The 132653-nt window shown below is 37.8% G+C and overlaps 6 protein-coding genes across 9 annotated transcripts in view; 4 read left to right on the plus strand and 2 right to left on the minus strand.

The window, feature by feature from the left end:
* LOC137296222 (uncharacterized) overlaps positions 1–2744 on the plus strand; it is a 2790-nt gene extending 46 nt beyond the window's left edge. The window contains exon 1 of the mRNA XM_067827961.1: positions 1–2744. This exon is cut by the window's left edge and continues 46 nt beyond it. Coding sequence (XP_067684062.1) covers positions 1–2729 — 2729 coding nt within the window. The 3' untranslated portion in view covers positions 2730–2744.
* Positions 2745–8343: 5599 nt separating this feature from the next.
* LOC137295679 (pre-rRNA-processing protein TSR1 homolog) lies at positions 8344–31843 on the plus strand. The gene is made up of 20 exons (XM_067827156.1): positions 8344–8479; positions 8713–8783; positions 9629–9715; positions 12634–12746; positions 14663–14858; positions 16132–16202; positions 16679–16835; positions 17327–17497; positions 18272–18422; positions 20240–20331; positions 21099–21221; positions 22229–22296; positions 23106–23198; positions 24481–24625; positions 27092–27143; positions 27762–27967; positions 28427–28529; positions 29318–29458; positions 30231–30305; positions 30885–31843. Exons 1-20 carry the CDS (start codon positions 8368–8370, stop codon positions 31085–31087), a joined length of 2430 nt encoding a protein of 809 aa, XP_067683257.1. The 5' UTR covers positions 8344–8367; the 3' UTR covers positions 31088–31843.
* A 222-nt stretch (positions 31844–32065) lies between these two features.
* On the minus strand, positions 32066–42245 carry LOC137295694 (protein lin-37 homolog). Its single transcript, XM_067827179.1, has 8 exons — positions 42080–42245; positions 37090–37159; positions 36711–36761; positions 35790–35890; positions 34974–35155; positions 34350–34475; positions 33878–33951; positions 32066–33465 (listed from the first exon to the last, which is right to left on the minus strand). Exons 1-8 carry the CDS (start codon positions 42096–42098, stop codon positions 33372–33374), a joined length of 717 nt encoding a protein of 238 aa, XP_067683280.1. The 5' UTR covers positions 42099–42245; the 3' UTR covers positions 32066–33371.
* Positions 42246–42273: 28 nt separating this feature from the next.
* LOC137296030 (histone deacetylase 11-like) lies at positions 42274–69630 on the plus strand. Of its 4 annotated transcripts, XM_067827670.1 has the most exons (12): positions 42279–42384; positions 44534–44829; positions 46801–46901; positions 47699–47728; positions 57000–57116; positions 57841–58023; positions 58206–58302; positions 59788–59857; positions 60852–60960; positions 61420–61606; positions 62502–62561; positions 63561–63649. In XM_067827670.1, exons 1-11 carry the CDS (start codon positions 42356–42358, stop codon positions 62540–62542), a joined length of 1260 nt encoding a protein of 419 aa, XP_067683771.1. In that variant the 5' UTR covers positions 42279–42355; the 3' UTR covers positions 62543–62561; positions 63561–63649. The 4 variants fall into 4 exon arrangements, with proteins under 4 accessions (XP_067683770.1, XP_067683771.1, XP_067683772.1 ...); XM_067827671.1 differs by lacking the exon at positions 47699–47728 and having other exon boundaries at positions 63561–64195; XM_067827668.1 differs by lacking the exon at positions 62502–62561 and having other exon boundaries at positions 63561–63795.
* Positions 69631–71401: 1771 nt separating this feature from the next.
* Positions 71402–88923, minus strand: LOC137296144 (protein SET-like). The gene is made up of 8 exons (XM_067827845.1): positions 88555–88923; positions 84022–84093; positions 83600–83717; positions 82017–82186; positions 81581–81660; positions 80515–80567; positions 77987–78058; positions 71402–77828 (listed from the first exon to the last, which is right to left on the minus strand). Exons 1-8 carry the CDS (start codon positions 88921–88923, stop codon positions 77746–77748), a joined length of 1017 nt encoding a protein of 338 aa, XP_067683946.1. The 3' UTR covers positions 71402–77745.
* Positions 88924–89076: 153 nt separating this feature from the next.
* On the plus strand, positions 89077–112854 carry LOC137296116 (uncharacterized). Its single transcript, XM_067827804.1, has 5 exons — positions 89077–89707; positions 102057–103356; positions 110086–110253; positions 111349–111454; positions 112449–112854. Exons 1-5 carry the CDS (start codon positions 89077–89079, stop codon positions 112842–112844), a joined length of 2601 nt encoding a protein of 866 aa, XP_067683905.1. The 3' UTR covers positions 112845–112854.
* Positions 112855–132653: the final 19799 nt, after the last annotated feature.

The following is a 132653-nucleotide window of genomic DNA, read 5'->3' on the forward strand; positions in this document are numbered from 1 at the left end:
TTGACTCTGTCCTTGCGGCAACGACAGCAGCACCAAACATTACAAGCAACGTTGGAGAAAGCACAACAGTGTCCCTTTCTACAACCTCCAAGCGAACAAGGATGTACATTGGTGTACAATGTGAACTCATTCCTTCAGATTCCAAACTTTCTGACAAGCTCAGCGAAGCTAAGAAAAGCGGCACGAAACTGATCAAGTTTAATCTGAAAATAACAGGTTCTCCTGGTGATATGTTCACGGCGAATGACAGTGATTTGTTTCGTCCGAATCTATGGATAAAGACTGCTAGTACTCAAGGACGAAGTTTGTTGATGTTGGATGACAACTTCCAAGTTCTGTCTTTGTCGTTGCTTGGGATAGGAGTTGTTACCGTGGACGTGGAACTTGACGAGAAGCCTCATGGATGTGTGACTCTTTTGACAACCGAGCAACGAGTAAATCTGACAAGGTATTTAGTGACTAATGATTTCCGTTTACCTGGGCCAGGTGAGAAGAGTCTGAGTCTGAGCAAGGATGAACTCATTTGCAACATGCGAATAGTTCCTGTGAGTGGAAGGGCTAACTTTGTTCATAAGTGTTGTCACACTGATGCAGATGGTAACACCTCCTGTGAAGATATTCATCCAGATATATGGATCAATGTGCTTCTGACGTGCATATTGATCATCAAGGTATTGGTTGTCCTATATAGTCCTTCATTTATCCCAGAAACTTTTTACAGGGATAAATACACTGCAACAGATTATGCTTATCCAATTCCTGGACATAATGAGAGAATTGGGATTGTGACGACCTCTCAAGACGATGTCTATCCAAGTGGAATCCCTCGAATCAGACTTAGTCAGCTTACAGGATTAAAATCAGTAAAGGAGTCTCTCAACAAACTTCAGGCTGACAAAATATATGAAATCACCAAGATTCACCTCTCCGTGGAAGCTGGGAAACTTTTGTCCGACAATTACGTGCCTGTTTCTGTCGTGAAAATGATATATGACAATGTGTTTCGCTGCCAGATCAGGAGAATCCCTTTCCTGAAATCATGTTGTGATGCTCCACTGTGTGACTTTATAAATAGTTGTAAAGTCTTCACCTGGTTCCGGTGTATGAGAGTATTTGGTCAACTAATCTTGTTGTGTCTACTAGCTGTCCCATGGATTATCCGACTGATTGTGTATTACACATACGAGTCCGACATAACAGAAGAGAAACGGCAAGCTGCTGAACGCTTGAAAACTGGAATGCCGTTTGACCGCAGCTTTATACTGTATTTTACCCCACTCCACTGGATATTTCTTGTAGTATATACAATTGTCCTGATTGATTTCTTTGTATATGGAATCCTCAAACAATCTATGAAAAGTCAGTTAAAGTTCATTCTGAGAAATTCGTTGCAAGGTATGCATGGAAGGTCTAATTTTAGTGCCTATGGGTGGACGATTGCCCTTGCACTTCTCCCCTTCAAGAGATTTGGATTACTTGGTTTTCTTCTGGTTCCACTATACTGGATCCTCCCCCTGCCTATTGTGATCCCCCTTCTGGCTTTCTACACATTCCCAGCTCTTAATTTCAGCATCCGACTCTTCATATTTGTTTGTCCCCATAGCGTTGTCAACTCGTTCAAGAAACTGTTTAATTTCATGAAGCGAACATTACATTTGAAGAATATAGATGACGAGGAGTTTCGGGGAAAAGATGAAATGTCAACAACCAAACTTTTCATTCATCTCTTTATGATAATCATATGCCTCACATCCTTCTGGTCCCTTACGTTCCTGCTGATGGAGTGCCTGTCATTCTTTGTGGAAGTTGGAGTGTACACTCTCATGGGCATCATTGTGAATTCCCTAGCCACTATGAAATATGTTACTGTAGTATTTCTCATAGGATTGTATGCTAAAACGTCCTTTAATGAAGTATACGAGAAGTATCTGGCCTACCACAAGGTCATCAGAGGTCAGTTGCTCACCATGAAACACGATGAAATGAAAATTGTAGGTAGAGTTGATGCTGATGTGCAGGAAAACACAGCGTTCCGCGTCCAGAGCTCCGATGTTGCTGGTGGAAGCTCTTCAGGATTTGGACTAGACATGAAGGATGGAAGTCTAAGATGGAAGACAAAGGGTCTTCTTGTGTTCCTCAACAACGTGGATCGTTCCTTCACACCAGAAAAGTTCTTCTTTGAGACAATAAAAATGAATCACGATGGTTGCCCTGGGAAATTGTGGAAGAATACCTTAGCTGCATTTAACAGCTTCATGAAGATCATGGTGTTCCTACTTTTTGTAGTGCTTGTGGTGCTTGCCTTTGGAACCCAGCTCTCCACCACAAACCAGATGCTGGCTACTTTGGCGGGAGGATTTATTCCTTTTGTGTTTAGGAAGTTCTTTGCGAGTGGCTCTGGCTCATTCACCGTTGATACAGAGAACATTCAGTTTCTGTCAGAATTCAACAGAACCATCGCAAACTATACACAGAAATGGGCTGTTGCTGATAGAAACCTCACGGTTTCAACTGATCAGATGTATCCCACAAAGACGGAAGGAGGTGTAGCCGAAGATGTGGGTAACGACAACGCGAACATGGGACACACTGAGGAGACTGAGGGCACTTCAACACTAACTGACAGACACGTCGACGTAATAGTAATAATGGATTCCAACAACGACGTTGTGTTGGAGCACGTCGATATTGAGATGCGAGAGTCAAAGTTTGATAAAGAATCGTGTTAAGTGTTTCTTCCTAAACCAATCACGACTGGAATAGTGTAGTATGGTTGCCACCTCAGATACAACCGAGCACCGTTGTCTCAATATTTACGGGACCAGGAACAAAACATATCGCCTTATCCGAATATCGACACATCCGAGTTAGGCATATGCAGTATCGGACTTTGAAATGCCCTTATGATCCAATGATTTGTCTTTCTTCAAGAATGAAGCGGGTTTGTGTTGTTTTAAGTCAGGATATTTCTAAGATTTCATAAAATTACAACATTAAGATTTGATTGTACTGAATTTTGACTGAATTCGTTTAGGACCCCCATGCTAGGTGCAGAAAAAAACACGAGGTAAACAATTCATTTTAAAAGTGACGAATTCCGGTTTTAGTGGGGTTGCTTAGTGGTTCTCTTCTGGTTAGTCTTCTCTGTTCCCCTCAAAGGAGCGGAGGGGTAGTCTAGTGGATGAAATGATGGCTCATCACACGGAGGTACCAGTTCGACTGGCCACATGAGTGAAATGTGTTAAGACCATTTGTGGTGTATCCCGCTGATATTGCTAGACTATTGCTTGCAGCAACGTCAAACTCGACTTACTTACTCACCTTTCCCGTGAGCATCAGCTGTGAAATAGTTGAGTTGACGTGGGTTTGGGGGACTTTTCTAGGAATGGTGTCGGGGGTGGCCATCAGGGAATGTGGATAGAATGATATTGTGTGTGTGAAGAACTTTCGCTGTGAACGACAAATGTGATGTACATCTTCTATATTGCTCTCTAGAAATGATTTGAAAACTGACTTAAAACTGGTCGACACAAGGAAGCTGATATGCAACTCTTCTTAATCGAGCTATGTCCTCACTGCCTGTTTGTATTTCCCTTTCACGTACAAAAGTACACAACCATTAACCAATTGTGCGAAGCTTGATTCTGTTCATACACACTTAGACCATATGCATTCTTGTCTTTGCGTCCTAAGTCATAAGTTACTCACTTACTTGTGACGACGAGCTCCGAATCCACAGCCATGCTGTCTTGTTACCGATACAATCAAATGAGTGCTTACTGATGCAATCAAATGTCTACTTACTGATATAATCAAATATGCACTAAATGTATATGTATTACCGCACTGTACAGTTTTACGGTTATTCTGTAAAGATCCCCTGGCATGATGTTATGTCAGTGATATCACTGAATATTATTGATTAAATTTTGCGATTTCAGTTTCTGGTTACAATTAGCACGATTTTCCCTTTCCTTGTGCATTTGTCTATTTAGTAGGCAATGTGGTAATCAAACGGTATAATTACCAGTGACTGCTCAGGAGAAATCAGCGTTAAGTCGGAACCTTGACAGAAGACACCATCTTTGATACTCTTCAAGTATACATTACGTTCCAATAAAGCCCACTCAACATCTCTCCACTCCGCTACTCTCCTCTCCACTCCACTGTATTTCACTCCACACCGCTCCGCACCACACCACTCCGCTCGCACCATACCACACACCTACCTCCGCTCCACACCTCTCCACTCCGCTCTGCTCCACTGCATTTCACTCCATACCGCTCCTCTTCACACCACTCCGCTCGCACCATACCACTCACCTACCTCCGCTCCATACCACACCACACACCTCCCTCCGCATTTCATCTCTCCACTTCATTACTCTGCACTCCGCTCCACACCATTCCATTCCACACCACACCCCTCTGCTCCTCTCAACACCACATCCTTCCGCTCCACACCAATCTACTCCACGCCATGGTAAGACACGTGCTTCCGCAGTAGACACATGTCTTTGATGTTGACATTGTAGATCAAAGGTGAAGGGCATCTGCAGCTAGGGTGTGCCTGCCTGACATTAGCTCAAAGGTGCGTGAGGTCAAACTCGCTGACACATTATAACTCGCTGACACATTACAGCATCCGTGACCGAATGATGTTTTGCCTTCATGTTTCACTTCATTTGAAACATCACTTAGATGAGTTTGAAAATCCGAGTTAGAATGGTCTTCACCGATCCATATGTACATATCGTTAGAAGCGTCTAACGGGAGGTAAGGCTGTCTTGGTGGACAAATGTCATCGTACCACAGTTGGGTACTGTTGATCGACTACTTACAGACCGCCGCCATATAGCTGGAATATTGCTCAATGCGGCGTAAAACTAAACTCACTGACAAATATCATCCTCTAAATGATGTAACTATTTGATTTAATGTTAATTACTTTACTCACTTTTTCAATGAATCTTTATTGCTTTAATAATTATTTATGTATATGTGTAACGGTTTGTGACGTTCTTACATTAATTTTGTGTACCGGTGACAAATGTCCTGAAGTGGCAATTTACATAGGTTAAGTAAAATAGCAGATTTTACATATACATGTGGTCGGTCTAATGATGGTTAATAATATCTTAACTCATTATTCATGTATTGTATACTGAACAACAAAAGAATCGCAACTGTTTTTATTTAGTTTTAAAACAGAAGACATAACATGAACGCTTACTTTTGTGAGATTTCATTTTTTCGAAACTTGCGTTTCTTTTGCTGTTTTGTATATTTTATCCCATGTATGATGTTGTAAGGCTGTTGTAACGTCGTGTAACGTATGTTTTATATTCGTCTTCAATAAATCTTCTCTTATCGTTAACTGATGTTCGCATCTTTATTTCTGGGTGTGTGCTGGCTTGTGTGAGTAAGTGTATGGGTAAACGCCACTGTAGGCGCATTGCTCCATCAATATCATGGTAGAGAAAATAATAGATTAATGTGTTTTATTTACTGCTGGGGCTGTGTATTGGCAACAAAATTGTATTGCAATATACTGCTATATATTGGGAGCTGAGTGGTGCTACTTATGCATGTCAATCCTTTTTTCTACAATGTAAACCCCTAAACATATATGTTATGGTTCTGATAACAGCACACAGAATTAGGGTACACAGTCATGGTTGCCATTTTCCTTTTTATACAATTTACAGCGTTAAAGAGTGATATATTTGCAAAAATGACCCCATGAAAAAATCACTAGCCAGTCAGACGAGTGACTGGAGACTCACTGACCGTCTGGATATTTACTAGCAATGGGCTAGAGAGCCAGTGGCTATTTCGCACACTGACTCTCCACCTCTTTTTTCACACCCATGTACTACAACAGAGAATCGACCCTGTGCGTCACTAACAAACGCATTAACCATTAGGCTACATAACCACAGCACTTGAACAAAACTAGTATTACCTACCTTAACTTACAGAAATCGGTTTAACTTGCAGAATGTGTCATAAAGTATTGGATGGTTAAAATGGCAGGTGTCTAATAAGTTCCAGGCCTTTAATAAGCGTCAGGGGCAAAAGCAGCGTTTTAAGGATTATGCGCCCGGCCTCTAAGAGACGGGTTCGTTTTGTTTTATTAATGTATTCCCCCTTGATCCGAAAATAGATTTATTAAGGAATGCTCCCTTTAGTTATAACTTCCTCTCCACATTGACGTGTTGATGGACATTGTGGACATTAAGTAATCATCGAAGCTGCAATCAGGAGGTTTCATGTGCATATATATGAATATGTATGAGATCCGGTGAGAAATTAATAAGCGCCGGGTGTGGAAGTCTGTTGAAAAAATGACTGCCCGTGCGCTAATTAGAGGAAATACTTGGCATTCTGAGAGTGATTCTCGTGGCAGACCAGTTTTCCAGGTTTTGACACAACCTTTTCCAGTGACAAAAATAAGTGCATATACCGTATTTCCTCTAATAAACGCCAGGAGTAAAGCAGCACATTGAGAATTACAGAAATTAGACCTAGCAACCGCAAAGGCTTTGCGCTTATTTGAGAAAATGCGGTATTAATACCATCGCGTGTCTTTTTAGGAGACGAGTAACGCCTGAAATGAATCCTTGATCATGGATGGCGTGACTATGGACAGGTTTGGCACACCATTCAGGCTAACAGTGGATATGGTACACTACATGTTCCAGGTCAGATACCTATAAACTAGAAGAACAGTGTGGGGTAGCCTAATGGTTAAAACCTCCGATTCCCCACATGGGTGCAAAGTGGTAAGCCGATGTCTGGTGCCCCCTGCTGTGATATCACTGAGAGGGAGTCATCGTATAGTTCAACATCAGATGATCCTTTGAAAATGGATAAGGAATATGCAGGACAATCCGAGCGTGTGTCACACGGAGTCCAGTAGTGAGTGAGTGAGTGAGTTGAGTTTTACGCCGCACTCAGCAATATTACAGCTATATGGCGGCGGTCTGTAAATAATCGAGTCTGGACCAGACAATCCAGTGATCAACAACATGAGCATCGATCTGCGCAATTGGGAACCGATGACATGCGTCAACCAAGTCAGCGAGCCTGACCACCCGATCCCGTTAGTCGCCTCTTACGACAAGCTGAGTCGCCTTTTATGGCAAGCATGGGTTGCTGAAGGCCTATTCTACCCCGGGACCTTCACGGGTTCGGAGTCCAGTAGTCTGCTAACTAGCTGAAACTGAGTAATGCAACAAAATTGCCTCGGTACTTTGCTTCTCATACTGCACAAATGTCTCAACTAATGTTTTGATAATTGGATGTTTATGGGCACTAATTACCAACAATTAACCTTTCTATAATTGCATGTCCTTTCTGAAATATATTATACTTGGGATTACGCCTTCTTAGTAAAGCGCGGATTCTAGTACTTTCGAAGGGTTGAATCCCATTCGGGGTTCGAGCCCACACTCTCATGTAAGGTCAAACACCTACTCGCCAGCATAAAATATTAAGAAGTCAGACAGCTCAGCCACCCCGGCTTCCGTCTTACACAAAGGGTGTGGATTCTAATACCGGACGAGACTAAACGCAACAACAGTACTAGAATCTGCACTTTACTAAGAAACTGTAATCCCAGTTATTACATATATGTATGTTTCAATTCACGCTTTCTAGATGGCAGTGTGTATTCAATAATACCCATGCCCTTTCTCCACAAACGTGACGTGATTCAAGCGTGCCATACCTCTTGATAAAATTAAAGTTCCCATATTAACGAACGGACTTGGTTCACACCTCACCCTATTCCATTTGCGTAGATCGATGATCATGATGTTAATCACTGGATTGTCTAGTCCAGATTTGATTATTCACAGACCGCCGCAACGTCGCTGCAATCACTGGGGCTTGTAACGCTAAAACTGGTTACATGTGGTGTCACAGACGAAGGTCATAGCACTATATAAAATTCGTGACAATAAATTCATTGATGGCAGTTTTAGTGTTACAAGCCCCTGTGGCAGGAATATTTCTGAATGCGGCATAAGACAACAAACACCCATATATGTTGTATGTTATCGTTGACGTTTATACATCAAGCATGGGTATCTTTTACCACTAGTATGTTTTGCATATTTGTGCATGGTAATGTTAATACAACTAGGCCGAATAACTAGACTATTTCACTCTTTTGCGAGTCTTCCTGATCATATACATATAGCTCACTAGCGTGCTAGAGGAACGTAATAGGGAGTTACCGTTCTTGAGTATTCTTCAATGGAAAAAGATATGTTTTTCTTTGTCATTCTGGAATGAGTTTTGTGCTGTTTCAGCATTGGATTCTAAAACCGGTTTCTCGTCCATTGCACGTGGTATTGCAACATGGCTGTCGAACCACAGAAGTCACATAGGCCTGGGCCTTTAAAACAACAAAACAAAGCACACAAACATGGAAAACATAAAAGCAAAGGACAGCTGGAGAGAGAGACTAAAGGTTTTGTTCTACGTTGTAGTTAATAGCATACTGAATCAAAGATTCATAGAAAGAACACTGTTCTTGAGACCCCAAGATGTCACTTTCCACATCAATATTGCTTTTCGTTTAGCAGATTTTACCGTTACATAAATGGTATCCTTTGTTAAATTTAAGTAGTATTGATTGTTGTGAAACAAGTAATGATGGGGCAAGTCTTTCCTGATAATGTAGACACATGTTCCTCGTTTCAGGTCGAGTAAATGTTAAAGTCCTTTCTAAAAAGAACCGTCAATCTATGAAGAAAGCAGAAAGAAGAAATCAGGTAAATGATTTTCGGGTTAGCTTTCTGACAGCACTCTGTAAAACTGTTGCGCTAATCATGTTAACAGACAAAAGTTGCTGACTTACACTGTGTATCTCTTTGATCATTAGAGTTTGGTATGTTACCCCATATTTAATGACTTTGTCCTTCACGTCTTTTTATGTCATTTAATAGTGATGGCACTGATACATATAGGGAAAAAATCGATGCATGTCATGATAAATATGTTGACATCTCTCCTTTAATTCTGCCCGCATTCAAAGACCCTTTTCCTGATCCAACTTCCTTCCATGATTGTTTGATTTGTGGGCTGACTGTGTTTATCCACATCTCTGGCTGGTCATGAAATTAATTAAAAGTTCATACAGTATGATTCACTCTATTTACATTTGTTATTCTCCAGTTATTCCTATTATTTATTCCCAGCCTTGTCTGAAATATCAACATCCATGCAGTTATCAGATATTTTTTCAGTTAATGTGTTATTGGCTGTTTCTTCTCTGGCACTGTGGCCCTACATGTTATTTAAGCCTAAATTAAATGGCCATTTTGATGGAACATCTTTTCAGATTTATTTAGCCCTTGTTTTTCTGCAATCTGGTCTCACCGAATTTTGATTAAAAGACATGTTATCAGAGATACCTTGTTAAGCAAAACATACAATGTAATAATATAAACACTGCAGAATCTGTCAGGTGTGAACAACTCTGCACAAGAATGAATAAATGTTCTAAAATGTCTTGTGCTTATACCATTTAAGCAGCTGTTATGAATTCTTAAGCAGCTGCACAGTTTGAGTTGTAGTACAGTTATGTATGCTTGCTCATGTATGTATCTGTTTGAAGGCACTACAAATGAGAAAACAGAAGAGGGATGAGGTTCTAGAAAAGAAGAGAAACAGAGGTGGAACAAATACACCGCCACACTTTGTGGTAAGTATAAAATAATGATCAATTCATAAATGGATCTATGTTTGGATGTAACTTCAGGATGTTGTGTCTGTAATGTATTTCATCAGTTGATTATTTCTTGACCTTAGTACTTTCTGGTTACCATACAACAGTGGAATAAGAGATAGAATGGGTATGGGTATTCCAGCTATATCATAGTATATGGCAGGAGTTTGTAAATAATCAACTTTGGTCCAGACAATCCAGTGATCAACAGCATGATCATTGATAAATGCAGTTTGGATATGATGACATGTCAACCAGGTGAACATGCCTAATCACCCAATCCTGTTAGTCTCCTCTCATGACAAGCAAGGGTTACTGAAGACCAGTGCTAACCTAGATCTAACATGGATGCTACAGCTATGACAAAATAGGATTTGAAAAGTTATAACTGGCACTTACTGAAGAATATGGACAATAGGGTAGCCAAGTTTATAAAGCATTTCCTCATCATGGAAAGGTCTGTTGTTTGATACCTCACATAGGTACATATCAAGCCCATTCTTGGTGTTTCTCAAAGTCCTTTTTGGTATTGGTAAAACCTCTCTGTTCTGAGGGATGGTGGTTTACCATAGAGGATGTGACATGTTCGTGAGACGATCTCCATTACGTGTACAAGTGAGTACCGAAGATGGGGCGCTCATACGTGTGACTGCCTGATCACTGACGGAGAAATTCTACATGTCACAAAAAAGTTGTCTTAAAGTGTTATTTATGAAAGTAATTAAACAAAATTTGCTTCAGTCATTGATAGATGTTCAAGTTATTGGATGACATGAATAAAAATGTATAAAGAGGGAACTGAATAGTCAAATACTGACAAAAATGAGCAAAATTTAAGCAAAATTTGATGATATTCAACAATAAATTTCACCTATGTGCATATTTTTCAGAAACTTACATATATTATTTTCTGAAAGCTATTTCATCATAGATTCGATATATATATATATACAGTTTTCAAAACACATGCATGCACACCTGTCTGTTGTTGTGTTGAAACATGTTTACTACTTGCTTAGAAGTGACTTTTCTTGTGTTGCACCATTGAGGGTATCATAAATTAATACAAAATATAATTATGGACTATCTCATTTGTTAGAAGTGTAATCTATTAATCACCTGTGTAAGTTAAGTTTGCTGTCATGTAACTTATTATTGTAAGTCGATTTTTGACATTTTCACGTATGTGCCAATTTCACAGAAAATAATTTTAATACATCCTGAAAGTTTGTTCAAAGTTGTCTTACCTCATGTAAGAACGCTTTTGTGTATACGAACGTGTGTAAGTGTGCCATTGTGATGAAACACATCTACTTTCCTCCCACTGCTTGCCACAGACACACGAATCCTCTTCACAGCCCTGTTACACATACGAGAGGCAAAAGAAGTCAGTTTTTGAGAATTATATTGACTTTTGGGTCAATCTTACAGAAACATTATATCAATATTTTCTGAAAGCTTATTCAGTGCAGATTGACCTCATATAAGTACTTGTTCATGTACACAAATGCACATAGCTGTGCCATCATGTTGAAACACACCTATTTTCCACTTGCTACAGATACTCAAACCATGCGCACAACACCGTAATGCGTACGAGAGATGCCTTTCAGAAGCACGAGCAAAAATAGTCAGGTTACATGACACTTTTTAGCAATGTGCCAACTTCACAGTAATGTTATTTTAATATTTTCTGAAAGCATATTCATTGCAGATTTCCATCTTGTAAGAATGTTTTCATGTAAACGATGCATTCAAACAGATCTACTTTCCACCCACTGTTATCACAGACACACAAATCCTCCTCACAGCATTGTTACATGTGTATGAGAGACGCCTTTTAGTAGCACAAGCAAAAATGTTTTGGCGACGATTTTGACCTATGTGCCAATCTTACAGGCACATTATTGAAATATTTTCTGAAAGCTTATTCTTTGCAGATTTACCTCATATAAGAATAAGGTGTGCCATCGCATTGAAGCAGACCTACTTTCCTTCAGCTGTTGCCATGGACACACAAATCTTCTTCATGACATCGTAATGTGTATGACATGCCTTTCAGAAGCACGAGCAAAAATAGTTTTGATGACTCATTTGGTCAAGGTGTTTGCAAATCATGCCGAAGACTTGGGTTTGATTCCCCACATGGACACAGTGTGTGAAGCCCATTTCTGGTCTTTTCTGCGACGATATTACTTGAATATTGTTGAAAGTGGCGTAAAACAAAACTCACTCACTCACTGTGCTGACTTGAGTCAGGTTGATAAAACTATTGCTGCTGAGAAAAAGTTGCTAAACATGATTCTTTGAACATGTTTAAAATCTGTTAGTATGGTGTGATGATCCTAATACAACATCTAACCCATGTAGATCCAGGTCAGAACTCATCTTCGATGGCCCATGCTTGTCATTAAAGTGACAAACAAGATCGGTGGTAATGATTTCGTTGATGTGTCATTGTATCACCATTGATGATCATGCTGTTAGTTACACATATCATTGTATCCTAATTGTGTAGATTGATGATCATGCTGTTGATCACTGCATTGTCTGGTCTGGACTGAATTATTTATACTCTGCTTCCATGTAGGTGGAATATTGTTGAATGCAGCGTAAAGTAAACTCACTCCATACAGTGTCTGATTCTCTGTTTGATTTTCATGAAACATAGCAGACAATTAACATTAGCAGACAAATTAGCATGATTGGGTAGATTAGCTGATGCCATCATATCCCAGTTTTGTAGACCGATGATGATAATCACTGGATTTTCTCGTCCATACTTGATTATTTACAAACTGTTTTGGTATTGAGTGTGGTTTTAAACAAGAAACACACAACAATCCTATTGATTTTACCCAGCATACAGTACAATTAACCATTTTCCATATTAGGTAGTGGTATCTCTGGATCGGAATATAGATACCAACGTTCTCCTGGATCTACTGAAGGTCGCTGATGAGTCTGCAGTAGTCAAACAGAATGAACAAGGAATATTGCATCTGAGGTAAGTGCTCTTTTACTGGTTCCACAGAGGTAAACCAACACTTTAAAGAGATTTGAAATGAGTATTATTCATTTGTCGCAAATGAAGATACAGGTTCATTGTATCAGGGTTATTTTGCATTTATTCATCCTGTTTACATTTTCAGCACATGTAACAGGGCTGTGTAATATAAACTCTTTTTAGGTTTACTCTCTTCTATTTAACCTCGGGCGGTGGGGTATCCTAGTGGTTAAACCGGGGTTCGATTCCCCACGTGGGTACAATGTGTGAGACCCATTTTCTGGTGTCCCCCGCTGTGATATCGCTGGAATATTGCTAAAAGTGGCATAAAACCAAACTCAGTCAGTCAGTCTATTTAACCTCAAAGTGTATATTTCTTCACAACTAAATTTTCTGTTGAGCACTGTGATATCTTGACGTTGCCTTGTCAGAAGCTTGTGGTTGCCTGCAGTTATTTCAGATTAAAGTTTCTACACTTTTGTGCATGTAGTGATGATAATATTACTTCATTCACATGTATATGAATGACAGAAACATGATTGTGATTGTGTATTTTGACTGTGATGCTATTCCTGAAGCTACAGTTAAATTAACACATGGAGATCTGGTTTGGAATTGGTCATCCACTGCCTTCGTTCATTGCAAGATTTTGGCCAACAAGATCTTGTGGTCAGGCTCTCTGATATGATTGACACATTACATCATCTACCAGTTGTGTAGATTGATGCTCATGTAGTTGATCACTGGATAGTCTGGCCCAGATTAAGTTATTGACAGACTACCATCATATAGTTGGAATATCACTGAGGACAGCTTTAAAGAACAATTAAGGAAAAGGAAAATGTCTTTTGTGGATAAAAGACTTTAAGTCTATACGATTAAAAAACCAAAATGTTTCGGCCACAGATGATCAAGTCATAAAAAGGTACTGCAATTTTCAGTATAGAGTTGGGTCCCTTAGGCCTGCTATGTACCTGTGACTTTAGACTCGAACAACTCCAGACTCATCTGGAATACGTTCCTATACTTGTCAGCACCTTACTCAAAGTAAGTGTAAACATAAAAAGCTTCATCAGGTTGGGTTCAAGTTGACATTGCTTAAAATGCAGTTCATAGCAGTGTTGAACTAACATGAGTCAATATCTCAGCAACTGACATGGGAAAGGCAGATGATGCACACATGGGTACACAAAGACTGTGATCTAGACTACCAGTTTCCCGACCTCCGTGTTTATGTTGAGGCTCCTGAGGATGAGTGATGGCGGACTTTGTGTGTGATGATTTGGTGTCTGAGTTGGTTCAAATCAGGAACAGTGGCCCAGTAATGCAGCATATCTTGAAAACATACACATATAAAATTTCAAGTTGAAAATTATCATTGCGTACACATTGAGCATTAAACATTTACAACACGCAAAGAGTTTAAAACATATGCATACAGAATATTTACATATAAATCGCTTGCATAACAAAAATGACATTGATTGCTATCAAGTAGTACAGTTAGTATAGGACTAATCTTGTACTGTCAGTACAGAATGAATGATTTTTTATGGAATCATTTCCATAATATTTAAGTTATACATACCTGACTACTAAACTTAATGGCAAATACTTCACTGAAGTCTTCAGGGAGTAAAATCACTGAAATACCCACATATTTGAAAGCATTTGGTAACAGAAAATGAAATACCCACTCAACATTCATAATACCCACATCAAATAAATACAGTACGTACAGTACCACATGAGTTAAATCATATCTGGAGCTCTGATGTGACTCAACCCAACGAAAGTACTAGAATCTGTACAAAGAAAGTGTAATCCTTATAAGAAATAAGAAGAAAAGTGTAATACCTAATATGAGATGTGTTTTAGATGATGTTTTCTATAGCACTAGAGTATTTATGTTGCAGTATTCCTCGCTTCAAGCAGAGAGTGTCAGTCTTCACACCAGAATATGGAAACTTGTATGCCCTATTGGATGCAGCCAAGGTCGCCGATACATTGCTTTGTGCAGTGTCCACCGACAACGTCATCGACAAATATGGAGAACACTGCCTCAGCTGCCTCTATGGTCAGGGCATGCCGGCAGCTGTCTTCGTCTGTAATGTGAGTAAACAGTACAGAGTTCTAGTTTATCCCAGTCCTCACTAACCATTTGTGTCTGCAGTATCAGAAATACCCAGGATCTAACCATAGCTACATTTTGAATCTAGTTCCCATGATCAAAAGGGTGATGGTGAAGGGTGATTGTTAAAGTGTTCTCGTATCATGCTGAAGGCTTGGGGTTTGTTCATTCCCTACATGGGTACTGTGTGTAAATCCCATTTCTGTTGGCCCCAGCATTATCTCCTAAACTATTCGTGATAATTCAAGCAAACTTGATACATCAAGCATGATCCCTATATATGCCTTTTTGGGGTTAGACCCAGATATGAATTTTATTTTTTGCAATTTGCGTGGAAACATGACTTAGGTTTTGACTCCTACTGATGATGAAGATGTCATATTGTCTAGATGTGAATTTTATGTTTTGCGATTTCCATGGAAACATGATTTAGGCTGTGACTCTGACTGATGATGAAGATGCCATTTTGTCTAGGGCAGATCTTCCAAATTCCATGCTAGCCTCATCATACTTGATCCTTAGATGTGTCTTTTAGGGTATATGAATTAGATATTTTGCAGTTTCCATGGAAACATAACCAGGACTGTTGCTTTGAAGATGTTATCTTGTTCAGAGCAGATCTCAAATTTAGTACACATGTTCTCCATGTTCACCATGGTCGCTAGATGTGCCTTTTGGGGTTACACCAGAGTGTGAATTTTATTTTTTGTGTTTTCCATGACAAGTGTGACTTTGACTGAAGTTGGTGGTTGGGGTCTTTTCCAGAGTAGAATTTTGAAAGTGTTCACTATTTATTCACCAAACTTGGTGCATAGATAGATCTGTTAGCATATTGGTGCTTTTTGATAGGTTTAGATACCTGAATAAAATATTGTTTGTGTTTCCATGGCAACAAGTTCAACCTCAACTGTCAACAGAATTTGATGGTAGTGTTCATTTCCGGAGCAGAATTTTGAAACTTTGCTCTGCTTTCACTGTGTCATATGCACACCAAAACATTGACATTCTGTCATAATCATAATTAGAAGACATATTCATGAAGAGTATTTTGCTGTTGCAGTGACTGTCTCCTTGTTACTTAACTTATTGGAGATAGACTTTGAGGGAATGCAGCATGTATTAGTATATAAATGTAGAATATCGTTTGATTAAAAGTGGACTTTGCTCAGCTGATTGGCAGCCCTAGGAAGAATGCTGTACTCTAGTACCAGTTAGACTATTGTATCTTTATCTTTCATTGGTGTTTTCTGACAGGGTTTTAAAAGCCTGCCAATGAAGAAACAATCTGAAACACGAAAACTAATGCAAAGGAAAATTGAGAAAAGGTGAGGTAAAATAGATGTATGTATAAAACAACAATATGAACTACTATATTGTTAGACTATTTGCTAATGGGTAGCAAAGACTGATGAAGAATTGAACTTGTAAACAGTGTTTTTGTGTTATAACATGCCATGTTACACTTGTCATGTAACAACTACATGTATATTCATCCCTTCAGAATGTTTTGTAAACTGTGTCTGTGAACCATTTTGTACAAAAAGGGTATTTTAGTGATTAAAGCAATCACTCATAGTGGCAAAAATTTAAATTCAATAACCCACATTGACATGATGTAACGTCCATTTCTGGTGCTTCTTGCGTTATTACTGACATATTGAAACAATTGATAGACAGGGTTTATGTGTAAGTACATTTCTTCCAAGTTAAGAGTTATCTCCCCTAGATCAAAATCACAACATGTGGGATGTCAAGGCATGGCCTTTCATGGCCTAATAATATTGACAATTTTGCTCACTAGATTTCCTGCTGAAAAGTTTCATTCTTTGGACACCAGTCAAGATGCACTCCTGGTCATCAGACAAATAACCAATCAGAAGTTGCGTAACGTCCAATATAGGGAATTGAGGCCACATGTCATTGGAGAAGAGATCAGTTTTGAACTTGATAATACTGAGGTGAGAAAGACATACCTGTGTGGTGTTTCAGTTTGATTTTTGTGAAAAATAATTTTTCTTTGCGTATGGTTATAAGTTCATTACAACATGTAATTTTCACAAACATAAGGAAGAGTTGATGATGCATCTACTGATAAGGATCATATCATTAGTGGGTGAAAGTTTGGCATGGTCAAACTGTGAAATTTGCAGAAATCACATCACTAAAGTATTGCAGACGGTTTGCAAATTAGTCCAAACTTAAAATACCTTTGATCCACTTCATTGTGATTCATGCATGTAGATTTATATTTTTATTCTGAGTTTTTGAATCTATGCTAGTGTAAAACTTTTACATGCGAATAGCTGGATAACAGGATGCCTTATACAACAGTTCATAAGAGCTGTTGAATTTTGATTTTGAAACTGTAAATGTTTGCCAGCGAATCGATAGATAGGGCCGTGGGTATTCTGGTTTCCAAGGTAACCTATTCATTGTTGATGTTTGCTAGAGTGATACTGGGACGCTAAAGGTGACAGGGTACCTGCGAGGAAAGACGCTGTCGGTGAACAGACTTGTGCACATCCCAGGATGGGGGGACTTCCAGATGCTGCAGATAGACGCCCCCGATGATCCCTACCCCCTGAACCTGCACCCTGGGAAGCAGCACAGGAAGAATCAGGTATGTAAATCCTGCCTCTACTTTCGGTTAAGGTGATCTTAACATGGAACAGATATCTTCGATCACGCACCTCATGTTTTTCCCGCGAATGAAGGAACAAACACATTGGTTATGACTGTATGTTAGATTAGGGCCAGATTTCTAAACTCTCTAGCACTAAGATAGACATAAGTACCATTCATTAACATTAACATATGACTATCTTAGCGTTAAGATAGCTTAGAACATCTAGGCCCAGGTTTGTTTTGGATGAGTATGAAGTGGAAAGTGAGAGAGTTGTTAATGCTGCTGTCAGCATCAGACAGGTTGTTGAACCATTTGTCTGTCATGTCTGAGTAGAGTTATGGGTGTAGCCTAGTGGTTAATGTGTTTGCTCATCACGCTAAAAACTTGGGTTTGATTCCCCACATGGGAACAGTGTGTGAAGCCCATATCTGCTCTCCCCTGCAGTGATATTGCTTGAATATTGCCAAAAGCGGCGTCAAACTAAACACATTCACTCGCTCATGCCTGGGTTCGATTTTTCACTTGAGTCAAATGTGTGACGCCCTTTCTTTTTGTTTTTAGTCAGTCATAATATGGGGATATTGCTAAAAGTGCAGTAAAACATAATTCACTCACTCACCACCCATTAGGATTGTTTGACATTAAACAAGCCAACTGAGTATGCTAGCCGTTAAGGCTAATTACTGTTAACTGTACATACCTGTAACTATAGCCATGATGATGCAAGGGAACAATCTGGATGACAGCTGTGATGTTGTGTTGCTGTAGGATGTGGAGATGGAGTGTGAAGATCCCCACAGTGAGGTGAGAGTGCTGGAGCGTTGTGACCCCGGCAAGCAGGAGAGCCTGGACAGTGAGGTGCTGCCTGACCCAATGATGGGTGAACAAACATGGCCGACGGAGGAAGAACTGGCAGAAGGTATGATTATGTGCATGCTGAATCAGTGAATGCCATTCCCAGACTGTATCTTCATCATTACGATCTGTTAACATGCTTCAACCAGGTCGAGTTTGACCTTCTGATTCTTACGGTCTGTTTGGTTCAAAAGTGGACCAATGAATTGCAATCTAACTAAAGTGGCAAAGGTTATTAAAACTAAATATTGGCAAGAGAGTTGTTTATCCACTATTAAACCTGTCGTCGTCAGAGAGGACTCTGACAGCAGTTCAGAATCACAGTTGGATTCAGATAATCCCCTTTTTGAAAAGTCCCATCTCCATTCCTCGCTTTGCTCATTTCTTAACTGATGAAGTGTGATCCAAGTCAGCGAGCCTGACCAGCTGGTCCCATTTGTCACCCTTTATGGCAATCATGGATTACAGTGCTTTATGTCTTGAGTATGTGATGACCAGCATAAATCAGCTTTGTAGAAGTATTTGTTTTTCATGGACAGCTGCAGAATTGTCTGAATTGGCTTTGTTTTTCACACCAAGTTAATGTAACCCAGTTCAGCATATTTATTAAAGTTAGTCATGGTGATTATTGAGATATTTCAGTATTTTATGTTAAGAAGAGCACAAAAATAATACAAAGTTTGCACAGAATGAATAGTTTTGAATTCTGGACCCGGTTGTATCAAACTTTACTAAAGCTTTAATTGTTAATTATACAATTATTTGTTAATCATTGCTTATCTTCCCTGGCATGAAACCCTTAATAAAGGAACCCCTTCATTAATCCATCATTAAGCTAATGAAGCATTGGGGATATCACTAACTCATTATTAGCCGTATCAACATGGCAGGCAGCTTAACGTTTCATCAACTTCTTATCCAAAAACTCATTTTTTCATTTTGAGACATAATGTCCCATTTTGTATTGATTTGTGTCGCCGTTCTGTTCCTTACCCCTAAGCTATTGATCTCGGCCGTTATTTTGTCCCATATCTGTTTCTCTTTGTCATTGGGAATGGTGTTCCTGTTAGTTTGCATTTGAAGACGCAAACAAAACCTTGACCTAGGTCTGTTAGAAGTTGTATTTTACAACTTTCAAAATTTTTACTATGATTTCTGACGACAGCCATCATGCAGACAAAAGATTAGTATTGACCCGCAATGCATCATGGGTAATAATTAGGGGATTGTTTAATGACGGGACCTTCATTAGAGGCAGAGTTAGTTAATGGGTGTTTAAATAAGGGTATATACAGCCATATTTAAACACTTCATTAACTAATCAAACATTAGGAATTTAATCAATGATTAGTGTTTAATTGATGATTACATAATTACGCGTTGATACAACCGGGTCTTGGCTAACGTGTGTCTGTACTATTAATTATCAGTTTTTTTATGTGTACGCCCATCTTAGTATATCCTGGTGTGGTTTTCTAAAAGCTGAACAAACTCTAATTTGTACTTTGTCCACTTGAGTTTCTGTTGCTATGGGACCCGTGAAGGTTCACGGTAGAATAGACCATCAGCAAACCATGCTTGCCACTAAAGTGATTCTGTTTGTCGTAAGAGGCGACTAACGGGATTGGGTGGTCAGACTCGCTGACTTGGGTGACATATGCCATCGAATCCCAATTGTGCATATCAAGGCTCATGCTGTTGATCACTGGATTGTCTGGTCCAGACTCGATTATTTACAGACAGCCGCCATATAGCTGGAATGTTGCTGGATGTAGCGTAAAACTAAACTCACTCATTCTGTTGCTGTGGAGATCTGTCATTCATTGAACATTTTTCTGAAATGCTGATGTGGTCAGTTTTGAATCTTTTGTTTTGTAACAGCTGAATCCGAGTCAAGGAAAAAAATAGTGAAGAGAGTACCAAAGGGAACATCAGACTACCAGGCTGCTTGGATCATAGACAGTGATGAAGAGGTAGGTTATCTGCCCTTTATGTGTATGAAGACATGTAGCCTACTTGCTTCCTTCAGAGCTGTCACAATCAGTTCTTCCTAGATTGAATCTTGTGATTTGCTTGTTTCAAGTATTTATCGGAAATTAGATCACCACCTCAATATAGTAACGCTCCCTGTGACTACAGGGTCTTTTAGGTAGCCTAGTGGTGAAAGCATTCGCTCATCACGCCAATGACCTGGGTTCGATTCCTGATATGGGTACAGTATGCAAAGCCCATTTCTGATTTACCCTGCCATCTGTTAGCTGGAATATTGCTAAAAGCTGTGTAAAACCACACTCACTCACTAGAACTCTAGTTTAGAGTGTTCCGCACATGTGAGTGATTAAATGGATAAAATGGCTGCTGACTGTGTTCACATACTTATCGTATGTTAAGGTATGAGAGTTGGGATCTCCTTACAACTTAGATTACTTTATAAAACAGGGTTATATCAGGGTATGAAAATTTCAACCAAATCACAGGGCAGGTTAGATGTAAAACTTACCAGCCCTGACCAAAACTTACCTGCCCTCAAAAAATACTAATGTATAATTTAATTAAAACTTGTAGAATAATAATGATTTACACTGACTGTTAGGGAGGTGCATTTGAGAATCTGGTAGTCCATGTTTAAAATAACGTGTCCTGGACGTTGGGCAGACAGGCAGGCATTTCGAACACTGGCTAGATTATAGGTGGTTGTGTATAATATCCTGACACGTTTTGAATGTAATCCTATTTTCAGGAAGGTGGCGACAGTGATGAAGATTCAGATGAGGAAATGGATGCTGACATGGAGGCCCAGGAGGAAGATGATTCTAGTGAGGAAGATCTGAACGATGATGATGACAAAACTGAATATGAGACTGTAAGTTTTGAAAGGGTTTACACCAGATGGTATAAATAGGTAACCTTTGCTTGCTCCCAATAAATGCAATGGGTGGTCTATCTATCTACACACTAGTTGTTTAATGCCACTCAGCAGTATTCAAATTCTTTTTCTTGGACATTGGGAATCAAGGGTTTGGCGTGATACCCCTACAGCTCCCTCGCTACGCAGATACTGTAAATCATTAAATTTTTGCGAGAATGATATTTTTGCGACAATTGCGAATGACTTGAGCTCGCAAAAATATCATGACGCAATTTGCTGGTAGAATGCAATGAATAATCAGCAAACAGCCAGTCCTATCTTCGCTTTATTATTCACCAGTTCATATAATTACCAATAGACCTAGACAATACATGTATTAAGCAATGACAGCAACGTGAAGAATGACTAATTACTAGCATTACTCGTACTCACATGTCACATGTCAAACAATGGATACCTGAACAAAAGTCACTCAATCAGTACGTCCTATAGTCCAGACAGGCGCCAACCACGCAATGCACATTTCTTAGAGACTGTTTGAAAGGCTGAGACCATCCAGCGGGCGTGGATAGGTTTCATGACACTTATCTGGAGATCAACAGCTTTGCCGAAACTGACTAAACTGGTCCTTCATCAGTGCCAATTTATTAGAGTCATTCCATTTGATTTAATCCCTTTGAACTGTTTTAAGCTTATATGGCCTATGCAGCAAGTGTTGTTGTTAGGAAAACATCACTGATTGCATACATGCGGAAGTACTCCACTGAATGGTGTTCAAGATTAGCGGCAAACTTTAAGATGCGATTGGATTTAGTTCAGATAAAACGTTCAGATGCATGTAAGCTTTGAAACTGTCAAACTAAACTATGTTTTGAGAATTAGGCAAGTCGCAAAAATATCGTGATATAAAAACGTCTGTTGGTCGCCACTCACAAAAATATCATGATGCAAAAAATTCGTGATTTACAGTATATAATTGATGACAATTCTTTTTTTCCCAGGTGACAATAGCTGAAGATGACCCCTCTAAGTATGATGCTGCAATGGACCTGGATGAGGACATGCAAATGTAAGAGTGATTCTTTTCCTTCATGATCATATTCATAATTAATTTTTAACCCGTACTGTGACTTTTGGGAGATAATTCCCACCAAACCTGAACCAGTAGCTTTTGTCTGAATGGTTAAATCCATTCGACTGTCTCTTGTTTGATTGCACAGTCATAGGTTGCTCAAAGGTTACTTGACCTAGCTAAGGTTTGTTAGTGTTAGAATACACTGAGAATAATTTTACTTAGACTGACCATCCCTTTAAAGTTGTTAAAGTGTGCTATTTCTCTAGTAATGATTTTTGGTAATTTGCCCTTTTTTGCCTCTCTCTAAATGTATAAAAAATAATGTCTGTAGGCCTTTTATTTATTGAACGTTCTTTCAGTGTGGAAAATTGATATAGATCCAGACTGTCATTGATCCTGGGACTAATGGGCTCGCTGACTTATATGACACTTGTCATTGGTTCCCAGTTGCATAGATCAATGCTCATGCTGTTGATCCCTTAATTTTCTGGTCCAGACTCAATTGTTTACAGACTGCTGCCATATAGCTGGAATATTGCTGAGAGTGGCGTGAAACTAAACTCACACACCCCATTTCAAGGAGGTTGTGTATGATTAGAGTTATCTCCCTTGTTCTCTCAAGCAGTGTTTTGAGTACCTACTTCTGATAAAAATTACATTTTCTTCTCAGCTGAACAGTGTCACATTAGTTGAGTCAAATTGACATCCTTAAAATTAGAATAAGAACATGTGATATCTATTTAGTGCTGACTGTAGGATTTATTTGACAATTTAAGTAATAAGAATTCAAAATACTTTTTCAGGCTAGCAAAGTTGAAGGAAGAGAAACAGCATGTGCAGTTCCCAGATGAAGTAGACACGCCAGCTAATGTCACAGCCAGGTCAAGATTTGCAAGGTACCATACACCATTGCACTTTTAAATAAGTTTGAGGTGGTTGTATCTTAGTACTTAAAGTATTTCTTCATTTTACAAAATCAAGGTTCGATTCCTGACATGAGTACAGTGTGTGAAACACATTTCTGGTGACCTTCATATTGCTGGAATATTGCTAAAAGCAGTGTAAACGTATGCTTACTTTGCTCTCTCCCTCCTTCCCTCCCTCCGGCCTGAATCTCTCACTGGTGTTAACAAACCTGGAACTATAAAGTAGGAATGCCAAAAAAAAGCCATCCAGATCAGTCCATTTTAGGGTACTGATTTGACTGATAGCACTGAATGTATTTCTGATTTTGTCATACAGATCCAATTGCTCAATCATGTAACAATGCATTGTGTATCTCCAGTCCAAGCCTCATGGTTTGGATTGGTCGTTCACTGATGCTAGAGGATTATGGCTATTGCGTAGTTGGAAGTAGCACTACCTGTACTTCTGATTTGTGTTAGCCATGACATTTGTTTTCTTGTAATCATTTTGTTCTGCAGTCTCATTCAAATCAGATCTTAGATGTTGCTACTGAATCAGATTTGATTATGTCTCACTGGGGGGTCAGATCAAAATGACCTTTTATTGAACCAGTCAAAATGCTGCTCAAGAGATGGGCTAAACGTCATTTGGGATGTATTACCTTGCCAGTTGAACATTTAAATCCCAGAATTCTTTTCAACTTAACTAGGTGAATGTCAGCATGTACCGGACATGCATTTGTTTCACATTTCCAACTACTGCGCCTGCCCCCTTGTAATACAAACCAATAAAAGCGGTTTGAATCAATGATGGTTTGTTAAACAACTTTTATCCAGACTTGAAATGGACATTTTCCCTAGCTTGAGTACAAACATCTCTACTTCTCCTCCTAAGTATTGCAACACAGAGTCCATGATCCACTTGACGTTCTAGAATTCTCAAGGGTTTACTGTTTCAAATTTTGAATCAAGAAGTTTGTCTGAACAGTTTTCAAACCATAGTATGAAATGGAAGTTGAATGCTTAAACGAGTGTGGAAGAGCTAGAGGAAGCTGTTTCCTGATTGGCTTATTGAATTCTTGTTAGTCGTTTCACTGGTCAGATTGTGAAAGATCTGTCTGACATGACCTGTAATAGGGTGTGAAGTGGATTGACCACAAAGGTATGACATTAACAAGATTATTGTCTAATGTTTTGTTACATCTCTAGTTTGCTGTTGGAGGCCGATGAGGCATTGTAATCCTATCGCTGTAGTAATCAATTACTGTCACAGATTCCGGGGACTGAAGAGCTTCAGAACGTCTCCCTGGGATCCTAAAGAAAACTTGCCCTCGGACTATGCCCGAATATTCCAGTTTGAGAACTTCAAACGGACAAGAAAGCGATGTGTCGAGGAGGACACTGAAGAAGGAGCCATGGTAATATGGAGCATAGGTGTATCTTTGAGTTTGTTGATACCTTGTCAATGAGGCCCAACAATATAGGACGTTCTAATTTTTGTGGGCAAGATATAGCGCTTCACAATTGCACAATGGCAAATAACTAAAATATACATATGGAAATTAATTAAGCAACACCAAATTCAAAGACACATAAAAACTTAACAAAGTTTAACGAAGTAATTTTGATGATTGATTATTCAATTTTGATGTATTGACATACAGCATGAGCTTTTCATGGGTTGATATGACGCGCGTGAAGCTTGCACAGCGCACGTGCATTGCTTTAACCTCAACTTTCGAAAAATGCACTTTTTCCCTGGGGTGTTTACAAGCGCAGGTTGTCGATTGCATTCGGTTTTTCATTCATTTCAATGTCATGGCACGTAGGAAATTATCAGAGGCCACTCGTTGGCAAATAATCGGCATGAGGAATGCTGGTATGTCTCTAAGACAAATCGGGACTCAAATCGGACGACATCATTCCATAATTTCAAAACTTTTGAAAAAATACCGGGCCACTAATGAAGTTAAAGACCTGCCTAGACCAGGAAGACCCAGGAAGACCACAGTCCGGGAGGACAGAGCTTTACTGAGACTTGTACGGCGCAGGTCCTTCGACTCGAGCTCTCGGTTGAGACAGGAGTGGCTTCCAGGGAGACCCATCTCGAACAGGACTGTTCGGAATCGTCTGAAAGCTGCAGGATACCGGGCAAGGAGGCCAATCAAGCGACCCAGACTGTCTCCAGCCCATAAGGCAGCCCGACTGGCCTGGTGTAATGACCGTTTGCACTGGAACATTGCCTCTTGGAGGAAGGTCCATTTCTCAGATGAGAGCCGGTTCTTGCTGCACATGGTGGACGGTCGTACTCGGGTCTGGAGGCAGAGGAACACAGCAATGGCTCCACGGAACATCCAGGAGACTGTGGCCTTTGGGGGAGGTTCCGTTATGGTATGGGGGTGCATTTCCATGAACTGCAAGTTGGATATCATTACCATCCGTGGCAACCTTAACGGTGTTCGTTACCAACAGGAGGTTCTTGACAGGGCTGTGGTACCTCATTTTGAGAACCATCCTCTGGCAACGAGACCCATATTTATGGACGACAATGCTAGACCTCACAGGGCGCATGCTGTAAATGATTTTTTGCGGCAAAATGCAATTGACAGAATTCCATGGCCTGCCATGAGCCCTGACCTCAACCCCATTGAACATTTGTGGGACTTTATTGGCCGTCGTGTGAGGCAGAGAGACCCACCAGTCCATAATCTCAACGAATTGACGGCTGCCCTGCATGAGGAGTGGAACAGGATCCCCCAGAATCAGATCCGGAGACTCATCCAAGGAATGAGGAGGCGTCTGGAATCGGTGGTGCGTGCGCAGGGAGGACACACTAGATATTGATGAAAGTCGGTGTGCAGACTCTCAGATGACTGTTCTTTCTTTCCATGTGACATTTGTGTTAATACACCTGACAACAACGTCTGTGGATGAATAGTAAATTGTGTCCATTTTTTCATGAATTTAAGACAGTTTTAAGAATTTGGATTTCGTTGCAATAAAGCAAAGTCTTGATACTTTTTCCCTTTAAGTTGTTTGTCAGAGATCGTCTGTTGAATAAAAAAGTGTCAAACTATATCAACCCGGCATATTTTGATTGTCAGAACACTTCAAAGTTGCTCCAATAGAAAAAATTGGGGTGTTGCTTGATTAATTTCCAGGTGTATATATCTCCGTCAAACTTGGCACTGGTGTTGTACTGGTGCCTGTTTGGTAGTTATGGATTTCTGAATAAAATATTTCGTGAATTTGCTTGGCAACAAATTTGACTTGGTAGTGGTAGTGCTCTTATCTGGAGCAGAGCTTTGCTCTGTACATGCTAAAACATTTGACTCAGTCATTGAATTAATCGAAGCATTCATTCATGTATTAATTTTGCCACTGTGGGGGATATTGATAAATTTGTCTTCGTGTTTGTCATTTGGTAAAAGTTTGAAAGATTTTTGTGGCAAGGATAGAAGGATCTGTACCAAATGCCTCTTCGGTAGTATATTGAAGTTGTTATTCATTATCATGATATGTGTCCATTCTGAAGGTTTATGTTCACTTGATGTAATGTGTTTGACAAATCTCTGTTGCATCTTGTAACAAGATGGCTTTGAGTTCTTGGTAAATTGCATAACATTCGCTTGGAGAGTTTAGTACACATAATAATTGAAAACAATCACTGAGGACATTACTTTGCATGGAAAGCTCTTTTCTTTTAAAAAATTAGCTGAATATTGCTTAAAAAAGCTTAAAACTCAAACAAACTGTGATAGCCTGAAACAGTTGTAAAAGATTTGCAAACTACTTATCAGCACTCTTTGATTGTTAAACAGAAATCAGATGTGTGCCTGATTATTTTGAGAATGATTTTTCACCTCCAACAATATCTGTTTCAGCCTGGATGGTATGTCACAGTCCATGTGGCAAATGTACCCAAGGCTTTCATAGGTGAGTCTACATCGGTGTATGGAAATAGAATCTACTGAAGTATGGATGTTTTTCTTCTTCAAATTTTTATTTTAAATCTAAAACTTGAAACCATGACAATATGGTTTAATTGATATTTGAGGGAATGTGAGTGTCCAGACATCTGTGATCTGTGGTGTCTGCATTCAAATGATGTGCTTGTACATGAAAGTATAGAATGTAGTGACGATTGTGCATATTAATCCTTGAATTATGTGTGGGTTTATTCGCGGTAAACTGGGTATAACTGGTGAGATAGAAATATCTGGAAGTTTGTTTTTCTGTACAGTATTTAATAAAACGCAAGTGTCCATGTGTGTGAGATCTGTGGAATAAAAAGATTACGTAACAAGATATGATGTCATGTTTGACTGTGCATAATCTTGAAATAATATTGTGCAGTAAGGAACAGGGTTATCGTGCCTCTTTGGAATTGAGTTGACACAAGGGTTCTGAAATGTTTATCTGGACAGTATTGAAAAAATGCAAGTGCTTGGGTTGGTGAGGTTCAGCAGTTACACATACATGACTACAAGTCCCCTCTGTCAGTTCGAGCTCTGCATGTTTTGTTGACATCTGATCATGGTTGTGTTTTTTCAGAGGGGTATCACCCTGGGTCGCCGGTTGTGCTGTTTGGTCTTCTCCCACATGAACACAAAATATCTGTGGTTCATTTTGTTGTGAAGAAATGTGCTGATGTGGAGCAGCCAATCAGGTCAAAGGACAGGCTTATCTTCCATGTAGGATACCGACGCTTCTCAGCCAATCCCATCTTCTCTCAACACACACTTGGCTCAAAACACAAGGTAACATGATGCCCACCTTTTTGTAGGGATATTTGTTAGCTTCATACTGTTGCTTGCGACAACAGCTTATGGAAGTGTGATGTTTAGGTACATGTTAGTGAAAAAGAGTTTCTCGCTATTGATTGCAGAATGGTGTGGTTCAGAGTTGGTTCAGAGTATAGCTGAGTGTGCTGTTAAACAAAACATAAAAAACCTAGGGTCTAACACTGTCACGCCATCATACATACTGATCATGCGTCATAGGCACACATCCACACATGGGATATGATAAGGTGTGAATCAAACCAGTGTCTTACTTCCCCAATCATTTCCATTGTTTGCAAACATGAAGTGGGGAAGGCAAATTCAGTACCAACACCCTGAATGCCAGTATGTATTTGGGCACCTGTCATTAGGCTGTGTTGAAATGTTAATGGGATCGGTGTAAGTAACCAAGCTTGGGTGTTGTTTGTGTTTCAGTTTGAGCGGTTCATGCCAACAGGAACAGCAGTGGTAGCAACAGTATATGCTCCGATCTTATTCCCACCTTCTCCGGTGCTGTTGTTTAAGGAAACTGCCTATGGTGAGATGAATGTTTCTCTGTAGTTCAAGTGTTTGGTCACTTTGCAGCAACACAAGACGTGTATAAGCTACGGCTCAGAGTCTAAAAAAAAAAAAAAGACTTTTTTAAGCTTAGTTCAAAGAATTGCCAACTAAAAAAATTTATTTCTGCCAATGTAGAAAAGCTGTCTTTATTTTCGATTATGCTGAACAGGCCTCCTTTCCCAAAGCACTAAGGTGATCGCAAGTCACCAAGGTAACCTTAGTGCTGTGTTAAAGAAAGGGAGTTCAGGTTAACCTTAGGCACGGTTGCTTCTTGAAAGGAGCCCCAGTGTAATAGGATGTTCAAACTAAGTAACATATCTTATTTACATACACGCATACAAACCAGCAGGTATCACTTTGAACCTCTTGTAATGAACAGCGTATGGTGGGGCAGCATAAAGTTTAAAGAGTTTGCTTGCCACGGTGAAGTCCAGGGTTCGATTCACCACATGGATACAATGTGTGAAGCCCATTTTTGGTGTCGTCGTCTGTGATATTGGTGGACTGTTGTTAAAAACAGCGTAAAACCATACTAACTATTAAAATGTATAGCTTAAATTTCCTCAGATTGTTTTTCACCATCGTTCCAGCATAACCTCTGCCTTGCTTTGTAAATATTTGCTTGGATTCATTCAATGTAGCGCTTTGAGCATGCTTTATGTGTGGAATTCAGCGCATTATAAATACACATATTATAAAACCATACTAACTCACTCTTGTAATGAGTATGGTGTTTGTAACATGTTTAATTTCCGTGTACTACAGGAGAACAGAGCCTAGTGGCCACTGGAACCCTGTTGTCGGTCAACCCAGACAGGATTGTAGCCAAGAGAGCTGTGCTCAGTGGCTACCCGTTCAAGATTAACAAACGGTCTGCAGTCATCAGATACATGTTCTTCAACAGAGGTGAGTTCATACATCAGATACGTATTCTTCAACAGAGGTGAGTTCATTCAACATCAGATACTATAAGTTATCACATCGTGTCTCGGGAAATACGGGGTTTTATCAGTCCCTCGTAAGGTTGTATTCCCTGAGCCAGAGTTCCCCGAGCTGGAATACAACCTTATGAGGGACTGATAAAACCCCGTATTTCCCGAGACACGATGTGATAACGCATTTATCTAGCTGAATGTTTTCACTAAGTCAAAACAAAACAACACGCATCGAATCGACTTGCTGCCATGTTGACATCAGCTGATCGTTTGACCTCAATGCACTGCACGTTACTAAAGGCTTGTCGATGCACGCTTTTCTCACTTCTCGCGTTGTCACCGAGGCGTAGCGGGAGGATATGACTTTCGCAGCGGAAGTATAAAAGTCGTATACTCCCGCTGGCAGATCGTGATGGATGTACATGGTATTTTATCAGAGTCATGTGGACCAATCAAAACTCGACATTCTTACATGAGGCTAGATAAATGTTCTTTAACAGAGGTAAGTCCATGCAAGATCTATTGTAGGTTTTAATGGTTGTGTTACAGTATGTTGTACTACTGAATTTCAAAGGAGGCAGATAGTTTAATATTAGGTACTGGTCATTAAATGTTGGATAAGGTGGGTCAAAGGCGTCTGTGGATAGTGTCATTTTTTCTACTACCAAAACCTGCAGTATTGGTGCAGTGTTACCCATACTAAATTACGTTCAACTCACATGAGAATTTGGTTTGTATTTCAGAGGACATTTTGTGGTTTAAACCTGTTGAGCTGAGAACCAAATGGGGACGGAGGGGCCACATAAAGGAACCGTTAGGTGAGTCTTTATTACGTAACAATAGGACGTTTTTGTTTTGTTTGTTGTAATCTTGACCCAACAATCCAGTGATCAACAGCCTGAGGTTTGATCTATGCAATTGGGATACACTAACATGTGTCAACTCTATTAACGAACCTGATCACCCGATTACCTTAGTTGCTGAAGATAAATTCCAACCAGGATGTTTACAGGCATATATGTTCGGATGGTGTTGAATTGTCAGCTGAACTAGTCAACAAAAACTCTTAAAGCTGACATTCATTCATCATAAAAGAAAGGGTGGCTGAATGGTCAAGATACTGCAATTAGCTGTGCAGAGTAATGTCCCTTTTCTGGTCCTGGATCCATGGATTGAATTTTGTTATCCCACATTTCCTTTACATTATCGGAGTTATTTTGTCAATGTGGATTTCAGCATTGTTGGAAATGTCAGTTATGCACAGCACTTCAATCTTTCCTCAATTTGTAATAATCTCAAAGAATTTTCACCGTATAAGAATACAACTGTAATTGTTTATAGTGTGGCCTGAAGTTGAACATGTTTGAGAATACTAACAGGACTCATCTATTTTACAGGAACCCATGGCCATATGAAGTGTGTGTTTGATGGCAAACTGAAATCTCAGGACACTATTCTCATGAACTTGTACAAGCGTATGTACCCAAAATGGACATACAACCCCCATGTGACGATGCCCACGGTGGTAAAGGAATACAGCACTGGTGACATGGAGAGTGATGCCAAGGCAGAGGGGGCAGCTTTCCAGATCTTTCAGTGATACGTGATGTAGCTCTAATATTATGGTCTTCTGTCACCATTGCTTGGTGAACAAAATACTGAATCGTTTCTCAGAACAGTCCTACGGCAAAGGTGAATGGAACTCCCATCAAAGTACAACTGTACGAAAGTCCTAAGTTTCTGTTGGCTTTGTGAAATACAAGAAGAAACGAATTGAGATTTTGTTACACTTTCCGGCAAGGCAAGGAAATATATTTTGTTACGTAAGGGCAAGCTGTCTTGCTTATTTTGTGGACATTTTCTTTTTCTGAACCACAAGCCTTATACACATTGAAGATATTGCATCTGAAATAATTCTAACATTAAAAATGTAAACGTTTGGGCTAGATAGATTGATTGGATTTAATTTATGATTGGATTATCCCATAACAGGTGTATCAAAGTGCAGAGAAAGTCCATCTGTTATTAAGTTGCCAAAACGGAATATTTCGGAGATGATATAAAGGATTATCTGTGTTAAAAGGTGTCGTAAATGTCAGTTGTACTGGGATACATACATAGTTATGCATACATTTTGCTGTAGGACTAAACTTATTGTCAAGCAAGCAAATAGGAAATGTGTATTTATGTCAACAGTTACAGAGAAGATGAGAGGAGCCTTCATTTCACTTGTAATGCACATATTTGGTGTATTATGAAGATTGTATAAAATTGACTCTTGACAGTGTGTATATGTATTTGTACATATCTGAAATTGTACAAAATGTGAATAAGTACATTAAATGTTAGAACTTCCTGACTTGATTTGCTCATTGTTCCCTGTTCAGCATGTGAGGTCGGAATAGTTTTTGTCACAGGTCACTGCCTCTCCAATTCAGTCCTCGGTTCCTCGAATGTGTTGATCCACTGATGGCAGTATTAATGCGAGGAATGGAGACGGATGTCAAAATAGCTGCTAAGTAATGGTGGATCTTCCACACGGCAGGATTAAGCCTTGGGTGTGACTTGATGCGTCCTCTTATCCCTTGGGAATTTGGAATATTTTCTATAGTTGAATTGGCGCAAGACATTATGATTTATTATTGGGGACACAGAAGTAATATCCATGCAATTAGTCGTATTCAGGTGTACAGCCCTGGACAGGACTGTGGCGGACACATTTGCTTGTCCCAGGCTAGAATCCCCACACGGATACGTGTGAAGCCCATTTCTGGTGTAATATTGCTAAAAGCGACATGTATCCAGCCACTCGCTGCTACTTCCATGATATTATCAATTTTAGGAAGGCTATTACTCCACTTCATTACTGGGTCCTGGGTCTTTTGGACAACAGTCAATGTCCAAACCCTAAACAAATCTGAAACCATGCTGTGCGATGGAAAATTGCCATGAGGCATGTTACATGCAATATGCATACATGACCATGACTGAAACATTCATGTGATGATCTCTAAAGGCTTGTATTGTTGGTCCAAGTACTGAAACCATTCTTTGATATTCTGTGTGAAACTTTCACTTATTGGCCTTACCGCAAAATCGACAAGTGATGCAACAGGTTTTCATGAAAAACTGAAAATGTGAACACTGCTGTAGGACAAAATGTCATCCTGGCTTTTCATTGGAGTAAATAAATAAGGAAAACAAGTGTTTTTCTGAAGCAATATTTACAAAGTGTATTCATAAACAAACAGTAAAATATGATCATCAATATCCCCTGCCACATTGTTCTGTTCCTATTTGGTTCTTGTTTTTATCCATGACATTTATGTCCTGAAAACACATAACAAATTTGGCATTCTTCTTACAAACACCGGTCTCTAATGGTTAACTGAGAATAATCAGTTCCCACTGGAGACAGCTTGAACTAAGTCACGAAATGCAGGACAAGGGCCATAACAAATTGTACCAGGGTTTCTCCATCAAAGGATGCATGTCCTGAAAACACATATGAAATGTGTTTTCCCTGTTATAACAGTTTCTGTTTTTGAAATCCATAAAAGCATTCATGCCCTAAAATATCCTCTCTGACTTCATGGCGGGGATAATAGCCTTTCAGAACTTACAGGTCACACTGGACATTCTGAGGATGAAAGCATTAACATCTCGTATTGTCTTAACACTTTGAGGGGACACCTGAACAGAATGAGTTTCAAATATGATAATGGAAGCTTAAAATTTACAAAAACCTTTTGACAAAGTTTTTAAACCATCACTGTATCACTCCACAAACAGTATGTAAAATCTATGACAATATTCAGAGAGCAGAAAGAAAATGGTATTATCTGAATAATGTAAATTAATCTATTAATTGCATTTGCAGAGTTTTATCCTTCTTTGCACTGCCTTTCAAACATATCCTTAAGAATCGTCAAGCTGTCGTTAAAGCGCAGTTCATTCCTGAATGCTTGCTCCTTCCACCTGAAAAAACAACTTCATCATTAATGTAAATATAATCCTAGCTTTACAGGAATGACAGCCAATTTCCTATGATACAATAAAACAGATGGACAGATCTCAATATAGCCCATATCGGTTCTATCACAGAGTGAGCTTTAATACAGATAAAGATCTGAACCTTCAACAAGTGGATCCTTGTCTAAGAATGGTACACAACTCTTAAAAGCTACATATCTTGACTTATCTGGTAAGTCACCCTACAACGACTGCTTGGCTATTACCAAGGTGATACAAATAAGGTAAAGGGCATGTCATGGGTGAGCAAATATTGTTTGATGTGCATCTGCAATTTTGAAGTTTTCCACTTTTCATACCAACAAGGAATGTCATTGGTACTACCATAGGATTTGAACCTGTAATTCACAAAACATACCTCATTCTGATCCGCTTCCATCGAGCCATGTGATTCAGCAACAGGTGCTCTGGTGGTGGAGCCTGGTCAGGATCCTGAAACAGTTGGTGCATGATCAATGAATGTAATTAATAACTGCAGTAATACAATGTTATTGGTATGATTCCTCAACACATGCTGGTCCAGTACCAATGTCTGAACAATTTTGCCTGAAGCCAGTTAACTGAGAGAATACTATGGCAGGATTTAAAAATAATAGGACGACAAATATTGCTCAGAAACAAAGGGAAATGTTGAGAATCGAGTGTGATAAATCTTTAACAGTATTCATGTTTCATAATTTTTGTAAATGTGGGAGACCTTCACCATTTTGGTGAAACCGTTTCCAGTGGTGTCACACAAACAAACCAAGAAATAATCATCATTAACTTGAATTCGAACCTACAATCTGAGCCACATGGGATGTGATGTTTGAATGGCTGGCATCACTTACTGCATGTATGTCCAGGGGTGCCTCCTCCGCCATCAGTTGACCAGGAATTCTGGGATCTTTAAACTCATCGGTTATTTCCTGTTTAACTGGTACTGGTAGTAGAAAGATGTCTGGGAATCTGTCAGGCTGGAAAACATAAATCAAGTCTCATTATGGAAACTATATACCAATCAGACATGAATTGAAGGTACCATGGCAAAGCAGTAAATTATGTGCTTATCATATTAAGACATGGTATTGATTCCCCACATGGGTACAACATGTGAAGCCCATTTCTTGTGTCCTCAGCAATGATGTTGATATCTTGGGATATTGGTAGATGTAGTGTAAAACCACACCCACTCACACTTCAGTGCATTGGAGATGTTCCTTTTAAATAGTATGTACACTCAAGTATCAATTCCATATACAAATGACTGTATGATGGGCCTGTGGCCTTTCACTGAAAAAACTTGTCTGTCTGTCTGTCACACATCAGTTGGTGCACATATCAGGAGACGAAACAGATCATTTGTATTCTTGAGAAACATTCATTACAAAACATTGTCAATGAGAGAAAATGACTTTACAGTCATGTGACACCAGAGAGTTCAGTCAGTTTGTCACAAAAGAATGCTTGCTCACATCGTCGTCTTGAGACTGTAGCTCAGCATCTGGTTCCGGGGTGGGTGTCCGCGGCCGAGGACCCAGGTTGCGATTGTTTGGTTGGTTCTTCATCCAGGCTCGACACACAGGATATAGTGGTGTTGCCTCCTCAAACTGTGCCAAGTCCACACTCCGGTCAAACAACTTCATGATGTAGCTCTCTGTAACACCAGGAATTGTCAGGTTTAAATGAGAGCCATATCCTCATTATCTTATGGGCTGGCATTTCGGTAATAAAACCCTCGGGTCCTTTTCCATGATTCTGGTGAAATCAAGTTACCTGTCTCTGAATTTCATCAATCAGTTTGCTTTGCATGCTATCCAGAAAAAGACAAGTCCTACCAACAACATAGTGGCCAATCCTACTGCTTACAATGGAACTGGTGTGACAATTTAACATTAAAAACTGGGTTTGAAGCCAAAGAAAGTGTTCTGAATTGAACAGATGTGTTCATTAACGCTAGCAGTGGCTTTGGTTTCAGATAATATGAGTTGCCTCCCTTTCCTACTCCCCTCCCCCTTTTTTTTAATTATCTTAATGTTTGAGTGGGTGCAAAATAAACTATCAGCAGTCCCAGATCTGCTTTTCAAAGATACTGCATTATGTGCCTTGCCTGAAACTGAGACACTGTCTCTGTATAAGCAAGCCAAAGATTTACTGATATTGTATAGACTTAGGAAGAAGTAGAGAACAAAAGTGATTAATATTTGCCTTATTCCTATCCTACATGTCAGGACCCAACATCAGCCATATCAAGCATTTTAACCAGTGATCACTTCATCCAGCCTACTCACGATGTGATGGATCCCCATCTCCCCCATCCTCATCATCCTTCCTCTTCCTCTTCCGTGCCCGGGCCCCGAGCTTTCTTGGGGATCCAACTGGAGACAGTGGGCTAAACACACACAACAATAATCACTACACTAGTGTCATATAGGGATGAAACTACACAGGCAGGTTTCAATGCATATAATATGACTGTTATCATGATATGCATATATACTTCAGATCATGTACGGCTTTCTGGAATATAATTATTGCCAAGCAGATTCACGAGGAACAGGAAGAGTAGTGTATCAGTACAGTGTATGGTGTTTGTTATCGTCACAGGAACACTCAATCCTTGTATCGTGCATTAAACATGATGCAAAAGAACAAGAGCAATGATACTATGTCCACATAATCCAGGTGTTTACACTGTAGTAATTTCAGTTTCAGTTTAATTTCACTGGTAAGTCTAGAGAAGTGCAATTTCTGAAAATCAAGAAAATAATGACAGTCTCTTGGTTCATTTTCATAAGATTTTATTACATATATATATTCTTCTTCTTTACATGTGACGGTCTCTGCTGTCTAGTGATCAGAGCATCCACCTGGAGAGTAGAGGGTCGCGGGTTTCTCAGCCATGCCATACCAAAAGACGACAAGATATGGTACATGCTGGTCCCTGCCTGACCCTTAGTGTTACAATGACAGGTAGGCTAGGAATCAATATATAAATGCTTCTGAGTGGGGTATTCAAACTCAAGCATGCACATTGTCAAATGAGCGAAATCGTCTTAAGTGCGACATTTAACTCCATTCCACTCTCCTCACTCTTAAAATAAGTTGATTTCAGAGTCAGATTGTTCATCCATTCGAATGGCTATTAAAAGTAACATTGAAATATATATAGTTTGTTTCATTAGTTGCCATAGAAACGTTTATATACATACCGGACTTGCACTTCAGGTTGACTGCTTGATCCTTCACCTTCGCTCAATGGGCTGAAAATACACACAGCAAGGTGAAGGTAATATATTATCGTGACCTTATAATAACAGAAAATAAATGCACCTCTCTTACATGAAATATTATATGTGGCAACTGACTTGTCAGCCTTTGTCATGTATACAGACAACAGAAAGATCAGCTTCAGATGAAGATGATAAACATTTCTTTTCTTTTTCAAATGAAAACAGATTTCAGCTTACACACAACAATTTTAAACATGGCATGGTAGTATTCATTGTCTCTTGACTATGGTGATATATCTCCTGACTTTAGCCACATTACAGTAAAACGTTTGAAATGAAACTGATTAGTCAATGTTACCTCTCATCCTTTTTGTCAACTAGATACTGAAGGGTTGCTCCAAGTTTAGATCTGAATGATGCCACCTCAGCTATAAAAGATGAACACATTCACATTAGTATTCCTCTCTAACACACGTCAGACTCTCAGTTTACAATAATCTACAAAACATTTACATGGAGTAAGAATGCAAGAAGCGAGTTTTGTATTTATGCCACTTCTAGCGATATTTGGTAGAAATGGGCTTCATACATTGCACCCATGTGGGAATCAAACCCAGGGCCCACTTGCACAAAGCGATCTTGGTACTACAACTATGCTAAGAATATGTTGGAGAATTGGAGTTACAATCATTGTAGCATCAAGGTTGCTTTATGCAAGTAGGCCCTATTCTTTGGCATAACCAACAAATACTTAAGCCACAAAGCCACAAGAATGCAAAGAACTTTTCACAGATCGTGAACATCAAAGGAACTAGAGGAAGAATTCCTCTTGTGTCTTTGGAGAGGATTTGGACAGGATATGCAAAAGGGAGAGAATTTGTGAATGTTCACTTCAATATTATGAGGAACACAAGATTTCAGATTATATGTACAGCTCACTCCTTCATCAAATGTTCATCATTCAACTGATGAAGTAACAACATACTCTGCAACACTACTAGACAGAAACAAAGTTGACATCCATCAATTCTTTCACTTATCATGCTTCTGTGCATATTCTGATTCGAATGTAACAGTGAGACACTTTTACTCCGTCAGAGTATCATTGTAGGACATTTGGGACACATGTATCCCTCTCTGTTGACAAAAGTCAAGGATTCAGTATGGTTGTAATTTGATAATGGTTGCTGTAAGCAATGACAAGTTTTGATATCTGCTGATCACTATACAAACAATTTTGATGAAATAGTTCTCTAGATTCTAGATTACAAACATATGTCTATAGATATGTGCAGTAATCTCTTTTCATAATTCCATAGTGTAATAACAGGATAAACTGTTTAAGAGGCATTATAGAATCAATCCACCAACCACATGTGACCCTCAAGCTTAACCCCAAAGAAACACCACAATTTGAATGGTGACATGTACACAACAGGTTGCGTGGTAAAGCTGATAGACTTTAAGTCAGCATCATTAGCTCATGGAATTCACAACAATCTATACAACATATTACTCTGTACGCAACTTGCAAATGTATGCAAATGAATACCAAAAAACATTCTGTATGCTCGTGAAACAAAGTTTACTGTTTTCTTCATAGTCCTCGAAAATGTGAAGAATGTGCTAACGACATCTGATTATTGGGCGACACAAGCCATTGTATCCCAGATGCATAGATCAATGCTCATGATGTTGATCCCTGGCTTGTCTGGTCCAGGCTTAATTATACATAGCTAATATACTGTAAAGCACGAAAGTTTTGCAAACATGACATTATTGTGAAAACTAGTGACAACATCATGACGCAATTTGCTCATCAAACACAATGAACAATCAACAAATAATGTGTCTCATTCTCTCTTCATAATTCACCAGCTCACATAATCGACAGCAGATCTAAATAATACATCAATTAAGCAATGACAATAACTTTGGGAAGGACTAATTACACACAGTACTAGTACTCATATGTCACACTTCAAACAAGGGATACATGAACAAAAGTTATTCAATCAGTCTGTCTGATACTCAGGTGCCAAATATTCAACACACATTCTTTGTCTTTAGAGACCGTTTGAATGGCCAACAGGCACGGATAGGTTTAATGACACCAATCCTGAGATCAACAACTTTGGTGATATTGTTGTTTTTCATGTTTGCCACCACTTTCTCTGCATACCACTGACTAAACTGATCTTTCATCAGAGATTTAAAATCACCATTGGATGCAAATCGCCTGTATAATCATCCAACACAAATCTCACTTTGAAGTTGCATTTTTTCGAGAGATTCAGAAATGAGTCACATCTATGGGCAGCAAACATGTCAAATATGGCGAGAGATTTCTGACAGATAGGCAAACGTAGTGACCGTTTCACTTTCTTAGTATATGGTACTAAAACTTGATCCACGTACTCGACACATTATTTACACTTTGCTTTGAAGTCTACCAATTTAATAAAGTCATTTTATCAATATAATCCCTTGAACTGTTTAGGCTTATCTGGCCCGTGCAGCTTGTGTTGTTTTCCAGAAAATATCACTGGCTGCATTCATGGAGAAGTACTCTACTGAACTGTGTTGAAGATGAGCGACAACCTTTAACATGTGATTGGATTTACTTAAGGCAGAACTGTCAGTTGCAATTAAGTTTTGAATCTAAGCTTTGAGAATTCGGCAAGTGGCAAAAATATCATGATGCAAAAAGATTTGTTGGTCGCCACTCACAAAAATAATGTGACTCAAAAAATATCATGATTTACAGTATTGGAATATACAGTGACTTAAATAACAACCAAACCTAATTACTGATTTATTACATGGACTGATAAGAACGTTGTCTCAGACATGTTGCAAGGACAAGTCTCAATTGTATAGGACTGCATTGCTGCTCTTCACAAGTCAATGGCATGACTGTCAGTTTGTGATTTGGTATGGTATGATGAAGAGGAACAATACTCATGGACAGACAACTTCGTTGCCATAGATGGTAACATCATCAATGCAGGGGAAAGATTTCCTTCTGTTCCCCCATATTCTTTCTTCCGCAGATTAACAGATGTAACACTAAGTGGTTCAACCCTATATATTCAACTTAATTTGGGAGCTTTAGTTATTTTTTAGAGTCCTCTAGTAATTGTTGTGTTAGTCCTATTCTCGGAGGCTTCCTATACTCATGATGAACATGTTATCTTCTGAGACTGCCAATAAGTGATAACAAGCAGTTGTCTACATCACTTACCATTAACTACGAAGTGGCCCAATCCAGCAAAAGATCAGAATTTTGCAATGTTACGAATATTGGTGAGTTTTCACCAACTTGGACAAATCATAACTTTTTCCCACCCTTTCCGACAGGATTTCCTCTTGGAAATTCTGTTGGTATCCTCAAAACAGTTTCGTCCCATAAGTATTTTCAGGCTGCGTGCGACACAGAGATTACATCTTCCTTGCTGTAACTCGCGTTTGATGGTGTAAACCTACACCTATTATTTGTCATCATTCTCTGGATTGTCAATTAGTGAATTTATAACAGGTGTAATTAGTAGTAACACCAATTCGGTTACACAACAAAGGTTCAAATTTGGCATTTCTCCTGTCTGGAGTAAATACTCAGCATTATAAATTAAGGTCTGTAAAGGCAAATGTATTTGCATGTTATGTAATATGTGCATGTAAGTGATGCAAGAGGGTTTATCAGCTGAGTTACAAAAACAAACATTGATCAAAGGATTAACCGATAACACATTGATTGATTAATTACTTGTATCTTCTAGCGGATTTGTCAAAAGGCAGTGTGTGTACCTGTCGTAAAGAGTGAGTGCAAAAACAACATCCTCCCTTCAAAGAATTAACCACCCTTGCATTGATTGATTGATTGCTCATTATTGGTTAACTAAATTACTTAGAATAGTGGACATCATACAATTAGTTGCCAGGTGTGCTATCTTGGGAGACCAATGAGAGGTTTATCTGGTTTTCACCATCGAAAGACGTGAAACGATGTGTTACTTTTTCGCAAACTAGACAGTTGTAAGACACGCGACACAGAGCAGGATTATTTACCAGCTGCAGATGAATGGAATACGATTTCGTTTACGTGGATATTGATGGATACATTCCTGAACAAGGTAGTAGCCTGACATTATTGCTATAAAATTAGTCTGTTTTACATTCATTATTTGCATTTTGTTTTAATTTGTTTGTTGTAGCATTCAGCAGAATCTGTATGACAGAAAACACACACTAGATCGCGTATGTGTGTGAAATAGGATCCACATTGGCAATCTATACAATGTATATATGTTGCTTTTGTGTTAGAAATTAACTATGAGTATAAGCAGATCGTGTGTTCTTTTATTAATTTTCAGAATCATACAAATATGACAATAAACTAATTAGGTTTATCAGACAAAATATAGAGACGTACATTGGCTTTTTTATTTTTCTGTCCTAATAGTTTTTTACCATTTCTACCACTGGCAGATGATTAACCTTCAAAGTGTTTCATTTGTTTTCATAATACATTTGTAATGAAGTAAAAATGACTTCACCTAAGTTGATCTGTCTATAACTAAACTATCAATTGCACTTACGGAATGCGCAGCAGAGGTCACGAACCAGTCACGAATTCTGGGATATCATCCGGGTACTCACGGGAGAAAAACAATAACAAAAGTTTACACCAGTCCACGGAAATTGCTCCGCATCTGTGCCCCTTTAAGTCAGTGGCCTACAACCTTGTTTTTCCCTTAGCTCAAGAGTGATAATACACCTGATGGATCAAGCTGTTGACAGATGCAGATTTTCAAGGAGGAGTCTCTTCATTTAAAAACAAGTATTCATACGGTAAGAACTATTTGTATTATTTTAAGTACCACGAGAATTGGGGACGCCAGTATATATCAAGTTATAAATATTATTTGGGATGGGAAACGGGAGGAACTCTTACCAGTGTGGATACTAACATTGTTATGACTTGCTTCATAACGGTGTAAGCATCTGGTATGTAGTATGTAAACCGCATCGACGCATCTAATGATCTATATTGCAATGAAGAAATCGTCAGTCCATAAACATCGTTTGTCTTCAGAGTTGTGAATGGTCAAACAATCGATAAATCGGGTGGTAAAATAGCAGACCAAAGGATACTACTGAACAGTCATAGTGTACTTTGTAAACATTAATGTGCCCACATCCTGAAAGATGTGTCTACATAGTCCCACATCTCTAAACACCTCAGGGGGTTCGAGGATGTGGCAGTCATCGCCATTCAGTTCAGTTACAGAGGATATCTAATTCATTTCAGACCATTCAGCTGTAAGTGCGTCTAAAGAGTTACACACCATGTTTGTTTCTTGACATCTTGAATTCTTCTTGAAATATCAAGGATAGCTAGGGCTATTTAAGTGAAGACAAGAAAGGATCCTGCTCAAGGGCCTTCCTCTTGGCCTTATTTTGCAAAAGCCGCCATTGACACTGCCGTACGCGTTAACGACGTTTCTGATTGGTTATATTACGGAACAGGTTCCCGTTAGAGAAGACAAATACTGATTGGATGAAAGCGTGGAACGCCTTCATAATAATTCATTAAGATCACGATATGCTGTTATTGGAACAACATGGAGTTGTCAAAAGAAACTACGGACAGGTAACATGTTACGTTATATTTATATATACTATAATTGTATAAGAGAATGTTTCGTCTGGGGTTTCACAGATTGTCTTCAGGATATTTCTTGTTACCATCACATTGACGAATACAGGCCATGAAGCATGTTAATGACGTTCATTTCAGTGACAGTACCGACACTGTCATAGTCATTCAGAGTGCACTGTTTCACGAATCTGCATATTATCGTTTTACATGATTCACACATGTAAGCGGGTGTTTCAGATCAACATGTAATGATTTCTACTGAAACAATATGACGTAATATGAAAGAATATTCATGATGTATTAAAACATTTCGTATTAAAATAGCAGCTACATACCACATAAATTCCAAAACCGAAACAAGGACGCTTTAATAGAGTAAAGTGGTCCCTATTAATGTGGTGATGTAATAACAGTGACATATATAAGCTTTGACCTGCCAGTATCGTCTGGGTGTTTTTGTTCTGTTGTTTTGTTATCACTTTTCCCTTGAATATCACAGAGTAGTGTAACAAAGCTTGTTCCTCTAGTTTTTATACTGCAGTAGCCTTTACAGACATTTCGTGTCATACCGGAACCAGATTATGGTCATCAGCCTCTGTCTTCTTGTCAGCTGTCATACCATTATATATATTTTTCTTGGCATCCATTTGTTGAGGCATTCAGTGTGCACAGCTAGATAGGTACGTATGACAGGGATTTACACTTAGGATAAACATGCAAGCTAGATATTTTAATTATTTGTTATTTAAACAATTTACACCTGCACAGTGGCATCTGGAATATCAACTAATAGGGATCATCATTTTATGAGGAAGCCTAGTAGGGAAAGGCATCCACTTATCTTGCCAAAGGCCAGCATGGTCACAGGGACTTGTATTTCTTAGAAACAGCGCTTGAAAGACATATCTGTGTATAGACCCTGCCCTAGTGCTATATAACAGGAAAGGGATGTAACGAAGAAACCATCCCCTGTTCGATCAAAGTTACATGTCACCGCGTAAACTATTTTAAGGCCCCATCGCCACCAACGGATCGAAAGCCAGATGATTTCCCTACAAAATGACCTATAAATGGTCACAATTGGATGGTCTGAGTGTTTGTGCTGATCGGATCAGTTCACTTGAAAGTCAAGGTCACTTATGGACAAGAAGTGAGTAGGATTGCCAGCGGTTTTGGTGAAAATGTTTTCTTACTGTCGAGAAAATGATATGTAGATGTTGCAAGAAGTTTTTCGAACCGCGGAATGACGCAGCCAATTGAATCCAGCCCAACGCTGGTGCTGTCAACGTGGCTGGAATTAATAAACGTATTTAAAAGGTGAGTTTTCGCCGTATTTGGTGATCCATGATTTTGGCGTGAAATAGCGGAGGTAGCTGTTTTCGATGATTCGTGGCGTATAACTTTTGAAATAATTATCCGATTGTGACCATTTTTAGCTCATTTTGTAGGGAAATCATCTGGTCTTCGATCCGTTGGCGTCGACGGGCCCTTAGAATAGTTTATGCAGTGACATGTAACTTTGATCGAACAGGGGGTGGTTTCTTTGTTACATCCCTTTCCTTTCATATATTACTAGGGTAGGGTCTATACACATATATGTCTTTCAAGCGCTGTTTCTAAGCGATACAAGTCCTTGTGAGCATGGTTACAGTATGTGTTCACCATCATGATATTGCTGGAATATAGCTGAATGTGATGTAAAGTCTAGATCTTTAGTTTCAGTTTGGTTAGTATTGATCTTCAGCAGCCCATGCCTGTCTTAAGTAGCGACTAATATTTGAACAGATTGATGCTCATGATGTCAATCACTTGGATTGTCTGGTCCATATTCAAATATTTACAAACAACTGCCATAGAGGTTGAATATTGCTTGGTATGGCACTAAACAACAAACAAACAAAGGTAGTCATTTCTTCTCTAGTTTAAGGGCATGGTTACAGTAAATATGCGGTTTTACATACTGGCTGAATATCAAAGTAATTTTTATTCATGTCGTATTGTCTGATAGTTGTTGACATCTCATTACAAGTCTTGAATGTAAATGCAGTTTGTTTCTCAAGCTTGTCCTTTATGTCAGGAGCGTTAACATCATATAAGTATAACAAAGCAAATTAGTATAACAGTCTGTTCTTTATTTCAGGAGTGAAAAACAGAAAGAATATGAAGACAACAGAAAGGTTTCAGGGAACAGTTCTGATATTCAGAGGATAAGCAATGACAGTCCCTCAATTGAAACTAAACCTAAACTGAAAAAAATGTCACCTACAGAAGAAAAAAAGAGAGCTAAAGTTGAGAAATCCCAGCTGTACATACAGGTTGATCAGAAACAATGGCCAATAGTGTATGCTGCTGAATATAATATTAGTTTCCTTGGGCTGGAGAAATTACACCCTTTCGATGCTGGGAAATGGGGAAGAATCTTTGAATTCTTGAAAGGTAAGTTTTGCAATATTTTATGCAAGGAAATTACCCAAATTGGTGATTAATCTTTGTTTTCTGACTGCAACAGAATGCATTGAAGAATTGCATCCCTTGCGCATGCGAGGATCCACTGATCGTGCATGCTGATCTGATATGTTGTGATTGTTAAACTTGATTTGTCAGCACACAACTGTGTGTTGAGGGGCAGTGGGGTAGCCCAGTGGTTAAAGTGTTGGCTTGTCATACCAAAGACAGGGGTTTGAATCGTCACATGGGTACAATGTGTGAAGCCGATTTCTGATGTTCCCCACTTTTATATTGCTGGATCTTTCCAAAAGTTACTCAAACCCTGTTAGACCCGTTGGCCTCAGCAAAAATGAAAGACTGATTCTTACTTTGTCAACCTCACTGACAAGCAGAAAACGTTGATAGTCTAACTTTTGTTTTTTTGTTTTCTGTTTTTTGTGATGTAAAATCATATATAAATACTATTTCTTTCCATCATACCTATAATTAACTCTGCACAGTAATGAGAATGAAAAATGCCAGATGGCACAACTGGAAGCACCAGGGTAATTAATTGGTTTGTTATATGTGTGAGCCAACACTAGCATACTTGGCATACAACAGCAGCCAAGTGACTGGCTGAACTTGTGTTACCCCCTTCTATGCTCAAACAATAGAGTGTGTTGACGAGATGTATCAGGCTATGTTTCAGCTCAATCTTCATGTATCCAGAGATCTATTTTATGTATGTAACAGAGTAATATATGCTGGTATTATTGTCATATTTTATTTATGTTTTTATTCTTCTTTTGTAAAAAGTGAAAATGGTGATAATAGTGATAATGATAATTTACAGTATTGACTTTAGACACTTTACATTGTAAGTTTTAGTGTCAACCCAAGTGTTTGAATTACTTCACCAGAAAATATGAGCTGTCCTTCAGAAATATAAGTTCACATTATCCCCATTCTCATATAGATGTAACACATCCTGGGCTGGCGGTAACTTCAAACTCTATTATACATTCAAAAACTGATATATATGTTTTTGCATCTATCTACTTTTGCATCTGTTGTAAATATGCACAAAGTGTGGTTTTAACATGTATATCTCCATAAACACAAAACATTTTGAAATTAGTTCTTGTACATAAAGATGGACCCGTGAAGATCCAGGGTAGAATAGGTCTTCAGCATCCTATGCTTGCCACGAAAGGTGACTAACAGGATTGGGTGGTCAGACTTGCTGTCTTGGTTGATGGATCATTAGTTCGCAATTGCACAGATCGCTGCTCATGCTGTTAATCACTGGGTTGTCTGGTGCAGACTCGATTATTTACAGACCACATAGCTGGAATGTTGCTACGTGCAGCTTAAGAGTAAACTTGCTCACTCAAAAATATGTTAACTCAAAGGATCTAGTGACAGAATTTTTTTTCAGGATTTTGTAAGAATCTAATAACCGATTTACTGCCAAACAAGGGGAAGTTAAGCATGGACCTGATAACTGTCTGGTAACAGCATGTATGAGTGCTTCCTACTGGCATTAGCCACTGTGAACAAAAAGGCCCAAGGTTGTTTGCTATCAAGTGTAGTGTTATTTGTGAAGAGCATGGCCTGTCATATGAGCAAGGCAACTATGTGCGGAATCAATTTCATTGTCATGCACTGCAAGTGTAATAGCGTATATCTGCTCTTGCTTTCACAAATGAAATGGGTTTACTCACTTCTGTGCACCACCATTACTGATTAATGCGTTCTGTGCTGGTCCATCTTATCCTTGTTTGCCAGTAAGTAATATTTTTTTTCCCAAGTATCTCATTCCATACCTGCTATCTGATTGGTTTGTCATATTTTGGCACTTAACATTCAATGAAAAGGAGACAGAGTCTTATTGGAGCTGACAGAAAGGGGCAAGTGTTGAAAGGTCTAGGTTTTAGTGAGACTGTTGTGATGATGATTGAATTCTTTGTTTTTCAGAATCAAAAATGGTAAGAGAAGAAACAATTGTAAAACCACAGGAGGCAACCGAAGATGACTTACTTGTTGTACATACCCGAAATTACATTAATTCATTGAAGGTGAGATTTAGAAATACATCTGTACATTGTAATAACTATTCTCTGCCATTTCATTAAATTTTCATCCATACTGTTCCACACTTATGGTAATTTTGCAGATGGAAAAGGCACCAGTAATTTTGCATATTTTATTTGCATGTGGGTGACAATGTGCTGATATGGTGAAAAAGATCATTTGTGTTGCTGTGCCTTAAACTTCAATATTTGTAAGATTAATGACATAAGAAAATTGCTGTTGCCCCTCGCTGAAGCTTTTGGACTAATGGTAGACATCATGCAATTAATATTAAGTTAAAATAATTCAAATTCTTTTTATATCACTTTATTTCTTTATGATGAGTACATAATTGTTGCATTGGTGGTACATGTTAATATACAAAATTGATGGCCATGTAAGAATAATCATATTATTTTGACTTTAAACACGTTAACTTTCATATTTGGATTATCAGGTAACTGAAATGTAAAAACTATCACAATCACTCCCATTTTAGACAAAAGATTTAAGCATAATAAAGTGCAAAAATATTATACTTGTAAGTGAAACAGTCTGTTTTGTGCAGGTTTATTTTAACTTACATTTCTAATTTTGATCAGTTATAATATGCAGTTGCTCCTTTTTCCTCTATGAATGACATGAAATGAATATTTCTGGTGTACCATTAAGTAGTATTTTGTATTCTTTTATTATTCCATTTGAATCTTACTATCCAACTTGCGCTTCTTGCTCTGTAATCTGATTGGTTGGTTTTGGGATGTATCCTTATACATGGCTTGCATAATTCTTCTGGCTCCAGTTGACAGACATTGTGGAAGGAATCAACGAGGTATATGTACTAGATATCACTCATTCAATCTTGTTGATATCAATATCTTGTCAATATACACTTGACAGGCATTCATGTACTTGTTCTAATACAGGGCTGTATATCATCTGTCACGTCAGTGTCTAACATATTTAAGTTTTAATGGACATACCTGATGTGTTTTACAATGTTACAGCTTTTTGTGTTGTGATAGTGCAATGTTCGGTTGTCAGTTTGTCACAAATAGAAGTATGCTTTGATTTGTTGTTCTAATTAAAATGAACCATAAACATTTTTGTGTCATTATTTTCTCATTGATAATTTTGGAACTCAAGGCACCAATTATAATTATTATTTACTTTCAAAGATAATGTTTCATTGAGTCTCTGTGAAATCATAAACTTCATTAAAACCAATTTGATTTGGCTTCTCCTTCCAGCTTGACGTGTGCACTTTTATCAGGGATGGCAATTTTCTGCAGATTCTGCTATTATATTTAAAAATAATGAATTCTGTGAATCGTCTGAACCCTATTTGATGACACAATATTTTCAGATGAAAATAGATTTTCCTGTTGCCATCCCCTTTTTATTGATAAATCTTTAACGATTCCAATATTTTGGAGATTACATATTTTTCTGTATATATATATTAGCACAAGTTGACACTGGTGTCTTAAATATTAATATAAGATATATTTGCATGTTCCTTTCATTTGATTGTAACATTTTATAGCTAACCCTCTTTGTTCTAACCTTGTATTTGATTATTTATTGTAAAAATGTGATATTGCAGTCTAATATTTTATTTATGATTTTTACTTATATTGTAAAGCCCAGAGCAAGTACAGAATTGCCTTCTACTGTAAATATTTGTTTGCAGAATATTTCCATATTTGGTCATTTTGAAATTATTGTCATGCTATAAATTCTGTCATTGTGAATGCACCTTTTGAGTTCAGTTCATGAATTATGAAATAACTTACTGATGGTGATTTCCAGTTTGGAAAAACAAATGCTCTGAAACTATAAAATGGTAAAAGAGTGGCATATATAATCATTTCTGGAAATGATTACAGTTGGCGTTAATTATCAGGTGAGTGGAATAATCAGTGTTGGAAACATGTTCATCCCCAACACTTTAATTATTTCATAAGACCAAAGTATGGAAATGTTCTGGAGATAGTGTTTGTCATGTTGATAGTCCATGCATGTTTTCGGTGTAAGGCAAAATCAAGGAAATGTTGTGGTTCCGATTACATCTCTTTAAAAGTTAGTGTATGTAGGTATGTACCCTTTATTAGAAGTGAACTACAAACTAATAACACATTCGTCAATGTTTGATTGTTTATTCAATCAAGTTTGCTGTCATGTTGACATTCTGTATCAGAATGACCAATGTTTGTTGGTGCCAAGAAAAAACAATGGTGCATGTATCTCAAAAGCGTATTTCGTTCATACTGCTTAAAGGAAATTGGGTCAGCACCAGAATTCAGCTGTTGGTTAGGTAAGCGGAACCACAACATTTTTTTTTTAGGCCTTAGTATGTCAGCTTACCTCTATCTTGTCCCCAGCATGCTGAAATGTGCTTAGGCCTTGCACTAGAACAGGCCTGGTTAATTTTCAGAGAAATCAGTATATGAGGACAAGTACAAGAATTTACATCTTCCTCAAACCATTAGTAAACATTATCAGCATTAAAGAAAACACGTTTTTGAGGTTTTGTAAGTTTTTTTTTGAGAAACAAAAAGGCACATATTTATTGCTGACAAGATGTGCATTTCCCAGCTGATAAGAACACATTATAAAACTGCAGTGAGGTTATAAAGGATGGTACATTAGCCCATTCAGAAGTAATGCAAGAAGTACCCGTATCTTATTTAATAATACCTTTAGAAATGATTAAGAAAACAGTAACCAACACTCTTGAACAATACAAGGAAAAAACTGTTAAAGATGTTTACAGTAAGTTATATGTTATTATTGGAGATGTTACTTTTAAATATCAGAGGAACATCAATACTTTATTCATCGACTCATAAAAAAGAATGTTTGGCTTTGGAATATAATTTAGAACAGAAACTAAGTGAAATTGAGGTTAAACTGGTGACATGGCTGTCAGACAGTTGGATGTGTTACCAGAAGACAACAAATCAACTAAACTTGAATTGGAAAATCTACATAAAGTAAAAACACAATGCTCCTTTATTGGATCAAAAGCCATGTGGATAGAACATGGAGAAAAAAACATCCAATTACTTTTTAAAGTCAGAAAGTAGAAATTTTCTCAATAAATCTATCTCAGCTCCTGAAAAACCAGATGGAACCTTATTGAAAAAAAACAGCATGAAACCGCTCAAGGAGATAAACATTTTTATGAAAACCTTTATGAAACTGAAGACTGTACAGAGATTGATTTGGGAAAACCATTTGACTTAAGTGTCAGTGCCAAAGTTACACTGCTAAACATCACTTTCCTATGAAGGGGAACTGACCTATAATGAACTTTAAGCACTTGAGAACTTGAAAAATGACAAAATCCCTGATCCAGATGACTTCACAGCAGCAGTTTTATAGTTCTTTTAATTAGATCTCAATGAATATATGATCATTGCTTTAAATTATGCATATAAAATAGGTCGATTATCTACTACACAAGAACAAGGCCTTATGACTTGCTTCCCCAAAGATAACAAATCAAACCTCTATTAGGTATTGAATTTGATATTGATTTAGAAAATATGGATAACCTGAACTATATAAATAAATTAGCTAACATTGAAAAAGAAATGCAATATTTGACAAAGAGAACGTTAACACCAGTTGGTAGAAATATTGTATTAAAGTCATTATTACTACCTACCGGGTAAACTAAACTAAATGTAATAGAATCTTTTCACAGGAAATGTTTTCAATTTGTTTGGAAATTTAAACCAGATAAAGTCAAGAGAGATACAATGTCACAACAGAATAAGTACACACTATGTATTTAAATCACCATTATTCACTGTACACTTAAAGTACTTTCAACTGGTGAACACAAAGTGGAAAGGACAAGGTATGTTAGAAGCCCTTATTGGCCCACAACATGTCATGATTATCAAAATTTTACAACACGATAATTTTAGCATAAAAGGAGCTAAAATAACTGTTGAAGTTACCTCCAATTGCATTTTTATGTTTTTAGTGTTGTTAGTTTTCCTCTTTGAAGACCTCAAAGTTAACATATTTTACAATATCTTCTTAAGAAACCTACATTTTCTGATTTTTGGAGTGATAGAAAAGTGTGAGCAAAAGCGTGACTCATCCCAATTTTTTCACCACATATGAAGAGAGTAAGTTAGAATGCACACCTAAAAAATTGTGTTGGGTCACGCTTTTGCTCACATCGAAATCTTAAAAAAAGTACATTTTTTCGGTTTATGAAATTGCCCCATACAACATCTCAAAAAATAAACATTGACATAAACTAACATCTTTAAAAACAATCCATCACATTTACACATCTGTGCCATGATACATTATATTTTGAATGGTTTTGTGCTCTAAAATACACATATCAAACATCACTATTAAAATTTTCAATATCATAAGGCACTCACAAGGCTGATTTATGAGAGGTAAACATTGGTGTTTGGTTGTTGGTCTCTGCTAGAAAAGTAAGAAGATGTCTGAAGATTTTCAAAATATGATCAAGCAGCACTGTAAAGGTGAGAATCTTTGTTATTATGAAAGAATTTGATCAAGTTTTTCTATCATCTGTGTATCAAACACCTTTGAGTTACCTGTCACTGTCAAAATAACACTGTCATTCAGCGGGATTGCCATGTATAAACATATGCATTTTCCAAGAACTTATGTAGCTTGATGCTTCCAATGACATGTTAGATTTCATTTACAAAATGACTACACTTAACTATATGAAAAGGATTTTTTTAGCTAGAATAAGAACATTGTATCAAAGTCTAGCAGATGATGAACACAAGCAGAGGTCAAGTCATACATAGTTGTAAAGTGTAATATATAAGCTTAAATTCACATTGTGAGGCAAAGGAATATGTAACCTAATGGTTGCAATAGTGGACTGTTGGGTTTTTTTTGTTATCAGACATGCAGGTTCAAGACCATGTAACTTTTCTTTCTTTTTTTCAAAGTTTGTTTATCAAGTCTACAATGTTTAACTAAACTGTTTCACATCAAATCCAAATATTGTAATTTTTTTCTTAAGTTTGGTAATCTATGTTACAACACTGATGAAACAAGTTTTAATTAACATCATGTAAATCTTTTCTTAAGACACTGACCATTCACCTTTTCAAGTTGGTCTAGTTGCCTTTGTTCCCAATATTTTGAATTCATATTTTATACATTTTGATTTACTTTAGGCTTATACACTTTTGAACACTGCAGTTCTTGAGAGTTAATCAGATACTGAGATTGATGACTGTGTGAATGAAGAGTAATAGTGGATGTTTTATATCTTTAAAGTGGATAAGTTGTGAATAATTACTCTGTGACTTTAACATGTGCATGGTGTTAATATGAACCTGCACTGACAATGAAATTTCACCCGAAATGGGCCCCATTGAGGTAAAGACCTGTGATTTTTAGTGCAACATGGTTTGCTATTGTAATAACTTATGATGATTGAGATGTTAACTGTATATTTGCTAAAACTGGTTGTAAATGCTGACTTGCAACACTTACTAGTTAGAATGAAGCTGTGCCCAAAATGAAGCTTTACCCAAAACAGGCCCCTGTGATTCTTAGTACAACATGATTGTTATCATACTTACATGTTGTACAATGGACCCATGGATTACATTTGCAAAGAATGCTGTGAATGATGACTGAGTTTTGGGGACACAATTGGCAAGTAACTGAACTAACAATGTTTTGCAACCCTAATTGGGCCCCTTGGGGTCAAAATATTATGATTGACATTGACATGTTTTTCAGCATGACTACCTGTCGTAAAACTGCTGTAATTTATATGTAAATAAAACAACAGTTGTAAATAAGCCATTATGGCAGACATGAAATTTCAAATTTCTTGTTATTTTTCATGGGAACTGATAAAACCCATTTTGGGCCCCTCTGCAGTAAAATTACACCTCAGAACATATAAAATATAGCATTTTTATGCAAAGCTAACTTGTCTCTAAACAAATAACATGTTTTCAGCCAATTCTGTTAGTGGGCCAAAAACCACCCTTATCATACCTTGTCCTTTGAAAAAAATACAAACAAAAAAACATTATCAGCATCACAAAATTTTATGGATAACAATTTGGTCAGTGATGAATGTATATGTCTGCTTATGTCACAGTGTTAGGCATAAGTCAATTTTGTACTCACAAATGATATAGAGAATTGGCAGCCTCAGTTAAAAGAATAAAAGGAATAGCACACACGCTCGATTTAGTGCTTTATTACTTGCACTGGTGCAACCCACTGTTACAAAGTGCAACCTAGTTATTAGTCTAACTTGCACCAGGTGCAAGTACATTTTTTAGTGGGTAAACTTCACAATAAAACATTATAATAATTCAAAAACACATTTCTTTCATTTCACTGCACATTTCAATAAAGGCAGTGCGTCTGGATTTTTTGACTGGTTAAAAATATCTCTGGGTGCAAATCACTTAAATCGAGCCCTGGGAAAATTATTAAAAATGACAACAGCTTATCTAACGTTGATGAAATGACTCTCTTAGTAAATGGAGAATACAGTTTTCAGTTTGGCAAATTTTAATTCCCAAGCCTTTAAAGATCTGTGTTAGAATTGCTCTACACCAACCAGAGGTGACCGACAGGATTGGTGGTTGGGCTCATAGAATTTGTAGATGCACATAGTAAAATCACATATGCCTTGATTGATTATCATAATGTCAGTCTTTGGATTGTCTGATTCAGATTAATTTACAGACTGATGTGATGAAGCTGGACTAATGCTGGCATTAAACAACAAACACATAAAAAGCTTTAATTACAAAGAGCATATCTGAACATCTTTTGGATGACTGAAAAACATTTCTGTCTGTCACATGATCTGGTGATTCACAAAGGATTTGGTGGATATATGGTTATGTAGAGGTGTGAATATTTTGTCCATCATCATATATTTGTTCTTTCTAAATTAACTTGGCCTGAAATTTGAGCCTGACTGTTCCACTCAACACATTTTCCTCAAGTATTTTTTGATTCATAAGTTTTATTACTGCAAGTAATACATGTCTTAGTTTTCAAGACATGATGAATGAAACCCAGAGATTATTTACGTGCGATCATCCATTGCTAGGAAAAGAAGTATAGAAAAGTTTGACAGCTGTAAGTTACTCTCATAAAACTAGCAAAGAATATTCAACGCATTGTATGTTATGTTTTAACTCTCTTGGCCATAAGGCTGAGAGAGCTGATGTTGTCACAAGTCACCTGTATTCCAGAGTAGCAATATTGTAACATAATATTTATATCCATTCCTCAGCTTTTTAAAAATATATATTGGAATTTATGTACTGTGTAGTTAGTAAAGGAGCTTTTCATAGGTTTATGTTTTAGTGATGTTATACATTTGGAATTGTTTTTACAGCACTTTAAAATTCTACCAAAATGCAGACAGGAAGCTAAAAATTCTACCTTTACTAAACCTAAAACAGCCTCCATTATACAATGTATCCCTCCAATAAGGACGGAACCGGAGGCCAGTATCTTTTGTTTACTGGCGACCTACCTTCATGTATTGGTGACTTTAGCAAGTATATTGGCGCCCAACTTTCAAATACTGGCACCCTATTACTGACCCTGTCCTAATGCAGATCAGAACAGTAATACCCCTGTTATTGAAATACAGAAACAAAAACTCAATGTTTGCATCCATTTATTACATGTCAGATGTCACCTAGCACCGTCAGGTTTCCACAATGAAGTGTACAAGCCTGTGCTGGGGATTAAATGGTTCTTAAACATCTAAAAGTGAAATCGTTGGTTAGGTTTACATCAACCACTTTAACGCAAGAATTTCTGCATCAAAATAACAACCTCATGAATTATGTTGCCCTTGTATTGGCCACCCCTTTAGTTCCCTACCCGTCAGACCATCTTGAGACATTTGTGAATATAGGCAATTATGCATTGAGGAGCCATGTGTAATTACGCCAGACTCAAGAAAACACAGTCACAGTTGAGGTACTTTATCATGGCATGTATAGAAGTCTTGAGACATTATGTTGTAAGAACTGACTGACGAGATCGGAAGGTCAGGCTCCTTGACTTAGTTGACACATGTCATCGGTTCCCAAATTGCGCAGATCGGTGCTCATGCTGTTGATCACTGGATTGTCTGGTCGAGACTATTATTTACAGATCTCTGCCACATAGCTGGAATATTGTTGAATGCGGCGTAAAATAAACTCATTCACCCCTTTCAGTCCTTACCTCTGTGACAGACTCAGCGTCATATTCAGATCTTCAGATATACTTAATATTTTGCTGCCTGACTGGGATTCACACCCATCCCTTTCATATTGCTAGGAATCTAAAATCACTGCTCATTGCTTTCCTTTGCTGTGCTTTTTTTTTTTTTTGAGAGTTTACTAGCTTTGATATTCAGAAACTGAGAGGCTTACCAAAAGGTTTGGTTTTTGTTTGGTACACTTTCTTTTTCTGTCTGTTAAGAAGCAAGCACCCGTTCATCATCTGCTCAACTATTCATTTGGTCAAATTCCCATTCTAGGTTTTGCCACTCACACAGCAAATCCTGATCAGAAGAACAATTCCCAACTGCATCAACATATAATTTTTGTCACCTTTTAAACTGATATGAAAAATGACACTTGAAATGCTGCCATTCGAAAGCTTTGGAAAATGTATTTTAAGTGACAAAACACATTGCACAAGCAACCCCATTCGCCTGACATAATTTGTTTTGTATCCCCCAAATACGCTGCCTCGTGCACTGTAGAGTGTGTTGTTTATGTGTGTATCGTGCATACCATGCTACCCAGATGTAGGACGCCAATATTGATATTGCCGTGTTCGGGTGCAAGAGCCCAACGGCCTTGGACTCATATAGCCGCGCAAATACTGGCAAGTCTGAGGAGTTTATTCCTTACTTAATGTCAGTATTTCTTCAAACTATTATATGACTTCAGTGTTTATGCAGATAGAATTTAACTGTCTTATAATGTCACATGTTGTTCAAGTCAGTTTGTCTTTTGTGTTTATGCAGACAGTATTTGAATGTCAGTGCTCACATACGTTGACATTTGAAAATTATTGACTACATACCTAGGTGAACTACAGTGTTATGGAACTTTTTATGTGTCAAGAGCTGAAATGCTCAAATCTTGGAGATATTTTGTTATAATTCTTGTAATGTTTATTTTAAGAGATGACATAGTGGTCAGTTATTGAGGAAACAACCTTATGTGTAATACCATTTTTATGAAACGAGTCAAAAATTTGGTATGAAATGAGCGAAGCGAGTTTGATACTGAATCTTTCATGGGTTTAATAAAAATGGTATTTCATGAAAGCAGGTTTAGTATTTAGTTTATTACTCTTCAACGTAAATGGACAGAAACTGCCTACTGTGTGATGCAAGTCATGCAAGATCTAACACCACTGTGATGAAGGTATTAGCTTTGCGACTTCATAACTGTATTAAATGATGATGTCGTACGTCCATCGGTTTTACACTAGTGTATTATTGACATAAAAATATTACACAGCAGTATCACGGGCAAGTAATGAAACACTATTAACCCCTTTATTCTCTGTACCCTTATTTACAGGTTAGTGTCATGCATCTTCAATCTTTGGCATTTAGCAAGATAAAACGATAAAGATAACAAGATAAAATAATGACAATAGTTGATCCTGGTTTAGGTTTAGAGTGAGTTGCGTTTTACACTGCCAATATTCCAGCAATTTGCAGCAAGGGACACAAGAAATGGGCTTCACACATTATGCCCATGGAAATCTACCCAGGTCTTTGGCGTGATGAACAAATGCTTTAAACACTAGGCTACCCCACTGCCCCTGGTTTAGGTTGAGAGTGCTTCCTCCTAAGTGAAGGTGAGCTCCTGTACCTTTGAATCTTTTTCTTCCAAAATGTTTATAAATCCACTTGTGCATATGTTTTCCAACATCAAATTTTAAGTGACCATCTCTACTTTTTGTACTTACATTGACAAGTTACGGGAGTTGTCGTCTCCAGATTGAATGAGTGATCTCCTCATAGGATGTTGATACCGTGTTCAGTGTGCTCACTTTGAAAGTACGTGTTTCAGTGGAGCATGAATGTGGCTGGAATTACTGAAGTGCCTCCTGTAGCCTTGTTGCCTAATTTCGTCGTCCAGAAAAGGGTGCTCCGTCCATTTCGGCATCAGACTGGCGGATCCATATTGGTGAGAGAAAGTTATGTAATTGTTTTGTGGGTACCAAATCTCTCCATAAAGAGAACCTCCAGTCTGTGGTATTTTGTAGCATACACGATACACATGTCAAACGATACACATGACTTCCAGAACATAACAAAATTATTGCCATATTTATTGTTGGCCTTCGTTAACCCATGCATGTCGTAAGAGGCAATTGACATGATTGACTCATGTCATTGTATTACGGTTGCATTGATTGATGCTCGTGCTGTTGATCACTGGATTGTCTGGTCCAGAGGAAACAAAGCTGTCATGTCTGGAAAAATTACAGTAGCATGTTGCTATATATGTAAATTGAGGCTGATTCACTAAACGTTTGAAGGAGTCAGCCTTCTTTGAAATATGTCCCAGGTCTTAAAGATGCAGTTGGAATTGGTGTTCTAACTTACATAAACATACATGTTGAAAACTACCCATGCTTGTCATAAGAGGCGACTGACTTGGTTGAAACATGTCATCATATCTCAATTGCTTAAATGGTTGCTCAGGGTGTTGATCAGATTGTCTGGTCCTGACTTGATTATTTACAGACCACTACCATATAGCTGCTATATTGCTGAGTGCTGAGTTAAACAACAACCGAATTTGAAAGGAATCTTGCAGTATACTAACGTGAGCATGGTTTTGGAGAGCCCAAAGAGGCACATTTTGCTGATGTTAAACCGTGTTGCCAATATTGGTTGAATTTCAGGCTGCCAAGCTGGCCATGGATCGAGGTTGGGCCATCAACATTGGCGGAGGGTTCCACCACTGTTCTGCAGAACGTGGTGGCGGCTTCTGTGCATATGCAGACATCACCCTGTCCATCAAGTTCCTGTTTGAGAAGGTGGAGGGCGTGGCAAAGGTCATGATAGTTGACCTTGATGCTCATCAGGTTTGTGAAAATATATATTCAGAAATAGATCAAAATGTTTTATTAGGATATATAGTCTTAATATTTTGTGAGGTGACTGTACTCTATAATGTTGTAAAATTTCATCAGTCATCACTGGATAAATATGCCTCGTCTTTAGAGAAATGCTGTTTGGCCGTCAACAGCTTTTGTTATGTTTGCAGGGAAATGGTCATGAGAGAGATTTCATGGATGATGACCGGGTGTATATAATGGACGTGTACAACCGAGGAATATACCCACATGATGGATTTGCCAAGAGTATGTATAGTCTGTTTGGCTCAAAAGCGGACCGATGAATTGCAGTGTAACTTGAAAACGAAAAAGTAACTTACTCAATTTAACGCTGATCATAATCAAAACATCATACCAAATCTTTGAGGTTTTTGCAGATTTTTTTCCTAATCATAAAAAAAGTTGTTTAATAAACTATCATTCACATATTGACACAGTTCACTGTTTGTTATGAGGGAGGAGTGCAGGGATAGGCACAGCATGTGAAGCATGTGCACAAGTGCCGAGAAAGTTATTTATTCATTAACCTGTGCTGTGCTGTCTCCATGCTTCCTTGCACACCTGGCTGTCCCTTTCTCTGCACTCCTTCCTCCTACCAAATAGTGAACTGTGTCAATATTTTAATGATAGTTTGCTAAACAACTTCTAAGGTTGTTTTTAAGGAAAAAAACCTCACTGAGTAAGTATGATGTTCTGAATATGATCAGTGGTGAATTGAGTATGTTGTGTTTATTAGTTTTCGAGCTACACTGCATTTCAACGGTCCGCTTTTGAGCCAAACTTTCTTTAGTCAGACGTTTGACGTTTGACTTTTATTTTTCGTGGGATTCCAAAATCTCATCTTACTTGACATATGATGTTAGATTTTGATAGCATGAGACCCATTTTAAAACTATCTCATCAAATGTACATTTCTTATCTTATATATTCAAAGTGCTGAACTTTTAGCTAACCATTAAAAGCATACCAACCACACCTTTAGATCCTGAATTTGTAAGATGCCGTGCTTTTCCAAGTGAAATAGATCTCGTTCCATAGATCAGCTCTGTGTTGTCTACAAATGGACATAGTTTATGATTCCTGAGGCAAGGGAGGTAACTTACTACAACAGTCCATTTTCACCTTGGTGGAATTTCATGGCTTGATCATAGCACCACTAGGGCAATTATGAGTTATGTTCTTTTTTTATGTCTGTCCCATTGACCAGAGTTATTACAAGCATTTCCATCAAACAAGATGGCAAGATGATCTCATCCATAGATCACTGAGATGGTTACAGTAATAAAATAGGTCTTTTCTATTGAAGTTTCTAATCATATGGAAAATGTATGTTGAAACCTCATTGCCTGTCAGTCAAATTCTCCTTTCCCTTTGTGATTTTTGTTTTGACTACTGGTGTGCATTATCTTGTTAGTCCAGCAAGTCCATAAATCTGGCATATTTGGATGAAAAGTGAACTGTTATGAACAGGCATCTCTTTGGCCTGTCAAGATAGATATGTTGGGCCTAGTTTATTTGTTGTTTAATGCCACACTCAGTAATATTCCAACTGTGTAATGGTGGTCTGTAGTAATTGAGTCTGAACCAGATAATCCAGTGATTAACATGAACACTGATCTACACAATTTTGGATATGATGACATGTGTCAAACAAGTCAGTCTGACCACCTGATTGTGTATGTACCCATGTCCTGTATTATATTAAATTATTGATTATTCATCTATTTTCAGGGGCGATCAAGCGCAAAGTTGAGTTGAATCACTTCACGGATGATGTCGACTACCTGGATGCTGTTAAAAAGTGAGTGTGGTAGAGATGACACTTGAATTATCTTGGTTTTAGTCAGAGGTGGAAATGCTTGGGTGTTCAAGATTCAGCACCAAAGTTTTTGACAAGTCATTACAGGGGCAGTGGCGTAGTGTAGTGTTTAAGTGTTGGCTTGTCATGCCAAGGACCCATGTCTGAAACCCATTTCTGGTGTCGCCCACCTTGATATTGCTGGAATGTTGCAAAAAGCGGCGTAAAAGCCAACTGGTCACTACTGAGGTCGTCACATATCATAATTTTTCCAGTGTCATGTAGATTTAGGAGATAATAGATCCCCATGTCAAAATGGCAACATTTTGTTCTCAAGTCCAAGTCCTGATAGCTATCATAGTGCAACTACATAAGTGGATGTGAATGTTTTGGTGAACATTGTGCAGCAGGGCGTGGAGTCATCCCACAGATGACATTCTTACCTTGTCAGCTTGCTTACGGTTTGGTTCACCTCTTTAGTCATGTGGACAAGGCGACCAACTTCTGATGAGAAGGTTCTTGGTTTGAATCCCTGCACAGGACCTTGAAATTGTGTGGCCGCTGCAATTGCTTGATCAACTGCTGGTTTGTCTGGTCTAGATTCATACATACAAAGTGTTCATAAAGTCTTGAATTTTGAAAGCTCGTTTTTGAAAGGCGTTAAGATTGAATGAGCTTTTTCAAGGCCTTATATGATGAGATGCCTTGCCTTGAATCTGGCAAATGTGGTAAACATTTCTGTTATATATATACTACTCACAATATGTTAGGAACCACCAGATTCTTTATGTTACTGTAGTAGTAATGTAGTACTGTAATAATGATATAATAATGACAGAAAATTATCAGGTGGTCTTTGACTTATTTTGATTAGTATGTGTACAAATACAAGTGTTTGGTCCTTCATAATACAAGATAATACCATTATTTAAAAATCATAAAATATTTACTGAGATCTTTATCATTTTGTTTAGTCTTCCAAACATTTCCTTCACAGGAATTTAAAGGCTTCTCTTGAGGACTTCACACCAGATATCATTGTATACAATGCCGGGACGGACATATTGGAAGGCGACCCCCTCGGGAACCTCTCTGTCACTGATGAGGTTCGTCATATTGGAACAATTGCATGTTCTAAATGTTTTTAAATGGGCCACCTGTATTTGTGGACTTTACCAAATTTGTAAAGGTCTGAGACTAGGATCACCTTTCACTCTCTGCCATTATTAAACACACAAACAGTAGTATACCCGGTAACTCAAATGCTAGGCCTGTGAACATTCGGGTTAGAATTAATCTTAAGTAAACCATGCTTGTCATTAGAGACGACTAACGGAATTGGGTAGTCAGACACTGAGTTGACACATGTCATCATGTCTCATTTGGATAGCTCTGTGCTAACCATGCACATGCAGTTGATCACTGGATAGTCTGGTCCAGACTGGATTATTTTCAGACCACTGCCACATTGTTGGACTATTCTGAGTGCAGCATAAAACTAAACACACTTTCTCACTCACCAGTACATCCCAAGAAAAATGACTTTATTTCCATTGATTGTTCAGGGCATCATCCTCAGAGATGAGATGGTGTTTGCCAAAGCCAGGGAACTGAATATTCCCATCTTCATGCTGACCAGTGGGGGATATACGAGAGGCACCGCCCGAATCATTGCAGACTCCATCCTCAACCTGCGACAAAAGAAACTCATCTCATGTCACGAGGCAGAGTCTTTCATGCACACTGAAACAGGTACAAATCAACTTGGTTGGCACATGTCATCGCATCCCAATGGTATAGATTGATGCTCACGTTGATCACTGGATTGTCTGATCCAGAGTTAATTATTCACAGATTGCCACTGTACATCTGAAACATGCGTGTTGAATCAAACAAGAGCCAATCAAACCCAATCTGATGTCAAGTGAATGGCAATTTGAATTTTGACTGCAGTACCTGAAGATCATAATGGTCATGACAATGATTAAACTGAAACCGAGAAACAAAAGATGAAATTGTTTCGTAAGAGGAAACAATAGACTCACATCTCTGAGGGTTACAGGAACATGGCTGTATGTATATTTTGAGGCTGATGGACTCAAAGTTTGAAGCAGTTAGCCTTCTTTGTGGGACAGTGGGGTTGCCTAGTGTTTAAAGTGTCTGCTTGTTGCACCTAAGAATCAAGGTTTGATTCCCCACATGGGTACAGTGTGTGAAGCCCATTTCTGGTGTCCTCTATTGTGATATTGCTTGAATATTTGTTTAAAGCTATGTGTAATTAAATTCACTCACTCACCTTCTTTGAAAGAAGTTCCAAGTCCCTCACATAAATGGGTTTGATGTTCACAAAATGAAATTTGAGAACTGTATTGTTTCAGTTATTTCGTAATAATAATGTCAGGTGAGTAAATAAATAAAATATTTTTATTGTGTGGTTTCATATGGAAAGGTAAGTTCTCTCTTGTAAGAGCCAGTTTGAATTTGTTTTCTTTGCTGAAATTTCTTAAACTTGAAGGAAAGCCCAAATGGATTGTTCTCATGGTAGTTAAACCAGTTTGGTGATATTTTTTTTGAAAAATTCCTTAGGAATAAAATTAGGAAACAATGTTTTTTTTATGTGTGGTTAGCTCTCTTTTATGTTCGTCAGGCTTCCCAACAAAACCAGGCTCCCAGAATTCCCAGCTGTAGGCTAGAGCCAGCGCATAAGGTGATGTTTGACATCTTACCTGCTACACATGCCTGCTTGCTAATAAATTAGATCTTTGTGCTTGCTACAGCTAATAAGAGATCTGTGGGAACAGGACATGTCAAAATAATTTTTGCAGTGGTGGTTTAGTCTAATGGTTAAAGCACTCACTCGTGATGCTGAAGCCTGGGTTGGATTCCCCACATGGGTACAATGTATGGAGCCCATTTCTGGTCTCTCCCACTGTGATATTGCTGGAATATTTGCTTAAAGTGGCATAACAAAATAAACTTACTCACTTACAAGGGCAAAGGTATATCTCTTCTGTTTCAAGCTTACCAATATGCTTTTATTTTGGTGATGGGTTGGTGCAAAGGATAGTGTTTGGTTGGTCAGCTTACTAACAGGTTCAATCCCTTTGATGATTTGAATTATTGACATTCTGTTTTGATGATGTGTTGGTGCAAAGGTAAGTGTTTGGTTGTCCAGTTTACTAACAGGTTCCAGCCCATGGGTGATTTGAATGTAGACATTATGTTTTTATGTTGGGTTGGTTGTAAAGGATAGTGTTTGGTTGTCAGCTTAATAACAGATTCATTTCCATGGGTGATTCAACTGTATTGTACATTTGGGATGAGGGGTCAAAGTGGTGAAGGGTATCATTTGTCTTGCTTTTCAGATGTTGAACTAATAGTCTTTTTTCAATGATATAAGTATTTTCACTGGATGTTTCTACATGTTTGTTTAGTTGCACAGAGTCCTTGTAGAGTCCTATAGGCCTTCCTGAGACTACTACATCACAGATATATGTTCATGTGCACCAAAACCTGTGATGTTTTAACACATTACATTGCAACAGGAATTTGGCTGGTGCAGCTAGGTCTTTATCTTAGATTGCACCCAAGTGCAAGTATGTTAACATCTGTTAAATCGAGCCCTGAAATAATTATATTTGTTTCTTATCCTGATACTGATTCAGTAAGGAAACAGGATATGTCATGTTCTTATCCTATGTTTTAGATGTGTCTAATGTGGGGATGTCACATAGTCAGAGCGAAGGCAGTCTGTTTTCCCGGTGCAAGAACGCTTGCGTTTCCTTCATCTCTCGGTCATCAACGCAGGAGTTTGATCAAGTCGGGAGAGAGGATGGACAGAGTGACAAAGGATGAATACAGGCGAAGGAAGAATATGTCTTGGAATGAATGCGTGTAGGCATGTGTACATAGATTCATTGGATGAAAGGAATTGTTCACTTGTGTAAATAAAGCAGACATTTTTGACATTAGTTTGCCATTTAGCTGAATGTCACAGTATTCAAGTTTTGATGTGATAACATTTGTGATGATTTAGGTGAAGTTCTTATTCCATGTGTCCGAGCTAACATGAGGATTTTGCTATAGATTTATTTATGGTTATTTTTTCATGAAAAGTTGAAGTAGGCTTTTTCTAAGAAAATAATGCCATCAAAGTTAAGCTAATTTCTTTTGATGTATCACTTGCCTAAATAGTGAGGTTATTGCAAATGACATATGTTATTTTGTGAATGTTGATACAGAATTAAGTCATGAATGGATACATGGGTAGCTATTTCATGTATCATATTTTCCATGCAAATATATTATGCATTTGAGTTTCAGTAAATCCTGACACACCTCCACATCAGTTTGTTGTGGTTCAGCTGCTGTGGCTTGCTCATCAAGCCAAATACCCAGGACCGATTCCCCACATGGCCCATTTCAGGTGTTACCTGCGGTAATATTGCTGAAATATTGCTTTCCATATATTTCTTTGAGAAACAATTTCTACATTCATACTCCATGGTACTGTTTTCCAAACCAACTTTATATTAGTCACCATTTTTTATCATGCCACAATTAGTTGCTTTGCGTATAGCTGGAAACGGTGTTTGGGGCCTACAGAATGGATTTTCTCAGAGAATTAAATGAACTGTTTATGTTGAGAGGTGTTAGTGTCTTGTGGACTGATACAAGTAATTTAATATCTCATAACGTGACACAAGTGATTTATTCTGCCAGGTTTGGAGTCTATTCCGTATGAGTGTTAGCCCTGTGGTCCATGCATTAGCCATAGTCATTGAGGACCTGGATTGAATCCTGCTGTGGTAGAATGTAGTCTGTGTCTGATGGTGTACACATTGATATTTCCTGTTGTTTGTTACAGTGTCCGACATTTTGCTCAAGATGATGTGTCTGTACCTTTATACACATAATGTGATGATACTTGTCAAGACTAACCCTTATCAGCAATTATTATTGGTTTATGTTTATTATGTTATTAAGACATCAAAGTATTTATAAAAGGTATTCTGAACAAAAATTCATAGTTTGTTTTAGAACAGCGCCTATGGTTCATATGAAACATAATTTTCTTAATTCAAAAAGTCACACAAATAGAAATTCAGAAATTCTAGAAATTCAGTAACATCTTTTTAAGCCTTTCATAACTTAAAACCACTAATGGGACCTATATGGGGAATGTTTATGATGCAGAGCAACAAGTTGGATTGTCAATCAGTAGGGCTGTCACTTACTCTGTTGAAATACAGTATTCACTGTAATAAATGCCCTAAACACTTGGAAATTGTACAAATGGGTCTGCTTATTAAAATTATTAAAATTTAACAACTTAAATTTGTTGAGAGGTTGGGTAGTTAACAAACACTAATTCATTTCAAGAAACTAAAATGTTTTCAATAACAGTTTCTAAACGCCTTACAAAGGTATTACTATACTCAAGAATGATGGGAGTCTTGATCTGCTGTTTTGAATACTCAGAGATCAGCCGGGCATCTCATCAGTGGATGCTTTCTTTAACCAGTATGGTATGTTGAAACATGAAGTTAATGCTGTTCTCATTGTAGATGCTCTTGTATGTGGTGGAAGATCGATGGTGATAGCTTTCAGAGGGCCGATCGTTGATGTATGTATTTCCTGGCCTGTAATCATTCAAGCTGAAACTGTGATGTAAACGAACACTTGATGGAGATTTTACAAGTTGTAGCTTTAATGTGATGGTGAAGACTACTTAATGAATTAAGATATGTATAGAAAATTGAAATACAGTTCAAAGTTGTAACAATGTATGCTTGTAGATCAATATACATGTCTTTGATCACAGGATTGTCTAGTCCAGGCTTGGTAATTAACAAATGATGAAATACAGTTAGTTGGAATGACGTTAGTATTGTTTTCAGTTTAACCCCTATCTTAATGCAACAAGTGAAATTCTTATCATTTGTGCTGAGTGTGTGAAATGTTTTATGTGGAAGAGATAGTACCAGTAACTCCTTCACTCGTCATTTTTAGAACATTTAATTTTATTGCTTCTGTGACCACTAAAAGAGCTTACGGTTGGATAGTACAGAATTACAGTTTAAGTAAACTTACTTTCGGTATTATTCGTTACACTGCTATACTGAGTGGCCATGTCAGCTGACCTTTTGAACTGACAGTCAAAGCACAGCTTACCAAATCGCGAAAGTTAGCGTTCACTCATAGAACTTGAACCTTTATCTGAAATACTTCAACAATTCCAAATCATATTTGCTGCACAATCACTTCCGTGTGATATACATGTTGCAGATTATTCACAACAATGTGTAAACACTTGCTGAAATACCCTTTTTGTCATAGACCAGGATGTCAACTTTTAGAAATATAAGCAAATAGTAACCATGTCATCAGAAAAGCCTAAGCGTATATACCAGTACTGCAGGTCAGATATCTGGGTTTTATGTGGATTTTTGGTTTTTGAGAGATCAGTGTCAGCAACTGGGAATTCAAAAATAAAAAACAACAACATATGTAAGTCTGGCGAACCCTAAATTATCACAGTTATCTGATTGTTTAAATTCTTTCTGCTGTCTCTTGTTTCATTGGACAGTCACAGGTCACTCAAAGGTTACCTGACATACTATCAACTAGGGTTTGTTCGACTCTGTTCAATACTGAGCCAAAGTTACTTAGACTGCAGATCCATGAAGGTCTGGGGTAGAACAGGCCTGCAGCAACCCATGGTTGCCATAAAAGGCATCTGTGCTTGTTGTAAGAGGTGACTAACAGGCTCGCTGACTTGGTTGACACATGTCATCGATTCCCAGTTGTGCAGATTGATGCTCATGCTGTTGATCACTGAATTGTCTGGTCCGGACTGGATTATCTACAGACCGCCGCCATATAGCTAGATTATTGCTGAGTATGGTGTAAAACTAAGCGATGCATAGATATGTTCATTGTAAGTCCTACTGGTAATTTATGTTGTAGAATCTCAACAAATATAGTTTACTGCAATTTCATCTCAACAAATTTCATTTTATTCAAGTACCTTTAATGCAGTAGCATTGTCGTATCTGGAATCAGACTTTTTAGTCAGATCAAATATGGTCTGTTTCCAGTAAAACCAGTAACCACCCTTAAATGTGTCTGACATTTATTGTGTAAATATCAGATCTCAGCTGTCAAAAATAATGAGGGCTGACATTAGTAATTCATGTCATTAAAGGAGTCATATGGATGATACCCTCACTGCAGATGGTTTCTCTAACACTGTAGTCATTTACCACTAGTAACCTCTCCAAAATCTGACTGTTTACTAGTTAGTGTGTGGTTGTGATTTCTCCCCCTCAACACTGTTGTACAAGGCAACTTTGGCACCTTGACGTCATACGTTTTTGTGAAGGTATTACATTAGCACTAAAATCACCATGGCGCCCAGGAGAGTTCACGGTAGGGGTCACAAGCCCTCCAAGCTGGTGTAGTACCAAAGTAAACTTTGTCACTTTCTATGATTTTGCCATATTTCATTCAGTTACATAATAGTCATATATATAGAGAAGAATAGACAAATTGTTATCTATAAAAAATGTATTGAAAAATTATTTATCATTAGAAATATTTTGTTAAAGTTCACTTATAAATATGTCTATTATAAGTCACCTAATAGTCTTATTTGTGACCAATTAGGGAAAAGACGTTCCTGACAACTGCTTTATTATACTGCATCATGTTACGTCTTTATTGTTCCGTTACACAGAAACAACACTTTTACAGAAGAATAGAGAAGTTATTATCTATAAAAATTATGAAAAAAATATTTGGCAACACAATGCTTGTTTATGGTGCACTCATAGTTATAATTATTTCTTATCACAAGTAGGAGTATTAAACCTGCCCTACCTGATGGCCATTGAACACTCAACTGTAATAATTGGATGATTTTTTTCATTTTTGATAAGCCACAATACATTAATCATTTGGTTTTCATCTCACCATCCTCTCTACCAAAGCCTCTGTCAGTGGTCATGTCATCTCATTGTCCCTGTGTCCCTTTTGACTGAGAAAATCACCACACATTCCCTTCTTCAGAAACTTAATCAAATTGAAAGTGCAGTGGATGGTCAATCAACCAATATTTTGGTCCAGATGGTCTCACATGGGTACAATGTGTAAAACCCATTTCTGGAGTCCCTTGTGAATATATTGCTGGTGCATTGTCAAAAACAGTGTAAAACCGTCCTCACTCATTCATATGTATTTGGCAGACTTGTTATATATATGCTACTCAAAATACATTAAGGAACACATGATTCTTCATATCATAATCTTCAATAATGCCAAGAGATTAACTATAGTAATATGACAAGTGGATTGCCCTTAACTTATTTTGAGTGATATGCATAGTGTTGTCAGACATCCCAACTAAAGGTGAGTTACATTGCTTGACAGGTATTGTTTTGCCTGGAACAGTTTAAGGACAAAGAAGGGACCACAGAATAAAATCTGCCAAGATTCGTAAAGGAAGTAGAAATCTAAATATTGATATATTGTAGCCTAATGTCGAGCAGTGCTGATAACTAACCAGCATAGTGTGTAATATTTATATTTAATATTGATCATCCATCAGTTACCAGCCAGTAATTTGTATACATGTATACACAGGAAAAATATATTACCTTATGTGAAGAGAAGTCAGACTTGTCAGTTTCAGAAAGAGTTATGGCCAGAGCTTGTAGATCATAGAAACCACTTTATATATTTTTTGGTTTTGAAAGTGCTGAGTTAAAAAAGCATTATTTAAAATACAAAAAGCAGTAAGTAAAAATTCATTGAGACTTTCATCTTGACAATATTTACAATATTTACCAAATGCCCTACTTAAAGAATTAATTCCACTGACAATTTTATTTACATGTATATACATATTTGGCACACCCTTATATTGTGTTTTATCGTTCTATTCTGTATTCTTTACAGTTTTATCTTTCATTATTATACATTCAGTGTATAATTTCCATTGCTATGTAACAATTTTATTGCTATCTATATATTTTGGCCATAATGATTATTTCACAAAAATATTTTAAAAGTATTTTTGAACAGTTAAACATTTATGAAGAATTGAAATACAAAATTTGGAATAATTGTAGACAGAAATGAAGCCAGTTGATTTGTATGACTATGGTTCTTAGTAAATGATTGCTCCTGAAACATATGTATTCACCTTAAATATTGAAACTTCAGATATCCATGGTGAATCTGAGATACAGAATTGATCTTCAGTAACCCATGCTTATCATAAGAGACGACTAACGGGAGGTGGTGGTCAGGCTCATGGACTTGGTTGAAACATGTCATCAATACTCATGCTGTTGATCACTGGATTGTCTGGTCCCAACTCGATTATCAGCAGACCACAATCATATAGCTGAGATATTACTGAGTGTGGCATTATGCAACAAACAAAACAATAGAATCAGGATTCACTAAATAAGTGACATTGAAATTATGTTGTGATGCCAGGTATTCTGAGTACAAAAAGTTTTTTGTGCATTGAGCATTTTACCTTCATGCCAGAGGCTTGTAGCGATGTTGGAATTGCATGTAATGTATATTTTGCATGGATACATTATGGTGTACTTTGAACTTTCACAGCAGTAACTGCACTAAGTGGTCACCAGATTTTCATTGTTATCATTTTTGCTATTTTTTGTTCTGTTCCTAATACATCTATGCAGCTTTTGTTGACATGGTGTAAGAGCTGCCTGTTATGAATAAATGCAATGTTCACCTTTGTTTCTGGGTTTTGTGTGAATTCTCAAATCAAGGAACCTGTTTTCATATTTCAGATTATGGTTTTGATTGACCATGACTGTAAGTTAGTTTTCCACCTGTTTCACAGATCCATGAAGATCCATGGTAAAAGTGACCTTCAGTAAGCCATGTTTGTGTTAGAGATGACTAATTTGATTGAGTGGTCAGGCTCGCTGACTTAGTTGACACACGTCACCATATTCCAGCTGGGATCTATGCTCATGCTGTTGACCACTGGGTTGTATGGTCCAGATTCAGTTGATTACAGACTACCACCATATAGCTGGAATATTGCTGAGTGCGGCAAAAACTCTCAATTTCACATGTCTAAAGAGAAACACAACTTACTGAGTGTGTCTATTCTGACCACAAAAGCAGCCTGGAGACTGCGTATTAGGGATGTCAAGATACATGTTTCATGGATCGATTGGTGTCACTATACCATGCCATGATTCAGTGTGATTCACTTCATTATACCTATTTTCGTTGCATTTTATTTTGCATCTATTAACTGTCCATGATAAGATCAACATTTCTGAGTCTCAGTGATAAAGAGTTCTAATTCCCATCTTTGTGCATGAAAAATGATCATTTTTATCATACAATGGATAGTGTTCTCGGCAGGATAAACGCAACGGATACTTTCTGAGTGTAAAACCTCTTCAGAGTGTAACCTGACATGGTGTCAAGGATTGGTGATCGTGTCTGGATTGACAGCGGTGGTTACGGTACTGATCAGTGCTGTGATCCCAGAAAATTCACACCTGGTTATGATAGATGGAGTAGATTACAAAGTGAAGGTAGAAATCCATTGGTTTGCCAAGATACCAACAACAGTTTCCCGACCTACTGCCAGTGTTGGCATGAGGACAGCATAGGAATCCAGGACTACAATGTAACGACATTTAAGTGAAATTCCTCGCAAGTTTTTTTTTGTTATTTTCAATTGTAAGCTAAGATTTGTTGACAACAGTATACTCTTTAACATAAAAGCTTACTGGGAACTACAGTCAAGTCTCATTAATCCGACCTCCATTTATCCGACAATCAGCTTACTCCAACGCTTTTGTTGGTTACAAATTGAATAAATGTAACTTTGTCTCTTTTATTAAGTCTGACAATTTCATGTGCAATGGACGATGTCGGATTAACGAGACTTGACTGTAGATGACGTAATGCAGTCAAATGAGTGATCAGTAGAAAACTGCGTCACGGAGCTTGTGACGTCACGTTTTACTACGTATAATTGTTTGTCAGAGATATGCAGGCCTATCTCACGAAGTTTAGTTTCATAATCTGTGGCAAATGAAATCCCATTTTTTAAAATTATAAGTAAAAATGACACTGTATGAATAGGAACAAAAACTATGTCTTTAGTTTGCTAAATCTGTTTATTATTGATGCAGGATATGACCCATCCCAAAACACAATCGCGTGATAACCTATGTATAACTCTCAAATTAACCATCCCAAAAGACACTAGCAGTATATATAAGTTTCATAAATTGATATGCATCACTATACCATGTTATGATTCACTAGCAGGATAACCTTTACATAACTCTCAACTGCAACATGTAAACAAGACATAAACATATTTAAACTGATACTCTCAAAACAAAATATTGATACAGTTTTTAATGTATTGATAATTATCTCAAAAAGAAAAAAGCATCAGTGTATCATAGCTTCCCTACTGTGTATCTATATCTCAAACACAACACATCAGGAAATAAATAAAGAACAAAACTGTGACTTTTCCAATTTTTTTACTTCTGAAGACATGACAATGACCAACTAATGAGTATGAGATGTGTACAGGTTTGGTGTAAATTACAAGTTATCACCAAGTAAGTCATTTCATCATGGGAAGCATACAAATTAATACACACTACTTAACAAATGCTTGACTGAGAATATCAGCGCCATATACATTGACTTTCAAATCACATGGTAAAACAGTGATCCCAACATACTGAATCCAGAAATTCCAAAACATGAAAATTTTCAACTTCAAATCAAGACAAGAGAGAGCACTGAATGCACTTGATCACACAGCAAATGTATTCAAAGACAATTAAACATTATGAAGAAAAGCAAAATTTGTGAGACTAAAATCACATTGGAAAAATTATATAACCTTCCACACCGGATTGCAAGTCGTTTCCTTTGGTATAGGCTCTTAATGAAATGTGTGTAAAAATTGTTACAAGCTGGATTATATAACCAAAGTTTTAAATAACAGTCAGATGTTTTTTAACATTTACAATTTTCATTTTTACAATTGGGTTTAGATAATAATACTAAGATTTATGCAAAATGACCATACACGATCACAGTCACAAGTAGAATTACATAGGGTTACCCAACAATATCAATAAATGTGACACCAGAATTCACAAACACTACTCAATAACAAATCCTGTCAATTGGACATTAATCATCTGATATGTGGCCATAGAATATTCTTTTCTCTAAACCCTATACTACTGAACAAATGGTAGGGACTATATGTCAAACACTGGTAAGCTTACTATAAACAAAAATGTTCTCATTATATGCAATTCTTTAAAATGTGATTATTGAATCGTTCTTTCCCAGTAGCAACAAAAGGAAGCATAACTCTTCCTTCATAGTCTGCAAAAATCAGTTCTGAAGTAAGAATCTTTCAAGACGTAACCCCAAATTGATCAATACTGAGTGGCCATGATGGACAACTTCATTTCATGAGTGTAACATTTCCATACAGATTCTTGTAAAGTTGTCGAGCAGAAAAGTGACCCTTTACAAAAATCTGTCTTGAAACATTGCACTCACAAAATAAAAGGTGTCATCCATGAAGTTTGTTCAGTATTGTACAGCCCAACCAATAAATGCTACTCAAAAAAGTCACAATTGATCACATTGAAAGATTAATGACCCAAAGTGAGGATAAACATTTATATCATTTCCCAGATCAAAGATCATGTTTTCCATCATCACAGTTGAGACATAAACAGAGGACCCTCTCAAGGTAAACACTAGCTGCCACAGGAAGTAGGGTACCAGGCTATTGTTGAGCTTCAAACACATGCTACATTTAACACCTGTTTTCTAGGAACAGTCAAACCTGGTTCTGTCAAACTTGTGGGGACATTTAAAAAATTGGAGACAATTGCTGGGTGAGATTCTATTTCCCTTCAAAACTCACTCTTCATTAGTCTCTAATTAAAACATCTCTGAACATTTTACTGCCATTAGGCTTTGCAGTGTGGTGATGTCAGCATTGTGATGTCATCATGTTCAAGACATCATAGCTTTGTCAGGACACTAGAGAGTTGAAAAGTCTGTTGAGGGAAGGTGTGGACCTAATCATTTATTCCAGAATTTTCAAGACGTCAAGGGAATTTGATGTTGAATTTGGGTAACTGGGACCTTTGAAAGATCCAGGAATTTGGCACATCCAGATCTGAGTTAAAAAGATGATAATCATAGGAAGGGTTCAACAGGCTTGAAGATTTTGGAAAACCAGGAACTTGAAACATCCAAGTTCAACAGTACAAGTTTCGACCGTTGCTGTTTGTTAATGAGAGGGATCAGTTTTCTGGGACAACAAGTGTACATCAGACTGCTGTAGACATGATTATAAAGATGATGGAACAATGATCTGTACTGCTACAGACAACAAATGAACGTGAGAAAATCAAGCAAATATTCAGAAAAAGCACCAACAAAAGCCAACAAAAAAATGATTGTGTATAGCAAAATATGTCAAACGTTTCACACACCACAGTTTATATATGCAAATGTCCTTAGGGGGATACACACTGCTCACCATCTGAGAGGGATCCTGGGTTTTTCATGTTACAAAACCATCAGAAAGAAATTGGTATACTAGAATCATATACTGACACTACCCCTGCATTCATTACAATGACAAGGAATACTAATTGTGTGACACCATACCCAAGCATTCACATCCATTCAGGTCCCATGCGTCAAATATCCTTATGAAACGTGGTATAACTGTAAAGGTATAGATGACAAAAATGAAATGTAAACCTTCAACCAGTAACCAAACAGGCCTGCACCAAATATCTTATGATTTTCATATTTCCATTGGAGTAGCTTGGTCATAGTGACATAATGCGGTTTATGAATCACGAAAATTATCTGTAGCATTCCTAGTGGATGTAATTTTTCTACAACTACTCCTATTTGGCTTCATCTATTAAGATATGTGGATTTTGTTTTTGTGTGTCAAGAAACACTGTGATCTAGCTATATATTTTGCTTGCATCTCTATTAAACCACTTCTTGAGTTCATGTGTATGTCCCAGTTTCACACATCTTTGAAAAGGCAGTGAGTTTGTCTCTAAAGACATTTTGAACAGTTTGTCAGTCCTACAGTGGTGAATCTAATGGGGACGAAATATTTTCAGACATGCAGTATCCCATTCCTGAAAAAGCTGCATAACTCTCGGAAGTCTTTGTTCGCGTATGGGTGTTTTACGACACTTTTAGCAATATTTCAGCAATATCACAAAGGGGGACACCAGAAAATAGGCTTCACACATTGACCCCATGTTTGGAATCGATCCCGGGTCTCCGGCGTGACGAGCAAATGCTTTAACCACTAGGCTATCCCACCGCCCTTGTGCAACCATTACATTGTAGATGGGACTCTCGTAAGTCTGTGTCAAGGTATGTGTGTTACGATCACCCTAGTGTAATGATTTTGTTGTGGAGGGGGCTCTTGTAAGTCTGTGTTAAAGTATGGGAATAATGATCACCTTAGTGCTTTATAGAGAGGACAAGGCCACAAATGCAACAGCTTTGGTGCAATTGGATAGCAGGATTTTGTGACTGACACAAATGGCCAGCTTCTGGGTGACTAAGACAATTCATAGGAGAACACAAATAAAGCACAATACTACTAAGTGAACTTCAAGGACTTAGAAAAACTGTAACACTTGCCAATCAACACTTCTTTCAATGATTCAATCATCTGCTTCACAGGTAAATAACTACTGCTTGAAATTTCAAATATCTAGTGAATGTCAATAGAAATTGTTTCCACCAGAGTAGTCATGTGTACAAATACAGCCATCGATAATATGCAATACTTCATGTCTTTAACACAGAAAGTCAAGAAATATAGCAAGCAAAAAAATTTCAAAATATTAAATTTCACCTGCCATGACAATATATGTCAATGCAAATGCATGGATGATGCAATGATGAGTGTCTTACCAGATCACAAACAACTGACTTACGATTATACCATCATCCTCGACATTGAGGACAACTTTCAGTATCCACAAAGTATATTTCAGAAGCCAGCCATGTGTCTTGATGATTGTGGACGGATCAAGTTGCCAAAATGTACTGATCAGTTATTACAATTTCCTACAGCGCACAACAAACCTACAGTGTCATTCACTATATACATATGTAAATGATACGTGACAATGATTTGACAAATACCTAGAAGCGAACCCTTTGCAAAAGCTATCAGAGCTACATGACTCATTTACCGTAACTGATGTATCTAGAATGAGTTAACGTTTATGTCGCTTTTAACAATATTCCAGCAATATCACTGCACTGGACACCAGAAATAGCTCCACACTGTACCCATGTAGAGAATTAACAGCAGTCTTCTTTGTGATATGCAAACGCTTTAACCACTCCACAACTTAAGAAAATTTATACACTTTACGCTCCTGCTGAAACCTCATGGTAAGAGGCCTGGCCATGATCATAATCCAAACAATCTGTATACAATGTCCCAATGTCATAGTTTTCAAATATTGGCAGAACCCCTTTCTCATGACTAGGATTTTAAACACAAAAACTTGTACATTATGATATTGTTCATAATATCACGAAAATATGAATATACAACTCAGAAACTGAGAAAGTGTAATGCCTACTATGACATATTCCATCACAAAAATATTTGAGAATAGCTTGAGACAGTTGCTCTTTTCATTCCTTTGCTTTCAGGGAGATGTAGGCTTGGCATTAAAGACCTCCACAAAAAATACATGTGTCCAAACCAAGGATTATTTTTTTAAGTGAGCATACTTGATTGGTTCACATTTTTTTTAAAAAAAAAAGGTTTACCATGGAGTTACCACAGTACCAATCTGTAATAGTTAAGGACAAGTTTCATAAGTTAATACGATTTAAGCTCCTATGTTGCTTATTAATACATCAGTTATGATAAATACAGGCAATGGTACCTCACGACAGGTAATATTCTGGTAAATTACAATCTTACATTGCTTGCTGAAGTTCAGTTGAACCCCAGTAAACTCTGTAAGAAGATAGATCACAAAATAATGAAACTGCCCAACAATAGTCAAACAAAAACAAACTACTGTAGAGAAAATGTAAGAATTCTTACAAAACAGCAAAACTTGGCTCAACAGTAGCACTAACCACTGACAGATCTAGTGACAACTTCAATATAAGAATGTTAAAAAACTGGTGATATCTATTTGTCATCATTTGGGCCTGTTATTTCCTGCAAGTTTCCAGCTATATCCAAGGGATAAAATTATTACACCTGTAACATCTCAAACAATCTACCCTTGTGGGGAATTGAACCCAGGTCTCTCAGCAAAGAGTCTTAACCACTGGGCTATCCCACAGCCCCTGATGCATTATATAATAATAATATGAGCAAAAGAAAATCCCAGATTCAGATCTAACTTTACCCTGGTCCAAATCAGACATGAGGCCACTCTGTCCATCATTGAATGATTTGTATACGCTACACCTTCAAAGCGATCTTCATAACAATGGCAAATAAATATCACCATGTAACTGTACATGAAATATACAACTATGTAACATGACATGCATGTCACATGAACAGAAGAACATGATACAAGAATAACAATTGTTATGACAAGAGGTAATGACCCACAAGGATGACAAGTCGTGATGTTACCATGATAACATAGTATAAATGGAGAGAAGACTACTGCAAGTTGACCAGGTTCTTTTCCAAGATATAACATGCAGACTACATGATTAATTTTCATTTTGTAACATAAATTACAAAAAAAAAATAAAAAAAAATAAAAATGCCACAAATTAAATAATCTATCAACTGATGAATTAGAATAACCATAAGTCTTCAGGAACAAAATGTCAGATTCATGAACAAATACTTTTGCACAGATCATGACCGTGGAATGAATTCATTTGTGTTTACACAAAGGTCATTATTTTGATAACATCGAAAAAATCCTAAATATATATTAAAGCTCCCATAAATGATTTTGGCAGAAGCAGAAATCTCATGAATTAATTGCCAAAGCATCAAATCATTAACTAATAAACCTGAAACAGGTTGAGTGTCTTTGGCTATCATCTTTAGAATAAGGTACGTCAATACCTTTCTTGTTAACATCATTTTCAAAAATCACCTTTGAAAAAGCAAGAATTTGGGGTAAATTACAGTTAAGACTGCAATATTACTGGTAGATCAACTGTCTTTTTCTGTTCAACAAAGTGATGTTGGCTCTCAAGTCTCTCAACGCTATTTCAATAAAGTGTAGACATAGACCTAGAGACTGACCTCATTACAGAACAAAGCTTAAGGATAAGAAGTTCATGGTCCTGTGTCACAAAGCTATTGCAATGCTACATCTGTCATAACTCTTACACTGTAACAGACTTACGACAGTTGTTGCGCTACGGTACCTTTGGGAAACAGAGCCCAGTTTCACACTGACTAAAGCCATATCAGGAGCAAGATAATGATATGAGCTATCATTTGTCTGTTACATATTCCTTGTAGAGACTTGAGTGGGCAGGGATGAGGCTTGATTTGTGAGACTACCCAACTGGAACAGTGTGGAATTAGGACATCCCCAAGAACGTCTTAGACAAGCTTATTTGGGGAAGCCGCCTTATGACAAAGTGCATCTCTGACCAGAGTAGCAGACGATGGTAATTTGACATTGTGTCACACTGCAAATAATATTGCACTCAAAAGATGTCATCTTCTTGTGATTTCATCCAGTAGTCTTCCCTCACTTCTCTATACACTTGAAAGTGATCTACACAGTATGTACATGTGGTCGTAGACAGCAGTGACATCACTCCCCTTCCTCTCCTGCCTCCACCTCATCGTCATTCACATTGTCTTCATCGTCCTCAGCATCTATCACTTCAACATCAGCTGCAACAAGTAGAAATAATACAATGAGCTCGTAGTAATTCAGTGACCTGTCCTAATATCATTTCAACAGCATCAACAACAATTTAAGCAACTTTCCATTCAAATTATAGAGGTGTATGTTTTGTCAAGGACGTTAAACTTAAACCTACTCAACTTACCTGAATCATCTAATGTGTCACCTTCTTCAATGTCGCCATCTTCTACTGAATACACCTCATCATCTTCTTCATCTACAACATCAACATTCACTGCTTTTTGAAAAACACCGGTCACATGCACTCTCCAAAATTTAATCCATTTTCAACTAAAAATTTCTTTGTTTTCTTTGTATCGTGTGTATTTCTGAATCAGTTTGAAATCAGAAATCAATTTATTTACATTTATTACCTATAGCATTGAATTGTGTGGTTTTGATCAGTGATTTTATTGCATCAGATTTTAGTTTTACTTTACACTGCATCATACAAGCAGGTTTTTCACTGCTAAACGTGAGTGGTAAATGGTTTTGATCATACTTCATTTTCTGACTGAACTCGAAAAACATTCTCTCTATCTCTCATACGCATGCACGCAAGCACATACACACCCTCTCATGGCACATACTATGAATGGGGCACATACATCCAATGAATGGAAAATATGAGGCATATACTTAGATCGAACTAAGATTATGAATAATTAAATATGGTACAAAATATGTCTTCACTGTATCAGAATTTTGCTGTTTCAGTATAATGCACTTGATTGAAGTGAACTAAACACTAAATTTCATGAATATTCACTACAACTATGCCCAGCATAAAGCTTTGCAAGATAGTATTCATATTTTCATATCACTACGGTAAATATTACCTGTAACCTGTCTATGACTAAACTTTACATGAAACTGAACTTAATAAGACATACTGATAAATATTTGTTGTGTAAATAAACAGAATAATTACATAAACATTAATTTAAAAAAAAACAAAACACGGAAAGCCCAATTGAAATAGGTCATTACATTAGAAATGTATATATATAGATTATAATCGAAATTCACAAGTCCTCTGATAATCGATCGTGGACCTGGTTTCCAATTCCTAACACTACACATACACTCATGCTAAAAATGAATGAGTTGTTCTTAAAATGAAAAGAGTATATATAGTCTGGTTCATAATTATTGAGAATTTTTCTTCTTACTTTGAGCTATCCTAACACCTCAACTGATTCACTGATACTTAAAACTAAGTAATGGTATAAGGGAGGTAACTCATCTTGGCCTACTGAGTATAGTACAATTAGAGTTACCTCCCCTGAATTTGTAGCAGACGTCATTTTCCTCAGCACTGTCAACAATGTCTGCTGAAGATAAAAGAAGGTTGATTTTTGAGTTGTGTAATCAAGGAATTGATGATGTAAATACATTGGCAGAGAGAACAGGAACTCCTCTTTCTACTGTGTATAGGATTAGGAAGAATTATAGAGAGGGAAAGGATTTTGGGCACCAGAAAGGAGCATGGAGACCCAGAAAATTGGACTTCTCAGATCGCGTCCGGCTGGGAATTTTAGTGTCTAAAAAGCAAAGGGCAAGCATCTCCAACATCAGGTATGAAATGATAGAAAGGGGATCAACAGTTGTATCAGAATCTACAGTTAGAAGAAATTTGATTGATCTTGGATGGGAGAAAAAGACTGGAATTCCATCTCCTTTCATGAAACAAGAACAGAAAGACAGGCGTGTTGAGTGGTGTTTGGCACATGAAAACTTTGACTGGGAAAATGTGATTTTTACTGATGAAAGCTCAATATGGGTATATCCCAATAATGTGAAAATATGGACAAAGTCTGCGTCAGCACCGTTGTATCGACGACCTAAATACAGCCCAAAGTTTCATGTATGGGGAGGGATATCCTTATTAGGAACGACCCCGCTGTGTGTGTTTGAGGGAAATCTGACAAGTCAACGCTACACTAACATATTAGATAATTTTCTCCTTCCAAGTGCACGTGTGTTTTATGGAAATGACTGGATTTTGCAGCAAGATAATGAACCTAAACACACCGCAAAACATGCCAAGCAGTGGTTTCAGGAGAAAAAAGTGACTGCATTACCATTTCCTGCATATAGTCCTGACTTAAATCCCATTGAGAACATTTGGGGGATGATGAAGGAATGTGTGAATCAAAAGGGGTTGACAAAAATTGAAGACATGAAGAGAGATGTGGTCCGATACTGGGACAGCATAACTCACGAGACACTAACCTCTCTGATAGGAATTATGCCTACCCGTCTTAGACTGTGTCGTGAAGCTCAAGGAGACTTGATAAAATATTAAATTGTTACCTACACAACATGAAAAGGTCAGTTCACTTTCACAATACATTCAATTTTATCTGATTTGTTCTCGTTTAATAATATGAAATGCTTTAGCTATTCTCAATAATTTTGAACCATACTGTATTACCATGAATGGGGCACAGACTAAAAATGAATAGGACATTTCACTTATACACTTTGGTATTGTGGTACTTTCTGGAAACCTAAGAAGCATGTGCATAATCAAGTCAAAACTTGGATTCAGCCCACCCATGGGAGACAACTGTCACAGGCAAAAGTTGCATGTTTGATGACTGGGTCAGTCTTTCCCACCTTGGTCATCTTAAACTTTGGTAGAAAGGAAAGGATTGGGCTACTGCTTACCATCATCTTCGTCCTCAACAACATACACAGACTCCTCAGGATCTTCATCGTCACTGAAAAAAAGAACACATGACTGTAAAACAAAAAAAATACATATATTATCCGTTTACTATCAGTTTACAAATGGGATGCAACAATGTGTTTTCTGTAGCATAATACAATGACAAGAACTGCACTGTGATCCCAGTAATTCATCTAAATATGAATGTGCATCCCTAACTAACCCCATCAAATTTTCAAAAGTTCCAGTATTCCAAGACTTTGGATGTTAGCATGTATTTCTCATTTCAGTTGGTATGAATTTACAACTCTCACCCTCGTCAAGTGAATCTCCATTCTATGATTCCTAAATAGTTGCATTTGAGTTAAATCTCCAAACCACTACTCTCGTAAGTGACAAATAGTCTTTGTAAATGATAGAGATGATGTCATCAATCTGAAATGGAGCTGTGATGTTGACTGTCACAACTGACGATGACAAAATACAGCATGGTCCAAATCCAGGTAATCATGTTGTCACCTATGACATGTACACCTTTGTCAGGTGTGTTAAGTACTTGTGTGACATGCACTGTTCACAATATGCATCTCCAGTTGCGAGATAAACATCATGTGTTGGCCAATTTCCATGTGTTACAGAGTATTTGAAGCAGGGGAATGCATTTGGAACCAACGGCGTGAGTCGGAGGTTTCAAATGAAATATTCCTGTGCTTCAACCAATCAGATTACAGAACACAGTGACTTCTGGTTTATAATACGGGTTACCTTCCACAATCCTGGGTCCTGTCCATCAAAATGATCATAACACTAAGATGATCGAAACTCTCGGACTTTAACATAGGATTATGAGAGTCGTGGACTGTGAACCTGTTGTATAAAGCTATCGCAGCTCTCTGACTATTGAAACTCCCATGGTTCCATATAGACTTTTTAGTGATGCAGGAGCCAGTTGTGTAATATGCTGCTAGGTAAACCACCAACTGTATCTTGAAACAACACAATTCCAAAATAGGGCATAACCACTACTGAACTTATTTATTCATACTGACAGAACAGACAACAAACCTGATGCCATTTTCTTCGACCTCTATATCTGGTGCCAAGTAATACTGAAGGGGGTTTGGCCACATGTCATCTTTAATCACCTGAAATTACACAACAAAATCATATTATGAGATAGGAAAATGGGTCAGATTAACTACCTCCACAACGGTAACATGCTGAGTGAATTTAAAAATGCTTTGAACACTATTCCAGTTATACCATAGTCCTCATTGGTGCAAGTGTCAAGCCATTTTCCACTTCAAAAAAATCTAACTTGATAATTTGGCAAAGCTGGGATTTGAACCCATGAACAAAAGGGCAATAACTCTAGGCAACAAATCATGGTGCCTCAGAATGAGTGACACCTTGCATGAACAGATTCTCACTGTATAATTCCCGATAATAACTGTGACAATCCACATCAGCTGCAACAAGTGGTGACGTCCACATGACCTACCTCTGCAATGTCATCTGCTGATGGGTCAGTGTTGTCAAGGAACCACGAGAAGAAGTTTCTTGCCATGCCCAGCTTCCTCTTGCGACCATTCTGTTCACTTTGTTGGAGCTTCTTTGTCAAATCCATCCCTTCCTTCCATTCGATACTTGTGGACTTGGATGCAGGATCACCTAAGCAACATAACTCAGTATTTAGATGATAAAGGAACACATTTATTTTCCTGTTGAGGGGTTAGCAACATAACTCAGTATTTAGATGATAAAGGAACACATTTTCCTGTAGAGGGGTTAGCAACATAACTCAGTATTTAGATGACAAAGAACAAATTTTCCTGTAAAAAGGTTATAAATAGCCTCATCAGTGGAATAGCCAATTTCTGTTCTAGGTGCTGGTGCTGGTGCTGGTGCTGGTATTTTTTCCCTTGACCCCAGAGACCATGTCACTTCAGCTCCATTTGCTGAACACATCAGCATCCTTAGAGTAACAATCATGATTAGGAAGAAAATATATTTGGGTTTATATTTTAAATTTGGTTCATTCATGTGTTTCTTGTTTATACACAGGAATGGAGTTTGTCGAGTATAGTTATCGTAGATGCACACATCCAGATATTTATGTGCAAGCATGCATGTATGTACCTGGATGGACAGGTGTATGTGTGTACAATGTGTGCATGGCTGCTTGAGAGGATGGATGGGTGTGTGTATGATTTTAAAGGTATGTATTCATACTGGTATGTTTGGTGGTGTAAATGTGTGTGTGTGTGCGCGGTTGTATGGATGGTTGTGTTGATACATGTGTATGTACATGCATATGCATGCATGTACCGAAATATGTGTGTGGATGCTGTGTGTGAGGTTGGCTGTGTGTGTGAGGATGGTTGGGTGTATGTGTATGTATGTGAATATATAATGGTCTGGGATTTTACAGGAGTGTAGGTGTAGGTATTAATAATGGTATATCTGGTGCACTCGGTGCGTGCGTGTGGATTGTGTGTATGGATATATATGGTGGTATGCATGGCTGTTGGTATGGTTATATCATGTGTGGATCCATTTTATGATGTATATGGTATTTATAGGCCAGTAAATTGTTTATGGCTGTATGTGTCATTATATTTTATTACTGATACAATTAGCATTTGTTAAAGTCTCTACAGTGTCCCCCAGGTCAATGCTGGCAGTATGCTGTACTATGAGTGGGTTATTGGTCAATACTTTTTCAATGTTGACACAATAAACACACCTTTAGAGCTCTATAAAGCACATGTGTAATCTAAACGAATTCCTTAAAGTAGTTTTTGAGGAGAAGTGAATAACACACACACACACTTTATTCCCTATTACACTATCATCATAGAGTCAGAGAGAAATTTTGCAAAATGTACACGAGTTCAAATGTGAGATGCACACCATTCAAATCTCAAGAAAGCCTATGAATAGGCCATTTATTCCATAAAGTAGTTTTTGAGGAGAAGTGGACAGAATACATTCCTCCCTGTTTCATGCAGACGGAAACAGAGGGTAACCCTATATGCCCCCAGACATATTATGGCGGGGGAATAACAAACGGTAAATACTCACCTGAAGTAGCCAGATGAAACTCTTTGCACAGTAATTCATTTGTGAAGTATGGATTCTGTGAGAAACTGAACTTGATCTTGTACCCTGACTTTATGTCGTCAAACTCTTCTACCTCTACCTAACAAGTAAATCAGGACTATGATGATACACAAGTAATCATTGCTACTAGCATGAAGAAAATTAACTGTAGAGAAGAAAGGTATTCATCCCCAATTACAAACTTTCCGAAAGTTAATTTCAAATCGCAAATATATCTGCAATATCTGTATTAAAGGCATTATTGCTGAGCATTCTCAAAACACAACATCCAAGATCAAGTTTATTTACCTGGTGATGGCGACTGACATATAATTCATTAGTTAAAATGGCCCCCTTTCAATTGTCTCTGCAGACTATTATATGCATTAACTCAATCAACATACCTTTTTCAGATAGTGTAGACATTCCTCCTCCTCTTGGTCTAGGACAGCTGAGATTTGTGGGTGATTTACAAACTTACCATTAAGGAAGGAAACAAAACAACTAATAATCAACATAATTAATTCAAGTAACACAGCTCAAGTAGTAATGCATTACAGGTACAATTGTCTAAGCAAAAATGTTCAAGAAATAACATTCTAAGATGCTTCTGTGAAAGATCAAAGGCGCCGACAATACTTCATCAGATGATTATGTGCACTTTTTGCGTTATGTCACAATGTGTTGACGTCGATGCGCCATTCCAGTCTGCCCCCTCGTAAACGAACTTTTCTGCATTACATCACAATGTAACCGACGTCATGATGGATGTTAGTTGCCATCGCCTCGTACAAACTCCCACAGTAACCTGCTTCGTCGCATCCTGTTTCTTGGTTTGTAGTTGGATCACACAGCTAACATCACCGGTGGAAACATTATGTTTATGTTTTCCGAATGATAAAATGTTTCAAAGTTCAACTCAAAATTTTACAGAGACACGGTAATGTTTGCAATGTTTACATTCCCACAATGCAATCGTGGAATGTCGCATGACTAGTCAGCTTCAACTGAATGTACTGATCTAAACTTTCGTTGGTAGTAGAAATGAGATGGTCATTTTGCCTTGTATTGTTTAAGAGACACAGATGTAATTAAAATGATCTAGAGAAGATATTTAACCCGAACATAAACCTTCACCAAACTGTTTATCGTTTGTTTTTCTAGTAATGTTTGTCTTAACGTAGGGGGCTGACACGTCAAAAGAACAGCGCATCAGTTAGCCCTGTGCAAGGATTCTTAAGTTAGGTCACAGACACTGTTGTTTGTTTTCTGCCATAGATTAATCAAAATTAGGCTTAGAAAATATTAAATGCAGCATCTTAGAAAAGAAATACAGTTCCTTCTACCACCATGTATAGTGTAATGAAGCACACTTTCGCCTTGAACTATTATATCGTTAAAGCACTATACATGGTGGTAGAACAAACTGTATTTCTTAATTACCAGGGGTTCAGGTTTTTTTAAAAGTCACCTGCCACAGGGCAAGCGACTTCAAGTGAGTGACTTGTTCTGACTAACAATTCCACTTGCCCTGATTTTATGACACAATGTTCGATGATAATGTTTACCGGACTATTTATTGAAAAGTAATAAATTTCAAGAATGATAACTACTTGATTATTGTTGTGACATTTAATAGCTACATCATGAGCCGACGTGAAAGTTTATCTGCAGTTTGAAACCATACATGGAAATTATCTAGTAGTCCATGGACAAGTAAGATGCCATTATTTCACTGTCCGAAATGAAAACTGACTTGCCCTGGGCCTCAGGCTATCTGATTTTTTAACCCCTAATTACAGTGTTGAGAGTTAAGAAATCGTTAGTGTGATGTACATTTGGACTTCTCCAATTATCAGATTACTTCAGCTAATAAAACTACCACAAAGTTATATATTTATCCTGTGATGTCCTCTGGAACTGATTGTTGCCCATTGCTCCATTAGTACCTAAACTCGGACGTTGCTCAATCATCTGCTTGTCTAGTAATCAATCTTTGACTGCAGCTGACAATGACCGTGTCATTTGTGATACAACATTTGTCTTTGTGAGTGAGTGAGTGAGTGAGCTGTTTCACCATTTTTATAATTCACTTATATTCCAGTTCTATGGCAGCAGTCTAAAAGTAACCGAGTCTGGACCAGACAATTCAGTGATCAACAGCATGAGCACTGATCTGCATGATCTGGAAATGATGACATGTGTCAACCAAGCCAGTAAGTTTAACCCGATCAAGCATAGTCACCTTTTGTGGCAAGCACTGGTTGCTGAAGACCTATTCTACCCAGTATCTTCACTGGGCCTTTTCGTCATTGGGTGACAAATTACTTCCTCTATGACAAACACTGATGTTGAACACATACATTCCAACTACTTCGATGACATACACTACTGTTATGTAAACATACTTTCCCAGCTACCTGACCAGTCTAGAGGCGGTCATGTGACCATGAACAGAATAGTATATTGACTCCAACCCAAGTGCAACCAAAAGTCAAATTGACTTCAGAGCACTATGAGTTCAAACTATGAGGTCATTCTATTGTTCACATGTCACAGTACTGTAGCAATAACTGATTGGTAGTGAAAACAAAATTACTTTTCTTCACTAAATGGACGCTTTGGTTTCTAGAAGATCTTTTTTTGGTAAATACATAATAAAACAATTACACTTACAGACTGGTGAGTTCGGTCAATACCTGTTTTCATGAACATGCAAGTTCACAGACCTCATCACCAGTCTACAACTGCAGTTCTTTCAGTTTGTCATTATTTGTTGCATGGCAGTTCTCCACAAGTGGTGTAAATCTGGATTTAGAGACTAGTGGTGGTCCAATTAATTGAAATAATGCAGTGATTGAATGACCATGTTTTCTTGAAAACTAACAATTCTGGAACACATGTTTGCAATAACAATATAATTCCAAAAGCTGGTTTTGTCTTAGTCATTATATTTACATTTACATACAAGTTCATGAGACTCCTGGAAATCTATGTTCCTAACATACTTGTCTTCCTTAAAGATGTGAAACTCACAAATGCATTTTGTGCAATTTGATTTAGATTTGCTTTACTTAGGACTTTCATGGACTGGCAGTAGGGAAATATGATTCAGGGACTGAGACGCTTAACTAGTGGTAGGAATCACAAACTAAATCAACCAGTGATTATTGAGAACATATACATTTTCAGTGTAAGACCAGAACAATTTTATTTCTTGTTTTACAGATTTTTTTCCTTGGGAAACCTAAAGGCATGAAGGAATAATCACCAATCACCAGTCATAGTAATATTCCTTCTAAATACTAAAAGCATTATACTCTTGTCAATTTATGAAGTGTATATGGGGCAACAGTCAATCTTTTCAGCTTGTAAGTTTACATTTGGGGGCCAATAAAAACATTAGGACTTTATGTTTTGAACAGGGAAAAATAATGGTCTTTCTTTCTTATTCTTGAAAAAACAAATATGACAGGCGAACAGGCGGATAAAACAAGAAATAAAATTGATCTTGCCAAATCACAAATTCTAATGGGTTCGCCCCACATTTTTCTAATTTATACTGTCATGCAACAGATGTAACATTTATTCATAGACAGGTAACAGTAATATTTAACATATAGATGAATATGAAAGTATGAATACAATGCGCATGTGCATGTTTGTTCTTGAATATTTGTCAGATTTAATGGCTACTTTATTTTATTCAATTGAGTCAAACTAAAACAATACAATTCTAACTAACGGAAAATATGTTTGCTACAATCGACAATTATTTTCAATCCTTCTTTCAGTCGATTTTCCATCACTGTAACACCACATCTCTATCTCACCAAGATAAAAATATTTTGAGACTCCTGATATCAAAGCTATAATGTGTATTTTAGGGCCTTAGTATGTAGATAATAGGATCAACAGAACAGTGGCAGATACAATCAGTGTCTTTCACTGTGAAACACTTCAGATCCTAATACATGTAGATCACACTATAGTTACCTATATTCTAATATACTGCAACACAATTCATTTGCCAATACATAGCGCTAACAAATAGCATGTTTCAGCAAGAGAATTAACTTTGCTGTAAATTGCAACACATGTATCTGAATTGGGAGTCCCCTTGCAGTATATTATGAGGTGAAATGCAAGATTGTGGTCGACTTTAATATGTTTGAATTTGGGAATTAACAACCCCATGCAAGTAATTATCTAACCCAAATTTGTTACTTGACCAAATGACATGTGAAGTATGATATTTGATTTCAGGGGATAATTACATGGGTTGTAAGATGACCAATCTCCAATAGAAAAGTCCATTTCAGAAACTTGACATGTAGACATTACACAAGGTAATCAGTGTCCAAGTTTTGAATACCTTCTTGTAAGCAGTGTATTTTTTTCAATACAGTCATGATACATCGAAAGGCATGGAAAGATATAGAAAAACATTAACAATGATTGGCCACTTCAAACACTTAGTTGATAACTCTCAACACAAAAGAAACAGTCATGTTCAATTGCTGAGAATAACTTAAATATAAACATTATAAACAAATTTTAGTAGCTAGCAAATATAACAATAATTCATATATTCCTTTCATGAAACAATAAATAAAATCATAAAATACACCCATATCAACAATAAACAATAGTGGCAACAAAGGACACAATAGTTGTCTCCCCTGACAGGAAACTGAGAACCAAGCTCATGTTTCTAAAAACTAGTTTCCTGAAATTAATAACGATCAGAAGACATAAACAACATGCAATCTTTAAGAAAGGATCAACTGTATAATATATTTGTAAATTTATACAAACAAATTATCACTGTCCACATCGCTAGGGTTCACACGAGTGTTCCCTACCGCGAAAACAGGAGACACGAAAAGTTTTGGTTATCTTCAAACTTAACATCAAGCCTTCACACAAAAGGATACGGCAGTCACCCAGAAATTTGGGATTTCCTCAATTAATCCATTTCGTCGATCAAAGTGTGGTTTTCTTAATTTGTTGTACTTTTGTTCCACCTGCAAAATTTCCTCGCTTGCTTTTTCGTTTAGAGCATCAATTTCATTCTGGCACGAGTCGATGTCTTCCAGTGTCTTTTGCATCTGTGATTCTGCATCTAAATCGCCGCTATCAGCTCCATTCGCCTCACCTTCCGGCGTAGAGAGCTTCTGGACTTTCGTCGCTGTCGCTGATTCTGTTGACATTTCTAGTGCACTCTGATGATCAATGTACACAAGCGTGAATGCAAAACTGCACGTTTGAAAAGTCTGCGATGGTTTAATAGAGTCAAAGCGCATGCGCGGCAAAAGTCCCTAACTAGCTGGAGGAAGACCCGTTTTCATTGGCTAGATTTCGCAATTCTCATGACGTAATGAAAATATCAGCAAATGAAAATGCTTCTCACAGAAATTTACGGCTGGCTGAAACTCGAGGTCGAAAGAAGAAACAAAATGGCGGAGGAGGAATCGTCAGAAACACGGCCTGATGACAGTAAGGACAATATTTTCGAAATATTACAAAAGGAAGCAAAATTATCTGCAGAAAATGTCGTAGCAGGGGATACCAAATACAACGCTGGTGTTGACATGCACCACACTCTCTCAGATTTAAAGAGAGATCACCATGCCATTCATGGATTTAGGAATTTGCCAGGTTTGCAATGCCCACCTGTTCAGACGAACATAGCAAAGGAAGAACAGGATAATTCAGAGGTAAATTCCTCTCCCGAAGCTAAGAAACTAAAACTGTCAATGCCTTCTACACCCCAAGGACTGTCTGATTCGTGTGTCAGTCCCGAATCGGGAAAAAGAAGGCGCATTCAGCACGATTATCGACGCCTATCAAGCTCAGGTTATGTTGATGATTATGAAGCAGGTAAAGATCAACGTTTCGCGGTTGGGAACGAAACAGAGTTGGTCCCTGGGACAACTGCAACATCCCCAAGATCTAAAAGCAACACATCATCACCGAAGACAAGATCTCCAATATCGTTTGGATCTGCAAAGTTTCCTAACTCAGCTGCACAGGATACCGGAGTAAAAATGAATGTTCAGAATAATTCTGAAGTAGATGGTTGTAGAGGTAAGAAAGTTTTAATTTTTGCCCCATTTAATTCCATAAATGCCATGTTCTAAGTTGAGATTTGTTAAAACAATGATTAACCGCATGTGATTCACAACAGCCTATGACAAATTGGTTCTAAAATATTAATAAAATATTCACTGAGTAACCAGTGTGAAATGGTAGCCTACATAGCTATATTTAGTCTGCACCTTGCAAGGGCAATGTTAATTCATAACATTGTAACAAGTGCTTAAGCACTTACTTCAAAGGTCAGTTCTGATATTCAGGGATTTACGGGGCATGAATTCATGCACCCTACACTCAAATTAAAACTGGGCATAACAATGGAAACAGGAAAGTCAAAACTTTCGATCAAGTAACAATAAAGTTATGACTGAATCTGCAACAAAATTATTGTCAGAAATAGGAAAAAAAGCAACTGTTTTTAGGGCTATTACTCTGTATCCCGAAAATTTACGCATTGTTTTTTGCCCCCTTGGTGGAGCCACTGGGGCGTTCGATATGTACCATCGTCAAATGTTATAACAATAGTTTCCAAACCCATTTGCATTCAATTAAGAGAAAATACGATTCATTGCTTGGCCGTTTGGTCTCTGCGACCAATCTTCAATCTTCTTTTTCGTGTGTTAAATATATCTCATCTGTTGATTAGCATCTTACATGTCTTTTTTTTCATGAAGTTTACGTTGAGATATGTATAAGAGTATGATGCCAGATACCCACAGGAAAGAATTGTGTTAAATGTCTCAAAATGAATAGGTAGCAAGAAGATTGACAGGACTGGATATTATTTGTAAATTGTCATGGCTTGCCATCTGCTTGTACGGTTTAATTCCTCTAAGGGGTTATCATTTATTAGGTGATATCTCTATCCCTGAGCCTGACCCCCAACCGTTGTTTGCTGCATCCATCCTGGTTTTGCTTTTGAGATGACCCCTCATACTTGTTTCTCTTTATAGTGATAGTAGAGTGGTTACTACACCCTTATTAGTTTCAGCATGAAAGTTATTATTTTTATGTCATCTATCGTTAATAACGAAGCTAATTCTGATTTCAAAATGGGCATTCAACATGTGTCTTTTCTAATGCAATATCATGGCACACTAATTTGCAAACAGTCATGGTCTGTTCCCGAGATGTCGCTTTGAACTTTGAAAAAGTCTGCATTGCTCATTTCTACACCAATGTTTCCTCAGTAAAGTCCTTTTATTACATTTCCTGTCGCCCTACCACTGGAACTTTAGTTAAGCTGATTTTTAACAGATATTTCACACTTTCACAAATCAATGACACAAATGCTAGAGATAAACATGAAAAAAACCCACATTTTTTCCCTATTTCTGACAGTACTCTAGCTGGGTTATTTGCATTTTAATGGCTGTAATGTTATGATTGTGATACACACAGCAATAACACTAACTGAATTAAAGCAATCGTACAGTAAAGTATTAATTATATTTTTTCATCTGGGACCCCATTTGTTGTCAAAGACCCCTGAATATTGGGAGTATGAGATCCGGGGTCCCTCAGATATAGGATTTGAGTTAAATCCCTGGATTGTGTTCCTGCCTACATTGAAAAATTGTCTCACTTATTTTCCTTCCATATTTTATATATTAGTGGTTTATATATTTTTCTGGCTTATAAACATGACAAAAAGGAGTATGTCGAGAATTCAGCACCACAACTTCTCATTCAGACAATCTTGGCAAAAGTGTACATGTTACTAATACAAGCAACCAGTTGATATTTATTTTAGGAAACCTACCTGTCATATAAGACATTTATTTAATCCATTACTTTTCACATTGTCTGGAAACACATATTATTTTCAGTTAACCAAAAATTAATTGGCAGGCTTAAACCTATTATAGTAATTGTGAAAATGCTTGGAAAATGCTTTTGGGCTTGAATATCAATATGATGGATTTAACACAAGTTAAAAGCCCATATATGATACATGTATGACTCTTAACATAGCTGGATATTGAAAACTCTGATGAAAATATGCACTTGTGGGGTGACTTCACATGAGAAAAGTTTGACGTTTTTTATCAACATTTGTAAATATACTAAGTACAAACTGTAGTTTTGAAATGCAGATTGTAATTATTCATATAGCTGCAACTAATTAAATTACATAAATGATTGTAAAAAGTTTTGTTTCTTTAACATCTGTATGTGAAAAAGATGGAACTTTTGTAGTAGTTATATTCAAAATAATTATGTTAATAATTAGTCTTGAGTTAATTTGCAGAGATAATCGTGTTCACCCACAGAAGATTCGCTTCATATACAAGCACTGAACTGGCAAAATGCGACTTGATATCTCTGCAGAACAATTATTTGCAACTTAAGGGGGGAAACTTCTCATCAGCTATGACAGGATTTACTATAAAATGTTTAGAGCCTTAATTTGACATGTAGTCAGGTGTACAAAGTTGAAAATAAATCAGCTACCTCAGGAGTTGTGTCAACACAAACTGGATAGCTTTGATAAGGGTGTCATGCATCATTTACTTTATTAACTGTAGGAACGCAAAATCCCACGAATGTGTGCTAAAATACAAGATGAGATGAAAGATACAATAAATGTCTTGAAAACAACACTTATTGTAGCTCTGGTAGAAACTGGGTTCAGGTACACCAAAAGGGGAGGTGACAGAGCTGTGTGTAGAGAAAAGTGCTCAATAGTGTCCATGCAATCATCTTATCTCAGGACAGTCACTTTGGGTTTCAAATTATATTCCTGGATGAAACTTATTGTAATAAAAATCACTCAACCAATCAGGTGTGGCTTCCTTCAGCTTGTTTTAAGGCAGCAGTCTTACCATCAGGCAAGGGTGTATACCTGAACATCTTACAAGCTAGTATCCGTAGGAAGGGACTGATCATAGGTTGTGTCTACAATTTTAAAGCCAAGAAAACTGATGGTGATTACCTTAGTGAAATGAATGGGCAGGGGTATTTTTTTGGTTTTTTGGATTGGTCCGAACATCAGTTTCTACTGCAGTTGGACAAACCAAGCATTATTATTTTGGATAACACCAGTTACCATAACCTACATGTCCCCTGTACCATGAGCAATCTCAAGGCTCAGTTGCAGGATTTTCTCACTTCCTGTAAAGTGCCTTACAGGCAATCAGAATACAGGCAATCAGAAAAACAAAGTCTCAGCTTTGGAAAAAATCTGGCAGCACAAAAAGCCAATCCAGTACATCACTGACGAGTTAGCTGCAAGACAAGGCGACATTGTTCTATGTACATCTGTATGGCACTGTAAGCTCAACCTCATTGAGCTGATCTGGAATAACTGTAAGAATTTTATTGCTTGCAATATTACCACAGTCAAGCTTTCAGAAGTTAAAGAGCTTGTTTATGCTTCGTTTGTGATAATTACTTCAGAAGTATGGGGAAAGGCTGAAGCTTGTGTTCTAGAACTCAAGAATGAATATCGTCTGTGGGATGATGTTACCATCAACCAAGTTGCACCTATTGTAATTCTGCTAGAGTCATCGAATACCATTTATACTGACACTTGATATTTTGAAACAGTCCCTGTTATTCACTACGTCACATAAACACTGTCTGACTACCAGGTGGTTCACAGTATAGTTTGTTTCTTAACAGTGTTTCTACCATGAATATTTTTCTAAGGTTTTTGATACTAGACGTGTATTATGATTACGGAACGTACATTGTGATTACTCATATGCCATATTAGATTGAGGTGTTATGAATGGTTATATATTAGTTTTGAATCTCAAATATCAACCATTATAAAAGAAATGCAAAAAAGTGTTTTCCAGGCATTTCTGACATTGCTTTAACATTTTTCTCTTATTACTGAAAAAGACAGTTCTTGTACACATGCTTCTTATCTGTAACAGATCCACATCTGAATTGTCAAAGTGCAAAATAAGATGTTTAAAAAATGTATGAATGAAAACAAGGCAAAACAAAATTACTTATAAAAGTTGTCAAACATATATTTAAGTTACTATTTTCGTTTTTTCATACTATTTTGTAATGCAATAAAATAATGTCTCAGCCTTTGTCACCTCAATCTTTGTACTCAGACACTGTGTTAAATACAAAATACAATGCATGACAAATTGTTGCAACAGGTCACAACCTTTGTAACTATAGGTAGCCATTTCCTTCTTAAATGTTCAGAGTACAGTGCTTTAAGTCTAACCCAAAAATTCTTTTAAATCTGAAAGTTATCATAAACAATTGTGGTACCCTTGATTGTTATGAAATGTATTACTGCCTTAGGACACATGCTTGATTTGGACCAATCACAATCCTTATATGAGTTTGTTGCAGAAAAAGCATCATCTGATCCAATACTATTGCTTGTTACACATGGTTACAGCAGTGAATATACCACTGGCAACATTTTGATAATATTATTAGATGTCAAAAGCTTTCTAAAAAGTACACAATATCATTCAAAGCTTCATGCTTGTTATTCATACAAGGCTTAGTAAATAAAGGTATTCTCAGTTGTTGAATGAAAGCAACTGTTATGGGCAAAATTGTGGCCATACACATTGTTAAAATGTTGCATAAAAATTTTCCGATTACATGAAGATGTAAAAGAAATGGGTCAGATAATATTATTTTATCATTCAAATGGCAAATATTGCCACAGCTTTATTTTCCTGTTTGGAATATCTGGACATTATAAATATGTAAGCTTTCATTTTCATTTAAAATAAACTTATTTTTTAGTTGAAGCAGTATGTATTATAATAAAAATAATGATAAAAATAACTTTCATATTTATCAACAGTGAGATTAAACCTTTCAAATGGTGTGTTAAATATGGTATCAATAATGTTTTACATGTTGATATTTTCCTTGATAAATGCTGTCTTCACCTATCATCTGTCTTGAAACTCGCATCATAGCAGTAAATGCTTCTTGTTGACTGGGGTTCAAGGAGTTATATTACCTCCTCGTGTAGGTTTTTATAACTCGAAAGAGAAAACTTTGATATATAGCTGACTAAAGCTTTGGCTCCCATCCTTTAAATACCTGAGAAGGGGGTAAAACATCCTTCAATCCCCAGTCTTTCTTGTCGTTTTCATTACAAACCCAGAGCCTAAAGAAAAATTTTATTGCAAGAGTTCTCCTTTGCAAGATAAAAAGGTGGATGTCTTGTGGGAGTGTGAATATACTCGGTAAACTCCATTCCTGTGAAATGCAAATGACTTAATGAACCAAAATTTATGTATATAATCTGTTAAGTCTCATAAATTAAGTTGAAAGCAGCTATAAAATATATTCAAAATATAATGGCTTTCATAAACAGGTGCTTGATATGAAAGGCACTCTCACCTGCAGTATTGAACATGCAAATATCTAGGGCTCTAACGATGCCTCAAACTGTAGAGTCTCTGATAGCAATTAATTTGTGGTAGAAACAAAAAGGTATCAATGCATCAAAAGTGTATGGGACCATGGATAGTTTTGTAACTGACTTCTGTGATAAATGTTCAGTGCCTAATAGAGGAAGTACTAGATTCTTTTTTTTTTTGATTTACAGTTTTCCATCCCTGTTACCTCTTAAACAAACTTGATCTGGGGCTCTTTTCACAAAGCAACCTTTACCAAGGTTAACCTTAACCCCCATTCTTTAACGTTGTACTAAGGTTACCTAAGTCTTGTCAACATGTTTTTATTTCAAATACAGTATACATTCATTTGGGAAATGACTTCTAGTGAGACAATTCACGGAAAATAACAAACTATTGCCATAGATAATAGCTATTGCAATAGTTGTTTCCCCCTCAACGTTCTCAAATGTCACACTTGCAAAAATGGCAGAGATGGTAGAACAGTGAGAGGAGTTTAAGCACACTTCAGAACCCAGGAACACTATTGTCACAGGGCATTGTTTCACCTGTGTGTTTGCTAACATAGTTCTTAAATTATTTGTAAAGTTTGTGGTGTTTGTAGTAGACACTTATATAGTAGTTTAAAATCACACTGAGCAAAGAAAATGTACATATAGATTACAGTGATTAATGACATCCCATCTTTTATTCACTAGTGAATCAATTTTGAGGTCCAGCGTTTCCATTCTCCAGTGTGCAGTGAACTGTGTCCAACTCGGACTATCTATCTTGGACTCTTGTATAAACCAGATTGAACTTAAGGTCCGGCATAATCCTTCATTGTGGTCATAATAAAAAACTCTGTATCTCTCACTCTCATCATTTTGGATTTCACAGACATTTCCTATATCGAAGTCTGAAGGCTCAAGTTATTCCCTTGTCAAGAGGTAGGAGAACTGACGTTGTGTTGGCTGGAAGATATTTTTACTAAAACATTGCTGATGAATTAAATATGAATTTAGATCACTATTTTTACATTATAATGATATGTGCATCAATTACTGTGTGTGCGAAAATTAAGAAGCGTTGAACTGTGTAAACTTTTTAATCAGTCCCAAGCCTGTCAGAATTAGACAGAGTGCACTGTACACTTGAAAATCGCTGGTGAAATTAATCATTTGCCTAAAACTTGAAAATCAGCCAGATGCTGTCTTTGGTAAATAATCATTGGTAAATCATGGGTAGGCAAAATTACAGTCTTGGTTGTGCTTTGATGGTTGCAAGAATTGTCTTGTTTCACAAATACCTGGAATTTTCAGTTCAGTTATTATTACCTCGAATCATTATTAGCCTAGCACATAATGAACCTGAGAAAGCCAAAGTTTTGTCGATTGTCTAACCACATGTCAAAATGGCTGAAAGGCAGATGACACTTTAAAGTTTAAGATAGTGGTCCCTTGTCATAATGCAGGTCTTCAGGTCCATGGATAGCGTTATAAAAATATAAGAACTATTGCATAACACGAGAAAAGGGCCAGGTAAAATTGTATTTTCCATGTGACGTCGGTTACATTGTGATATAATGCAAAAGTGTTTGATGAGGGGGCGGACTAGAAGAGCACAGTGATGCAATGCAAAAAGTGCACATTATCGTCTAATAAAGTACTATTGGTGCCTTTGATGTCTCACCGAAACATCTTAGAAAATATGGAAATTAACATACCAGGTTAAGCACTTTTGGTAGCCAGGCTGGGTACATTTTACGCCGGAAACAAGTCACTCCTGACTTCCCTAAGTATACATGCCACTTGGTAAAAATAAAATGTTGGCAAGTAATTGTCAGAAATGACTTTAACGAGTCACATATGACAAATACGAATTGAAATATATTCAGGTTTACCAGTTTTTATCAAAGTATGATACATATACTAAAACTGCCTTATTTATGCAACATTATCGGGTATCTTCCTTTCCTATGCAATTACAGGTGCAGCAGTATTTTAGTCTGTCTCACAGTCCCTGAACCAGAATATTTTCCTGATTCTATCAGTAAGCTCACTTCAATAAAGTTCAGAGTTAAAGGGTTCTGTGGATTTGAGGATATTTCTGTTGTATTTCAATCTAGAAGCAAGGATGTGAACTGGCTTTACCATGATTATTTAAATACAGTGAGTCAGTTTTCCTAAGGAGAAAATTCACAGAAACTCAGTAGAGTTTCAGGCATTTGAAGGAGTTCATTGATGCGTATACTTATTACCTGGTTGCAATGAATCCACCAGGGGCAAAGATAATACATATCACGAATACTGGGTAATGAATATGAATATTGAATAACATATATATTAACATGTCAGCAGTTAATGTTTTCTTCAATAAATTCAGTGAAAATAATCGTTTGCCATGTTGACAGTCATGATTTATCCCGACAGTGTGTCTGCCCTGATATTTAACCCACAAATTATCTCACATATGCAGTGAATTCAGAAGCTTGCATCATTCTTGACACAATGCTACTGGGCCCTGAGTTCAGATAATCAAAGCTTGTAATTTGCTGTTGTTTAAAACAACTTAGTTTAATGTGTATCAGTTAACCGCTCAGTGCTAATTAAATACCTGATCTGCATTACCTTGTTTTTTTATCATGACAAAACAATCACAGTTGATATCTTGATGAATGTTCCATACAAACGTTGACTCCCAAAAACATGTGCATGACTCCCTTCCCATGAGACCAGAGAGTCATGATGACTCGTAAATTTCCATGTCTGGGGCAAACACTGCTATAGTGACAGTGACTAATGACTACAATAGTGTCAGTACATGAGAATGGACTTGGCTATTTTCTTCCCTTTGTAGGATATATTTAATCTCAGATGTATATTCTCAGTTAGATTTACAACTTTTCAGAGCTCCAGATAAATTTTCAAGCAGTTGGGTATTTTCTCCCATGTTTGTTTATGTATGACTATGAGTAATTTCATTTTTTGAGGAGTAACTAGCATTTTGTATACTCCCTCCAGTTAAAATTAAGTACTTTTACACAGAGTTTCTTATCCTTATTGGGTACTTAATTCCTCTAAATATATAAATATAAATGCATCTCAACAGGCTAAAAGTTTTTAGTAAATGTCATATTGCCAAACATTGGACAGCCGCTTGTAAATGCTCAACATGGTGGCCATGTGACTTTTAGAGTAAACCCCGGACAGTGGCTACGGCTATAATAGTGTATGTATATGTCACGGTAGAGACTGCAGTCTGGTAGGATCACAGATTCTAGAGATTGCGATCAGAGTCTCTACCAGCAGAGATTGCAATCGGAGTCTCAACTGGTAAGAAAGCTCAGATCCTACTTGTAGAGATTGCAATTGGCATTTCTACCGCAGTAGGATCTATCAGTAGAATCTAAAATCTGTCAGGGTACAGATTGCATTTCTACACTTACGCAAGCCAGTGAATATTTAGAAAAACAAAATTTATTTTCATTTATGAAACCATAATGTAAACATAAAGCAATATGTCACACCTTCCTTACATTCTGGTGTTGGTTGTAGGAAAACTTAGTTTTTTAGGTTGTTGCTAGATCTTTTAGTTGCCAGGAAAAGTTTAGTGATTTACATATTTTCCTATTGTCTACAGTGAGATGTTAAATGTATTCCGTCTTTAAATCCTCTCCTCTCTGAATATATAAGTAAACTGTAACATTTGCTGTGCATATATGTTTCAGGCAAGAAAATGGGGAGAGGAAGGTTAAGTGTTAATATTCCAGGGCACACATTGAAATCATGTTTGTTTGCCAAACTCGCTATTACAGGGTAGCATACTTAATATGGGTACGTGGCCTTCAGTCTCAACAAGTGTTCCAGTCACTCAGAAAATGGACTAGTGGCACCTACAGTATATAATTGTAGTTAAGCCAAATTTTTAGGACCTTTCATTGGTTCATGTTTCTGTATTCCCCAGTTTCATAAAATGGCGTCTCGTTGGAAAACAAACTGAGGTTTCACTAACTGCCAGTTGTCTTGTGGTCTTTGTTGGCTGCAACCAATCGCAGGGGGTCAGCTTGAAACATACCATTTTCGATTTCAAGGGTTAAGTTGGAGGATCATCTTATCTATGGGATTGGCTTTTCTATGTTAACATACAGTATTTAATCCTTAAGCAATCATATTAAGCTTGTCAAATTTGTGACAGATTGGTTGAGACAAAACTCAGTTCAAGTGTCCATGACACTATGTGTTTTCTATGTAATAGTGGGAACTGGGTGTGGAGATATGCAAATGAAGTCATTCAGCAGGAATTATTTCTATTAATCTCTCTACACCGATGTGGTATATATTTGTTTATACATAGTAGTCTCCCTTATATCTGAGGGTTTCTGTAAACACGTCATTTGAGAGCACACTGTTATTCTGTGATTGGCACTATTTGGCTGTGTCTAAAAAAACATGCATGGACACACGAAGAAACAGACATTGCTTGTGCTAACATGCTTCTTAGTACTTTTGTTCTGTTTAAATCACCGAGCAGTCATGTGCTTGCATAAATTTCAAATCCAGAATTAGCTTAAAACACACTAAATATGGGATTTTACTAGTAAGAACTGATTTTAGTGCGTTTCTTATTTTTTTGTAGAATATTTTGATGTGATTATGCAAATTTTCATTAAAGAAGACCACATCAACTCACTATTGTTTACAGCAACTTTGATCAGATTAACAGTATGCTCTGAAACAAATATTAATTTCACTGATGGATACTGTAAATACCTGGTGGCTACCTGTAAATCAAATCTGGATCAGACTATCATTATCAGCATCAGCATGAATCTATCAGGGATGTACAGGATGCGAATTCCTGCATCCCAAATGCATAAAATGAGACTGTGGACACAACAAAATTTATCAGTGCATCCACAGCAGAAGTACTTCTGTAAGAATTTCAGTCAAGTAACAATAAGTTATCACTGAGTTGGCTACTTGCAATTTCATTATTGTAACAATTGACATGTTGATCATAATACACAATGCAATAACAGTATTAAGAATAATATTTAAGTGTCTGGAACCCCCCATTTGTTGTCTAGGACCCCTGAAAATTATAAGCATGCATCCCAGGGACCTTCAAATACAGGACTCAAGGTAAATCCCTGATCTATCCAGCTGTAATACAGTGACATGTGACACCTCTTACGACAAACAAGAGGGTTACTGTAGATCAATTTTAACCCACATCTTTATTAATATGTTGTCATATTAGTTGTAGTAGAATATCAAGATCCTGTTTTTGTGATAGGTTGGTTCCAACCGTTTAGGTTCAGCTTCTAAAATATTCATGCCAGAAGCTGCTTGGCTCCGAAACCAAAACATAACTTTTTGTCATTTATCATCTATGAAATCTTCTCTGCTTGAAGTACTAAGCAATGGCCACAGTCATGACTTTGACAGTTGGTATGAATGGAGTGTTCAAAACTTGTTGAGTATCAAGGTTTTGTCTACAACATACACCCTGTACTGTTTTCATATCTGACGACTAGGAAAAGACAGTTTGTAATCTTTTTTACTCATCTGTCTTGTTTAAAGGTCAAGTTCGCTCCTTACTGTTTTATTATAGGATATTCATTTAGACAGTATCTGTTGTAGGGTAGACTGGAAACAGTCCCTTCATATTCTGGTCATCAAATATCCTGATGTTTATTTCACTGCATGAATGGTTTGTTTGCAGTATGCTGGGGACAGTTTGACTTTTCTGAAACTTATTTAGTGTAGAGTTTCATATATCTTGATAAAAGGTTCATAAGAAATGTCTTTAAGATTTTACTGATTTGTTATGTTATCTCCTTATGGCCAGTGTTTACAGTCTTAACATCAGTTATAGGTTACAGCAACTAAGGTCAGGTCACTGCGACCTCTAAAATTAGCTTCTGTGTGTTTGTTATCAAAGAGACACTAAACTCTGACTGGTTGTGGGGCTGCTGGGGTAGCATAGGGGTTCAAGCATTCCCTCGCCATGCCGAAGACTTGATTTGATTTCCCACATAGATACAATGCCCATTGCTGGTGTATCCCGCTGTGATGTTGCTTTAGTGTGTATAAAAAAACCCAACTTTTTAACAAAATCACCCATTTTCTTCCTGGCTGGACTTCCGTGGGCCATATTAGGCTGAGAATCTTGGGTAACCTCCTTTTCCAGGGGTGGTGGGTTAGAGGTGAAGATGTTAGCTTGTCATACCGAAAACCCAGGTTATATTCCCCATATGAGTACAATGTGCAAAGCTCATTTCTGAGGTCCCCTGACATGATATTACTGGAATATTTCTAAAAGTGGCACTCGCTCACTCACTCACTCACCTAGTACCTGCTGGTAAAGATGTTAAAAAGTGAGAAGCCTGAAAAGATCAGTGCTATATGGTGTTATCAAGGGATTTAGTCCAGCTGTCAACCTAACAGTATTATGATGTCACTCTTAGTTGGATTGTTTTCAAATATGGAGAGCACTGTGTTTGTCAGGAGAAGAGGTGCAGTGCAAATAATGATTGTGATGTTACAATTTTCAGCAACTAATACTTTTGAACTTTGAAAACATTTCCTCAACTAAAAACCTTGTCTAAATAAAACGTTCAAATTTTCACGAGTTTGCAAGAGTCCTGTCAATTTACCAAGTTTGAACTTTACATAAAAATTGCATGGGAATTTGAATTCAGTGAATATATTTTTCATTTTTAAATGAATTGTTTTCAAATTTTATGATCATTTTCCATATCTATAAGAGAGGTGCAGTGCAATAGTTATGTGTGATATTTTAAACTTATCAAGAACCATCACAACTTTCATCTCATGAACTCGGGGAAAAGTCTTTTGTAGAAAATGTGTTTAGTATTGTCATTTCCCTCTTGACAGGAATATTTCTGAGTGCAGGATTGAACAACAAACAAGTAGGGGTGTTAGGGAGCCGAGATGTTTTGTCATTTTAAACAAAAATCTAAATCCTTGTGGTTTTAGGTGATGTCAGAATACAGAAAGACCACCAGGAAGGCAGATCTCCACACAAAGACAGGCACAGGGGTCATCATTCACACAGCCAAGACAAGAAAGATTCTAGTCACAATCCCGACCAATCACACCACCACAGTCAACATCACCATCGCCACTCACACTCTCACAAGTCCGCTGTGTCCAGAGACCATACTGTGGGCCATCACAATGATAAGCAAGAAAGTATGAATGGATCCATTGCAAACGATCATTATGGCTCCGACAATAAGCGTTCTTTGAAAGTTGAAGCAGTTAAAAGAGAAGTCACTACCAAAGTTGACCCCCCAGATTTGAATCGAACTGTTGGTCAATCCAAACCCACTAACAGTCAGCCGAGAACACCAACGAAGAAGCGAATTGTTAGCAACTGTGGTGTTCAGGTTAACCTGAGACGTCGGACCGATACAAAGTCTGTTCAAGTGTCCCTTGGCCATCCTGGTGGTTCAGTTCACCGAGTCACCAATGGAGACAGACATCATTCTCCAAAGGAACACCTTGTCAGCCATCAAAAGCAAAGAATCAAGATCTCTCAAGGAACTCAGACTTACGAAGCTGTTGCACCTCCAGTAACTACCTTACCTCCTTCATTGAACTATGTTGCTCCTACTGCAAGCTTTGATACTAAAGTCCATTTGAACAAAACACAGGCTCAGGTACCAGGACTCATCCAGTCTAAATATAGCAAGTACATCCATGTTGAAAAGTATACCAATGGAGGGGCATATGTCGTGCACACGTATCAAGATGAATTGTCAGACCTCAGCAAAGAAGAAATGGAAGAGTTTGTGTCGGAATATTTTGATCTTGTGTATGGGGAAACGAACGGTTCTGCCAATTTCGTTATGGGTATTGTCCATCGGTCAGCTGAAAACTTGCCTGACTTTATTGACTATTTTGGTGATTTGTATCCCAATCTCACCGTAAAAGCAGGTGTTTTGGGAAAGTCAGACATTGAAACAATGACAATATCTAAGTACAGGGAACAGGTGATAAAAACGTATCAAAACGGAACTTACAGGTCAGGTCCACTCTTGCAGATCAGTCTTGTTGGAACAGTTCATGAAGAAGTCGGAGACTATTTCCCAGAATTCCTAGATTTATTGGAAGAAAATCCTTTCCTTAATGTTGTGATGCCTTGGGGGAAACTGGCAGCTATCAAATTGAATTCACGAACTGAAAGTAACGATGGTCCGATATTATGGGCCCGGCCTGGAGAACAACTGGTACCAACAGCTGACATGCCAAAGTCTCCATTTAAAAGAAAAAGGTGAGTGCCATTGATTAGAAACTGTTGTTGATAGTGATCCATCTCCCATGGGAATGAGTGATTGATTCTATTTCTAGTTTTACCGCAATATGCTGTCTATATTAGGAGGCAAGCAGATATGGGCTTCGCACATTTACCCAAGTGGAGAATCAAACCCGGGTCTTCAGCATGATGAGCGAACACCAAAGGTGTCCCAATAGTTCTTGGCCTTAGGTGCCATTGTACAAAGCAAACTTAGCACTACAACTGTTGTAAGTGCATGTTAAGATATGTGAATAGCGTTATCTTCACTTTAGTGCTAATGTTGCAGTGTACAGTGGTTGTATATCATAGTTAAGGTATTCACTCATCACACCAAAGACCCAGGTTCAATTCCCCCACATAAGTACAATGTGTGATACTGTGAAGCCCATTACTGGTGACCCCCATCCTGATATTGCTGGAATATTGTCGAAAGCATAAGACTGAAATCGTGTGACATAATATACCTCAAATATTGTACATAGTTTTGTCAGAGACAACTCTGTATCATGCTTAAGACTATATTCGTATTAAGACTTCGTGTGTATTTGGTAGGGCTGGTACAATTCACTGATGCACCAACACATCATGATACATTTAAGTTTGATACAGCTGTTGTATCATTGACTAGAGTATTGATACGAAATGATACACAACTTGTTTTTTTGTCGAAACAGTCTAATGTTACAGTATGTCTTTAGCTTTAAAAGTTAACAGCTCACGTTAAACTAGCTGTCTGGTAATATTCGGTCATTACCGGCCATTCCCACACGTTCAAATACTACCATTCTTTTGATTGGATGAACTATCTGTTGTAATCAATCAAATTGCATATACTTTATCAATGTGTCTCTCTCTCCAAAATTGCGACCGCTTCACTCACGGCTTATGCGAAACTGGACATTGTAGATCATCCGTCAATGTTGCGTGTGTGAGAAGGTATTGGTTTTGAACCTGAATGTGTACTTTAATCTATAATACTGTTGTATGCAGGGAATGTCATGCTGAGTATTGGCACAGGTAACTCAGTCAATATGACTTTTCACCTTCAACGCCATCTTAATGTTGATCTGAGTGCAGCTCCATCAAACACAAGTTGCATAACAAATGTTTCCATATCTGAAGACAAACTTGTATCAAGAGTAATGATAATTATGAGTATAATAATTTTGAAGCTAATAATTATATTCTATTTCTAGTTTGTGATTTAAGCGTGTCAGTTTGCAGTTGGAGGTTTCACTAATCAAGATTTTCTAGAGATAAGATCAGCTTATCACTTAATCATGATGATGTAAATCTGCAATTATTCAATGGTGCAACGCATTGTTACCAGCAGTTGCACCAGCAACAAGTATATTTTGTTTACATGAATTCAGCCTTTCATGGTTTGAGTCTTTTTATCCCCCAGGCCTCGTCTGTCAGTCTGTCTGTCCGTCTGTCTGTCCGCCATCATTTTGTTTCCGGAGCATAGCTCAGAAACCGTTTAATATTTTTAGACCAAACTTGATAGATATAATAATCTCATCCTATAGATGTGCCTTTTGCTATTTCCAAAGTTTTGGCATTTTTATTATTTTTGTTTTTCCATGGAACATTTTGGTGTTAGTCTAATGGTGGAGTGGGCTTCGTTTCAAAACCGTTCTATATTTTTCTACAAAACTTGGTAGATATGTGTGGCTGACCCCAAAGTGGTGCCTTTTGCTCTGTACAAGTTTTTACATCCAGTCTAAGTAAACTTATCCACAGTACTTTTCGTTACACTCCACTACAGAGTCTAACAAAACCTTATGGGAGGTCATGTCAGGTAACCTTTGAGAGTGACCAATCAGAACACAGCTTACCAAATAGCAAAAGTGCACATTCGCACATGCCTTTTGAACCTTTTATCTCGAAAAGGTTCGAACTCAAACGATTCCCGAATGCTATTTAGCATACGCTCGCTTCGGGGTGATGCACACAGCGTATGCACAGCCATGACAACGGTGAGTAAACAGTCGCTGAAAATATTTTGTTTGACAATATTCAAGGAATGTTATCTCATGGAAATATTAGCTAATGGTAACCCCAAAGCGTATATACTGCAGGTCAAATATCTGTTATATGCAGATTTTTTTTTGCGGAGAGATCTGTGTCAGTTACCTGAATATTTTGAAAGTCCTTTTGATCCCTAAATAGTAGCCGTTGTCTGATTGGTTAAATCTATTTAACTGTCTCTCATTTGATTGGACGGTCATTTGTCGCTGAAAGGTTACCTGACGTGACCTTCTACTAGGTTTTGTTAGATTCAGTGGTGGAGTGTAATGAAATACACTGAGACTAAGTTTACTTAGACTGAAGTTTTTATGATTTATTATTTTCTTGGTTTCCATGGAAACGTTTCAGACTTAGTCTCAAAATGGAGGGATGGGCTTTGTTTCCTGAGCAGAACACAAAAAGCATTTAATATTTTTATGCAAAACTTGGTAGATACATCAATCAGAACCTAAAGTGGTGCCTTTTGCTATGTACAGGTTTCTGTGATTTATCATTTTCTTGGTTTCCATGGAAATGTTTCGGACTTTGTCTCAAAAGTGAGAGGTGTGTTTTGTTTCCGAAGCAGAACTTCCTAATATCTGTCAGTAAAACTTGGTAGATATGTGTGACAGACCCTAAAGTGGTGACTTTTGGTATTTACAGGTTTTTGTGATTTATTATTTTCTCGGTTCCATGGACACATTTCAGGCTTAGTTTCAAAATGGAGGAATGGGCTTCGTTTCCAGAGCACAACTCGAAAACCATTTTATATCTGTCAACAGATCTTGGCAGATATATGAAAGAGATCTTGAAATGGTGACTTTTGCTGGTTACAGATATATGGCATTTATAATTTCCATGAATTCCATGGAAACAATTCAAACTTAGTCTAAAAAAACATCAAGTAACTGTCAGATGATTTGTCCTTTCAAACATGTGGGTGCCAGGGGGATATGTCATCTTCTGATGACTCTTGTTACATTTTGTTACATCCTTTTTCATTCGGGGGATCTACTTTTACAAATTAAAATCATTTCTGGAAAAAGGCAAACTTTCTCAAGAGGTAATTCGGTACAAAATTGACTGTTTTTACCTCTCAATTTAATTATGACTAATCAGTTCACTAATTGCCTTCCCGTATCACAAGATAAACTACTGAATCTTTCTACATCCTGCGTGTCCTTGCTTCCTGCTGAGGGGCTGTAGTTAGCAACTAGCAACATTAGCTTTGAATTACCATGGACAATTCAAAGATTACAAATGTCAGGAGACAATTTCACCATATCTGATACATAAGATGTCTAATACCATCTCTCAAACACGTACACGAGTGGTACTATCAACAGTGGTACTAGATGTCATATTTGTCACAAAAATAATGATGCTTTGTGTTCTGTATTAAAACAACAGCAAGGATTACATTGTTCCTGTTATCAGAATTAACAGCAACTTTAAAGTAGACTTGTCCTTGCATTAAATATAATCCTAGGTTCTGTAATTCACTAGATTACATAAACTTTGTATTTCAAAACGCTAATCTTAGCTAAAGGTGTTAACTTCACTGCAACATATACTGTCACAAAATTAAAATGGCTGCCAAAATCTGTAGCTCTGCCCAGACTCACAAATTCACAAGAATACAGATAATTAATACGCAGCAAGTGATGGTGATCAGTTTGTTGAAGGACGAAGTTACAGTTAATCTATAATTGATGGTTAATTCCTGTAACACTCTTGAAAAGCTAATATTTTTTTGAGAGGCTCGTTGTAGATATTGACATTTACCAAGTACTAGCATGTTCAAAATATAGCTTAGCATGATGGAATTGGCATATGATTTTGTTTACAAACAGCAATATGCTTTAAAACTCTAAACAGCATGCTTCAATCCTCTGATAGATTTCTTACGAAAGCAGATTTCATAATTTCATAATGCTATATTACATGAAAACATGATTTCCAATAATGTACTGGTATATACCTGCAAAACTAATTACACGATGATCACAATATAGATTTTTGATCAGGGATGAGAATTATAATCAGAATAAGTTTGCATGCCATGGCATGGTAAATATTCAAATGGACCGAATGAAATATTTTCAATTGTGCCCTGGCAACAGACCTAATATAAAAATTAATGTACACTTCATGTATGATTTCAACCCCTTATTTACACCCCATGAAACTGTTTAATGTCAGCACAGTCGTAGCTTAACATGGTCCTGATCATATTGAATTTCAGTGTGCATAGCAAGAATTTAATGATAATTTTAATGATAAACACAGTTAGTTTGTTTATGGGTCCAGGCCAAATGAAGCTGTACTATTCTTGCAGTCATGATAGACTTTTCCTTGTGGGTTTAGTGTAACTAGAGCACCAAACGTTTCAAGGACAGAAAGAAATTTTTTTTTTCAAATATGCCGTGTTGGACTAAGCAGGAAGATTTTCAGGTATATCATAAAGATTATAAATGCATTTGTACGAAGAATACTTTCGGGCTGTCTTTAACGTCATTTCACCATGGTCAGGGTAATAAGCCAATGTGAATGTAGTTTTAGAAATTATTGGCAGTCTAGAAGAGAAACTGGAACCAGTGAAAAACCAGGTTGGAATTGATCTTCAGTAACCCATGCTTGTCGTAAAAGGGGAGTAACAGGATCGGGCAATCGGGCTGCCATCTGTTCCCAGGTGCTTTGATTGATGCTTATCCTGTCTCTCACTGGATTGATTGGTCCAGACATGGATTATATAGCAGTGTTAAATTCATCTCACTCACTCACTGTATACTCTTTGACAAACTGGTCAAGAGGACAAACTTGGTGTTGGTTTGTGTTCACTCCCAAAATACAGACCTCCCATAAGACAGACTCTGTCAGTACACTAATTAGTTAAACAATGCTGTCCACCACTATTTATTTAATGAGCTGTCCCATAGTCACTACAGAGTATACTAACAGAATAATTATTACTATAATAAATAATATGCTTGAACAAAGTCATGTTATTAGCATATTGAGAGGCCCATACATGAGGCATTCACAAGTAAATATCTGTTGTACCAATATATGTTTATGCAATAGGTCTTAATTTTAAAATCATTCATTAAATGAATTGATAAGACTATACTTAATACCTAATGTTGTCTTTTCTCTTCTGGGCACATACCATTATTGTCAAATTGTTTTAAGGGGTCTGTCTTTTGGGAGGTCTTATGGGAAGATACTGTGTGTTATCATATCAGGTAGTCCATTGTACATGTCATGTGCATTAATTATGAACAGGATTGTATCATAAGAATTCCTTTGAATAAGTCCTAATGAACATGAAAGGACAAACCTTCTTACAGACAACAGCTTATCAATCTAGCCAATACTAACTGTGAAATGACATTCACCAAAGATCAAAGATTGATCAGCAGCACTCTGTCTGCAAGCCCACCCAGGGGTCTATAATCCCATTGCCCTACACTGGGGACAGTTTTTATTTTATTCAATCAAATAATGGTATCTTACTTGTCCATGGGCTACTAGATAATTTACGGTTTAAAACTGCAAATAAATTTGGATTTCATTTCAAATCTGCTCAAAATGTAGCTATGAAATTGCGCAATGATAACAAAGTAGGTTTTTGATCCCTGCCGCAACCCGGAACAAGCAACTATATATTCAGCGGAGTCTGTACATACGTCCCAATTCTTGTTAACGCGATATCTCATGAACTATTTTACCCAATATCTTCAAATTTGGTGACAGCCTACATTGGGGTATTACGTGGACACCAGTCAGTTTTGGTGACCATGACATTTTGGCCACTTTTCAGATTTTTTTTTTTTTTCACAACATTTGACACCAGTCAGTTTTGGTGACCTTGACCTTATTTTCAAGGTCACCACCACACCGGCCACTTTTCAGATTCCTCTACCTAGTATCTTTGGATTTGGTGACAGCCTATACGAGTCTGTTTTGGTGAACTTGACTTTATTTTCAAGGTCAACACAACACTTTGGCCACTTTTCAGATTCTTGTTAACAGTATATTTGATGAACTATTGTACCCAACATCTTCAAAATTGGTGACAGCCTATATTAGGGGATTACTTTATTTTCAAGGTCAACACAACACTTTGGCCACTTTTCAGATTCTTGTTAACAGTATATTTGATGAACTATTGTACCCAACATCTTCAAAATTGGTGACAGCCTATACCCTGTGGCAAGTGGCTTTAAAACAAATTGAACCCTGAACCACTTAGTACTGTAGGACACATTAACAAATCAATTTGAGTGCCCTGTGGCACACCTGCTGGAATATCTGATACTTGCTGAATTTTGAAAAAGTCCAAGTGACGTATTTGATCTGAATGTATTATTATCACGGAATGAGGGGCAATTGGTGGTATGAAATATGTCAGTAGGTTTGTAAGTGATCAAATGATAAGCAGAGTTGTGTTTAGATTTATGTAATCTCGCAGTTTGTACTGTTAAACGTGTTCTACCTGTTTCATTCTTTGTTGGGTGGATAAGCTCAGTGTGTTAAAGCATTTTCCCATCAAGCCAGTGATTCGATTGATTTGTAGAATGTGTGGAGTGTGTTTCAGGTGTCCCCTCTGGCAATATTGCTGGAATATTACAAAAAGTGTTTTAAAATTTATTGTCACTAAGATGTTGAAGTTGTTCTGTTTTTTGTTCACAGAGGCTTAAATGAGCTGAAGAACCTACATTACCTTCCCCGAGCCACGGAGCCAAGAGAAGTCCTGGTGGAAGACCGTACCCGCTGCCACGCTGACCACATTGGGCAGGGGTTTGACCGCTTGACCACAGCAGCAGTTGGTGTTCTCAAGGCTGTCAACTGTGGAGAAAAGTAAGCTAGATAGGATTCACATAAGGAATATTGAAACTGTTGATTGGCAGTGTTTGTCCAAGGCTTAAAAATTTAGGTGTCATCAGAAGGAGTTAATGTACATGTTTTGGGGAGTCATTTACGAAGGTTTTCTGCATCATATCAACTCTTGATTGGATGTGTTTTGCCATACATTGTGACACCTTGTATGTCTTAATGTTAACCAGTGTATTATGTAAAATTCCGTATTGTAGTGATAGGTATACTTTTGCATCATTACTTTTAATGCTGATTCTTGTACAAGAGATTCTTAGTGCTAGTTTGATGTGACTGCTATAAAGTAACATGAGTTTTAGCAGTTTTAGCGCTAAGGTTGTTTTGTAGGATGGCACTTATAACTTTTGAGGCTGATTTTTTAACAAAGTCATTTTAGTGTTCAGGTGATTGTAACTGCCAGACTAGAATTAAGACACTTTTAACTCCAGGGTTGTTCTGTATATTACTTTTGAGGCTGATCCCTATGTTAGGTTAGGTGTAATATGGTATAATATCGTACTTAAGGATATTTTGGTCGTATGTCAACGTGCATGCATGAATATGTGTAGTTACTTGTACCAGCCCAGTACCTGCAACTTCTGCTCTCAAGGAGGAACTACAGAGGAAGTTCTGATCCATATGGCACAATGCTAAATATAGCTTCTTATTTCACTGTTGACCAAGCATCACCAGGTGCTGAGGTGTCATCTCTCTCTCTCTCTCTCTCTCTTTTTCTCTCTCTCTCTCTTTTTCTCTCTCTCTCTCTCTCTCTCTCTCTCTCTCTCTCTCTCTCTCTCTCTCTCTCTCTCTCTCTCTCTCTCTCTCTCTCTCTCTCTCTCTCTCTCTCTCTCTCTCTCTCTCTCTCTCTCTCTCTCTCTCTCTCTCTCTCACACACACACACATACATAGAGTGAAAAACTATAGACTCAAACATTCCTAAAATAGTTACTTTATCTTCTTTTCTTTTTTTTATCGATAATGCTATAAAATTGAGGCCTCAACTTTTCTTTTTAGTCCTTTATATGTTTTCTAATTCTTGCTGATCGACTAGACATGCTAAAGCAATGACTTTTATTTCAGAGATCAGTCAAGAATCGTCAAGGATGTAATCTGTTTTGATGCAAAAGACTTCTTTGATTTGACAAACAAGTTGCACCTGGATTTACATGAGCCACCTGTATCACAGGTGAGTCCACGCTCAGAACTTCTGATTATATACAGTATGATCCCTTGGAGTTGATAACATGATTTGTCGTTTGAGTTTGACATTCAGTGATCGAGGGAAAATGAAAGCACCTTCAAGCATTTGAGCTAGATATTGGAACTATGCAAATGTTAGTATAATAATATAATTTCTGTGATGCTTCAGTGAAAGATCAAAGGCTCCGACAGTACTTTATCAGACGATTATATGCTCTATTTGCATTGCATCATGATGTCTTGGCGTCACTGTGCCATTCTGGTTTGCCCAGTCATAATCGAACATTTTCGCATTATGTCAAAATGACACCGATGTCATGGTGCGTGTCAATAGCTGAAATATTGCCGAGTGTTGCATAATACTAAACTCATTTACCCACTCACTCACTCACCCTAGGAAAGTACTAAATTTGGCATCTTAGAAAAGATGTAAGGTTCATTGTGTATTGTAATAAAGCATAGTTTAGCCCTGAACTGTTATGACATTCTTTTTTTCAAAATGCATATGGGTAGAGTGAACTTTAAGACCCTAATTCAGTACACTAGAACGGCGTGTGACGTCAATTTCTTGGCCTCCTCTTCAGTTACATGACTGAAATATGTATTGAAAAAAGCAAACTGCCTAAATCACTGAGACTTTTCAACACAACTTGAAACCTCCCAAAATCTATTCAAACCTGAAAGAGTGGCCTGAAACAGCAATCTAATTGACAGCAGTAGCCACTACAGAAGGTCCAAAGGACTACAAATTATTGAAGGAAACCAAGATGTTATAAGAAGTGCTGTGAAATGACACATGATATGAATGTAGGTATGTGGGAACAAAATGTTTTATCTGTGAACCACCTAATATTGGCTAAATTGCAGACTATTATCATGTTTAATGGTTTAGAAATGGCTTTTAAAGCCTTCATGCGAAGGAAATATTATCACTCAATATATCTTCAATATATAGTCGCCATCTTGTTTCTAATTCCTAGTGTGTGACCTGGGTTGAGGACGCCAAGTTGAACCAGCTCCACAGAGAAGGTATCCGGTACGCTCGCATTCAGCTTTGTCATGATGACATCTACTTCATCCCGCGCAACGTCATCCATCAGTTCAAGACAGTGTCTTCAGTTACCAGCATTGCTTGGCATGTCCGGCTAAAACAGTACCATCCCGAATTGCTGAACTCTACAACAGACTCTGAGGAAAACGTGTTGTCAGAGAGCAGTGTCACTGAAGAAAGGTCCTTTAGCGAGACCGAGTTGAAATCAGACATAGTCAGTCATGTGCCCGAGCCAGAGAAGGTTCTGCCGGCCTCAGAGGTCGTGACCACGGTGACGCCAGTGACGCCGGTCAAGGTGGAGACCCTGAACCCTGAAACCTCATGATCAAGATCCATTGTCCATATTCCAGGGATGGCAGTTTTCCATGAATCCACAGAATCCACGGATTTAAATTAAAATCATTAGATCCTGGACCTTGTTGGGGGCTTGTGACCCCCAGCTGATTTTCAGCCGAAATCACTTTCACCTGTTGCCATCCCTGATATTCTCTCAGCTGGAGGACAAACAGTGGTTATTTTGTACTTGCTCCCATATTTCACGATGGACACAATGATATTACAAGTTTCTTGTGGATTTGGCATTATTTTTGTGAAGTGCATCATTGAGAAAAGTGCTACCGAAAGGTTTTCTTCTGATAGTGTTTTATGTGACTTGCACTTTGAACACAAGTGTTATATTCAATACAGGATCTATGGTGGAGGCTTTGTACATGCCAGTTTTATCCTTCTGTGTCATGTTGATTTACCCAAATATGCCCTTGATGAATAATGTCTTGTATCTGTGTCTTGGTCACACACTATGTTTCAACACTGTCACATGATCTTCGTCAAATAGATCCGTCCAATCGCTTCCGTTGTTTACGTTCACTATTTGTCAACCTTAGGATACAGGCAGACAACCTTTTTGGAATCCTATTGTGTACGTGTACAAATTGCTTTTAGACCTTTGCTGATTGAAAATTCCAATACTTTGATGTGTACATGAATAACCATCGCATTAAAATCACTTTGTGCATGTGGGCCCTGGCCAGGCAAGGGATATTTACGCAGAGTTGTGTCCCATTGCTGGCAGACATGAATTTGACTTGACAATTCGCAGTCCTTGTCATGTCAGCACTTTATTCCTGTGAGAGACTCTGACCAATTTTACACTTTTGATCCAAGTTATTCTGGCATTTCCTCTGACCATAAGCAGATACTGTTGTATGACTGCGTCATGAACACACCCCATTATGATGTCCCCAAATTATCTTTCACCCATCAAAATTATTTGACAAGTAATATTTTTGTACAGAAACAATGAATTAATGATATGCCTGAAAGCGCTTGTGCATATATATTTCCTAGAATCATCCTGTATTTAGTTTCAATTGTCAGTAGCTCATTTCCTGTTTCTGATTATGATTATTACAGGTCAGATTAATTAAGTTATTCATTTCAATTGCTAACTTATTGTTGTACATATGTTATTGTATGTTTGTTTGTATACTTAGAGATATTTAATGAACTGACACCTCCATGGACCCATTTATATGTAAGTTAATGTAAGTTAATCCATGGAGTAGTCATCCATGGGAAATAACCCTTAGTTAGATTTAGATTGTCTCCCCTCTGCCATCTCCCGTTGCTTTCCTCCTTTCCTCAACATCACTTCACTGAACAGCAGAAAGTTGTGCAGTTTATTTACAGTTTTTGTCTTAGCCTCTGAAATATGGACACACAATGTGTGAAGGCCATTTTCTGCTGTCACCCGCCGTGATATTGCTGGAATATTGCTAAAAGCGGCGTAAAACTAAACTCACTCACTCACTCACTGAAATATGGACATTTTATTACTTGCCCTTTAAAGATACTGCAGTGTAAAATTTTACAGCAATATTACACTAGTATAATACTGCTAGATGTTTGACGTCAAAATGGTTGCTGTTGCAATTTTTATTAGACCTTGCTTGACTCGCAGAAAGCTGAGAGTCCTCATACTGTAGGCAATTTTGTCGCAGTTTCTGTCAATTTACGTTGGCGAGTAATAAACAGAATACTGAATTCGCTTCCGTGAAATATCATTTTTATTAAATTCTTAAAGATTTAGTATCCAACTTGCTGTCGCTCGCTTGATAGCAAGTCATTAACTTGTTAAAGAATAATGGTATTACACGGAAGCTCATTTAGTATCCTCTATATATCATAAAGTCTGCTCAGTGTCACAATTTGTCAAAACTTCATTTTATGCTAAGCACCTTTTCCAAGAGGTGTCATTTTGTTGAAAGATATTATAACCGTTTTTCAGTACCAACTGCTGTTTTACTTCTGGAGGTAATTACAACACACCTTCTCAACATCGCCATAATATATATAAATCATTGTAGTCTGTTAGAGAATTTTGGGTTCAGATATTATTTTGGAGACGTTTTTAATCATCTGTTTATAAGATCCGACTTTGACAATCTTTAAGACAAAATCTGTCTGCTGTCCTAAATTCCTCTCAGATTTATCTGTCTTAGAAATGCTTTCTTTTTGAGGAAAGAAATGGAAAATTTACCTTAACAGATTTTGAAATTATGTTGAACTTAGTATGAAAGTCTACACGGAAGTGTATTGTCAACACTCTCAGTTCACAGAAAATACACAAAAGTGTGTATGTGTTTGCAACCTCAGGTGCCGTCTAGTTTTAAACATTATTCATGTTGTGAATATGTGTTGAATTTTATATTTTATCACCCTGTTTGGAGTTGTAGATTAGAGTTGTACATGTAGACTTTTTGCCATGTTACCAGCAATAAAACCTGAAATGACCTACGTCAATGATATATGTATCATACTCTCATAAAGTCCATGTTCGTGTATGATAGCAGGAAAACAGATTTGTCATTTCAAATACTTATTTGTTCTCGACAATATATCCTGCTGAATTTTTGTAATTGTTCAGCTTACATGAATTTTTTTTTACGTTACATGATTTATATATAAAATTCTTTTTTGACTGACATTCAGGTGAAACATAGATAAGATCAGTCATGGATTTAATACTTGCAACAGAGTTTGTTTTGATGGGCAAGTGACAGTGGCCAAGTTTCAAAAAGACTCCTCAGTCCATGTGTGATAGGAGCAATTATCTTAATTCTACAATTGGTTTGTGATCACTTGTCATTTACACATTGAAACTTCTTCTCAGTGATGTATAAATTCCAGTTATTTAAATACCTTTAGTGTTTTGAAGCCATCTGTTGTATAAATTTTGCAGACATTGTAGTCTTGAAGTAACTTGAAAGAATCTGGTGTTCTTAAATATTCTTTTGAATAGTATGTATTCATTTCAACCTCCTGAAGCCCAGTGTTCGATTCCCCACATGAGCACAATATGTGAAGCCCATTTCTGGCGTCCCTTGCTGTGATATTGATGGATCCGCATAAAACTGAACTCACTATCACTCAAACAGCATGTGCTTGTGTCCTTGGCGGTCAGTAATTTTTTTTATGTGATCAACAAAAATGAATCAATGATGGTTCTCCTTTTGTGGGTCATGGTTTAGATTTGTTGTCACAGTCAACAGTACTTACGCCATGTTTACTTGTAAATAACAAAATCTGGGCAACAGAAATTCCTGCTTCTGAAGTTCTGAGTATTTAAAACTACAAACATTCGTCATTCGTATGTGAAGAATGTTTGGTGTATCAGTGTACATGAAATGAAAAATAAGTTTTTTGATACTCACAACAACCTGCTGATAGTAGTTATTCCCGTTTTGGTAGTTGCATATATTAATGTTCATGTTGTTGATCACTGGATTGTCTGGGCCAGACTCGATTATTTACAGACTGCGACCACATAGTTGCAATATTGATGAGCGCAGCATAAAACTAAACTCACTATTCTCTAACCGCATGCAAGGATAATATAATCTGGAGTTTGAATCTCGAATTTGATTCATGCTGATTATGATGCTTTACAGCAGTAAACTGGTGCTTGTGAGTTTCAAGTTTCAAACACCTAATACCTCAATTTGGGATTGACTCACTATCAGCTGGCATGCTGTGATATAGCTGAAGCTTGTGATATATACTCACAGAAACAAATAGGGAACTCATGAAAGTACAAGTGTTACTTTATTCTCTTCCAGGTGTCTCCACAAGGTATGTATTTCACTTTGTGTGGAATTCTATGAAAAAATAAAAGAACACTTGTACTTTTATGTGTTCCCTTATTAATTTCTATGAGTATATTATACAAAATATTGTAGAAGTCTAAATCAGGACTATTGGATTCAGCAAATGGCTATCAAACATTATAGGTGTATGAACCAATGTGATGAATACAGAACGCTTGAGAATGTATTACTAAAGAACATGTGCTTTGGTTCAAGTGAGAAACATTATTTGAGAGAAGAAATACTTGTTAATGTGGTTCAGTCATTTCTTTAGAGCTTTTCCACACATTTACTAGTTTTGTCTCCACTGATTAAGCCACATCTACATTTGTCTGTTCTATTCGAATCTAGAGTTCTCAAATGAATGTTTTAGTTGACTGCATTGGACTTGTTTTGTCTTGAACGGCGTGATAGTTTACATATATTTTACAATTCTTTTTCACTTTGTTAACTGTTCAAGACAGATGTTGTTGATATTGTGACTGTTTTACACTTTAACGAGTTAATTGTAGTGTTTCATTGATATTATTATAAGCAAACGGATATGATGTTTGTGCCTTTTATATTAACTGAATGTTTTCTCTCTCTATGCAGTTGAGGAATTCTAAGTATTTTTCCACAGTGTTAAGTAACAGTTTCTTTTTTTTTTCATTAGTAAATTTAGAGGAAATGTAATTGGGACATTGGATGAAGCAAGATGCTTGTTTAGTATGACACAGAATAGACACAGTTAAATAAGATTGATGACTGTTATATAGGATTCTTTTTCTTTGAAAAAAACACACATGGTCTACTTTCATTTTTTCATAGCTCCAGTAAGCACTTTAAACCTTCATCTTGACTAGTTTGTAAGTAATCTTTAAAACTGATACTAATCAAGTCAAAACATTAATGTCACAGTCTTGTTTATTATACATGAAATGTTTTTGACAGGAAATAAACAGTGTATTGTGTAAATTCTACTGCATCAAGTTTTGGAATGGATTCTGTTTTGCTACATGTCTTTTAACCCATTTATGCACATCGTCCCATTTTGGGAGTGGTACCGGTACTTCAAGAAAGCATTTCTCTCCCATTGCTGAAGATATATACTTGCAGTCTAGACCTGAGTAAATTGTGTATTGGTTGAAAGATTGACATTACTTACAGAGTTTAAGTTTTTTAAGCATGACCACTTCCAGTGGCAAGGTAGTTCACCTGCCAATTCCGCAAAGTGTGACGTTCGATGATTTTTTTATTGGTCCCAATTTTAAGTAGGTAAGTTCATTAAAATATGTTTTGTTGTTCAAACAGAAAATTCAAGGAAAAATGGTTTTCATTTTTTCCATACTCAGGTTTCCACTAAAGTATTACCCCCAAAATGGGATGATATGCAGATAAGTGACTTTAAGTGGGTACCATATTAGGCTTAGGTGGTGGGACATCAACCTTTTTCATCTTAAAATTGATTCTTTTAATTTAACAGTTTTCATGGAATACAATCAACCTGGCATTTGTATGCAACTATGTGTATTAACAAACTGAAACCTGAACATTTCATGAGCATTCTTGATCCCATAAAATGTTTTCTGATGAACTAAACAGCATAGATGATGAATGTATCCCAAAGTCCTCTACTGGGGAAGATTATAATGAAATGCTTTCTATTCATGAGCTTCAAAAAGCTTTTAAGCATGCTCAAGATACTGCTGCAGGAACTGATACAGGAACTGATACCATATAGTATCAACTCCAGAAGCACTTACAGAATCGTGTTTAGGAACCCTTTATGATATTTGTGACAGTATTTTGAATGTCACTGTAATTCCCTTCTTCATGGCATTCCTATCATTGTTCCATTTCCTTAACCTGGACATGACCAAAATGATCCTTCAGAGTATTAATAGATTTCACTAACAAGCTGCTTTTGTAAAGCCATGGAATGCATGATCAGTAATTGATTAGTTTGACACTTAGAAACCAATAATCTACTTACTGGCATCCATTGTGGTTTACGTAAGAAACAGAAATAAGGATTTACATGATTTAGGATGACATACCAACAAATTCTAACCCAGGGCCCTTCACTTCCTCCAGATGTGTGTATAAATGCACCTATCTATCACTGTAAAATAACCCCAGACACATGGTTTTCATATGTGAGGAACAGCTGAGGCCTTAGGGATACATTCATCAACTATGATGTTTAAGTTCATCAGAAAACATTTCATAGGATCAAGAATGCCCATAAAATGTTCAGGTTTCAGTTTGTTGATACACATTGATTAATATAAAAGCCAGTTTGGTTCTATTCCATTAACGCTTTTAAAGAGTCAATTTTAAGATATAAGAGATTCATCTCCTACCACCTAAGCCTAATATATTACCTTGTTTAAGTTCACTCATCTGCATATTGTCCCATTTTGGGGATGAACTTTTGCAGTGTTAAAAAGTATGGAAAACTGTATTTTCTTGAAAAATGACCCGTTATTCCTTGCCAAAAGAAACCAGCTCACAGAATGTAATGAAACTCTAAGACCTTATGCAGGAAGGGGTTAATTTCAATTGTATTTAGAAAAAGCCATCGAAGTGGAACATTGTTTAATGAATCGGTGCACAGGACGTGTAGTGTATTCGTGCTGATAGCTATCTCCAGGTGATATAAGGAAATGCAGTATTGTTTTCACTGTTTTTTAATTTAAAAGGCTTACCCTTACAGGAAACACAGTTGCAGAACCCCTTGTAAGTTGTACATCCCCTAACAATGACTGCAACTGAGTTCATTCGCTACCATTCAAACTTACTCTGATGTATGGTTCTATTAAGTGCCACCATTTGTCACTTTTCTTAAAACTGATGAAGTTTATGATGGGGAATATGATGGTAGCCTTTGGTGATAGTTGACTGAAAATGGCATATCAGAGTTTTGTATTCATTCCCTGCAGAGAAGAGACAATCAGTGCTTAAAACAGGGAAGAAAGATTATGTTCCTTTGTCTTGTACACCCTGTTTGTATTGTATTAATGTTACAGCAAGCCAATCAGTTATCTCCCTTTGGTTTTGGGTTTACATGGAACATTAAGGATGGATAATGTTCATTTGTCTGCAGAACCATTCGTATGACCATATGAAAATGTTCTAATGGCTCATCACTTCTAATTCCCAACTGTAATGTCGAGGGCCCCATTTCACAGAGTACTCGTAAGTCTAAGATCTCGCAACGTTTCCTGTAGCATTCATATTTCCTATGTTACCATAAGGATGGTAAACATACTGGTAGAAAAGTTATGAGGCTTATGACAGCTTTGTGAAACAGGGCCCAGTTCTAAAGAAATTATATATATTATAATATTAGCAATCTTCTGTATTACTCCTCTTTAAATAGGGTTACTTATGTCTTTCCATGATACAAATGTACACTCACTTGATTGTTAAATCTCTTAAGTGTATGTTTGAAGAACATGTTGGATTACCCTCATGAAAAGTTGAGTTGTATCTTCGTTATTTGTTAGGAGACATTAACTGGCATCATTCATGAAGATCTTTCCTTGCCTACTTAAGTTTTCTGTAGAACCTATTTTGTCTTTGGTTAAGTGGCTAAATGCTGCATGAAACATTTTGAAAACAAAACCGATCATTTCTGGTTGGATCAGTAGTATAGTTGCAGAATGTTGTTTTGTTCTCTGTCATTGCCACTAGTAACCATGGTAACACAATAGAACATGATAGTTTGTATGATAGTCAGTGTCAGTTGTTGATATATTTTTCTACTCAAGATTTGCTGTGCAAACATCATCTTGTTTTAACATTTGCACATTCTTTTGGATATTTTGTGTAAATGTCCTATGTTCCTGTGTGAGTCAACTTGATAATGTAATTTGTTACATTTTTTGTGTGTTGAATCACAATATTTGCCATATTTATTAGCATAAAGTGTACATATTGTCATTCATGACCTACTTGTTGTCTGATTTGCTCTTACGAGTGTGAAATCCCATACTGTTGTCACATTCCTGCATTGTTATACTTTGCCACGAAATCATTTTGTAAATTCTGAAAACAAATTATTAGGAAAGCGATATGCTTCTTTCATACCATTAAACATATAAATATCGCCTTGTAGCTGTCTTCACCAATCAGCTCGTTACTTTATGAAATTCTATTTTGTACCAAAAAAATAAAATCACCTTTAAAGAATCATTTGGAGGTTGGATCAGTTAGGTCAGTCTGAACTTTAAAGTTACATGTGATAAGGTTTTGTGGATTTGAGCATAAAGTGTCTCTGATCTACTTGTCAAAAGAACTTAGAAAAAAGATCCAAATCTTCTAATCTTTTTCTTGCTTTCTTTTGTGTAATCTGTCATGGCTTTGGGATATTACCTTCCAGTTCTGTGGAGGTAGCTTTGTTGTTGAAGTGTTCCCTTGTCTCCCCAAAGGACTGGGTTCGATTCCTCACAATGAAATGTGATATTGCAGGAATATTGCTAAATATTTAAAACCCACACTCTCACTCCAATTGTAGGTGATCCTTAACTTGTTTTGAGTAGCATAAGTCAAACATGCAAGGAAAGAGATCAGTTCCTTTCTCTAGATATGTAATCTACAAACTCTTCCATTTGTATATAGTTTTTGTATTTGTCAGATGTTTGAATTAGCTTTTTCTCAAAATTGTTACAGAAAATGAAATTTTGTTTTTTATGAAAGCTAATACATATCTTGATATTTTGCTACTTTGTTAACTGTATTTGGAGCGCGAGATATATGGTATTGACACTCCACCACTTAAAGACTATACGGACATGTTTCATATCATGTAGCGTCCACACACAGGGTCATGTTGAAGTTCAGTTGTGAATTTACGGACAATACTGTTATTTTACGAAAATATGAACTTATTTGACACAAGTCTTCACAGTTTTATTCACGTATAAACAGATTGTTTCACATAGGGATGTGTCCAAAACAGGGCTTATTTTTCTTTCACTGCCATATATTTCAACTTAGTTGTTGCAAATATTTTGTTTCAATGCCACTTCATTACTTTCAGTACTTCAAATATGTCAAGAAAAAGGATAATTATTGAGAACCTAACAGGAGCTTGACACATTGTATATTTGTTCATGTTCGGAAGGTGACATAATTCACCAGTCTGCCTTTCCAGTCGAGTTTTTCACTATATTCACAAGTCTCATTTTGTTTTTAAATACATATCTCTAACAATGTACGAGTTTCATCCTTTTTTCGGTCAGTGTGAACCTGATTGTACATTTTGTAGACAATATTCAGTGATCAATCCTCGAAGCCATAGTATTCATGTTGTAGACAGAATCCCATGATATAGGTCTCTAGAAGCGTGTTCAGTTACTGTGTATGTCCTGTCTCACTTGGCTTCCAGCCTCTCACAAAGTTTGTTATCCTTTACCATCTGTACAGCACTTAAACGAGGACAGGAGAAAGGAACTAAACCATGTTTCTGTAATTTGGGCGTGGGGTTTGCAGACACTTGTGTCTGTTGTATCCTAAGTAGTTGTGCCAGTTGGACACATTTTCAATAAGACAAAATATCTTTAGTGAAAACCTGATTTTTATGGTGTCTAAGAAATAAGGAGCTAGTTCAAAACTCTTCTTCTGCGGCCTTTGTTTTTGTTTTGGGGATCTTTTTACCCATTTAGTATTTTGAGAGAAAAAATGAATATTGCAAATATGACATTTCTGTTCATATATTTTTTACCAGAAATTCAAGGCCTGGGTCTAATCTGGTTTTAAAGCATTGAGATTTTCTGACAATCTCAATCAACAGGGTCAGGTACATTCAGGCTTCAGAATCTATTATGCTAACCTATATGTATTGAGCAAAAAATATATTTTCAGCATGGTTTCTTGTCCCTGCTCTTGTCTGTGGTATTAGGTAGACATCCCTCATGGATGTATAGATGTGTAATACAGGGTGATGGTGGTCATGTGTTCCATGCTATCACCTTGCTCCATGTACTGGGTGCACCTGCTTGTACATGTAGCAAGACTATTCAGAAGGCAGCTGACATGCATCAATCACTGTGAATACATGGTATGTACATATAGGTGGCGACACTTGATGCGTTTGTGTTCATTGACAGATAGTGATCAACACAACTTCTGCATGTACATTTCGCCTATATTAAACTATCCTTATCTGACATGAGTGTATTGTTTTATTTGTTAACAGTTATCAGGCAGATTCTTTTGTGATATATTTTATTGTACCAATATGTCGGCTTTCTAGTTCATGAGTCTCAGGGAGCTGAGGACTGAAATTAGCCCATGTGAGGATCTCCACAATATTCCAGCTATATGGTGGTGATTTTTAAATGATCAAGTCAGGATCTGATAATCCAGTGATCAACATCATGAGCATTGATAGGTCTGTGGCCATCCTTGATATCTCCAGGGTGTATGGATCACTAAGTCTCCACTATACCCTTGACACAACTACGGGTTGGCCCAATAAAACTATTACCTCCGGTGGCTGGCTTTTTTTCCAGTCAGGTCAGTTGTCTACACTGGGAAGTTGAGCGAACCAATGACAACTCACTTTCCCCTTTTAAATTATCTAACCAATTAAACTTGGCAACACAAACCATGCAGCGGTTTTCTGAAAGAGATAGGAGTTCTTGCATATATATTTTTTTAAAGTTTCGAACCTATTGATGTCCCCATAACCTGTGTCACACTGCGAGCAAACCTTTGCAGTTGTGACTGCTATGTTTGTTGACACTGGCAAGCTCTGGTGCAACGACAGCATTTTGAAAATGACTTATGGTCACATTGAAGATTTTTTTGCTTTGGCAAAACAGCCCCCTGAACAGCCCCCTGCCACACTGACTGCAAGTTCATATATCAGTCACAGGTTTGTCTGGTCAAGGCAGTCCCCTAGTCTTATCATCAGCAGCAAAAATATGATTTAAAGGCATCAAATATCAAAATTTTATCAATTTGATTAACTCTTTTTTCATCACGTTACTACAATTGTATCTTCCTTTTTTTCATTCCCAACGTGTTAACTGAACCTTTCGTAACTACTCGTGTCATTCCGGCAAGCCAGATGGCTTCTTGTAGGTCACGGAAAGAGACGAGTAGTTACGAATGTTTGCTGAACGTTACTCATGTTTAACGCTGAGAATGGATATTTTATCATAAGGACGGGTGTTTGGCGGCCATTTTGGATTTGTCCTCGTTCTGAGTTTGAACTACCAAAGTGACAGGCTCATCATACATTTGCGATATTTAGAGACGTAGAATAGGTCTTCAGCAACCCATGCTTGCCATAAAAAGCGACTGTGCTTGTCGTAAGAGGCGACTAACGGGATCGGGTGGTCAGGCTCGCTGACTTGGTTGAAACGTCATCGGTTCCCAGTTGCGCAGGTCGATGCTCATGTTGTTGGTCACTGGATTGCCTGGTCCAGACTTGGTTCAGACTGCCACCATATAGCTGGAATATTGCTGAGTGCGGCGTAACACTAAACTCACTCACTCACTAACCCATCACGTATTCGGGTTTCATTATGCTTTGCGTATTCAAAGTTAGAGTAACGTAGAATAATGTGAAAATAATTACAGTTTTTGTATGGGTTAGTATTTTGGGTAAGGACCGTATGTTTGCGCCATCGGATGTTTCGGAATTACGTCCCCTTCATATTTGTCGTCTGCTTGAACATGGCACCGGGACGGAAGGAATTGAGTGACGATGTGAAAAAAAAAATAGCAATGCAATTGTTAAATGATGGTGTCAATGGTCTAAGATTCTGAAATATTAGAAATTAATAATCAACCATTGCCAAGTTCCTTCAAAAGTACACAGCCTGTGGTTTGAAGGAATACACACCTCGAAGTGGACGGCCGTGAAAATGTGACGCCCGTGCAGATGGGCAACTTAGACGGACTGGTAACCGTAAAACTTTTGGTGAGTGAGAATAAGTGAACTTTTTATTGCACAGACTGCTGTAAGATCAAACTCATAAGTTAAAAGACGTTTGAAGTTTCGTGGATGTAAAAGAAGAGTTGTCAAAAAGAAAATTGAGATATCAAAGCAAAGTCGGGTTCGTCGTTGTGCATTGTGTCGTTCAAAACTGCATAGGACTGTTCAGTATTACTGGAGGCAAGTGATATTCTCGGACGAAACTACCGTCTTTCCGAAACAGATTGTGTAAGGAAAGACAGCAAAGTTCACATTAAGAGAATAGACAAACATGTGCCCCTCGGTGTCAGTACTACCAAACAAGTGCGTGCGAGTGTGATGTTTTGGGGTTACATCACACACGATGGTGTTGGCATTTCGGTACCTATTGAAGGCAATATAAATTCACATGAATACGTAGATACTTTTAGAGGCACATTTGTGACCTGTGGTTGCAAGGGTTTTTGCACAAGGCCAGTGGATTTTTCAGTATGATAATGTGACACCCTCACACGTCTATGTTCACGATGCAGTGGACTACCATTCGTACCCACGATGATGTGGCCATCCCAAAGCCCTAGCATTATATAACTGAAAATGTGTAGGAGAAATATCAAAATTATCTTGCGGGAAATTCAAAACAATAATGATTTGATTGATGAGTGGGATATTCGCTACCGATATTTGAGTTAGCACCTCAGAATGTGACAGGATCTGAGAGTAAATGAATGTATTACAACGATCTGATGTTCACAGGTAAGTGACTGATAATTACTGCTACAAGCGCACCTCTAAACATACATCCCTTCATAACTCGCTATTCTGCGGCGGCTGTCGTTGGTGGAAAACTTTTGACTCCTGGCTGAAGGAGCCATGTAGACGCGCTGCTCGTGTATTTGAAGTCACATCCAGATTGGTCAAGCTGTCTGTATACTGAAAGATCTGGGAACCAGTTAACCCCTGGATGCCGAGCTTTTTTTTGGTCACTTTTTCTTAAGGTTTAAAAAAGTGAACGTTGAGCGAGAATTACGATTGCGTGGTCCTAGATTTACGTATGACTATGAAATTACACAGAAATGTACAATATTGAATTTCCAAGCCGATGACATAGATTCAAGTGCAAATTCGCAGGAGGTTTGAAAAAAAACTTTGCGAAATGTGAGAATTTTTGTCATGCGTTACAAAAACAGTAAATATAGACCTCCGCCTTTTATCGTGCACTAATAAAAGCACTGTGCGACCCATTTTCACATTTGTCATCTTTATGGAAAGTGTGGGCGAACAAAATACTGCCTGATATCTGAACTATATAAGTATAAATGAAGTAAGTTTGTGTGTTTGTGTATAACGGTAAGTGTGATATCTTTAAAAATGACTCGCGATAAATGTCGAAAATGGCTGGCTAAAAATAACAACTAATGGAAAATGACAGAACATTTGCAATGTTTTCTCTCTTTTTTCGCATTCGTAACTATTCGTGTCATTCCCGCAAGCCGGATGGCGCTTCTTATAGGTCACGGAAAGAGACGGGTAGTTACGAATGTTTCTTTCGTAGGCACTCAGAGCCATCGTTTCTTTGGCCTGTAGCGGCTTGCGAGACGGGGCCAAGCTGTAACATTAGTTCTTGGAGTAGGGAAAGTTTAGTTTTGGAGTAGGGAGTAGCATTTTCATCCCCCGCAATGCGTTTTGTTGAGGATATTAATATACACTCCGTCCACGCGTCAGTCTGAGCGTTTGTGCACGTCTTTTCCGGAGCAGAATTTCAAAGCCGTTCAAAACCGGTAGTTTTGGAATTCTGAATAAAAGACTTTTTGCATTTCCATGGCAACAAGGTCGACTTTGACTGAATTTGGTCGGACCAGAACTTCAAACCTGTTCACTATTTCTTCACATAACTTGGCACAGATTGGCCTGTTGTCTACTGGTATCGATCTTTTGGTAGTTTTGGAATTTTGAATAAAATAGTTTCAGTACTCTCCTTTCACTTTGCCAAAACATTTGACATCATGATAACTAGTAGACATATTCATGAAGAGTATTTTGCAATTGCGGGTGATATTGATGACTTTGTCTTCTTGTTAACCTTTAGGGTAAAGTTAACTTCATTTGAAATTAAATATACGAAAACATAAGTAGGCACAGGGTTGTCTGTGTATGAGTCGGGCTGTTTTATTTTATGTCCCAAACCTTTCTATTTCTGTGGAAAGTTACACATTTTCTCAGACAGAAAATGAAAAATTCATGCACATTTTGAGAGTCGAAGTTGAATTTTCTCAGGCGTATTTTTTAAAATAAAGTCTTAGAGTCGGTTCGAAAGTTTGGATCGTGCAGTAATGAAAAACAAGACTATTGTTATACATTACCCAACACCTTCGATGATTTAGGTTCCTTTGGTATTCTGTGCAAGAAGTAATGAAACGGCTTTAAAACAATTACACAAAGGTTCCATCTTCGTCCATTAAACAGACTCACATGAACTGCAAATCTGCAGCGGACAAGGACAGGCTTAGAGCATAAATCGTTAGACGTATTTTGTGGGATATATTATTTATCAATTTCCTTTTTAAAAAATTCGTGTTTCCCGGGTTCGATAGCTGGCGTATTGCTGAGTGCGGCGTTAAACAACAAACCGATGAACCAACCCATTCCCTAGTGTCGCCATGTCGCTGATTAGTTGTTAAAGAGGAAAGAATTTTGTTCTGTGTACATGCATGTCACAAGTCCGTAGGTGGACAGTCCTTCATACACGGATTAGTAAACCCGATACATTTTGATGTGACGCGCAAAAGAAAAAGAGGAAAACAAAACTCACAAATCCATCCACGCATCCATCCATCCATCCATCCATCCATACATACATACATACATACATACATACATACATACATACATACATACATACATACATGTATTCTACGAGGTGTTCAACCACACACATCCAACCAACAACATAAATACAACACATGTGATAATCACAGAAGGTGCAAACAAAAAAATAAACACAAACCAAATTTCTCAAAAAAAAACCCCACAAAACAAAACAAACAAACAAACAATATCTGAATAGGTGCATCCCAAAAATGACATATGTGACATATCTGATGTATTGAAACCTGACAGGTATCGCCTGTGACGTGCCTGGGAGAATACAGGTGATACTGGGGTCTTTGTTAACCTGACAGGTATCGCCTGTGACGTGCCTGGGAGAATAGAGGTGATACTGGGGTCTTTGTTAACCTGACAGGTATCGCCTGTGACGTGCCTGGGAGAATAGAGGTGATACTGGGGTCTTTGTTAACCTGACAGGTATCGCCTGTGACGTGCCTGGGAGAATACAGGTGATACTGGGGTCTTTGTTAACCTGACAGGTATCGCCTGTGACGTGCCTGGGAGAATACAGGTGATACTGGGGTCTTTGTTAACCTGACAGGTATCGCCTGTGACGTGCCTGGGAGAATAGAGGTGATACTGGGGTCTTTGTTAACCTGACAGGTATCGCCTGTGACGTGCCTGGGAGAATGGGGGTGATACTGGGGTCTTTGTTAACCTGACAGGTATCGCCTGTGACGTGCCTGGGAGAATGGGGGTGATACTGGGGTCTTTGTTAACCTGACAGGTATCGCCTGTGACGTGCCTGGGAGAATGGGGGTGATACTGGGGTCTTTGTTAACCTGACAGGTATCGCCTGTGACGTGCCTGGGAGAATGGGGGTGATACTGGGGTCTTTGTTAACCTGACAGGTATCGCCTGTGACGTGCCTGGGAGAATGGGGGTGATACTGGGGTCTTTGTTAACCTGACAGGTATCGCCTGTGACGTGCCTGGGAGAATAGAGGTGATACTGGGGTCTTTGTTAACCTGACAGGTATCGCCTGTGACGTGCCTGGGAGAATGGGGGTGATACTGGGGTCTTTGTTAACCTGACAGGTATCGCCTGTGACGTGCCTGGGAGAATGGGGGTGATACTGGGGTCTTTGTTAACCTGACAGGTATCGCCTGTGACGTGCCTGGGAGAATGGGGGTGATACTGGGGTCTTTGTTAACCTGACAGGTATCGCCTGTGACGTGCCTGGGAGAATGGGGGTGATACTGGGGTCTTTGTTAACCTGACAGGTATCGCCTGTGACGTGCCTGGGAGAATGGGGGTGATACTGGGGTCTTTGTTAACCTGACAGGTATCGCCTGTGACGTGCCTGGGAGAATGGGGGTGATACTGGGGTCTTTGTTAACCTGACAGGTATCGCCTGTGACGTGCCTGGGAGAATGGGGGTGATACTGGGGTCTTTGTTAACCTGACAGGTATCGCCTGTGACGTGCCTGGGAGAATAGAGGTGATACTGGGGTCTTTGTTAACCTGACAGGTATCGCCTGTGACGTGCCTGGGAGAATAGAGGTGATACTGGGGTCTTTGTTAACCTGACAGGTATCGCCTGTGACGTGCCTGGGAGAATAGAGGTGATACTGGGGTCTTTGTTAACCTGACAGGTATCGCCTGTGACGTGCCTGGGAGAATGGGGGTGATACTGGGGTCTTTGTTAACCTGACAGGTATCGCCTGTGACGTGCCTGGGAGAATGGGGGTGATACTGGGGTCTTTGTTAACCTGACAGGTATCGCCTGTGACGTGCCTGGGAGAATGGGGGTGATACTAGGGTCTTTGTTACACAGCACTAGAGCTGATACTAGGGTCTCTGTTACACATCACTAGAGGTGATACTAGGGTCTCTGTTACACAGCACTAGAGCTGATACTAGGGTCTCTGTTACACATCACTAGAGGTGAAACTGGTGTCTTTGTTAACCTGACAGGTATCGCCTGTGACGTGCCTGGGAGAATGGGGGTGATACTGGGGTCTTTGTTACACAGCACTAGAGCTGATACTAGGGTCTCTGTTACACATCACTAGAGGTGAAACTGGTGTCTTTGTTAACCTGACAGGTATCGCCTGTGACGTGCCTGGGAGAATGGGGGTGATACTGGGGTCTTTGTTACACAGCACTAGAGCTGATACTAGGGTCTCTGTTACACATCACTAGAGGTGAAACTGGTGTCTTTGTTAACCTGACAGGTATCGCCTGTGACGTGCCTGGGAGAATAGAGGTGATACTGGGGTCTTTGTTACACAGCACTAGAGCTGATACTAGGGTCTCTGTTACACATCACTAGAGGTGAAACTGGTGTCTTTGTTAACCTGACAGGTATCGCCTGTGACGTGCCTGGGAGAATAGAGGTGATACTGGGGTCTTTGTTACACAGCACTAGAGCTGATACTAGGGTCTCTGTTACACATCACTAGAGGTGATACTGGTGTCTTTGTTACACATCACTAGAGGTGATACTGGGGTCTTTGTTACACATCACTAGAGGTGATACTGGGGTCTTTGTTACACAGCACTAGAGGTGATACTGGTGTCTTTGTTACACATCACTAGAGGTGAAACTGGGGTCTTTGTTACACATCACTAGAGGTGATACTGGGGTCTTTGTTACACATCACTAGAGGTGATACTGGGGTCTTTGTTACACATCACTAGAGGTGATACTGGGGTCTTTGTTACACAGCACTAGAGGTGATACTGGTGTCTTTGTTACACATCACTAGAGGTGAAACTGGGGTCTTTGTTACACATCACTAGAGGTGATACTGGGGTCTTTGTTACACATCACTAGAGGTGAAACTGGGGTCTTTGTTACACAGCACTAGAGGTGAAACTGGGGTCTTTGTTACACATCACTAGAGGTGATACTGGGGTCTTTGTTACACATCACTAGAGGTGAAACTGGGGTCTTTGTTACACAGCACTAGAGGTGATACTGGGGTCTTTGTTACACAGCACTAGAGGTGATACTGGTGTCTTTGTTACACATCACTAGAGGTGAAACTGGGGTCTTTGTTACACATCACTAGAGGTGATACTGGGGTCTTTGTTACACATCACTAGAGGTGAAACTGGTGTCTTTGTTAACCACCACTAGAGGTGATACTGGGGTCTTTGTTACACAGCACTAGAGGTGATACTGGTGTCTTTGTTACACAACAAAAGAGAGGCGATACTGGTGTTTTGGAAGACAACACGAGAGGTGATACTGGGGTCTTTGTTACATAGCACTAGAAAGGTGACACTAGGGAGTTTGGGCACACTTCCCTAACACCCCTGCCACTACATCCCTAACACCCCACCCACTACATCCTTATCACCACACCCACCACTTCCTAACACCCCACCCACTACATCCTTAGCACCACACCCACCACTACCCTAACACATCTCCCGCCACTTCCCTAACACCATACCCACCACATCCTTAGCACCACAACCACGAATACCCTAACACGTCACTCACCACTTTCCTCACACTTCACCAACCCCTCTCCAGCACCTCGAACACCACTTCCCCAAAACCTCTCTAGCACCTCACACACCACTTCCCTGACACCTCACACAACCCTCTCTAACACCTCACCTACCCTTGTCTACAACAACCACCTCCCATCCAGCACCTCTCTATCTAGAACTTTGCCCATCCATTCTCTCCAGCTGCGGCTGCTCTTTCCTCCTCCAGAGCTGCATAAATATGGACGTTCTCCAAAGCTACTGCTTCTAATTTGTGGACCTCTAACGCTGCAGGCGTCCCATGCTTACCACAAAAAGCGATTACCGGGATCGGGAGGTCCCTGACATCGATACTCAAAGTATTATGTTAAGGTATCTGACTCTATGATGTCTGTTGTTTGTTCAGTGCAGAGTCGGCTTTGGAGGCTGCAACAGCAGCTGCAGTGTCATTGTCGTCATCATTAGCAACATGGCAACAGCTGCAGACAGATTCTGAGCATTGCATTTTACAATAGCCAGAATCCTCTCCATTTCAACAGCTGCAGCTGCTCTCTCCTCCTCCAGTGATGCATGAATATAGGCCTTCTTCAAAGCTACTGCTTCTAATCAATGGACCATCAACGCTGCAGGCGTCCTAAAGTTCTTCGAAGAATACGTAGACACTCTCTCAGCCTACAGTGCTGCAAATATCAGGACCTCCTTCTAGCCGGCATACCCAGCGTCTGCTGCAGCAGTAGCAGCCTCAGCGAGCTCTATAGCAGCAGTTACAGCTGATCTCTCAGCCTCCATCGCTTCAGCAATCAAGAGCTTCTCTTGAGTAGCCCATTTTTCGGCAGCTTGCCAATCTGCCTCCCGCTTCAGCATCTCTAATCTCTGATCTGCTGGGGGAACGATTGTAGGTCAGGCTAACACTTACTCAGAATAAGGTCAGACTGAGAGTTTGTTATATATCTTTTGAATTAAACTATAATCCTACATATTGTTTTGGTTTTTCCCCCTCTTTCTTATACGAATAATGCGGCAACTTATATGGATTTTACGCATCTCACAAAAACAACAAATGACCCTATTCTGTGGGTTATTCACGTCCACCCGACATCGCGAGGAACTACAGGTCTTGGTTACATTGAAAACAGCATAGTAGATGGTTAGCTGTGACATGTGCGAAGCCAATTTCAGGTGTCCCCCACCGCAACACTGCAGATTATTGCTAAAAACGTCGTGAAACCACACTCACTGTTAGATGCTTAATTGATCAGGTTAATCACTGAACACCATTACGAAGCTGCATGTTGCCGAGTGCGGTGTTAAACTATCAACAATAGAAATATAAATATATTCTTTACAAACAGCATATATGTATCAAATATCTGCCATCTCGGTGTTTGAGGTATCTCTCAAATTCATATGCGGCTAAAGCCAGACCGTGCAGAAAAATCACCTTGTTTTCAGTGCTGTTTTGCAGGCTTTTATTATTTGCAAGTAATATTGTGTCTCTGTCAATATCCACCATCTTGTTATTTCACTATATAATCAGTCGAAACACAGAGGGTACAATGTGCGAGGCCCATTTTCTGGTGTCCCCCGCCGTGATATTGCTGGAATGTTGCTAAAGCGGCGTAAAACTAAACTCACTCACTAGAAACACAGACGGGAGCGAAGAGCCTTGTTTGTTTTAGAACTGTTATAGTGTCTACTTCAGGACAGCCATGTCCAAATATGTCTACTGACCAAAAACTATATG

This window comes from Haliotis asinina, chromosome 9 (genome assembly GCF_037392515.1).
Source record: "Haliotis asinina isolate JCU_RB_2024 chromosome 9, JCU_Hal_asi_v2, whole genome shotgun sequence".
Lineage (NCBI taxonomy): Eukaryota > Metazoa > Mollusca > Gastropoda > Lepetellida > Haliotidae > Haliotis > Haliotis asinina.

What these genes read in the sequence shown, in the direction of transcription:
- LOC137295679 (XM_067827156.1), top strand. Translation starts at nt 8,368, where the DNA reads ATGGCTGTCGAACCACAGAAGTCACATAGGCCTGGGCCTTTAAAACAA. An exon ending in ATACACCGCCACACTTTGTG is followed by an intron (nt 9,716 to 12,633) that starts GTAAGTATAAAA and finishes TTTCCATATTAG; the next exon opens with GTAGTGGTATCTCTGGATCG. An exon ending in TTGAACTTGATAATACTGAG is followed by an intron (nt 16,836 to 17,326) that starts GTGAGAAAGACA and finishes GATGTTTGCTAG; the next exon opens with AGTGATACTGGGACGCTAAA.
- LOC137295694 (XM_067827179.1), bottom strand. An exon ending in AGATGGGGATCCATCACATC is followed by an intron (nt 35,156 to 35,789) that starts GTGAGTAGGCTG and finishes CTGGTGTTACAG; the next exon opens with AGAGCTACATCATGAAGTTG. An exon ending in TACAGTCTCAAGACGACGAT is followed by an intron (nt 34,476 to 34,973) that starts GTGAGCAAGCAT and finishes TATGTTTTCCAG; the next exon opens with CCTGACAGATTCCCAGACAT.
- LOC137296030 (XM_067827668.1), top strand. Translation starts at nt 42,356, where the DNA reads ATGGAGTTGTCAAAAGAAACTACGGACAG. An exon ending in AGACTGGCGGATCCATATTG is followed by an intron (nt 57,117 to 57,840) that starts GTGAGAGAAAGT and finishes GTTGAATTTCAG; the next exon opens with GCTGCCAAGCTGGCCATGGA. An exon ending in TTTCATGCACACTGAAACAG is followed by an intron (nt 61,607 to 63,560) that starts GTACAAATCAAC and finishes CCTATGTTTTAG; the next exon opens with ATGTGTCTAATGTGGGGATG.
- LOC137296144 (XM_067827845.1), bottom strand. Translation starts at nt 88,923, where the DNA reads ATGCGCTTTGACTCTATTAAACCATCGCAGACTTTTCAAACGTGCAGT. An exon ending in CAAATTTCTGGGTGACTGCC is followed by an intron (nt 84,094 to 88,554) that starts GTATCCTTTTGT and finishes CTTAATGGTAAG; the next exon opens with TTTGTAAATCACCCACAAAT. An exon ending in GTTTCATCTGGCTACTTCAG is followed by an intron (nt 82,187 to 83,599) that starts GTGAGTATTTAC and finishes TATGTTGCTTAG; the next exon opens with GTGATCCTGCATCCAAGTCC.
- LOC137296116 (XM_067827804.1), top strand. Translation starts at nt 89,077, where the DNA reads ATGGCGGAGGAGGAATCGTCAGAAACACGGCCTGATGACAGTAAGGAC. An exon ending in TGAAGTAGATGGTTGTAGAG is followed by an intron (nt 89,708 to 102,056) that starts GTAAGAAAGTTT and finishes TTGTGGTTTTAG; the next exon opens with GTGATGTCAGAATACAGAAA. An exon ending in TCTCCATTTAAAAGAAAAAG is followed by an intron (nt 103,357 to 110,085) that starts GTGAGTGCCATT and finishes TTTTGTTCACAG; the next exon opens with AGGCTTAAATGAGCTGAAGA.